The sequence below is a fragment of the Tamandua tetradactyla genome, chromosome 9, assembly GCF_023851605.1.
Source record: "Tamandua tetradactyla isolate mTamTet1 chromosome 9, mTamTet1.pri, whole genome shotgun sequence".
NCBI classification, from domain to species: Eukaryota; Metazoa; Chordata; class Mammalia; order Pilosa; family Myrmecophagidae; genus Tamandua; species Tamandua tetradactyla.
In genome coordinates this window covers 49,491,199-49,592,931 of record NC_135335.1, presented here as the reverse complement: position 1 = coordinate 49,592,931, position 101,733 = coordinate 49,491,199, and the positions used below count along the sequence as shown (strand labels likewise).

Here is a 101,733-nt window from a genome sequence, read left to right as displayed (position 1 = left end):
TCATCAATGGAAAGAATATCTAGACAGAGGATAAATAAAGAAACAGAATTTGAATAAAACAATAAATGAACTAGACTTAACAGACATTTATAGAACATTACACCCACAACAGCAGGATACACCTCCTTCTCAAGTGCTCATGGATCATTCTCAAAGATAGACCATATGCTGGCTCATGAAGCAAATCTCAATAAATTTTAAAAGATTGAAATTATACAAAACACTTTCTCAGATCATAAAGGAATGAAATTGGAAATCAATAATAAGCAGAGGGCTGGAAAATTCACAAATATGTGGAGACTCAACAAAACACTATGGAACAACCAGTGGGTCAAGGAAGAAATTACAAGAGAAATCACTGAACATTTCAAGGAAAATGAAAATGAAAACACAACATATCAAAATTTATGGGATGCAGCAAAGGCAGGACTATGAGGGAAATTTATTGTGCTAAATGCCTATATCAAAAAAGAAGAAAGAGCAGAAATCAAGGAATTAACTGTTCACTTGGAAGAACTACAGAAAGAACAGCAAACTAACCCCAAAGCAAGCAAAAGGAAAGAAATAATGAAGATTAGAGCAGAAATAATGAAACTGAGAACATGAAAACAATTGAGAAAAACAGCAAAACCAGAAGTTGGTTCTATGATAAAAACAATAGATTGATGGTCCCTTAGCAAGATTGACAAAAGGAAGAAGAGAGAGGATGCAAATAAATAAAATAAAAAATGGAAGAGGAGACATAACCACTGACCCCACAGAAATAAAGGGGGTAATGAGAGGATACTATGAACAACTTTATGCTAATAAAGTAGACAACATAGATGAAATAGACAACGTCCTAGAAAGGCATGAACAATGAACATTGACTTAAGAAGAAATATATGACCTCAACAAACCAATCATGAGTAAAGAAATTGAATTAGTCATTAAGAAGCTCCCAAAAAAGAAAAGTCCAGGACCAGATGTAAATTCTACATGTAATTCTTCACATGTAAATTCTACAAAGTATTCAAGAAAGAATTAGTACCAATTTTTCTCAAACTCTTCAAAAAATTGGAGAAGAAGGAAAGCTACCTAACTCATTCTATGAAGTCAGTATCACCCTCATACCAAAGCCAGACAAAGATACTACAAGAAAAGAAAATTACAGACCAATCTCTGTAATGAATATAAATGCAAAAATCCTCAACAAAATTCTTGCAAATCAAATCCAGCAGCATATTAAAATAATTACACACCATAACCAAGTAGGATTCATCCCAGGTATGCAAGGATGGTTTAACATAAGAAAATCAATTAATGTAATACACCATATCAACAAATCAAAGCAGAAAAACCACATGATCATCTCGATTGATGCAGAAAAGGCATCTGACATGCTGCTATAAACATTAGTGTGCAAATATCTGTTTGTGTCCTTGCCCTCATGTCCTCTGAGTAGATACCCAGCCATGGTATTACCTGGTCATATGGCAACTCTATACTTAGCTTCCTGAGGAACTGCCTTCCACAGTGGTTATATCATTTTACACTCCCACCAACAGTGGATAAGTGTGCCTCTTTCTCCACATCCTCTCCAGCACTTGTCATTTTCTGCTTTATTGATAATGGCCATTCTGGTGGGTGTGAGACGACATCTCGTTGTGGTTTTGATTTGCATTTCCTTAATAGCCAGGGAAGTTGAGCACTTTTTCATGTGCCTTTTAGCCATTTGTATTTCCTCTTCTGAGCAGTCTCTGTTCATGACTGACATTCAACATCCTTTCTTGTTGAAAACAATGTTGAAGAAAGGAAATTCCTCAACATGATAAAGGGAATATACAAAAAACCCACAGCTAACATCATCCTCAATGGGGAAAAACTGAAAACTTTCCCCCTAAGATCAGGAACAAGACAAGGATGTCCACTATCTCCATTGTTATTCAATATTATGTTGGAAGTTCTAGCCAGAGCAATTAGACAAGAAAAAGAAATATAAGGTATCAAAATTGGAAAGGAAGAAGAAAACTCTCACTGTTTACAGACGATATGATATTATATGTCAAACACCCTGAAAAAAACCACAGCAAAACTACTAGAGCTAATAAATGAGTACAGTAAAGTGGTAGGTTACAAGGTCAACACCCCAAAATCTGTAGTAATGAGCAATAAGGAGAAAATCAAGAAAAAATTTCCATTCACAAATGCAGCCAAAAGAATAAAATATTTAGGAATAAATTTAACTAAGGATACAAAAGACCTATACAAAGAAAACTACAAGAAATTGTTAAAAGAAATCACAGAAAACCTAAATAAATGGAAGGGCATACCGTGTTCATGGATTGGAAGACTAAATATAGTCAAGATGTCAATTCTTCCTAAACTGATTTATAGATTCAATGCAATACCAATTAAAATCCCAAAAACTTACTTTTCAGAAATAGGAAAACCAATAGCCAAATTTATCTAGAAAGGTGTCCTGGATAGCTAAAAATATCCTGAGAAAGAAAAATGAAGTTGGAGGTCTCACATTACCTGACTTATTACGAAGCTACAGTGGTCAAAACAGCATGGTACTGGCATAAAGATAGATATACGGACCAGTGGAATCAAATAGAGTGTTCAGATATAGACGCTCTCATCTATGGACAATTGATATTTGATAAGGCAGTCTCAAGCCAACTCACCTGGGACAGAACAATCTCTTCAATAAATGGTGCCTGGAGAACTGAATATCTACATGCAAAAGAATGAAAGAGGACCCATATCTCACACCCTATACAAAAATTAACTCAAAATGGATCAAAGACCTAAACCTTAGATTTAAGACCATAAAACTTTCAGAAGACAATGCAGGGAAATATCTTATAAAACTTATAATTGAGGCGGTTTCCTAGATCTTACACCCAAAGCACAAGCATAGAAGAAAGAAATAGATAAATGGGAACTCCTCAAAATTAAATACTTTTGTGCATCAAAGAACTTTGTCAGGAAAGTAAAAAGACAGCCTACACAATGGGAGACAATATTTGGAAACAATATATCAGATAAGGATCTAGTATCCAGAATATATAAAGAGACTGTTCAACTCCACAACAAAAGACAAACATCCCAATTACAAAATGGGCAAAAGACATGAACAGAAGGCTAAAAGGCACAAGAAAAAATGCTCGACTTCCCTGGCTATTAAGGAAATGCAAATCAAAACCACAATGAGATATCTTCTCACACCCACCAGAATGGCCATTATCAATAAAGCAGAAAATGACAAGTGCTGGAGAGGATGTGGAGAAAGAGTCAAACTTATCCACTGAGGTGGGAGTGTAAAATGATATAACCACTGTGGAAGGCGGTTCTTCAGGAAGCTAAGTATAGAGTTGCCATATAACCAGGTAATACCATTGCTGGGTATCTACTCAGAGGATATGAGGGCAAGGACACAAATGGACATTTGCACACTAATGTTTATAGCAGCATTATTTACAATTGCCAAGAGAGGAAAACAGCCCAAATAAACATCAACGGATGAGTGACTAAACAAGCTGTGGTATATACATATGATGGAATATTATGCAGCTGTAAGACAGAATAAAGGCATGAAGCATGAAACAACATAGACGGACCTTGAGGACATTATGCTGAGTGAGATTAGCCAGAAACAAAAGGGCAAATACTGTACATTCTCACTGAAATGAACTAACATTGATGAGTGAACTTGAAGAATTTCAGTTAAGAACAGAGGACATCAGGAGATAGAAATAGGGTAGATTTCGGGAAATTGAAGCTGGAGAAAAACAGATTGCACAACAGAACTGATTGTAAAAATTCAGAAATGGATAGCACAATACTACCTAATTGTAGCACAATTATGTTAGTACACTGAATGAAGCTGAATGTGAGAATGATGGAGGGAAGAGAGCTAGGGGCACAAATGAAACAGGAATGCCTAATGTGTACAATGATAATGACTAAATTTAAAATTAAAAAATGTTTTTGCATGAGGGAAAAAAAAATAGGCCTCAGAGTCACCCCCAGAGAACCTCTTTCGTTGCTCAGACGTGGCCTCTCTCTCTAAGCTAACTGGGCAGGTGAACTCACTGCCTTCCCGCCATGTGAGACATGACTCCCAAGGGTGTAACTCTCCCTGTAAAAGTGGGGCAGAAGTCCCAAGATAAGCAGGGACCCAACGCCAAGGGATTGAGAAAGCCTTCTTGACCAAAAGGGAGCAGAGAGAAATAAGACAAAAGGGAGTAGAGAGAAATAAGACAAAATAAAGTTTCAGTGGCTGAGAGGTTATCCTGGAGGTTATTCTTGTGCATTTTATATATATATATGTTATATATATAGATATCCCTTTTTAGTTTGTAATGTATTGGAGTGGCTGGAGGGAAGTACCTGAAACTGTTGAGCTGTGTTCCAGTAGCCTTGATTCTTGAAGATGACTGTGTAATGATAGAGCTTTTATAATGGGACCATGTGATTGTAAAAACCTTGTGGCAGATGCTCCCTTTATCCAGGGTGGAAAGATGAATAAAAGAATGTGGATAAAATAAATAAATAATAAGGGGGACAAAGTAAATTGGGTAAATAGAAATATTAGTGATTTCCAATGAGAGGGAGAGTAAGGGATATGGTATATACGAGTTTTTTTCTTTTTTTATATATTTTTCTGGAGTGATACAAATGTCCTAAAAAATTATCATGGTGATGAATACACAACTATGTGATGATATTGTGAACCACTGATTGTAACCATGCATAGAATGTGTGTCTGAAGATTTATCGATAAAAATATTTTTAAAAAATAATATGGGCATATTATGCACAACTTTACACCAATGATTTTAACATCCTAGATTAAATAGACAAATTCCTTGAAAGAAACACACAAACTTATTCAAGAAGAAATAGAAATCCTTAATAGTTCCCTATCTATTAAATGAATTAAATTTGCAATGGAAAACCTTCCACAAAGAAAACTGCAGCTGCTTCACTGGAGGATTCTGACAAAGGAAGAAATAACACCAATTATTCTAATACCATATGATGCCAACACAAGCTCTTCTAGAAAACTGTAGAGGAGGGAAAACTTCCCAAGTCACTCTCTAAGGCCAGCATTACCAAGACATCACAAAAAGAAAACTACAAATATCCCTCTCAACATAAATGCAAAATTCCCCTTAATGAAATCTTAGTTAATAAAATACAACAATATATAAAAAGTGCAATGCATCATGACCATGGGGACAGGTCCCAAGAATGCAAGATTGGTTTAACTTTTAAATTAATCAACTTAATTGCTCACATTCACATATTATATATAAGCACTATGTATACATATTACCCCAGTAGATGCAACTAAAAGCATTTGACAAAATCCAACATCCAATCCCAATAAAACTCTAAGAAAAATAGGAATTGGGGAGAATTTCCTCAACCAGATAAGGCCCTGCTGCTATCATTGCACTCCATAATAAAAGACCACATGCTTTTCTCCTAAGTCAGGATCACAGCAAGGGGCCTGCCCCCGCCACTTCTGCTCTGTGTCATACGGAAGATCCTGACCAATGCAATGAAGCAATAACAAGGAACGAAACTAATTCAGACAGGAAGGAAAAAAATGAAACAGTCCCCGTTCTCAGATGATATGATCATCTGTGTAGAAAATCTGATGGAATCTACACAAAAGCTATTAGAACTAAAGAGGGACTTGAGCAAGATTGCCAGATACAGGGTCCAGATGCAATAATCATATGGATTTCTACATAGCAGCAATGAAAAACTGGGAATATAGAGTTAAAAAAAAAAACACCATTTACAATAACATCAAGAATAGAAAATACTCAGGATTAAATTTATCAAAAGATATGAAAGACATATACTGTGAAAACTACAAAACATGCTGTGCTGGTTTGAAAGGATTATGTACCTGAGAAAAGCCATGTTTTAATCCTGCTCCAATGCTGTGGGAGCAACCATTCCCTTTAATCCCTTTTCAGCACTGTAGGTTGGAAGCTTGATTAGATTATCTCCACAGAGACGTGGCTTGTCCTACTGTGGGTATTAACATCTGATTAGCTGGAGATGCGACTCCACCCCTTCCAGGTGGGTCTTGATTCGTTTACTCGAATCCTTTAAAAGGAGGAAACTATTTTGGAGAGAGCAAGAGAGCCACGAGAACCACAGAGCCCACACAGCCAGAGACCTTTGGAGATGAAGAAGGGGAGCTTCATGAAACAAGAAGCCTGGAGAGGAAGCTAGCAGACGTTGCCATGTTCACCATGTGCCTTTCCAGTTAAGAGAGAAACCCTGAACTTCATCAGCCTTTCTTAAGCGAAGTTAACCTCTTGTTGATGCCTTAATTTGGACATTTTTATAGACTTGCTTTAATTCGGACATTTTTCATGGACTTAGAACTGTTAACTCGCAGCTTAATAAATTCCCCCTTTCAAAAGTCGTTCCATTTCTGGTATATTGCATTCCGGCAGCTAGCAAACTAGAACAAATGCCGTGATGAATTAGAGAAGATGTAAACAACTGAAGATATGCACGTTCAGGGCAGAAGCCTCAATATGGTTAAGATGTCAGTTCTCCCCCAAATTGACGTGTGGCTGCAGGGCTTCCCCAGTCAACGTTGCAGCTTTTTTTTGTAGCAATTGAAAAGTTGATTCTAAAATTCATGAAAACACACAAAGGACCTAGAATAGCCAAACAATTTTGAAAAAGAGCCACAAAGAACAAGTTACATCACCTGATTTAAAAGCCTATTTCAAAAGTGTTTAGCACAGCAGTGCGGTATCAGCCATGAGTGAGAGGGCTAGAAACACACACACATGCATGCTCTGCCAGCGTTCAGTAAAGGTGGAGTTGGTAGGGAAAGGGTCATCTTCACAAAGAGTGCAGGAACCGTTGAATATTCAAACGCTAAAAAATAAATTTTGATCCATTCTCTACACCATATTAAAATTCAAAATAGTTATAGACATAAATGTAAAATGCAAAGTCTTTGGAGAAAAACATAGCAGAAAATCTTCATGACCTTGGATTAAAGATTTCTTAAACATAATAGGGAAAATGGGATCCACAAAAAGGAAAAATTGATAAATTTGCCATCATAAAAATTAATAACTTTTGCTCTTTAAAAAAGAATGAAAAGGACTTCCAGAAAGATGGCTGAATAGAGTAGTTCGAATTAGTCCTATTCCATGGAAAGGTTGAAGAAGGGCCAGGAGGCCAACTGAGGCATCGATTTGGGAGTGCGGCAGCCCTGGTTGCAGAGGCCGAGGAACTGAGAGGAAGAAAGCTGGAGCCTGGAGGAGAGGCGCAGAGCCCACAGGAGTGCATGGACGGGAGCCAGGGACGAGGAACTAAGCCAGGCCCTGTTCCTTGGGCGCTACCTTCACCAGCACAGCCCCGTGACTGGTGACTCCCCCCATACCGCATGCACGTGAACCGTGTCACCCGCTCCCATTCCCTGTGCTCCAGGCGCCCCCACCCCACCAGCCCCCAGTGCACATACCTGCCCCACACCCCCACCCCAAGTGCAGCCCCACCCACCGCTACTGCACCCCTCCCGAGCACTACCTCCCCATCCCTGTTCCCTGCAGGCTGTTGCCAGTGCATAAAGCCTGCGAGCACTAACCTCCATACCTAAGCTACCCCTGCCCCCAACCCATAGTGTCTCAACAGCCTCACCCCACCCTCCCTGAACTCAGACACTCCTAGGCCCACGCATGTGCAAGGGCCCCCAATCACATCATTCAGCTCTGGAAACCACACTTTACAGCAGTCCTAGAACTGTGCATGCACACAGCCCTCAGCCTTACTTCCCAGCTCTGAGAAAGTGGCGACCTGTGCATCTGCCCCCAATCCATGAAGGCATAATGCCAAGCTGCTGCCACAGCTCTATGCATGCACGCAAAAGGCCCCGTGCCTTAGACCAGTACACACCAGGGCTATGCCCCCCAGACCGGTGCACCCGCACAGCTACATTCTCCCATGTTCACAAGCATCAGTGTAACATCCCCAACCTGCGCCCAGACCTGCCCTGAAACCAATCACAGCCCTGAGTGCTCCACCCATGCCCTGCTCCCTGCTGCACAACCATCCTGCAAGCAGAAGGCCTTAAATCACTGAAAGAAATCAACTCCCAAAATAAATCACTCAAGATATTTATATGCCATGAAGACAGCAGAAGATCACTAAACATATCACAACGCAGACAGATATAGCCCTGCCTAATGACAAATTAAAACACCAGAGGAGACACAGACATTGGAACTAATCAAAGATGTTCATACAACTCTACTTAATAAAATAAGTGGGACAGCAAATGCCATAAAGGAGATCAAGACAGGAGAAGAGCACAAAGAGGAATTTGAAAGAATACATAGAAAAATAGTGGATATCACAGAGATTAAAGACTCTGTTGACCAAATAAAAAGCATACTAGAGGCACACAACACCAGATTTGAAGAGACAGAAGAAATAATAAGTGATATAGAGGACAGGATAACTGACTGCGAAAACTCAAAATAGCAAATGGCAAAAAGATGGAAAAAATTGAATTGGATCTCCGGGAAATGATAGACAAAACAAAGCACACAAATATAAGAATCATTGGTGTCCCAGAAGGAGAAAAGAATAGTAAAGGGCTAGGAAGAGTAGTTGAGAATATAATGGGGGAAAATTTCCCAACCCTTATAATGTTTGACATACAAACATACAAGTCAAAGAAGCCCAGTGAACTCCAAACAGAATAAATCCAAACAGGCCTTCCCCAAGACACATACTAATCAGTCTATCAAATGTTGAAGAGAAACAGAAAATCCTGAAAGCAGCAAGAGAAAAACATCTACTACATACAAGGGAAACCAAATAAGACAGTTTAGACTACTACTCAACTAACACCTTGGAGGCGAGAAGGCCGTGGTATGATATATTCAAGATCCTGAAAGAGAAAGACTTCCAGCCAAGAATTCTGTACCCAGCCAAATTGTCCTTCAAAACAGAGGGAGAGATTAAAGTTTTCATAGACAAAGAAGTCCTGAAAGAATTTGTCAACAAGAGACTGGCCCTACAAGAAATATTAATATGAGTTCTCCTGGCTGGAAAAAAAAAAAAGACAGAAGAGGAAGGTCTGGAGGGGGGCGCAAATCTGAAGAGTACCACTAAGGGCAATTTAAAGAATTCAAAGAGAAAGAGCGAAAAGAGTGCATAGATCTGACAAATAAAATAAAAAGATAAGATGATGGAATCAAGAAATGCATTTTCAGCAATAACTTTGAATGTTAATGGATTAAATTTGCCACTTAAAAGATACAGATTGGCAGAATGGATTAAGAAACATAATCCAGCTATATGCTGCTTGCAAGAGACTCACCTTAGACACAAGGATACAAATAGATTGAAAGTGAAAGGATGGAAAAAGATTTTCCATGCAAGTTGTAACCAAAAGAAAGCAGGAGTAGCTACAATATATTGGACAAAATAGACTTTAAATGTAAAGACATCATAAGAGACCAAGAAGGACACCATCTACTAATTAAGCGGTCAATTCACCAAGAAGACATAGCAATCTTAAATGTTTATGCTCCCAATCAAAGAGCTCCAAAGTACATGAGACAGACATTGGCAAAACTGAAGGGAGTGATAGATGTTTCAACAATAATAGTAGGAGACTTCAATACACCACTCTCCTCTATAGATAGAACAACCAAACAGAAGATCAACAAGGAAATAGATACAATTTATCAAGTTAAATAACTTGATAAATGAATTAGGTCATTGTACCCCAAAGCATTAGGATATACATTCTTCTCTAGTGCTCATGGAACATTCTCCAGGATAGATCATATGCTGGGGCACAAAACAGGTCTTTATTAATTTAAAAACATTGAAATTATTCAAAGCACAATCTATGATCATAACGTGATGAAGCTGGATCTCGATAACTACCAAAGAATGACAACATTCACAAAATATGGAGATTAAATAACACTCTTAAACAACCAGTGGGTTAAAGAAGAAATTGCTGGAGAAATCAGTAGCTATCTGGAGATGAATGAAAATGAGAATACAACTTACCAGAACTTATGGGATGTGGCAAAGGCTGTGCTAAGAGGGAAATTTATTGCCCTAAATGTCTATATTAAAAAACAAGAAAGAGCAAAAATCAAGGACTTAGCACACCTGGAGGAACTTGAGAAAGAACATCAAACTAACCCCAAAGCAAATAGAAGAGAAATAACAAAGATTAAGCAGAGATCAATGAATGGGAGAACAAAACAATAGAAAGAATCAATAAAACCAAAAGTTGGTTCTTTGAGAAAATCAATAAAATTGATGGGCCACTAGCAAGACTGTCAAAGAAAAAATGAGAGAGGATGCAAATAAACACAATCAGAAATGAGAAGGGGTGTGTTACCACAAACCCTGAAGAAATAAAAGAAATCATAAGAGGATACTATGAACAACTATATGCCAACAAACTAGACAACTTAGATGAAATAAACAAATTCCTGGAGACACACAAAGAAGCTACACTGACTCAGGAAGACATAGAAGATCTCAACAAACCAATCACAAGTAAAGAGATTCAATGAGTGATCAAAAATCTTCCTACAATGCCCAGGGGCAAATGGCTTCACAGGGGAATATTATAACATTTCAAAAAGAACTAACACCAATCCTGCTCAAACTTTTCCCAAAAATTGAAGGAAAAGGAACTCTACTTAACTCATTTTATGAAGCTAATATTTTAATACCAAAACAAGGTAAAGATGCTATAAGAAAGGAAAGCTACAGGCCACTCTCCCTAATGAACATAGATGCAAAAATTCTCAATAAAATATTAGCAAACCTAATCCAATAACACATTAAAAGAATTATACACCATGACCAAGTGAGGTTTATATCAGGAATGCAAGGATGGTTCAACACAAGAAAATCAATTAATGTAATACAGAATATTAACAAATCGAAAGGGAAAAATCACATGATCATCTCGATTGATGCTGAGAAAGCATTCGACTAAATTCCACATCCTTTTCTGATAAAAACACTCCAAAAGATAGGAATCAAAGGTAACTACCTCAATATGATAAAGGGAATATATGAAAAACCGATAGCCAGCATCATACTCAACAAAGAGAGACTGAAAGCTTTCCCCCTAAGATCAGGAGCAAGACAAGGATGCCCACTGTCACCACTATTATTCAACATTGTGATAGAAGTTCTAGCTAGAGCAGTCAGGCAGTCATCCAAATTGGAAAGAAAGAAGTAAAACTGTCATTATTTGCAGATGATATGATACTATACTTGGAAGATCTGAGAAATCTACAGCAAAGTTACTTGTGCTAATAAACAAATTCAGCAGGGTGGTGGGATATAAAATTAATGTGCAAAAATCAGTAGTATTTCTATACACAAGCAATGATCTAGCTGAGGAGTCAGTTAAGGAAAAAATTCCATTCAAAATAGCAACTAAAAGAATCAAATACTTAGGAACAAACTTAACTAAAGGCATAAAGGACTTGTACACAGAAAACTACATAACATTGCTAAAAGAAATCAAAGGAGATCTAAATAGGTGGAAAGACATTCCCTGCTCATGGATAGGAAGGCTAAATATAGTTAAAATGTCAATTCTCCCCAAATTGACCTACAGATTCAGCACAGTACCAATCAAAATTCCAACAACGTACTTTGAAGATTTGGAAAAGCTAATTACCAAATTCTACTGGAAGGGAAGGGAAAGAGACCCCGAATAGCTAAAAGCACCCTAAAAGAGAAGAATGGAGTGGGAGGATTAACACTCCCTGACTTGAAAACCTATCGTAAAGGCTCAGTGGTCAAAACAGTGTGGTACTGGCACAACGACAGAAGCATTGACCAGTGGAATCTAACCAAGAGTGCAGATATAGACCACCAAATCTATGGCCAACTGATTCTTGACAAGGACTCCAAATCCTCTGAACTGGGACAAAATAGTCTTTTCAATAATTGGGCATGGAAGAACTGGATATTAATAGCCAAGAGAATGGAAGAGGACCCCTTAATTTCTTTGCTTTGCATTTATGTTATACTATTCAATAAAAAAGTTTTTAAAAATGAATGAAAAGACAATCCATGGAGTAGGAGAAAATATTTGGAAAGCATCTATCTGAGGAAGTATTTTCATCCATAACATGTAAAGAGCTCTCCATGAACCCTGAAGCATGCAACGACATGGATCCATCTCAAATATGTTGAATGAAGGCAGACAAAAAACAGTATTTCCTGAATGATTCCATTTCTACAAAGTTCTAGGAAATGGGCGGGCCATGGTGGCTCGCAGAGTTCTTGCCTGCCATGACAGAGACCCAGGTTCGATTCCCGGTGCCTGCCCATGCAAAAAAAAAAAAAAAAAGGTTCTAGGAAATGGGCACTAACGTGTGGTCACTGAAAGCAAATCAGTATTTACTGGGCATGAGGCCAAGTGATGGGGGGACCACAAAGGGACCTGAGGACAGTCTGGGCATTGATGAGGATGCTCATTATGTTATCTTGATTGTGGTCATATTTCCAGGGACATAAGTCAAAGTTCATGAAATTATACCTTAAAGCTGTTTTGTTTCATTTCATTGTGTTTTTGAAGAGAACATGAATGGAAAGACAATTACAGAAAAAAATAAAATTAGTTCTGCTAGCATGGTGGAATTATGGGTTTCCTTTTCCTCCTATTTCATTCATTTTCAAGGCTGTTTTTGCTACTCCTGGTCCTTGGCATTTCCATGCACATTTTAGAACCAGCAGGTCAGCTCTGCAATTTTGATTGGGACTGAGTTGAAGGTCAGTCTGAGGAGCGGTGGCAGGCTGGCACACCCAAGCGCCCTGACCCCTGTCCCCGCCTGTGTAAGCTTCTCCCAGCGACATGCCTAGCTTTCAGGGCACATACCTTAGGCCTAGTTCACACCAGAGCATTTAGTTCTGGATGCTCCTGAAATGAAATTATTTAAGATTTTACGGCTGCTAGGATAGAGAATATAATTGATTTTTTAATAACTTGTGACCTTGATGAATTCACTTATTAACTCTAGGAGTTATTTTGTAGACTTCTTATGCTGTTCTACATAAATAATCACGTAATCTTCTGGAGCACACCTTGTTACCCAGGTACCAGTCTTTTTGCCTCTTACTGTCTAACCAAACTGGGGGCCAAAGCCCAGGCCACGTGCTCCACGCGGCCCAGCGCCCTGCGGCCCTGCTGCCTGGGGCGGCCTCCCATCCCCGTGTCCCCTGGCCTCGTGGCTGCCCCTGCCCATGTGAAGCCATGTGTTGTTGGCCTTGTTGGCTTATTGCTCCTCCGGCAGGCGATGCCGAGACTCACCCGGAAGCGCTGCTGCATCACCCGCCCTCTCAGACGTGAAAGGCTTTGGTCCCATGGCAAACGGTCGGAGCAGAAGGCCCAGCTGTGCTGCCTCCCCAGCCTGCAGAGGCTCCCCAGCGTCAGGCATCCCTCTTAGGGGCCTCACCACCCATTATGCTGCACTTCGGATGTGCACCTGACACGCCCCTCACCCCGGACTCACGGCAACGTCCCCACGGCAGGAAGGCTAGGAACCCCGGTGTTCTCTCCTTTCCAGTCGTGAGCGAGCACCTGTCTCACCAAGCCTCTTGGCACTTTTTCTGTCTTGCTCACCATCTTGACCCGTATCATCAACGCGGTCACTTTGTGGGGCCTGGGGAGGGCTAGTGCCCAGACGCCAGCCTCTGGCCGGCCCAGTGGACGGGTGTGAGCTGAGGTCCCCCTGTGCCTGCACAAGGGGTCCCAGCACGGCAGGCGCCCTAGGGACGATGGAATGCTTTTGACTGAATATTTGATGGTAGAGGCGGGCCCAGGGGTTCCCTTCACTCTTCCGACCATCAAAGATGAGAGAATGGGTGCGGGAGCTCTGTTGGACACGGGCCATGTCCGGTTAAACCGGGAACGCCAGAGTTGGTGGCCTCCGGGCTGTGAGAGCTGGGCCTGGCGGTTCATCACCCCTGAAAGAGGTTCTGCTCTGAGGGTGCTGCAAAATCCTATGGGGGGGGTGACTTCCTATGGGGGGGTGACCTCCTATGGGGGGTAAAGAGCATGCCTGCTGTCCTGCGCATCGTGGGGCTCTCCCTTTCCCCACATCTCCAGGAAGCAGCTGCATCCCCTCGGGGGACTAACGGAGCCATGTCAGCCACAAAGCTCAGGTATCCCCCTGATTATGAGCCACATTTTACACAAGAGACCAACAAAGCCATGACGCCAATATACACTGTACTTCTGCCTCCTGCAGGAACAGGTTTCTGCTTTGGTTTTCAGAAATCTTGGCCCTGGCATTACAAAAAAAATAAAGAATTCTTTCCGGGCACCATGGGCACTCCTGATATTCGGTTCTAGTCCTGAACTGGGAATTTGAAGGTTTGACTTGTCAGTGTCTTTCTCCGGGGAAGCCCGCCATGTGGGCAGCATGCACGGCTCCCCTCACTCCTGCCCTGGGGACTCTCGCAGAGACGGGCAGGCCCTTGAGGAGCCCCGGGCCTAGTAGGGAGGAGGACACTGTGTCCTGGCCCAGGTGGTCCCAACTTGCTGGGGTCCTGCACCGGGGCGGGCATGCGCTAGACCTGGGGGTAGGGGGCGCTGTCCATCAGGGATGCCGTGCAAGAGGAATCTCTGCACCCGGGCCAGGAGCTGAGGGGGAGCTGCCCACTTTCCTAAGGGCCAAAGGGCAGGAGGGGGCAAGTCCAGGCTGCCTGTCCCTCACGGTGCCCTGGGCCAGGCAGGCAGGAGTGCACTCTGCCCTCCCCTGCCCTCCTGCCCTGTAAAGCGGACCTGCTATCACTGCCACGCAGTGGCCCCAGCCCGAAGCAGCCCCTCCCAGGCCAGGCAGCCAGCCGGAGACCACTGCAGCAGAGTCTGAGGTCTGCCTGCCATTATCCCCCATAAAGTTGACAGGGAGCGTGTTGAAGACCCCTGGGCGTGGGCCCGGGGCGTCCGGGAGCATGGCAGACACAAACCCACCCACAGGGCTCTGATCCCATGGCCATTTCCACCTCAGCACTCCCCACACAGCCCCCAAGGAGCACCTAAGGTGTCAGCAGGGGGTAGACTGCAATGAGGGGTGGGTGAGGCCAAGGCAGGGGTGGTCAGGGGCTCCGGTGCCTGGGAACGGGCAGTGTCTGTGGCTCTCAGCTGGCTCCCCTAGGCTATTGCCTGTCCCCTCCCACCTGTCCAGCGGTCCTGATGACCCCCAGGCCATGAGGCCACAGCCTTCCCCGCCCCGAGTGCTGGCAGCTGGGGTGCAGCACAGCTCCACCCAACGTGTACCACCCAGCCCCAAAACCATACCCTGACTGCTCAGGTCACTGCCTCCGAGGGCCTGTTGGGGACTGGCAACTCCGTCCCTGTCACCTGTGTGAGTGGTCAGCAAGCCAAGTAGGGGAGGGTGGGGAGTCAGTGACACAATCCGTGGGTTCCTTCAGGTCACACTGGCCACACCCTACCCTGGGGGCCCCTCATCTCCCAAAGGATGTTGACTCCTATGGGCACCAGCTGAAGCTGCAAGAGGCGGGCAAAGGTCTGAGGGGGCACAGTGAGTGTGCCAGGGAAGGGTCAGTCGCCAGGTAGCCTAGGGCATTTTCCAGGTCTGTACTCCAAAGATGGAGCCAAGAACTCCGGGTTCCTTTGGCCTGGTTGTCCCCTTACATCTAAAGGCAAGGGCTGCCCAGGAGGAATGCTGATGGGGGAGGGGCACTGGTCCCACCCCCACTGGGTCCCTACCCAGTGCCCTGGGCTGCGCACAGACACCCCCGAAGTCCCCCACCGGGGAGAGCCTCCAGGACACCCAAAGCCAGCCCCACACACCCCTCCTGTCCCTCCAGGCCTTTCCCGACTCGGACAAGCAGGTGAAAGATCCGGCAGCTCCTTGCGCAGGAGGCCACGACCCCTCCCGGCAGCCGCGTCTTAGGGGCCCCTCCCCCAATGGATTCGTCGGGTTCCTTTTCAAATCCGCCCTGAACCCCATCAGCCAAGAGGACGTTGACGGGTCTGGGGGCCTTTTCTCCGCAGGCCCCAGGGCGGCCTCTGCATCCCGTGGGCAGCTGCAGCCTCAGGAAGGGGTCCTGTGAGTGGGTTGTGTCGCTGTTTAACCCGCAGTGCTGCCAAAGGGACCCGCGCCCCGCCCTGCCCCAGCCCCGGCCAGCCCCGCCCCCGTCCTGCCCCAGCCCCGCCCCAGCCACCAACCCTGACGACTCCGCGACAGCCCCGCCCCCGCCCCCGCCACAGCTGCAGCCCCCGCCCCGCACCCAGCCTGGCCTGTGGAGCAGCTCCCAGCGGGCAGAGGTCGGCTCCTCGCCGCGGTGCTGGGTGGAGGGCAGAGGTCAACGCCTCTCCCTCCAGGGCCGCGCAGCGCCCGGCTTCTTCGCGCCGGGCGCTGACCCCTTCTCCCAAGCTCGGTCCCCTCACACACGGGGTGAGGGGCCAGGCTAGGGGAAGAGGGTGGCGGGCGGGAGGGCCCCAGACGCCAGAATGCTCTTTGTCTTGCCACCAGCGTGGGATCAGTCTGTGGGAGCCCTGACCTGCGCGCTAAGGCTCCGTGCCCCACCGGTGCCTGTCGCGCCCGGGAAGGAGCCCGCCCCGCCCCCACCCGCGCCGCCTGCCCGGTCACTGCTCATGCCTTCCTGTGGGCTTGAGGTTTGGGCCACGATTTTGCACCCTTGCACGTGTGCATTCCTTTCCAAAGACTTTTTTAGTGTGTTTGTTTTATATATGCTGTGCACACACGCGCAAACACACATGCACACTCATCAGTGTGTTTATGCATATAATTATCAGTGTGTGCACTCACACATATGCACACACTCGCAGCCTGTGTAGATCTACCTGTAGATGACTCTTATTTCCCGGGTGGATGTGGACACACTCCCAGCCACGCCCTATGCCCGGGTGCTTCCACGACGCCCTTTCTTACTTGCCAAGTCTTTCTTCCCTGGCAGTTTGGTCTCCCCACCCTTGTTAGAGCCCATCTTCCAGGTGCAAGGTGCAGCTGTGTGGGAGCGCGGGCCCCAAGGGTGGCGCCCAAGGGATTCCGTCAATGTGTTCCTAGGTCGCCCCGGCTCTTGCTGCGGAGCCTAAGTGAGCCCTGGGGTCTCAGAGCCGGGATGGGGCCCCTGTCCTCAGGAGACAGGCCTCTGGGTCCGAGGCCCGGGGCGCGCAGTAGAGGAAATGGAGCCCGCGTACAAAGGGGAGCCTGCTTCCCTGACCCTGCTGAGCAGAGGCGTCGGAGAGACGGCGTGTGGGCCCGGCACTCGTGAGCGCCCGCGCGGCGAGCCCGCAGTGGGAAAGCCAAGGAGCCCGGGGTCTGGCGGCGGGCAGAGCCCGGCGCTCCCCATCGCGCCTTCCCCACCCGGGGCGTCCGGGGCCGGCGGGTGGGCCTGGGGGCTGCATTCTTCCCGCTCCCAATGTAAAACCTTGCTCAGGCCACGTCTGCGAGGAAGCCTCCGAGGCCACCCGCTCCGGAGCCGCGTCCCGACCGCCTGCGGCTTCCGAAGGCCGTCTGGGACATCGTTTTCCAATGCGAAAGCGGTTCCAGCCGCGTTGTTCCGATCGATGCGCGCGCTCGGTGCCGGCAAAGGGCAGGGAGGCGCAGGGCGGCCGGGGCTCCGGCTCCCTGGGTCCGACGCCTCCGGGAACCACGTCTCCCAGGGCGCGGGGCCCAGCGCAGGCATCTGCTCCGCAGGGCGCACGTCTGGGGAGCTGAGGGGCAGCCTCCGCGCGGTCGCCGCAGAACTCGGCGGAGAGGTGGATGGATCTCCCGGCAAGGGGTGCAGGGGCGGCGCAGTTGCGGGAGACAGAGTTGGATCAGCCTCGGGGATAGGTAGGGTGGGGGTGTCGGTACAACTGTGGGTGACGCGGGCTATGCAGCCGCGGGAGAGGGAACCGGTGAGGACCGGCGCAGCTCCGCACGCCCGCGCTCGGCTCCCACCCCCGCGGGTCGCCGGCTCCACACAACCGGACCCCCCAATTCTGGGCATCGCTGGAGTCGCGAGACAGGGGTCCCGGGCTCCCCGTAGGCAGGCACGGCGCGGAGACCGGGCACGGCGCGGGTACTGGGCACGGCGCGGGGACGGGCCCCGGCGGGATGCGGGCAGGCGTGGGAGGGAAATCCAGACTGTTTCCCCCTGTCCGAGAAGGGCCACGGCTCCCGCGCGCGCGAGCCTCCAGCGCGCTAGCCTTGGGGCGCCCAGCTCCTAGCCTCGGGGCGGTCGGTGCCCTGGGAAGGCGGGAGGCAGGAGGCGGGGCGGGGCAGGCCCCTCCCCCACCGCGGCGCCTCATAAGAGCGGGAGCCCAGTCCCGCCCCGTAGCGGAACCAGAGCCGGAGCCGGAGCCTGCGAGCGCTCTCCGGCGGGACGCAGCGCGGAGTCGGGGCTGGGCCGGACGAGGGGCCGTCGGGCAGGTAGGGCGGGGCGCGCCGCTGGCTCCGCCGATCCCAGCGCGGCACCGAGGGCGCGGGGGCCGGGAGGACGCCATCGCGAGATGCGCCCCGCAGACGTCGCCGTGTCCGCAGGTCGCCAACACGGAGGGATGCGGAGCGCACCTCTCTGTGCCGTTCGCCACCCTGAGACGGTCGGCGGCGGAGAGGTGGGGGGTTGACAGGGGCTGCAGAGAGGTGCGGGCTCCCGCCATCAGCTTCTCGCGTCGTGTCCCCTCTCGCCACCGCGACACGGGGTCCGCGGCGCTTGGTGGCTCTGTCTTTGTGCCGATTCGCCTCTGGTGAGGGCGACGACGCTCGGGGAGCCGGGGTCCTTTCTTCTGAACCCGGAAAGCGGCCCCTGGAATCCATCCGGGCGACGTGCGGGGGGCGGCGGTTGCGTCTTTGAGGGGCTGGGGCCGGAGCGGGCGTGGCGGGGCCGAAGGCTGCGGGAGGCCATGGCAGGGTGGGGTGGCCCGGAGAGCGCTGAGCGAGCTGCCCAGGCTGCGGCGAACGTAAAGGCGCTGCCGGAGCTCCCGCCGTTGGCCTCCTGCACCTGGCGGGCCTGCCGTTCGCTCCTGCCCGCCCCACCCCAGCGGGCCGCCGCTGGGTTTAACCCACGAGGCCAAGTGGGAACCAACTGAGGTTGTGAGTTTTGTTCCAACTCGGAAACACAGGGAAATTATCCCCTTAGAGCTGCCACCGGCTGTCTTTCTGCCTGGCCTGCTGCTGTCCTGTGGGCAGTCACTGTGAGTGTGAGTGCGTGTGAGCGTGTGTGAGCAGTGGAGGCAGGGCTGATGGAGCCAAATGCCAGCTTCCGCCTGGGCGGCTGTACCCACCCTGTCAGCCAGCGTGAGCCCCGGCCCTCCTTTCACTCACTTCCCAGCACTTTAGGAAAGGCCTTGGGAAGTGACTTCCCTGGTGGAGCCATGAGCAGGGCCAGAAATCATGCTTCTGTCTGTCCATCTGTGCACCTCACCCGCCCCCCCCCCCAGGGTGCCTGGAGTGCCCGGGGCCCCCTGTGGAGGCCTTGGTACAGGCAGTCCCCAAAAGAGGCAATACCTGAATTACAATTTGCAGCAACCGTGGCTGCTCTCAATGATATAAAAATTGCTTTTTCTTTTGGCCATAAACTTTCATTTAAAGACTTGGTATTGAATGCTACTTGATGGTTGTAAAATTACCCCCAGAAAACGTGGGGGTGGGGGGGTGACAGCTACCCTGGGAGGGCAGAGTTGAGGTGGCCTGGTGCTTTACCGGGAGGAGGGGCGACTGGGGAGAGGAGGGAGGGAAGTGGCTGCACGAGGCCCCTCTGCCCGTCTCCCCACGACTCGGTGACTCCCACGAGCACCTCCTCTGCCCTTGGCAGACCCCTGCCGTTGGCTGGCCTCTGCTCGCACTCAGCCCCAGCGCATGTCCAGGGGGCAATGCTTCTGTTCTGCCCCTGAGCAGTGAATGCCCATGCGGCGGGTCTCAGCCTTGGAGCCGGGCACCCGCAGCCGGCCGTGACCGCGCCCCGCGTGTGTTTGCCTTGCGCGCGGGCTGCAGGCGAGAGGAAGGGGCGCCCATGAGTAAGTCCAGATGCCCCGCGGTGCCAACGTCTTCCGCGGTGGCCCCCGCCGAGGGCCCCGACGCCATGGGCCCGAAGGAGGTGGAACTCGTCCTGCTCAAGGAGCAGAATGGGGTACAGCTCACTAGCTCCACCCTCATCCCCCCGCCGCGCGCCCCCGGGGAGACCCAAGAGCGCGAGACCTGGAGCAAGAAAATCGACTTCCTCCTCTCGGTGATCGGCTTCGCTGTGGACCTGGCCAACGTCTGGCGGTTCCCTTACCTGTGCTACAAGAACGGCGGCGGTGAGTTCCGTGCCCTGGCACACCCTCCCCACGCCCCCCGACACGCGCTGCCGTGGGCAGAGGCCGTCCCAGCCTCGCATAGGGGCTCGGATGATGTCCCAGCTTAACACTCAAGGCCAGTTCCCAGTGGACGTTCTCCAGCTGAGGAAACTGAGGCCGTGAAGAAGACACGGCTGGGGTGGGGGTAGTGAGAGGCCCCGCCCTGCACCCCCGTCCATTTCCACTGCCAAAAGCCCCAGGGAATGGCGTCGGGGGCAGCTCAGTGGTCTCTGCAGATGTTTGGAGGCCTTTGAGCTTGCATGGGGAGAGGCAGGCAGGGGTGACGCAGGGCTTCTCCCGCCCTCTGACTCAGTCCCACCTTGGCCTTGGGGAGATGGGGAGAGAAAGACAAAGAGGAGGAAGGCAAGAAGGAGACGGGGGAAGCACTGGAGAGGGTCTCGGACAGCCCCTGCTTTCACCCGTTCCAAAGCTCAGCTGGGCACAGCCCTGGGCTCCAGCAGAGGACCAGAAGAAGGCATGGGGTCACCCAGAGCTTCCAGCCAAGGGGCCAGCCACACTGGACTTACTCCCAGGCCAGGGCTTTCGGGACTCTCCACCTGGGCCACCCTGGGGAGTGGCTGCTGGTCCCAGCAGAGGTGGCCGCTGCCCGCCGGGGCACAAGGTCATGCCCGTCAAAGATCCCGAGGCCTGGGCTGCACAGCCACCTGCCCCAAGGCAGTGCTGTGGGGGCCCCGCCTTCCCCTGCCTGCCACGGCTGAGAGCCCCTCTCTCAAGGTCAGCTGCAGGAAGCCCACAGGCCCCTGAGCTCTGTGCCAGGCTGGGGTGCAGGTGTAAGAGGAACCAGGCCGATGTGTGGGGACCCCAGTCCCTGGGACAGGACCCCCACCCCAGCGAAGCATCCCCACCCTCCACCCTGCTGCAGGCAGCCTCCAGAGGCCAGGAGCCAGGACGGGCGGTGGCGCCCACCGGGGGTCAGGGAGGCACTGGCACCCCAGGCCCCAGAGGCATTATGACTTGAGTGGTGAACAGGATCAAGGCGGGTGGGGGCACCTCCCCAGAGCAGGCCAGGCATGGGGCGCCCAGGACGAGTGCCCAGAAGCTGGCAGCACCTCACCTGTTCTGCTGAGGGCTCTGTGGTGGGCACGGTAAGGGCGGGCCAGGGCACCCAGGACAGCGGGGTTAGGGAAGGCGCTGCAGGTCACCAACCCAACCCAGAACTTCCTGCAGGAGGCTGGGGGAACTGGCAGGAGCATCTTGCCAGGGCAGTGGGAGACCCAGGGGCACAGTCACCCCTGAAACTCGGGGGGCCGACAGGGATGGTTGAGTTGCCACTCCAGTGACACAGGGCAGCCCCCACCTGCCCTGGCTCCCCCACTGCCCGCCCCCACCTGCCCCTGCTCCCCCGCTACCCGCCCTGCTTACTGTGCCGCCCTGTCCGCAGGCGCCTTCCTGGTTCCCTACCTGCTCTTCATGCTCATCGCCGGCATGCCTCTCTTCTACATGGAGCTGGCCCTTGGGCAGTTCAACCGGGAAGGGGCGGCCGGTGTCTGGAAGATCTGCCCCATCCTGAAAGGTGAGTGCGGCACCTCCTGCCTGCGCAGCCCATGTGCAGGGTCCTCCAGCTGCGTCCCCCTCCCCGGTTCTGCTTTAAAAGTCCGAGGTGACCAAGGATCCTTGCTTGCAGGTGAAACCGTCCTGCAGTTCATTTGCAGTGTTGTTTCAGCAAGGTGTAAAAGACGGACAAGACAAAATGTGTCTCACATCTCTGTACATCTCTCATCTGTCTGTCCATCTATCTGTCTCCTTGTGCACTGAGCCTTCAGGTTTCTAGAATAATCCCATGACGCGGGACACAAGAGCCCCACGCCGTGAGTGCCTCCTGCCCTCCCCAGGCGCCGGCAGTCTGAAGGCCCCCCCACCGTGTTGTCTCCTTTTTGGAGTCACAAGGCGTGGAGGGCCTGGGAAGCTGTGAGCCACCCCGCCAGGGACAGGCAGGATTCCAGCCCAGGCCCGTGGTCCTGAGCCCAGCCACAGCCGCCCGGTGGGCCCAGCTCCTGCCCTTGGCTTGATGCCACTCGGGGAGCCTGGCTCGGGGTTCTGGGATGCGTTTCCTCAAAGAGATGAAGCGCTGCACCCGCCTTACACAGTTGACACCACTGAGAAAAGGACCACCAAGGATCTTCTTGGATTTTCTTAGAAGTTCTTGAGAAGTTAGCTGTTGGGGAGGGCACAGGAGCCCGAGAAGGCCTGCAAGGCACAACCCGACGGTCTGTGGGCTGTGATCCCCGAAGAGCCTCTCCCGGCCGCCGGGTCTCACGAGGGAGAAGCAGTCTGGCCAGCAGTCTGGCCAGCGAGGTGCAGCTGTCCCCGAGGCACTTACTGCTTAGTCTCTCTTGATGGTCCGGGCAATGGATCTTAAGACTTCAGCACATTTTTCCTAGGCCACGTTATTCGCTGCCCCAGCCCCAGATGGAGCTATGGAAAGAGAGAAACCCCTGCCCCATTTTTATAATGAAGACCGCAGCCCATCCAGGAAGGTTCCAGGCCCCTTTGCAGGACCCGAACACAGAGCCTGAAGGAGCCATCTGCAGTATCCTCTGACCAACGCCCGTGGCTGACGGGATACTCAGGGTGTCTGTGGACAGACGCGCTGCCAGCCTGGCCCTTGCCTGTGGGTCGCTGCTGCTGCATTTGCCACATTGGTGCCAGCGCACAGAACTAACGACCTGGACGCGGTGCCTGGCCCTTGCCCTCTGGGCTCTGGACAGCTGTGGGAGTGGCTGCCACCCCAGGCCAGGGCCCAGCCACACTGTGGCTCCCGCGCCCACAGCTCAGGCACGTTCAAGCTGATGGGAAATAAGCCTGGCCCCGGGAAAGGGCCCCACCCCACCCTGTGGAACTGTTCCCCCACCCAGAGGACCTGGAATGGCTCAGCTTCGCCGGCTCCTGAGCTGCCCCAGGAACCCAAGAAGTCAGGCGAAGGGTGACAGGTGACGGAGGAGAGAAATGTTTTAGTTTGCTAAAGCTGCCAGAATGCAATATACCAGAAATGGAACAGCTTTTAAGAAGGGAATTTATTAAATTACAAGTTTATGGTTCTAAGACCATGAAAATGTCCAAACTAAGGCATCTAGAGAAAGATACCTTGACTCAAGGAAGGCCAGTGTCTGTCACTTGGGAAGGCACGTGGCTGGTGTCTGCTGGTCCTTCCTCCCAGCTCTGTTACTTCCAGCTTCTAACGCCAGTGGCTTCCTCTCTATGCATATGCGGCCTTCACTCCCCTCCCCCTCCCCCTCCTCATTCTTCCTCCTCCCCCTTCACTCCCCTTCCCTCCCCCTCCTCCTCCCCCTTCAATCCTCTCCCCCTCCCCCTCCTCTTTCTTCTTCCTCCCCCTTCACTCCTTCCCCTCCTTCCCTCTCTCTCCCCTTCCTCCTTCCCTCCCTCTTTCTCCCTCCCTCCGTCCTGTCTCTGTCTGGTGCACACACACACATGCACACACACGTGCACACACATGCACACATGCACACACACGCACACAGTAGCCAGATCTTGCTGGTGCCCTAGTCTGATGGGGGAGGAATTCTCTCCTTTCTACAAAAAGCCCTGGGAAGGAGGGTGGCGTTTCACGCCGGTGTTCCTGGAATTGGAGCTCGTCTGCGGCACATCTCCTGGAGCCAGTTTCTGGGGACCCCCCCGATATGTGAAGAAGTGGGGTGTCGGAGACTCCTTTCTAGTGGATTGTGCATTTTCCAAAGACAAGACCTGTTTTATTGCCTTGCAAATGCCAGCACCATATTTAATTGACTATAAAATATGTTATGATATTTTGTACTCAGAAATATTTTAAGGTGATTCATCAGACATTATCTCTTCCCAAAAAGCTTTTGAGGTGGCTCTAAACAAAACAAAACACAACCAAAGTTAATACCAAGAAAGATAATGAAGTTAAGGAAACTGATGGTGCAAGCTTTGATGGAAATCCACATTTAGCCCCGAGTGTCCTGGGAGAAGCCGTGGAGCCCTGTGGGTGTTGTCACGAGAAGACCCTGACCATGTGTGTGCCTGCTTCCCCCCACGGCGGCCCCGCCGGGAGGACTTGGCAGTGACCACTGTTCTCAGACACCCTCCTGGAAGACAGGAAGGCTCCCCGACACGCTGCCTTCTGGGGGACCGAACTGCAGAGAACCAAGCACGTCGTGCACGCCGGAGTCCCTCCCCAGGGGTCGCCCTGTCATCGGGCGTTCAGGCGGCCAGATAGCAGCTCCGGTGCAGTGGGTGCCGGGAGGAGGGAGGGCCTCGGTGCCCTGTGCAGCTGCCTCCGGGCAAGGCCACTTGCTGTGCCAGCAGGACGGCGGCTTCAGCCTCACCACTCTGCCAGGGGGCCTGGAAAGGCCGCCGCCGGAGGGAGGGCCGCCCACACCACGGAGGGTTCCAGAAGAACCAGAGGCAGCTCAGCCCTTGGAGACTGGGTTGGGATCTACTCTTTGAGGTTGACCACATGCTCCTTTGAGTTCCCGAAGCCCGAAGCTGAGAGCTGGGTCTGCAAAGTCTTCACCCAGAGAAACAGTCCAATCAGGACTCGTCGCCCCGGGCTGGTGCCCTTGGAGTGGCCGGGTCCACCACGGCCTACCTGGAATTCCCAGTCAGTGGCCGGCCAGGCCCCACCCCAGGGAGCTCAGTGAGCAGATCCTGGGTGGAAGGACCCCACGCTGCAGGCCTCTGAAGGGAGCAGCCAGCGTCCTCACCTCAGGACAGGCGCATGCTGGCCCCAGCCCGCTCCCTCTCTGGCCCCGACCCCTCCCTTGCTAGCCCACGTGGTCATCAGGTGCTGCCCTTGTTTGCACAGGGCCAGGCCTTCCATGAGCTGCCCGAGCCTGAGAACGCAACTCCCGAGGGAGCCTCTGAAAGGCGCACCTTTGTGTGCCTTGTCCCTGGGGTAAGCGCAGTTCCTTGACCGGAGGGAGGAGGCCTTCTGTCCCCAAGCCCGCCACCACCCGTTGGGCTGACACAGCACCGAGGGCTGTCCCCATGCACCAGGAGACTCCCCGGGCCTCCCCCCAATTCCAGGGCCTGTGTCCTGGAAGGGTGCCTGAGAGGCCCTGGGAGGTCAGACATGGCCCTGGGTCACCCCACATAGCCCTAGGTACCTCTGGCCCTGAAAACTCAGCCACCCTGCATGGTTGTGGGTGACCCTGGGTGGCTGTGCGTGGCCCCAGGTGACCCTGTGGGCTCTGATTGGCCATGGGTGGCCATGGATGGTCTTGAGTGGCCTTCGTGGTCCCAGCTGACCCTGAGTACTGTGGATGACCATGGAGGACCCTGTCCCTGGGAGGCCCTGGGTGTCCCGGGTGAGGACCCTGAATGATGTAAAGTGGGCTTTATTGGCCCCAGTGACTCTTGGTGCCCCTCGATGCCTGTAGGTGGCCCTGGTGGCCGTGGGTGGCTGTGGGCAGTGGTGATGGCTCTGCATGGCCCTAGTGGCCCTCGATAGCCATGTGTGAATGGCCCTAGGTGACCTGTGGCTGTGTGAGCCAGGGACATCTGGCTGCCCTGATGACCCAGGTGGCCCCAGATGTGCCGGGTGCCCCTCGATGTCCATCAGTGACCCTGGGTGGCCCTGGGTGACTATGGATGGTTCCGGAGGTGGGCCGCCCTCTTCTCTGATCATAACCTGGCCCCCAGTCACTTCCCATCACCCCAAATTACAGATCTGGGGGCTGCCTTGCGCAGGGGGGTTCTTACTGACGTGGCGTGGCCCTCTCGTCTGCCCCAGATATGGGCTTCATGCCCATCTTCACCTCCCTGTCATGGGCTTCAGGCCATCCTCACCTCCCCAGGTGTGGGCTTCAGGCCATCCTCGCCTCCCCAGGTGTGGGCTTCAGGCCATCCTCACCTCCCCAGGTGTGGGCTTCAGGTCATCCTCACCTCCCCAGGTGTGGGCTTCAGGTCATCCTCACCTCCCCAGGTTGTGGTTTTCAGGCCATCCTCACCTCCCCAGGTGTGAGCTTCACAGTCATCCTCACCTCCCCAGGTGTGGGCTTCAGGCCATCCTCACCTCCCCAGGTGTGAGCTTCACAGTCATCCTCACCTCCCCAGGTGTGGGCTTCACAGTCATCCTCACCTCCCCAGGTGTGGGTTTCAGGCCATCCTCACCTCCCCAGGTGTGGGCTTCAGGTCATCCTCACCTCCCCAGGTTGTGGTTTTCAGGCCATCCTCACCTCCCCAGGTGTGAGCTTCACAGTCATCCTCACCTCCCCAGGTGTGGGCTTCAGGCCATCCTCACCTCCCCAGGTGTGAGCTTCACAGTCATCCTCACCTCCCCAGGTGTGGGCTTCACAGTCATCCTCACCTCCCCAGGTGTGGGTTTCAGGCCATCCTCACCTCCCCAGGTGTGGGCTTCACAGTCATCCTCACCTCCCCAGGTGTGGGCTTCATGGTCATCCTCACCTCCCCAGGTGTGGGTTTCAGGCCATCCTCACCTCCCCAGGTGTGGGCTTCACAGTCATCCTCACCTCCCCAGGTGTGGGCTTCACGGTCATCCTCATCTCCCTGTACGTGGGCTTCTTCTACAACGTCATCATCGCCTGGGCCCTGCACTACCTCTTCTCCTCCTTCGCCCGGGAGCTGCCCTGGCTGCACTGCAACAACTCCTGGAATAGCCCCAACTGCTCCGATGCGCACACCGGCCGCGCCGCCCTCCACGGCCAGGGCGCCAACGACTCCTTCTGGACCACGCCCGCCGCGGAGTACTTTGAGTAAGTGGGCGTCCTGGGGGCCCCCGGCCTCGCCCGCCTTCTGCTCCCTTAGGATTCCCTGTGCCCGAATCCCGCTTGGTGGCCTCGGCAGAGTCCCCAGCTCCGCAGGCCTGACATGCATCCGTCCTGCGCCCCGCCCTGGGCAGCTGCTGAGTGGGGGTTGCCGGCCGGGGACACGGCAGTCCCCATTTGCTGGGCAGGGGGCTTTGCCGCCCGACCCTGGGCTGCTCCTAGTGAGCGCGGCTCCCACGTCAGCTCACTGTCCGCCTGCTCACAGCTTGGCCTCCGCTTGCAGAGACAGCCCCTCGGGGCCCTGCTGCAGCTGCCCTTCTCCTCGGTTTTGCGTCTCTTTTCTGCAAACACAACCTCACACCTCCCGCCGCCGGGTCCGGCCCTCCTCCACCTCCAGCTGGGCCTGGGTTTCCTCTCCATCTCCTCCCAGAGGTTGGGCCTGCCCTCTGCCCACAGGGCCCCTCGCCATCCCTGCCTGCCTCTTCTCCAGCCCTGGGGGCCATGACCTGCACTGGGGGGGCTGCCTGCCCAACAGGGGCTCTAAGCACTGCGCTGTGGAATTCCCCACCCCAGCAGGAGGCATCCCCAGGACCCAGCAGTGCAGGTAGAGGCAAGGACAGGAGAGGTGGCTACGGCCGGTGTGGTGCCCAGGCCTCGAGCAGGGGACAGATGTGGGAGGGGGGGCCTAGACTGGGCAGCAGGGGTTTGGGTGCTGGGCGAAGCTGCAGCCTGCAGAGTTCAGTGATGCTGTCCATTGGAGGTCTCAGGTAGCCGCGAGTGCGAGTGATGCCTTTGGAACCCCACCTTTTGCTTGGGGGGCACGGAAAAAGTTGATTCATCTAAGTGATTTTCAGTTGAGACAAAAAGGGGAAAACTGCTTGGCCTGCTGGTCATCATTAAGAATGCAAGAAGGAAAGAGTGTGTTACTTAAAAAAGAAGAACCAGCCTGGAAGCGTCCATTTGGAAATTCTCGGTCTGGAAGGAGCAGGGGGAACGGAAGCCATGATCACAACTGAAACGTCAGCCGCCCCTGTACGTGTGTCAGCTCCCCGGCCGGCTGGGCCACCCCATCCCAGGTCCAGTCTCCTGACACCCCCTCCCTTCCTCTGGTCCCAGGTGGGCCCCCACCACCACAGTGCCCATGCCGTGTGCAGAGCTCGTCCCCGTGCCCCGGCCAAGGCCCAGGGACTCAGTCTGGCCATCAGCAGCGGGAAAGGGCCCTGCAAAAGCTGAGCCCCCACCAGCTCCCAGGACCCCCAGCCATCCCGCAGCTTCCTTCTCCAGCAGAGGCCACCAGCAGGCGGTAGCAGAAACTGCTTTTGCGGAAAAGGGAAAGGAAGCGTTTCAGAGTGGAAACCTCTCCTTCACATAGATAACAACCTGGGGCCTTGCGTGCAGTGGTTACTTTTATTTTCATTGCCTTCCTGTGTTTAGTTTTCTGGGGCTGCTATTTAAACAGCAGAAACTGATTCTCTCTTCTGGAGGCCAGAAGTGTGAGACTCAGGTGTCTGAGGCTCCTTCTTTCCGGCTTCCAGAGGCCCCAGGGCATCTTTGACTTCTGCCTCCATCTTCGCATGGCTAAAGAGACACCCTCCGTGCTGGTGTCTCTGAGTGCTAGTTCCCCCTTTTTAGGAGGCCAGCAGTCCTTGGGTTCAGGGCCCACTCCAGTCCAATACAACTTCATCTCAAACAATTGCATCTGTGAAAACGCTATTTCTAAATCAGGTCACGGTCTAAAGTTCCAGGGGGGCGTGAATGGGTGTGTGTCTGTGTGTGCAGCGTTCGGCCCAGGACACTTCTCATCTGAGAAAAATAGAGCGCTTTAGAATTGATCCCAATTCATCTCTTCTGAGGGTTGCTTGCTCCCTCTTCAATGTTTAAATGGAGAGCTGGCTGGCACCTAAGCACCTCTACCCTCACTAGCCCCTGGGTTTGCTCTCCTTGCTCCAGCTTCTACCCCAATGGGGTAGAAAATACCACAGGCTCAGAGCAGGAACCAGAAGTTGTGGAGTTAATTCTCAGGTGTGAAACAATGACAAGAACACACTTTACGGATGTAAAATCTGAGCATAAGAGCAAGGAAGGTGCCTGTGGCACTAAAATGGACCTGGCTAACTCCAATCTGTTTTAAATTCCCCTTACTTCAGAAAATGCTATGAATAGCACCCTCCCCTACTTTCTAAAATGGCATTTAAAGCTAAACATTTGCCTCTAAGTATGACTTTAGCTGCATCCCACAAATTTCGGTATGTTGTACTTTTGTTTCCATCCGGTTCAAAATCTTTCCTGATTTCACTGGAGATTTCTTCTTTGATACATGGGACAATTTTAGAAAGTTGTTTTTATAATTTAGGGATCACTAGATAATTTTCTATTGTCATTTTTTTTTCCTAATGTAAAGGTACTTGTTGCAATAATAAACTTGTATGGCTTTAGTCTTTTTAAACTTACTGAGTCTTGCTCAGTGGCCCAGATGTGGTCTGTTTTGGTGAATGCTCTGCGTGCACTTCAGAGAGTGTGCGTTCTGCCACTGCTGGGAAGAGGGTTGTGTAGATGTGAAAGAATTGTCTTCTGCTGTTATTGGTAGGCAGTTGTACAAGAATAAAAGATGGTGTGTTCTGCCATTGTTGGAAAGAGAGTTGTGTAAATGTAGAAGGGTGTGTGTTCTGCTGCTGTTGGGTAGAGAGTTGTGTAAATGTCAGTGAGGTCACGTTGGCCAGCAGTGTTCTCTGGAGCTTCTGCACATCTACTGGTTTTCTGTCCCCTTGTTCTATCAGTTGCTGAGAGAGAGAGAGGTCTGAATCTCCAACTAGAATCACAGATTTTTCTGTTTCTCTTTGTTTTGCTTCATGTGTTTTGAAGCTCTGGCATGGAGTGTGTACGTGTGTGTGGCTGTCAGCCCTTCCCAATGGGTGGACCCTTCACCATTGTGAGGTGCCCACCCTGGAACACACCTCGGCCTGGAGTCCACCCAGTCTGATATCAATACAGCCATCGCAGCTTTCTCATGTTAGTGTCTGTGTGGTGAAGCTTGTCCATCCTTTTATTTCTAAGTGTCCTTGTCTTTAAAATAGGTTTATTGTAAACCACATAGACCTGAGTCTTGCTTCTGTTTCCTGTCCGACAATCACTGCTTTTTTTTTTTTTTGCATGGACAGGCACTGGGAATCAAACCCGGGTCTCCAGCCTGGCAGGCGAGAACTCTCCCTGCTGAGCCACCGTCACACTGCCCACTGCCTTTTAATTAAAGTGTTTAGGTCACTTCCATTTAATAATTGTCAGTGTATTTGGGTTATGTCCTTCATTTTGCTATTCATTTTCTATTTGTCTCAACTTTTGTTTCTTGTCTCTTTTCCTCCTTTCTCTTTGATTAAATGAGTAATTGTTAGGATTCCATTTTTTCTGCATTATTGGTTTATAAGCTATAGCTCTTTTTAAAAATATTTTAGTGGACAGTATAAGGTTTACAATATGCATATCTAATATACCATAATCTACATTCAAATGGCACTTTACATACCACGTAAAAATCTTAAGACAATAGGCTTCCATTTTTTCCCTCATGTGTTTTGTGAGGTTAGTAAAGATTTTTCATGTCTGCAGTGTGTTATGGACTCCACAATACATTGTTATTTTTTGTTTTAAACACTCAATTAAATTTTTAAAAAATTATTGAGAAATCTTCACACGTACACGGTTCGTCCATAGTATGCAATCAGTGGCTCACGATATCATCACACGGTTGTGTGTTCATCACCATGATCAGTTTTAGAGCAGCTGCATCACTCCAGAAGAAAGAAATGAAAAGAAAGAACTCATACATCCCATACCCCTTACCCTTCCCTCTCATGGACCACTCGTATTTCAATCTACCCAAAATTTTTACCCCTTCTCCCCCACCCCTATAATTTATTTCTTTATTTTTTTACTCATCTGTCCACACCCGGGATATAAGGAGTGTCAGACACAAGGTTTTCACAATCACACAGTCACACTGCAAAAGTGACGCCAGTATACAATCGTCTTTAAGAATCAAGCCTACTGGAAGACAGCCCAGCAGTTTCAGGTACTTCCCTCCAGCCGCTCCAATGCACCATCAACTAAAAAGGGATATTTATATAATGCATAAGAATAACCTCCAGGATAACCTCTCAACTCTGTTTGAAATCTCTCAGCCACTAAAACTTTATTTTGTCTCATTTCTCTCTTCGCCCTTTGGGTCAAGAAGGCTTTCTCAATCCCATTATGCTCTTCCCAGCTCATCCAGGGAGTCCTGTCCCACGTTGCCAGGGAGGTTTACACCCCTGGGAGTGATGTTCCACGTGGTGGGGAGGGCAGCAAGTTCACCTATCGAGTTGGCTTAGAGAGAAAGGCCACATCTGAGCAACAAAAGAGGTTCTCTGGGGTGACTCTGAGGCTTAATTAAAAGTAGGCTTAGCTTCTCCTTTGCAGGAATAAGTTTCATAGGGGTGAACCCCAAGATCGAGGGCTCAGCCTATTGTACTGGTTGTCCTCACTGCTTGTGAGAATATCAAGAATTCCCCAGATGGGGAAGTTGAATATTTCATCCTTTCTCCCCAGTCCCCCAAGGGGACTTTGCAAATACTTTTTCATTCTCTGCCCTAATTATTCTGGGATCTGTCAGGGCATCACACTAATTTGTACAAACCAACAAGATCTCACTCCCTATTCGAGATTCCATGTAATTATGCTGTTCAAATAAACTGACCATACAAGTTAAGTTATATGATGTGCTACCCAAAATATAAACTTTCCACTGAATAAACATCTCTCCCTTTGGTCTCACACAGAAGTTGAAGTTTTAAAATATGGACACTATCATCCTTCACCCTGTATTCTGCTCTACCTTAGTCCTGTCCAGATCAGCTTCATTCATGCCTCTGGTTGAAGTCTGATGAGTTTGACCTTTCTTAACTGCTGCTCCGTGGGTACTGCTGACTTCCATGGCTTCAGAGCTCTGAGTCTCAGGTGTCGCATAAATACCTGAAGTTTCAGGGAATTACTAGGTTGTACACTGATAGTCCAGAATTCAGAAATAACAGTTACAGCTCCTGCATAGATGTGCCTGCTGTAAGAGCTCACAATCCAGGACCCTTTACTATGGGCCTCGACCTGATAGCCCATCTCTCAACTCCAGTTCACTGAGTTTGTAATATTATAGTTAATCCATATGAGGGAGGCATGACCATGTTTGTCTTTTTGTTTCTGATATTTCATTTGACATCCAGTCCTCAGGTTCATTCACCTGGTTGCATGCCTCACCATTTCAAATTTCAAAGAAATTTAAAGCTGAGGAAACTTATTTTAAATTTACACACATATTTAGCATTTCTGGTGCGTTCTGTCTTTGCTGTAGATCCATATGTTCCATTGGTATCATTTCCTTCCATCTGAGGAATCTCCTCTCACATTTTTTTGTGGTGTAGGCCTTTTGGCAATGAATTCCCTCAGCTTTAGTTTTCCTGAAAAGTCTTTATTTGCCTTCATTTTTTATGGCATGTTGATGGTTGACACACGTTTTTTTCTGTCAGTACTGTAAAGATGTCATTTTAATGCCTCTTAGAAGGTGAATTTACTGGTAAGTCTCAGGGCATTCCATTTTGTGGCTCTGGATGTAATGTCTTTTTACCCCTCTGACCAAGTGCTTTTAAGATTTTTCTGTTTATCACTAGTTTCCAGGAATTTCATAATGATGTGCCTTGGTGTGGCTTTCTTTGTATTTATCCTGTTTGGGATTCATTAAGCTTCTTGGATTGTGGGATTATAGTTTTCAAAAGATTTGAGAACGTTTTAATGGTTATCTGTCCAAGTGTTCTCTCTGTCTCCCAATCTTCTTTTCTTCCCGGGACCCCAGTTATATGCATGTCGGACAGCAGGTTGTGTGGTCCCGGCAGATGCCTGTGTGTGAGCGCCCACGAGGCCGTGCTGGTGGAGAGTGCCGCGCGCGGCTTCTAATCCGTACGGAGTTTGTGTCTGTTCCAGCAGCTACTGAGAGAGGAGCGCTAAAACCTCCAGCTATAACCGTGGATTGCCTGTTTCTCTCCACAGTCCTATCAGGTTTGGGCTCATGAATTTTGAAACTCACAGACCCAAGAAGCTCAATTGATCCCAAACCAGATAAATACAAAGAAAAACACATCAAGGCACAACATAAATTGATAAATCCACATGGCTGTGAGTCTGTTAATATGTTCTTTTTCTTTCTTTTCTCTCTGCTCCTTCTGGAGAGGCACTGTCACTGTGGCCTTAAACTCCCTCCTCCTCAGTTCTGCAGAGCTGGGTCTGCTGTTAATCCTTTGTAGGGAATTTTCATTTCAGATATGTATTTTTTGTCTTTAGAAGTTCTATCTTATATCTTCCATTTATCTCCTCACTTGTTCATGTTTTCCTCTAATCTCTGAACATAAGCATAATAGCTGTTTTAACATCATTGTCTATTAGTTCCATCATCTCTATCATTTCTGGATCTGATGCTATTCACTGATTTTCCTTCAGTTAATATGTATGGTTATAACCCACATTTTCTCGCTTCCTGTCATTTTCAGTAATTTCTTGTTAGATGTTGGATGTTGTGAGTTTTTTGTTGATGGGTGTTTGGATTTTTCTGACTTCCTTTAAAGAGCAGTAGGTTTGCTCTGGTAGGCAGTGACATGACTTGTGGTTCAGTTTCATCCTTTCAAAGATGTTTGAGTGGTTCTAGGTCATCCTTTACTTTAGGGATGGTTCATCTGTCTGTTGAAGCACAGCCCTTCTAAAGTTTCTTCACAGCTCCCCCCATGATCAACAAGGACTCCGGTTGTGAGAACTTGGATGACCTTCTGATCTCCTGAGCCCTGGCAACCAACCGTCCAGCTCACAGCTCCCCAGCTATGGTGCTGCCTGATGGAGTTCCACCCTGGGACCCAGGTCCCGGCTCCCGGCAGTCCCCACGGGCTCTCCAGTATAGTCCAGTCTTCCAGAATTTTTCCCTAAAACTTTCAGCATGTCAGACTCTCTAAGCTCTGACCATTGTTTCCACATTCCAGTTGTGCTGGCAGGAGCATGCCTCCACCTGGAGCTCAATCCTGCACTGCCTCCAGTTCAGTGCCTGAAAGTGCCTGTTCTGTGACTTTCTCTTGTTTTCAAGCTGCTTGAGATGTCCTTCATCATGGGCAGAAGCGGGGGTCCTTGTACCTCCTCTCCAGAGCAGCGTGTTCTAGAGGGTTCTGGAGTTAGGCTCTTTGGGTCCAAATGCAGCTCTGCCGCTCACTAACTTGAAACTTGGGAAGGTTGCTTCTCCTCTCGGTGCCTTGGTGTCCTTGCCTGTAAAATGGGGACCCAGTGGGCTCATTCCCAGGTTCCTTTTGCCAGTAGACGCCGAACATTCTATTATTATTCAGATCAAAGAATCACAACCATCAGTTCACTAAAAATGGGAGGTGTTTATCTTCCCAAACTGGCGGCCATCCCCTGCCCTCACTGGCTTTCCAGACCTCAAGGGCACTGCTCTGCTGTCCTTAGGCCACTTACAGGCCCAGAAACCTGGCCTCAGCTCGGGGTGGGGGTCCACACCCCTCAAGAGCCCACTTGTCCACCCTTTCCAGGCGCGAAGTGCTGCACCTCCACGAAAGCCATGGCATCGGTGATCTGGGCCCTCCCCGGTGGCAGCTCACATCCTGCCTGGTGCTGGTCATTGTGCTGCTCTACTTCAGCTTGTGGAAAGGTGTGAAGACGTCTGGGAAGGTGAGTGGACATGTGACCCCGGCCATGGTGAGGAGTGAACACAGGTTGTGGTCAGATTAGGGAGCTGACACGTTTGTGGTCAAAGTGGAGCATGGACACAGGCCATGGTCAGATTGGAAGAGAGCACATGGCTGTAGTGAACTGGGAATTGGACATGTGGTCGGGTCAGTTTGAGGGTGGACATGTAGACCATGATTATGTTGGGGAGTGGAGTCATGGGCTGTGACTGGGTTGGATGATGGACATGTGTTCATGGTCACATTGGAGCATGGACACATGGCCATAGTCACCTTGGGAGTGGACATGTGGCTGTGGTCAGTTGGCAAGAGAACATATGGATTATGGTTGGGTAAAGTAGTGGACACATGGCTGGGGTCATGTTGGGGAGTGGATGTGTGAACTGTAGTTGTGTTGAAGAGTGGACATGCAGTCTGTGGTTGGGTAGAGGAGTGGACTCGTGGACTGTTGTTGGATAGAGGAGTGGACACGTGGTCAGGGTCATGTTGGTGAGTGGGCATGTGAATGGTGGTTGAGTAGAAGACTGGACTGGTAGACTCTGGGTAGAAGAGTGGACACATGGCTGGGGTGATGTTGAGGAGTGGACATATAGACTGTGGTTGAATAGCAGAGTGGACATGTAGACTGTGGTTGGGTAGAAGAGTGGACCCGTGAACTGTGATTGGTAGAGGAGTGGACACCTGGCCAGGGTCATGTTGAGGAGTGGACATGTGGACTGTGGTTGAGTATAAGAGTGGACACATGAACTGTGGTTTGGTAGAGGAGTGGACAAATGGCCAGGGTCATGTTGGGAAGTGGACATGTGGACTGTGGTTGCACAGAAGAGAGGGCATGTAGACTGTGGTTGGGAAGAGGAATGGGCATGTGGCCAGGGTCATGTTGGAGAGAGGACAAAGGGAGTGTGGTTGAGGGAGGGTGTCGAGGGGGGAAGCACCTGCAGCAGCGTGTGTCCAGCATAAAGACAAGGAAACACAATTTGTTTCCAGTATTTTTGCTTTCACCCAACACCAAAAGCACTTTTGACCTAAATATGCCTGTCACTTGCAGAAATACAGAGTGAGTTGCCACCATGTGAAAGCCTTCTCTAATGGCAGGTTCTTCTGTTCTCCTCCCTTTACCCCCCAGAATCCATGTTTTTGAACTTACTCAAGGTGCAGATTTGCACAATTAGTGCAGATTCACTCTTACTTCATGCATTAGTTTCCTCATTGCTAAAACAGGCACCATACAATAAATTGGCTTAAGCAACAGGAATTTATTGGCTCAAGGTTTTGAGGCCAAGAGAGGATCAAAATTGGAGCATCAGCAAGGTGATGCTTTCCTGCAGGAGACTGGGGTTCTGGACCTGGCTGCCACCACCCTGGTTCCTTGGCTTTCCCATCATGTGGTGATGTGCATGGCAGCGGCGTCCCCCTTCTCCTCTGGGTTCCACTGACGTTCAGCCTCTGGCTCCTCCATGGCCCCTCTTGGTGGCCTTCCCTTAAGGCCTCCAGAAATGGGAATAAGGCCATCCTGACTCGGCTGACCACTCATAACCAGGCCCTCTAGGCTGAGATGAAGATCACGGCCTTCCAGTCTGGGGGCCAGTGTGGAAAGGATGTGCGTTGTCCTGCCCTCGGGGAGCCCAGGAAGGACGTGCGGGAGCACCTCGCCCTGAATGGGCTCACGGGCCAGGGCCGATGGCGTGCTGTCTGGCCTACTGGCCCGCTGACACTGCCCCTCCCCCAGGTCGTGTGGGTCACAGCCACCATGCCCTACGCCGTGCTCACGGCCCTGCTGCTGCGTGGTGTCACCCTCCCGGGCGCCATCGACGGCATCCGAGCCTACCTGAGCGTCGACTTCTACCGGCTCTGCGAGGCATCCGTGAGTAGCCCCCGGGGCCCCGACTGCCCGCTCAGACCGCAGAGTGCACTTGTGCTGGCGACCTGTGCCCGGGAGAGTGGGTGTGGCATGCCAGTGCAGGGAAGCCGAGGGCCAGGGAAGGGGCCGCAAGGGAGCAGGTGACCGTGGGCGCAGCAGAGGGTCAGGTGGTTGCTGACCCCAATGTGGGGCTCAAGTGCTGTGCCCTCGCCTGCCAGCCACCCTAAGCGCTGGACACCTGTCCCCCCAACCGGCCACCCGGGAGGGCTGCACAGACAGCAGCTTGCACTTGGCCCCTGCCTGGCGTCCAGGTGAGGTAGGGTGTGTCGGGTGGCAGAGACAGGGCCCCCGGGAACCCCCTGGTGACACCTCCCCAAGGCCCCCCACAAGGAGACAGCTCACAGTGGCTAGACCCAAACCAAGTGGACACGGGCTAGAGGTGTCCCCAGCAAAGAAAGAACAGTTCCGGGTTAAAATGCCTGGAGGGGAGGGTCAGGCAAGGCCTTGGAGGATGGTCTGATTTGAAGAGGGAGAAAGAGGGAGGTGGCTCCGAAATGTGGGTGCTGTTAGCAGAGGGGCTGGCGTGACACAGACGGGCTCTGCGGAGGCCACTGGCACTCAAGTAGATAGGGCTGAGGACAGACGGGGTCCCTGTGGGAGGGGTGAGCAGCGAGAGGGCAGGGCCCAGGTGGCGAGGTCGGGGCTGTAGGCAGCTTGGACTCCTGTTGCCCGATGCCCTAGGCTGGGCTGAGAGCTGGACAGGGAGAGCAGGAAAGAGCAAGCCTGAGCCTGGTGGGGAAATGGATAGATGGGAGGGTGTCACTGAGTAGATGAAGGATGGAGGGCTGGATGGACAGTTGGATGGATGGATGGATGGATAGAGATGGACAAATGGGCCAATGGATGGAGGGCTGGATGGACAGACAGGCAGATGGATGGGTGGATGGATGTATAGAGATGAATGGATGGTTAGATGGATGGATGGAAAGAAAAAGGAAGGGAGGAAGGAAGAAAGGAAAGGAAGAAGTATGTGGACAATGGGTAGGTCAGTGAGAGATGAATGGGGAGACAGGTAGATAGGGAAGAGACGTGGGCACAGATGACAGATAAATAGAGGGGCAGACAGGCGATGGCTGGGCAGGGGTGATGGGTGGTGATGTCCAGGCCCTGGTAGCACTGCCGTCTCCCCAGAGGAGCAGCCTTTGGCCCTGGGCTGGCGATGGAGACGAGGTCAGAGCAGGCGCACGGCTCTGGGCTCAGCCGCGGCAGGCTCCTTGCAGACCCAGCCCAAGGGCCAGCTGCCCCCAAGCCACGTGGGTGGCCTCGAGGCCCTGGCATGTTCCCACAGGGCAGGGTCACCCTGGTCCCAGAGGGTGGGCTGTGGCCCCCTCCATGGCGTCCATGTGCTGTCCCCTCAGTCAGTGAGCGCAGGCGAGCTGCTCTGTGCCCCGTCCCCGGAGCACCGTTCCCACCGCCGCTGGGTCCCTGATGTGGCCTGGGGGCTCCTCGGAAATACAGGAGCAGCCCTGGGACCCGACCAGCGCCCACATGCCCCCTTGGCCAGGGCCTGGGTCCGCCCATCTGCCCTGTTCAGAAGCCTCAGCATCCTGCCTTGAGTAGGTCGGGTTGGTGTGTAAAGCCCCACTGTGGACCTAAACACCCTCCGCTGTCCAGCGGGACACGCCCGGGGGTCACCAGCGTGGACGAGGCCCAAGGCTGCTGCCCGTGGGGGTGGATGCTGGGAAGGTAGAGACGGACGCATTTTAATAAGGTGGCACTGGCATGAGGGTGGGGGCCGGACGCTGACCCGCGACGTCGGTGCCCCCACCGTGACCTGCTTTTGTGGGGTCGCCCCCACACCATTGCCATTAGGACAGCGTTACCGGCGGGGGCAGCACGCAGCCTGGCAAGAGAACAGCCATCTGGGGGGCAGGACAGGCGGGCAGGCGGCCAGGCGGCCATGTGCACGCAGCCGACTGTGCAGGCTGCACCTGCGTCTCTCACAGCCCCCCACTGACCCCCGTCCCACACCAGGTCTGGATCGACGCTGCCACCCAGATCTGCTTCTCCCTGGGCGTGGGTTTCGGGGTGCTCATCGCCTTCTCCAGCTACAACAAAGTCACCAACAACTGCTACAGGTGAGCACGCCAGGCGCCCCGGGCAAGTGGGGTGCCCATGGATGGAGCGGGGCAGCACGGTTGGAAATGAGAGCGGCTGCCTGCACCCCACAGAGCGCCCCCGAGATTCGACATACAGCAGGAGGTGCCCGGCCAGAGCACCCTCCCCGGCGTAGGTGCCCGCTGACCCTCCATGCCCGCCTGGCCCCCGCCAGCCCCTGCTCCCCTCTGCTCAGGGTCAGGGTCACCCCACTCGAGCCAACGCCTGGGTGCCTGCAGCGTCAGGGAGGAGCAGGAAGCTGCCCGTGCCACGTGACCACCCCTCAGTGGGCACCTCCTCCCCACATGCCCGCCCGTCAGCCGTCCCCCAGCCCCGGGCCACTGCGTGCCCGACACCCCGATGCTGGACCCAGAGCCTTGCAAACCCAAGTGCAGGCTGGGAGCAGGGGCCCTCGGAACCATGCTACTTTTCTCAGCATCATATGGATACGTTGTGGCGAGGACGGCTGTGCTGCCCCACAGCTGGACGTGCTCTGGTCCGGCGAGGTCCCTGCTGGGCAGGGGTCCAGCCCTGAGACCTAGGGGAAGGGCTCCAGCTGCCCCCACTGTACCCCCGCTTCCTGCTGGCCCTCGCTCTCCTGCTGGGCGTGGGGCACCCCAGGAGGAAATGAGGAATGCAGACCCAGGTCCCACACACTTGCTGGGCAGTGTGTGCCCCGGAGGGGGACCCCGGGGGTGCACAGGTGGCTCGATGCAGGCGGCCCAGCCCGACAGCCAGGGGGAGCACAGGAGGCCCCGGTCACCCCAAGCCACCGGACCAGGCGCAGCCTGGCCTGAGCCCCATGGGGCCGTCACCGGGGGTGGCCAAGGACAGCCAGACGTCCCTGGGAACCAAGGGCTGGTCGCCGTCGCAGAGAAGCCGCCCCACCCCCCACCCCGCCCGCCCCCGCACAGTAAATGAGGAATAATGGCTGAAAATTGCAGCTTCGCGGCGCTGCCGCCAGCACGGCCTGTCTTGTTCCTGCAGAGACGCCGTCATCACCACCTCCGTCAACTCCCTCACCAGCTTCTTCTCGGGCTTCGTCATCTTCTCCTTCCTGGGGTACATGGCCCAGAAGCACAGTGTGCCCATCGGGGACGTGGCCAAGGACGGTGAGGCCCTCGGGAGCCCCACAGCCGCCGCGCCCCAGGGGTCCCCAGCATAGCCTCTCTTCTGAGGGTCCCCTTGACCCCAGGTGTTCTCAGGGTGCCTGGGCCAGGTCTGGGGTGCATGCCGCAGCTGCGGGCGGGTGGGGGTGGAGAGAAGGAGGAGGGAAGCCGGGCTCCCGCTTCCACGTTTTGTCAAAAGCAAGTTGGGTTGTTGGGGCAGTGAGTACTCCATCTGTGCCAGGGCTTTGCCCGCTGTATGCCCAGGGGCTGTGCCCTTCTCCTGGGGTTTGGAAATGACCCGACAAACCCCGAGGCCTCCCGACGGGGGCAGTGGAGCCCTGTGTCTCCCGCTCACTGCCCAACCCGCAGCTGTGCCCAGGGCCGGAGGTGGCCCAGTCTCAGGAGAGTGGAGGGCACGGGGGGCACAGGTTGGGGCTGCTGGCTTCAGAAGGAAGGGGGGCAGGCAGGGGAGGGTCGGGGAGCTGGCAGGGGGGTGCAGATTGCTGAAGACCCCGATGTTTGGGGCCTGCCCGGCTCTGGTAGCAGGGTGAAGGACGTGGGGAGGCAGTCGTAGGAGCTCAGGGCCCCTCCCAGGACCTTCAGCCGCCTCAGGCTGGACCTGCGGGCGGCCACTAGAGCCCACTGCCCTCCTGGGCCGGCCCTCGCCCAGGGCCCCATCGTCCGGGGTGCCAGCCCTCCTGCCAGGGACTCCCGCAGCCCCTTAGGCTTGGAAAGGCCCTAGCCTGGCAGGCGCAGTCGCTGCCAGCGCTGCCCGGGCTAAGCAGGGTGTGCCCTCACTGTCCCACGGGATTCTTGGGGAGTTGGGTATTGGAACCCCCACTTTGCAAGTAAGGAAAGAGGCACGAGGCTGGGAACGAGAAGGCAGAGGAGCTGGAATGGAGGCTCAGGTGGGCCCGCTTCCAAAGCCCGTGCTTTCCTCCAGGAAAGAAATCCAATAAAGGTGGGAGAGGAAATGTAATGCAAAGATTTACCCAGTGTTGCATTTATGCATTTTCACCGCTTTTTGCCCTTTTTGATGATACATAGTAATCGCTTGTGAAAAACCTCTATTAGCTCCTGACAGTAAAGCTTAATGTCCTACACATTTCCATAACAAGCAAAGTAAATGTCATTTATAGCCTTAGTTCCCAAGAAAACAAGGTGAAATGTCAGCTCGGGCATGGAGCGGGAGGCAAGGATTGGCGCTAACACGTCCCCCAGGCTCCTGGGCTGGGCCAGGCTCCAACCAGCGCCCCCACCCCACCCACCCCATCCGCTTCCAGTGGGGCATCTGGGCGACCACAGGGGCTGACCGGAGGACCCTGTAGGAACTTCTGGGAGATAAGTGAGGGCCCCGCCCCCCAGGCTCACATCAGACACGCCTCCTGCTGAGGTTTGGGGGAACCAAAAAGAATTATAATTTCCATCTGTGTGAGGAGAGGCTTGTGGGAGCCAAGTCTGCAGATCTTTCCAAATGAAGCATGAACATGGGCAAGTACTACCTGGGCAGATATTTTTTACTTCGAGATCGTTTGAGTCCTGGGTGATTCCCTGTGCCGCCCCAGTACTCCCGCCTCCCCCAGGCTTGCCCCCGTCACCCCCACCCAGGTCTGCACCTGCTGGAATGAGACCACACGTGTTCCCTAGCCCAGACGCTCCTTGGCGTGTGGGGGTGCTGCCCTGCAGCTGGGGGGGCCTCTGCTGGTCAGGGCAGCAGATTTCTCATCTTTAAGCTCAGTGTAAGCCCATCTGGCCTCAGCACCTATATCAGTCAGGGTGGTGGGTTCTGCCCAGTAACAAACCATTCCCAAAGGCTCAGCGGCCTCGAGCAACACAAGTTTCCTGGGCTACAGGTCAGAGGGGTGTCCTGCTCCTCAGAGTCAGAGCCCCAGGCTGGGGGAGCCCCTGTCGAGTGGGCTTCCAGGACCCCGAGCAGGGACAGGGACTGAGCGAGCGGCACCCGCTGCCATATCCGTGTGCATCACACTAGCCAGAGCCCAACCCAGGAGGCCCAGCAGGGGGGGAAGGTGCTGGAGGCAGAGGTCAGGGATGCTGGAGGAACCCCAGCCTGGGGGATAAGGACGGGTGGTCTGGCTCTGGGGGGAGGGGTGGTCCGGCTCTGGGGGCACACTCTTCTTCTGTGTGTGGCCAGAGGCTGCTCTCCTGTGCTTGGGGGTGAGCCCACGTGCCAGCATGAGGCTACACAGCCACTCCCGGCGCCACATCACGTCTGTGAAGGCAGATGTCCCTGCTCGTGGGATTATCTGTCCCCGCAGGCATGCAGCAAGGCTGGCCGTGAGTGCCTGCTCTGGCCACAGGTGCATGCAGGTGTGACCTGCCCTCGAGGCCAGAGGGGAGGTGGGCCAGCTTATGCCGCACGCCTGAGGGAATGCCGCTGCCATGAAACCCCAGGGAGGGGCTCTGCTGTGCTAGGGACCCCGCCCAGAGCCCAGGACGAGACCCCAATGCCATTGACCCCCCAAGGTCTCCATGTCCACAAGGCCTTAGGTCACTGAAGTGAGCCTCCCCAGTGCCCTGAACACCCTGCTCTGGTCTGAGCCCTGCCCCGGCCCCTCTGCAAGGGAGTGTCATCCGAAGGGCACCCACCCCTCAACCCAACACCCATCAACCCACGGAAGTCCGTCACAAGGCATGCTGGGGGCGCCTTGGAGAGTAATTTGGTTAGAGAGCCTCCGCCTTTGTTATTTTCTTAAAATTCATACTTAAAAGAATTCATCAGCACAGAAAACTATTGATAAAATTTCATTGTTAAATGAGAAAAGCAGCACAAAAAATAGTGTGCCATTTGCATATCATATGTGTACACATGTATACATGTATATGCATAGACACAGCAGGCATGTATGTATATGTGTGTATACAGACACAGTTACATGCATGTGTGTACACAGACTGCTACATGCAGCTGCATGTGTACATGTGCGTGGGTACACCTACATACATAGGTATAACTACATGCGGGTGGGTGCACACATGTGTGCATGTGTGTACATAGGTATAACTGCATGTGGGTGGGTGCACACATGTGTGCATGTGTGTAAATAGGTATAACTGCATGTGGGTGGGTGCACACGTGTGTGCATGTGTGTACACAGGTATAGCCGCATGCAGGTGGGTGCACACATGTGTGCATGTGTGTACACAGGTATAGCCGCATGCAGGTGGGTGCACACGTGTGTCCGTGGGTCGGGTCTAGGTGTCCCCCACAGCGTGCATGGGTAAGTGGGAGAGGCATGGGCAGGCGTGAAGGAGCACAGCCTCCCTGGAAGCCCTCGCTTCCTTTTCCCACTCTTGGTGTCTGCTCTCCACCATCCTCGCAGTGCCCCGCACCCCATGGTGCCATTCAGGGAGGGTGGGGCAGAGGACGAGAGCCCTGGCATGGGGAGCAGGCGCCGACCGTCCGCTCTGCTCCCAGGCCCCGGGCTCATCTTCATCATCTACCCAGAGGCCTTGGCCACACTCCCACTCTCTTCTGCCTGGGCCGTGGTTTTCTTCGTCATGTTGCTCACGCTCGGCATCGACAGCGCCGTGAGTGAAGGGTCTCGGGCGCCGATGGGGAGGCCACCCCGCGGGGCCCCGCACGCTGCGCCACCCCGTGAGGCCCCGCCCCACGCTGTCCTGGCTCACCAACCCCAAGCACAAGGGCCCAGTGGGCTTCCAGGGCGGGGCGGGGGTCCGGGCTGGGCAGCGACCCTGCTGCTGGCCCCCAAGGGCACCCACTGCTTCTCGCCCCTGGGCTGGGCACATCCTGAGGGGGCAGCATGGCTGCCCTCGCCCGTTTGGGGCCACACTGAGACGCCGTGTCACGCGTGACAGGCTGTGCGCAGCCTGTTCACTTCCAGGGCGTGTCTGCGAAGTCCCGCACACCGCGGCCTTTCTGTGGGGGCGTTGGGCCATTTCCCCACGTGCCTGGGGGAGGCTCCTGCGAAGCGCTTACGGCACTTGCCCTGAGCTTCAGCCTCGAACCTGGGGTCCTGCAGCCAGCCCCGGCCCTGTGTGCCCTGGTCAGCGCCACCGACTGGAAGCCCTGCACCCTGGGGACGGCTATGCCAGGAGCGGGGCTCGCGGGGCAACGGGAGGCCCTTGGGTAGGACTCGGAGCCGCCGATGATGTCCGGTGGTCGCAAGGTTCGGGGTCAGCGAGGACATAGCCAGGGAGGCCAAGACGGCCAGGCTTGGGGGAGACCTGGTGCTGAGAAGGTGGCCAGCCCTGGAGCTGCCCATCCCCAGCCCGTGGTGGCCAGGGGTGTGTGACCTTGGCCGGATGGGGTCTCCCCCGCCCCGGGGCAAGCTGCCCTCAGGGGTCGCGGGTCTTCGCTGCCCCTCTCCCGTGGGCTTGGGGCTGACTTTACTTTAGGGTATTTTGCACCTTAGACAGCTGTGCGGTTCCCCAATTCCGAGTCCCGCCCCCGACATAAGCCCAGGGAATGACGCTAGAGCCCGGCCCCGGCGCGCGGTGTCTTGCCGCCCCACGGCCCCCAGCCCGCACCCAGCGCCTGTCCCGCGCGTCCCGCTGCAGATGGGCGGCATGGAGTCGGTGATCACGGGCCTGGCCGACGAGTTCCAGCTGCTGCACCGGCACCGGGAGCTCTTCACGCTGCTGGTCGTCCTGGCCACCTTCCTGCTGTCCCTGCTCTGCGTGACCAGCGTACGTGGGGCCTCGGGGGGCGCCGCGAGGACCCCAACCCCGGCATTCCTTGGGGGCGGCCCCCTGGGCGCCGTTGGGTCCGGGGGTCTATTTGGCCAAGAGGGGTCCCGGGGCCCCGCCGAGTTTGGATCTGGTTGGTTCTTTCTCTGCCCCGGCCTGGGAAGGGGGAGCGGCCGGCGCGCGGCGCGGGTAGGGGCGGGTCTCGGAAGCGCTGCGCCCAGGCGCCCGCCTAGGAAGGGCTTGGGACGGGTGCGGCCCGCGGTGCCCCCCGGTCCAGGCCGTGCTCCCGCGTCTCGCAGGGCGGCATCTACGTGTTCACGCTGCTGGACCACTTCGCGGCCGGCACGTCCATCCTCTTCGGGGTGCTCATTGAAGCCATCGGGGTGGCCTGGTTCTACGGTAGGGTCCCGCGGGGCGCACACGCCCATGATCCGCTTCGCCGCCCCGCCCCTCACGGGCCGCCCTCGTTCTGCAAAGCTGCCGGGAGCGCTTAGGCTCAGGAAATCCACCTGGGGGTCACCACGGAGTCACCGAGTCGCGGCCCAGCACAGGCGGGCAGGGGGCAGCGGACGGGGAGGGCTGCCCGAGCAGTGGGGCTTCCCAGGGCAGAGCTGGTTACAGTGGGGGTCTCAGTGCTCAGCTCGGGTGGGGGGTCCCCGTGTTCATCTGCGGTGATCAGCTGGGGTCGGGGTCCCCGTGCTCAGCTCCGGTGGCAGTCCTCTGCTCAGCTAATCCAGGCTGCTCTGGCCAGTGCTGAGACTGCAAACCTAGGCCACCCCTGTGAACTTGGTGCTTCGGAAACTGTAGGGGAAGCGCTGCCCGGTGGGTTTGCCACAGCCCAGGGCGCAGGGCCGTTTTGTTTCTCCAGCCATACGTGACTGTCTGGTCTACAGGAAACAAAAGCTGCATTTCTAATCAGATCACATTGGACACGCTGGTCCCCCCATGCCCCGAGGCTCCCTGCAGGCAGGGTGGGCCATGGCTGCCCTGGGGGGTCCACAGAGGACGTCCCTCCCCTGGCCATGGGGCCAGCCCTTCTCCCCTCCCTGGCCTGGGAGTTACCTGTCCATGTCAGGACCTCCGATGTGAAGGCCGGTGCGGAAGGCGGGATGCTGGATGGGGGTATCCTTCCAATGTGTCCCCCATATGCAGTACCTCCAGGCCTCGCCAAAGGCACAGGCTGGCCGCAGCCGCGCAGCTCAGACCGGGCACACGCGCGTATGGGACGTGGGTGGCGTGGGCAGGAGGCACTGCTGAGCGGTTCCCACCAGGCCCGAAAGGGGTCAGCAAGCAGCCCCTCCTGAATGAACACACCTTCCAAAGCTGGTCCTCGGGCACTTTCTGGGGAAAGAGATGCCAGTTAATTCTGTTTCTAGAAATAGCTTTTCTTGACCAGGAATGATTGTGGAGGCGTCCCCGGGACAGCTGGCGGACAGAGAGGAGGTCAGGGAGTGCTCGACCCCACAGCCAGACGGGAGGGGGCTCACTCGGCAGCCCTGACGCCCCTCCTGGTGCATCAGAGACGGGCAGCGCCCCGCCTCCCTCACACCCACCAGGACACGCATGGGTCCCGCGGTCAGCTTTAGACGACCAGGCGTCGGGTTGGGGCCTGGCCATCTCTTGAAGGGGGACCTGGGTGTCAGCTTGCCGCTCAAGCTTGGTATTCCTGGGAGGTGGGACCCGACAGCAGTGAAGACCCCTGACGTGTGCCCAGAGTCACAGTTGTGGCCATGGCTGTGCTGACCCTGCCACGTGGCCACTGCTGTCTCCCTCAGGCGTCGGGCAGTTCAGCGACGACATCAAGCAGATGATCGGAAGGCGGCCCGGCCTCTACTGGCGGCTGTGCTGGAAGTTTGTCAGCCCCTGCTTTCTCCTGGTAAGGCTGCCAGTCCCTGCCCGCCCTCCCCCTGCCCCCCTCTCCCGCCCCCCTCCTGCCTGCCCCCTCCTGCTCGCCCTCCCCCGTCCCCTCCCCCTGCCCCCCTCCTATCCATCCTCCCCCTGCTTCCCTCCACCTGTTCCCATCCCCTTGCCCCCCCTCCTGCCCACCCTCCCCCTGCCCCCTCCTGCCCCCTCCCCTTGCCCACCCTTCCCCTGCCCCCTCCTCCTGCTCCTGCCATACGGCTGAGCCATAGCTGCATTGGGGTCCCCAGGGGAGAGAAGCCAGTGCTGGGAGACCCAGGAGGGGCTGAGCGCTGCTTTGAGCGTGGGGCTGCTGTGCTGGAAGCAGGGGGGGGTCTCAGGGGTTTCAGCCAAGGAGGTCAGGCTTCTGGTCCTCCTGAAGGTTTCCTACCTCCACCTTTCCTTCTGTCTCCGAGGAGCCTTTAGGTGAGTCCCCAGTTCCCTGGACCCTGCCTTACGGCCACTGGGGACACCAGCCCTGGGGCCACACCTGCTGTGCTGGGGAAGTGACCAGGGCAGCCGGCCCAAGGGCATGTCTTTAGGAGTGAGACAGGGTTTCAGCCCCTGTGGGAGGGTAGCAGGTCCTGGAGGCTCCAGGCTGGGACTGTGCCTGATGCCACCTCCCACTGCCCCCAGCACCGACACCACTAACGCGGCTGCTAGGAGCCTTTTGTTGTCCGGGTCAGGGGTCAAACTTGTCGCCTGATGACCGTGCCAGTGCGGGTTCCTCGGGGCCCGGCCTCACCCACTGTGTGGTCAGTGGCTGCGTCCACACAGCAGTGGCCGCGTCCACACAGCAGTGGCCAAGCAAGTGGCTGAGACCAGGTGGCTTCCGGGCTTGAGCCTGTCCACTGTCAGCCCCCATGGGCAGGTAGCCGCAGGCGGCACCTCCAGCCTCGGCAGCCGGCTGTGAGCTCCTCACAGAGGCCGCCCACCCCCGACCAGCGGCCGGGCCCACAGGACTGGGGCCAGTGGGGCTCCTGTGGTAGGAGACCCCAGGGCGGCAGGAAAGAGTCGGCACTTGTGTTTGCAGCGGGTGCCCAGCTATGGGAAGAAGTAGGGTACGGGGCCCCATCCTGGGGAGCCCAAAGCCATGCCGGATCCCCGCTTGGAGTCTGTTTTATGATGGCCTTGCCCTCTACTGGCTGATTCACCATCCACCGGCCCGCTGCTGTGGGGGCTCCTCCACCAGCCCCCCGAGCAGCTCCCAAATGCAGCATGGAAGGGACCCCTTCTAGGAGATCTGTCCAGGTCTGCCTTTCAGCTCTCCGGCCCATGTGGAAGCTCCGTTCCTCCTCTTCCATCTTGAACTCCGCTTTACTATTTTTACATGTACACGTGCAGTGCACGTTTGCTAAGGGCATGATGAATGCGCTGCATCAAGAGATCCCTCCAGAGAACAGACTCTTGAGCCGCCTCCCCCGTGGCAGCCGTTGGCCAACACGGGGGTGACCCTGAAATAAGGTCTGTCCACACATCAGACGTGATTTGGGAGCAAGTGAGGAGACGAGCACCCCCCCCCCGCCCAGAGCTGCATGGTGAGACTGGATCATGAAACTAGTGTCCTGAGTGGCCAGTTTGTTTTTAAGCAGATAGAGGAGAGTGGAGTAGGCTACCGGAGGCTAGAATAGTACAGAGCAGGTCAGCGAAAACCACACCTCAGCAGGACAGTGATGAGACAGGGTGGGGGCTGAAGGGAACCCTGCCCTAGGCCTGTCTCGCTGCAGGGGGTGCAGGCTGCGCCCAAGAATGCAGAGAGCTGCCGAAGCTCCCGGCTACCCGGGCGGCCCCAAGACCGGCTTCAACTGTCTGCTCCCGGCTGCACGCCAGGGAACTGGGGCTGTGGGTGAGCGGCGGCGGCGTGGGCCTCTGCAACAGCTGGTCTTCCAGACCCGCCGCAAGGTTCTCACAGACACGAGAGAGACCCACGAACCCCGTGCGCGTGGGAGGGCTCGGCACCCCTCATCTAACCCTGTCCTGGAACCATAACCCCAGGATTTACTGGCTGCCGCTGCCCACGACCCCGCCCAGGCCAGGTTCCGCCTTGCCTATTAAAAATTATTTTTGTGTTTAAATTATTTTTATTAAATTGTTTTACTGCCTCATCTTCGCAGGGGTGAGGTGCTGGGTGGCCATCGGCTGGAGGTGCCCGCGGGGGGCCGCTCTGGTGCCCTCGAGCCTCTCCCCGCCACGAGGCACCCCCTGACTCCTGTCCCTCATTCCAGTTTGTGGTTGTGGTCAGCATCGTGACCTTCAGGCCCCCCCGCTACGGCGCCTACGTCTTCCCGGGCTGGGCCACCGCGCTGGGCTGGGTCATTGCTGCATCCTCCATGGCGATGGTGCCTGTTTACGCAGCCTACAAGTTCTGCAGCCTGCCCGGCTCCTTCCGAGAGGTGCGTCCCCGGGAGCCCGGGCGGGGGGCCCAGACGGGGGGCCTGGCGCCCGGCTGTCCGCTCTGCCGGCGGCTGAGCACGGCGCACACCGAGGGATTGGCTGGCCCTGCGCTGGGAGGGTCCATACATGGCTGTGACACTCTGGGTGCATATGTTGGGGGGGGGGGTGTCTGTGTGTCCAGGCGGCCCTGTGTGTGCCCATGCGTGTGTCCACGTGTCTCTGTCCACATGTGTACCTGTACATCTGTGTGTGTCCGTGTGTCCCTGCGCCTGGGAGTCTGTGTATGTCTGTCTGTTTGCATGTGTGTTTCTCCATGCGTCTGTGTGTCTGTCCCTGTGTCCACGTGTCTGTCTGTGTGTCTGTGCTGTGAGGGGTTGAGCACGGACACTCCGGCGGCGACCTCAGGGCTGTGACCCCCTCCAGGTGGCTGCGTCCCAGGGGGCGGGGGAGCAGGGTCAGGGTTCCGGCGGGCACCTCGAGGTAGCTCTGGCGGCTTCCGGACAGCCCCTTCCTCATCTGCCCCGTGGGGTTCTCAGCTAAAGAGGGCGGGTGGCCTGGTCCCCTGGACTGTGGAACCTGACGAGAGGCCCGTCCTCCTCAAAGGAGCCCTGTGTTTGGAGCGCGTGGGGAGTGTGTGTGGTCCACTCGATGCCTGTGCTCCGCAGGCTTGGCAGTGGGCAGCAAAGCCCCAGCTGGTCCGGGGACCCCGCCTCAGGGCCTGGCACAGTGGTGGGTGCCCCCCACAGTGACCAGCCCCCCGCCCCCCGAGGCCGGTCAGGCCAGGGCCTGGGGCCAATACAGGGCGTGGCCAAGGCTGCCCACCCAGACTCTCTTGGTGGTGGGGGATGATCCTGGGGTTTGGTGTGGCCGCAGGCCAAGCATGACAGCCCCCCTCCCTGCAGCCCTGCGCACTGACCACCAGCTCTTGGGTGGGGACCTAGCCATAGGGACGAGGGTGGTGGTCCCTCATAGGCCCTGGTTACAGGAGCTCAGAGCAGGGGTCTGCAGCTCCACTGGTCCCGCACCTCCCACCTAGCCTCAGCAGCCAGGGCAGGTGCAAATGGGGTGTGGTGACCACTGGGGATGGGGCAGTGGCCAGAGTCCCCCGAGATGTGCAAGAGACTTTGAGGGCATTGGACGGCCTCTGTCCGGGATCTGGGGAATTTGGCCGTGGCAAGGTGGGCAGGCCAGCCTGGTGGTCACATCTCTGGGTGTTCGGCCAGCACCACCTGTACGTATGCACCTGCGGTTGCCCCTGACCAGTGCCCCCGGCTCGGCAAGCTGGGCGCATCCTTGCGCTGCCACACTCTCCTCGAAGAGCCAGCACCCGAAAACCCGCCACCTCCGAGGTCACGTCTCACTCAAGTCGGGGGTTTGATGGACTTGCTCCTCGTCCGAGATTAGAGACGCCTGGGCAGGGTGCCAGCCGCACGATGGCCGAGCGAGGGTGCCGCCACCCACCAGCCTCTGCTCTCTTTCAGAAACTGGCCTACGCCATCACGCCTGAGAAGGACCACGAGCTGGTGGATGGAGGGCAGGTCCGCCAGTTCACGGTGAGTGCAGCGCCCCGCTGGGCCCCGGGGCAGACCTCGGAGGGAGGGAACCCCCGAGGGCCGCGGCGGGCAGCTAGGAGGGCGCGTATTCCTGTCCTCGGTGCTGACAGAGCTGCACTTTGCCACGAACGAACGGGCGAGGAGAGGAGGCCGGGGAGGACACAGCGCCACGCGGGGCCGGCAAGGCGACACCTGCATGGGCACTGGCGGGCATGGAGAGGGCCCCAGGGGCTCAGCCAGTGCGAGCAGGGGCGGGAGCCAGGCCCGGGCTGTTCTGCCTGGGGCCTCAGGTTTTGGGTCATTTCCTCCTGGAGCCTGAACCCGCTGCCTTCCCTAGCGCTGCTGCCGTCCCAGGTGACAGCAATGCCCGGTTTCTTCTGAGTTTGCCTGGAATAGCGTTCGCTGTCTTTTAACTTTCAGCCTCTTGGTCTTAAGATTTAGGTGTCTTTTGTAAATATAACATAGATCTTGATTTAATGCCCTGATATTCTGGCAAATTAATTCATTTTTGTCGTTATGATTATTGTTATAGTTGGATTTGGATTCTAGTATCTTTTTAATTCTTTTTGTCCCACTTTTGATGTTTATGTTTTCTTTTATTGTCCTTTTATTTATTGGTCTTTGTTTTGGCTTGTTTTTCTCATTACACGTTTTTCCTCTACCCATTTAGAACCCATATAGCTTTTTCTGCTTTAGTAATTACCCTCGAAATTGTACCATGAACATTTAGCTTAAAGTCTAAAGTGAAACAATATTTCCACATCCATGTGGAACTTTACAGGCCTTAAATCTTCCTCCTCATTAATATTCTATCATTGCCAGAATCCCAGTTCTATATATTTAAAACCCGCAAATCAGACAGTGTCATTACCCCAAGGGCTCGCCCCAAGGGAAGCTGGGGCCGCTGGCTGTGCTCTGGCTCTCTGGGCTCAGCAGCTCCTGACCACACCCCCGAGGCCCCCACTGAGGGCCCCCCCCACCTCTCCCGGGCTCTGCCTGTGCGAGCCTCACCTGGCCGGCCTCACCTGCCAGCAGCCCAGCTCCCCAGGGACCCCTGGCCCCCACATGCCCTCCCAGCAACACAGGTGCAGATTCATCCTGGGTGTGTCCCAGTCAGAGTAAACACAACAGGCTCTGGTTCAGGAAATGCTGCAGCCACGGTCCTGCCAGTTGGTTCTGTCGAAGGGCAGAACCTAGAGGCTGCCGAACAGCAGGCGCTGACATTTGCTGAGAGTCTAAGTAGCTGTTTTCTCTCCTCAGTCCACGCACAGTTGGCAAGCTGGGGAGTGGGGAGCAGAGGGGGCAGCATTTGCCTCTCCCTGGGGGAATTGGGCCCTAAGACAGGGTGGACATTGCTGCTTCACTCAGCGAGTTGGTGGAGGAAGGACCTGGAACCTGCACTGAGACTGGCCACCCAGCAGCTGCTCCCCAGGATGGGGCCACAGAGCCTCTGACCATGGGCTGCCTCTGGCTGCCACTGTGCTCCCTCTCCTTTTCTCTATCAAGCTGCGCCCTGAGCTGGGGCGGGCTCCGGGAAGGACTTGCGTCGCCCGGGTGCCTCCCTGTGCATTTCTGAATCAATCCTGCTTTCTTTCCAGCTCCGCCATTGGCTGATGGTTTAGAGTGGACTGAAGAAAGAAGGCCCCGAAGGGTCGTCCCTCCAGATGGGAGAGGCGCAAGTGAGAATGGGAGAAGAGAGAAGCCCTTACTATCTAACCTCTATCTTAGTGGAAACAAAAAGGCGCTTATCTTCTGACTGCTTGCGCTGTCTGTGCCATGGGCCACGCTGGTGCCATAGCTGGACCTGCGGCCAGCCCAGGCCCCACCGTGTAGACGCGCGTCCAGTGTCGTGTTCTGTTTACGTAGCTGAGTCCCACGCCCTTCCCCGACCCTGTCACACCCGTCATGGGCTTTGAGGAAAAGGAACATAATAATCACGGACACTCTGTACTGAAAATCCGCGTGCATATAATAGCTTCCTGGGTCATTTATTTCACTCATATTAAAAAAAAAAACAAACAAGCATCATGTTTTGTCTAATTGCGCAGAACATGAAAATGAAGAAATGGTTGGTAATTGCAAAGTGCTTTCCAGACGCCTGGCCCTGAGCGGAGGCTGTAGAGTGGACGATGTGCTGGCACGGTGCAGGTGGGGGCTGCCTGGAGCCCCCCAGGGTGGGAGTGCCTGCTGTGTGCACCCGAGGCATCGACTGTCTTGTGGCCGAGAGAAATTGAAGTGGGGGCTACTGGTGTGGGCGGCCCTGTCTCCTGCCCGGCCCACGGCCTCACTGGACCCACTGGCAGGTGTGGACCTGCTGACCAGGTGTGCAGAGCCCCGGAGGTGGGGCCCGGGATGCTCTGGAGAAAGAACGCGCCAGGATCTTTCCTCCTAAGACACATCACGCCCGTAACCATCCTTTCTGTGCTAGGGAGTGCTTTCATTAAACCGTGGGCAGTCGTGAACCAAAATGATTCTCAGAACACCAGCTGGTCCCTGGAACACCCCCACTTGTGTTTACGAGGACGTTGGCAACACAAGTGACGGGCGCACTCGGCTTCTGCCCCGAAGGGCTGAGCAGTGTCCCCTGCAGTCCATCCCTGCAGCCCCAGCGAGTCCCCACGTGCGGTGTGGCCATGGCCGCGTGGACCCCCCCTCCCGCGCCTCTGGCTGGCTCAGGCAGCATTTCCCGAGCCCACGGGAGCTCGCATGCCACCCCGACTGGTGGGCATTGGTGCCGGGCCTAGAACCAGCCATCCCGTGGGAAACGTCAGTGTGCTGGCCACGGGGCCCAGTCACACTCGCTTTACCGAGTGCCCGTGTGCCTGTGGCGAGCAGGCTATCCATGTCCACTCCTGCTTCCAGCGTCAGCATCTCGTGTGGACGCCACAGACAATGAGAACATGGCTGTGGGACGCGCAACCTCAGGCTGGGGCCCCCGCAGCTCTCGCCCCACCCTCCCCGCATGCCCCCCTCCGTGGGGAAGCCCCCGGTCTGCTCCAACGTCCCAGCACCCCTTGCCCAGGGTGTGGCCCTGAAGACTGGGGTCCCTCCTGGTGAACGTGGTCTTGTCTTCTGTTACTCTTGAGCGTAGCCAAGCGAGCCCGCCCCCCACCAAGGCCTCATCCCAGCCCCCGCCCAGGCCCAACCCCGCGCGGTCTGCCCTCTCCCGGGCCACCGCTGCTGCCCCTCCTCGGGGCTCCCGCCCCGGCCTGGGTCCCACAGCATCCCTGGTCCCCTGTGTGGCCGAGTCCCTGGTGACTATGTCAGCTCAGGCCGGCCCACAGGATCTACCACGTGTCATCCTCACACTTGGAATAAATGCCAGCGCCCTGCTTTGGCCGTGTGGCCGGTGGCTGGTCCTCCCCGCCAGGCTTCCCCAGCCCAGCTCCCAGCCGTGGCACCCACACTGACCCTGCATCCACAGGCACTCACTGTCCCCGCATGGCCTCGCTGCCTCCTTGATAACTCACACACACGGACACGCGCTGGGCCCACAGCAACCAGCACAGACCTCTGTGGTGAGCTGGGCGCTGCCCGGGTGTTTGGTGCCTCTCCACGAAATTGGAGGCCTGGTTCCCCAGAGCTCAGCCCACTCCAGAACTGCTGGCAAGTCTTTTTTCCACAGTCACCTGCAGCCTTGAGGTCCAGGGCAGACGGGTGGACTGTCAGGCAGACAGCCCCCCACAGGCTGCCCAGAGCTATGCCACATACCTAGTAACAGGACTCATACCCTGCATATGTAAAGAGTTCCTACAACTCAACAATAAAATGACAGCAACAGAGGAGGAAAATGGGCAGAAACCCTGAGTGGGCAGCCACTGGTCACTGCACCTCTGAAAAGATGCTCGTCCTCATCAGCAGTCAGGGAAATGCCAGGAAAACCTCAGTGAGATGCCACCTATACCCACTGTCCACGCCCTTGCCCACTGCCCACCACCCAACACCCACACACACCACCCACACCCACCACCCACTCCCACCACCCACGCCCACCACCCACACCCACCACCCACGCCCACACCCACCACCCACTCCCACCACCCACACCCACGCCCACCACCCACACTCCCACCACCCATGCCCACGCCCATCACCTACACCCATTACCCATGCCCACGCCCATCACCCACGCCCACTGCACACTCCCACCACCCACGCCCATCACCCACACCCACCACCCACTCCCACGCCCATCATCCATGCCCACCACCCACGCCCACAGCCGTCACACATGCACACGCCCACACCCACCACCCACGCCCACCGCCCCTGCCCCCGCCCACCACCCACACCCACCGCCCCTGTCCCCACCCACCACCCACGCCCATGCCCACCACCCACCCCCACCACCCACCACTGCAGGTAAAGTTTTAAAGTCCAACACCCTGTGTCAGCCAGCATACGGGGCAATGGGAACTCGACGCATTTCTGGTAGAAGCATAAGTTAGTTTAAATGATTTCAGCTACTTTTGAGAAGCGGGAGGCATCTGCTGATGTGCCATGTCCCGGCACCACACAGGGTTGGTGTCCTGGCACGTGGATCACCACCAGGTGAGACTGTCCCACCTGCTGCAGGTGCTATGGCGAGCAGCTCATACCTGAGACCTGGGCAATGAGAGCCACCTCGCCCAGGGTGCTGGGGACACAAACCACCCCCGGGTGCCCAGAAGCCCTGCCCATGACACAAGGAGAGCATTCAGAGGGGCAGAAGTGCTGTCCACAGTACAGCGAATACATCTCAACTCTGACGAAGAAAATTCCAGCAAATGCGTTGGCTTGTAGGGTGTGGGCTGGCCTGGGATTTAAAAAGCAAGTCCACCCTGAGTGGGAACTCAGGCCTCTAGACAACCCCCCACACCCCACCAGGCGACGGCCACAAAAGGCCCCTTGCAGGCCTCCACACTCTCCTCCCATCCTGCGTTCCCTGCTCGCAGCGTCCCTGTCCCAAGCACTCTTCTCCGCGCCACTCCCCCCCCCAACCCGCACCCACGGACGCCCAGCACCATTCCCACTTCTCTTGGGCCTCTCTGAGGCTTTTCCAACCCCAGCTCCCGGGTTCCAGCCCAGGGACAGTGCTCCCGTAAGTCCCCTTTTGCCCCAGGCTCCTCCCAGCAGGGGCTGTGGTGAGACTGCTCATCGAGACTCTTCCCAGTTTGGCCCCAAGCCCCGTAGGAGCAGGGACTGAGCTGGTCTCGTTCACCCCCGCCAGAGTGTCAAGCAGACCTGGTGCCTGGCAGACATCCGATTAGAGATGCATGGCCGAGGGTGGTGGACGGGTGAGTGGATGGCTGGACAGATGGGTGGGTGGGTGGGTGTGTGGATGAGTGGGTGGGTGGGTGGGTAAATGGGGGGGTGGGTGAAAGTCTGTCATTGCAGAGCCTGACAGGTGCAGGCCGTGCTTGTTCTCAAAGGAGAGGGCGGGCTCTTTAACACCAGTGAAATATGTTCATTTCAAAGCACCTGAAAGTGTGCTCTTTTTTTTTTTTTCACTCTAAATCTGGGGCAGAAACCGAATTCCACGGGAAGCAGAGGAGGCCGCGCTGCTCCTCCTCGTGGCGGCCTCTGTCCACACCGTGCCTGCTCCAGGTGCCGTGCCCCCGCCCAGCGACCTTTAGACGGGGGCCTCGGAGCCCCAGGAGAGGCACCGTGGCCTTTCCGAGAAGCTCATAAAGTGTCGGCAGCGGCAAATGGGGCTTAAAGGGTAAACGATTCCTGTCTGGCTTTCTGTGTTCTCACTGCAGAATCCCCTCTAATCTCTGCAGGCTCCTTCGAGCCGCCCAAAGCCAGGCCCTGCCTCCCGCCACCGACTACAGGAAAGCCGGGCCCCCTCCTCACCATAGGGGGGTCAGCGGCGTCACGCGGCCTCAGGGGCCTGTGTGCCCCCCGGTCAGGAACCCCATTAGGAGCCTCTCAGGATCCCGCTCGGGGCCAGCTCCCAGCTCTGGTGGGATGAGGCCGAGGAACCCAGCTCTTCCTCCAAAGCTGCCCATGGGTGGGGGGCTGGGGAAGACCCCCATCCCGCCCCAGCCCCTACCCCATCGGCCCCCGGCGGCTGGGCGCAGGTGACCATCCACCTTGGAGTTCTGAATATACAAAGTTCTTCATTTCCGCGTCGGCTCTGCCAGTCCCTTACCATTCACCCACACCCTCAAATTTAAAAGTCTCCCCTCTGTGGGTTTTCATAAGCTTTCACTTCTGTTTTTATCCAGTTTCCTAAGACTTGGTTCTTAAAGTTTTAATGTGTTAATCTACTGGCTATCTATTTCAGATATGAACTGATTTTTTTTTTCTGCCTCAAAAAGCTTCATAATTACTCTGAAACAAGTTACTGAGCAGTTTCTCTTCGGTGCCTTACAGTGCCCCTTTAACATATTAAACCCATAAAGGTAACAGGGTTTGGCCAGTGGCTCTGATCTGCCCTTTCTTGGGCTCGAAAGCGACCAGAGCAAGGGCTGTGGCTGCAGAGAGGTTGGGGCATCGGAGGGGGGCTGCAGTTTAACTCCTGTGCCCTCACACAGCTGGCCTGGGTCCCTCTCCCCTGCACCCCCTTGAGCCTCACAAACTCCCCGGCGTCCCCACCCCTAGGCAGGCCTAGAGGGACACATTCCTGGCCGCTGTGGCACGGCCAGCCAGCAGGCGTCCAGCCGCGGGGACCACAGGGACTTCACCACCTACCCACTCTCCCTACCCGGTGAGTGTCCTTCACTCCGCAGTGGGGCGGGGGGGACGGCTCTTAGACCAGGGTCGGGTAGCGGGCAGTCCACCCCGCCGGTCCAGGGGGCCAGTCTCAGGGGAGGTGAGGGGTGCTGGGCTTGGCTCATGGGGCAGCCGTTGTGGCCCTCCATACCCCTCCCCAGATAATGGGTGTTTGGAAGCCTGCAGGGAGGGAGGTGCCTCTGACGGAGCACAAATAGAGGAGGCTGACCCTGCTGCAAGTGAACAGCTGGCCCCGGGGCCGGGCAGGAGCAGCAACCCGCAGGCCTGGGCCCCGCACCTGCGCACAACCACGCGCGTGTCAGCGGTGCGCAGGCTGAGGCTCACGGGTGCGCACTCAGGAGGCGGCGGCCCCTCGCGCAAGACGATTTAGGGTTTGGGTGGTGTTGGCGCAGCATCCCTACAGGCGCGGCCTGGAGCGCCCGGGGCCCTGGCGGAAGCACGCATGGGCAGGACTGGCATCAACCCAGCCCTGGGGTCAGGTCTCCAGCTGTTTTCTCAGCACCAGGCACTGGGGCTGCTCACTCTCCCTGCGCAAGATGGCCCCCGAAGACCCCACCCCTACGGGGCCCACGCACTCCGCGCCCGGCTCACGTCACAGCCCTGCCCGCGCCACATCCACGCCCATAGTTCTTGCCACGCCCACGTGCACCACAGCCCTGCCCACAGTTCTTGCCACGCCCATGTGCACCACTGCCCCGCCCATGTGCTCCGCGCCTGCCCAAGCCACAGCCGCCCTGGGCCCCCAGCCTCCCACCCCACGCAGCAGGAAGGTTCCATCAGCATGAAAGCGTCACCTGTCCAAGTTCCAAGCGAGGACTCTGGCTGTAGTCACCAAGATCTTCATTTTCACGCCCCCTCCCCTTGACCAGCGTCCAGCAGGTGGACTCCCTGTTGCTGGGAAAAGGCCCTCAGTGGGGGAGACCCCAAGTCCCCAATTGCGTTGAAGGATTCCCGGCTGCCCGTCTCCAACCGCGGCCTAGCGCAGGCCACACGGGATGCGCGGCTGTGGCATGGGGAGGTGGCTCACAGCCAGCACACTTGGCACACCCTAGCCCCCTTCCCATGCCTGCTCAGGGCCGGCCGGACTGCCGAGGAAAGGCCAAGAGCAGGGTGCCCCTGTGACCATGTCCTCCCACTGCAGCTTCCCGGAGGGGCCCCTGGATGGGCAACGATGTTGGGGGAGACACCTGTCCCCTGGGGGCCTGCGGCCAGTGCCAGCCATCACACAGTCCAGCAGCCCGCGCTTGACCCCAGGGTCTGGTAAGGTGGTCCTCGTCTGGGGTGCAGGAGGTGACGAAGATTGGGGGGCTGTGTCTGCCTGTCTGCCCCACCCCGCAGTCTGATGCCCTGCACCCTCGGTGGGCAGCTGTGGGTGGTTGTGGGCGGCGGCCTGGGCGAGCTCAGCAGTGGTCGGTGGGCACTGATGGCCACAACAGCTGCTCCCTGGGACCTTCGCTTGGCCCGGACCCCTCGGTTCCTGCAGGCAGCCGGCCACCTGGAGAGTCGGCCTCCTTCAGAAAGAACGTGAGGCCTGAGGATGAATGGACTGCACATGGGCCGGAGGCTGTTAGTAGGGAGCCGGAGCCCCAACTCTTTACCTGGGCTTAAAATAGAGACTTTTAGAAAAGCCCTAAAAGAAATCGACCCATTTAGGGCAAGTTGCCCTGGCGCCCGGCATTGCAGGAACACCCTGTTCTTAGAGAAGGCCCAGGGGCCCGTCACCCGTCTGGGCTGCAGGGCTGGGAACACGAGGGGTATGGCTGTGGCCAGGCCGGGCCGCTTGGAGCCCCCACCACCCGCCAGAACTTTCAACAGTGCTGCACCGTCTACCCAGGAGCAACAACTGCCTGACTTCTCCAAGCGCAGCACCTACCAAAATCCCAGGGGCGGCGGGGGGGTACACGGCGAGAAGCAGCTTCCTGCCCTGGGCAAAGCCACATTCCTGGGACCACATCAGTCACCACGACTGAACTGATCAAAATAATGAGACGGCGCCTGCAGTTGCCTCCAGCCAGGCCTCCTGCTGCCGGTGAAGGGACACGGCCTGGGGCGCCCAAGAGCGAGAAGGATGGAGAGAACGCCCTGTGTCCGGTCTGTGTCCGGTCTGGGATGAAATTGTTGGTGTAAGGCTAGCAGAAGTGTCTATTCTAGAATGTTTTAAACCCTTACGCCAAGGCAAAGAAAAAAAGGGGATGTGAGCAGCCAAGATTGTGCAGGCATTTAATCACAGGTCGTCAGACCAGCAGCGCTCCCAGCTAGGTGTCGTAGGGAGCTGTTTGTATATTTATTTCAAGCAGAAAAAACAGCTGCAAACAAACACATTTGGGTTTGGAAAACTCTATTATTTAACCTAGGGCATCTTGCTTTCAAATTTTAGAAGTTTTAAAATAAGATACTTTACATTTTAAGTTGCAGTAAAAGAGACTTTCGAGTTATCTTGATGCACTCTTTTCCCAATAGGAACCTGCAATTCGAGCAGTAACTTAAAGGCCCCGAGAGTCCCCGCTATCCCGTGCTCCACGCCAGCCCCTTGCTGTGAAGGCATCCAGGCAGCTGGGCCTCCTGGGAGGGGCAGCACAGCTCATCAGGCATCGCCCTGGAGAATCATTTGCCACGATGGCTGGTGCAGAGTGGGTGCACGGGGTGCAAAAACCCACCCCCGAAGGCGCCCCTGGTTCCTGCGAGCATGTGTCACAGGCCAGCGCTCCCACAGTGTTCAGAAGTTTGGTCAGACACTGAGCTCTTGTGTCTTTGGTTTGTTCTCTGGACAGTTTCTTGTAGAAAACGCTACAGCTTTGTAGGATTTGTAAGTAACCTGGATTTTTGGCCTGTTTTCTGAAAAGGCCAAGTGCCAAAAGGAGTTATATCTCTTATTTTGGATTTTCTCTGAGAACCCAAACTAGTACTTGACTGGTAAATAAACAAGCAGTTAGTTGTATTGCTTTCATCAGGACAGTGGTAGAAACTAAAACTCAAGCATTAAAATTCAGATGTACACCCTTCTACCGTTTAGTTTAAAGCTAGAGATGATTCATATGATCTGTTAAGTGTGCAATTAAAATATGGTATTAAGTATTTCTCACATTTTGTAGGAGTACTGTTAGGTGAAACCACATCAAAGCTCCCCCACTCTTAAATACAAGTCAATTGTGAAGGAAATGTAGAAAGGGAGACCAGAAGCTCTTTACAAATATGTCAAGAATTAAACATCTTCCAAATCCCACCTAGAATAAGTGACCTCCTGCTACTTGCATGCAGTTTACTACTTACTGTGTGGGGGTCTATTACTGGAGGGTCACGGACATCTCAGTTTAGACATCCAGGAAGCAGGCCAGGGTTCATTCTGGTCCTCCGGGGCATGGGGAATGCCTGCACCTCTGGGTGGTGTGATGGTTGGTTCTGGTGTCCATGTGGCCAAGTGATGGTGCCCAGTGGTCTGGTCAGGCAAGCCGTGGCCTGACCTTCGCTGCAGGGCTGTATCGTGGCTGATACACTGGAAGGCTGGCGTATTAAATCATCAGGTGATTGTGTCTGTAGCTGATGACATCTGTGATCAACTGAGGCGCCACTACCATCGCCGAGATGACCCAATCAGTCGGGGGCTTTTAAGGAAGAAGAGAGACTTCCACTGCTTCTGCAGCCAGCGCGTCTCCTGGGGCCCTCGTCCAGACCCTTCATTAGAGCCGCCGGCTTCACATCAGCCTGTCTGGTTCAGACTGTGCATGTCACTGTCTGACATTCTAGCGACTACTGCGTGATCAATAAGATTCCGTCAAAAATGCCACTTTCCAAAGCGAAAAGCACCATGCTGAGAGGGGCGACTTCTATCCCACAGGAGTGGGTTGTGGGATCTTTAAGAGAAGTATGTTTAATGAATCAAGGTGAAAAAAGGCACAACTAAAAACTGTAAAAAAATAAAAATAAAAATAAAAACAAAGAAGAAAGAAAGAAAGGAAGGGAAAAAAGGAAACACCCAGCACCTGGGCAGTTAGGAGCCCCCATGCAGGGAGAAGTTCTGGGGAGGCACCACAGACACGTCTGTGCCATGGGGGGGCCAGTGATGGCACGTGTACCCGCCTGCCTGCTCCCACGACACACTCATTTGTCCCGCAGACGTCACTCACGAGACACAGGCACAAGAAGGGGCTACTGTGGGTTCCAGCCAGGGGCCGGCCCTTCCCGACCCAGGGGGGCCTGCGGGACTGGTCCCAGGGAGAAGGTGCCCCAGCAAGGCTCCCAGGAAGCGACCCTGTCCTTCCTCTTTTCTGGAAAGCAAGGACGAGCCGCCCCCAGGAATCCTCTTCCTCGCAGTGCCTGGCCCAGCCTCGAAGCCACAGGACGCATCTCTGCACCGCGCGCTGTGTGCGGCCTGCTGTCCACGCGGCCTGAGGACAGGGAGGACACCGGACCCACACATGACACTTCACCTCGTTCGACAAGAGTCCTTTGTATTTTCCTCTTTCCATTTTACTGATGTTAGTCGAGTGAGTATATGCGGACTCAGACGGAAACTCAACAAGCATCGTAACCCTCAGGAGAGCGTTTCTACTTCTAGTTTATGTAACAGTGACTGTCCTGAGCAAATCGTTTCTCTTTTTCCATTTCTATTCGCTGTTATCAGTGATTATGTTCTCCTACCATGAACACAGAAGATTTCATGAACCATCCTGCAGTTGGGTACTTGGAACGCAAAATCCACATCTGCAGACAAGTGCTGACTTCCTCCAGTGACGGAACCTGGATAAACCCTGGTGTAAAGCTTCACTGGTGCACGCCATGCTCACTGCAAACCAGGACCCGTGCTGCGGGCTCCAGGCACGTGCCCACCTATCTCGTGCTCACAGGTATGGGGTCAGTGCAGGGAGCAGCCAGGCCTGGGCACGGAGCAGGGCCCTCTGGCTGACCCCCTTCACCCTGGCCTCCTGCCCTGCCCCCAGCACAGCGAGCCCTGCTGCCTTTGCCCACGTGGCTCCCTCTGTCTGAGACGCGGCCCCCGACCCCGCTGACCCCGCCTCATCCTCAGGTGCGAGGCCCTGGCCCTGGAAAAGTGTGGTCTGACCTCCCGGCAAGATGTCATCCCTGCTGTCCCTCTCGCAGGCTCCCCAGGCCACCCGGCTTTCCTCGTGTGCGGTTATCACAGCGTCTAATCCATCCTCATATGCAACTCATGCCACCTGTGTGGCTCCCTCCCAGCTCCTCCACGGAGACCAAGTCAGGCCAGGGCCTGCTTTCTTCACTGGCCGTGTCGTATGTTCTCAGGGCAGGGGCGGAGGTGCTGTGCCGGTTTGAAAGGTTTATGTACCCTAGAGAAGCCGTGTTTGAATCCTGAGCCATCTTGCGGGGGCAGCCCTTTCGTTCAGTCCCTTTTTAGTACTGTAGGTTGGGCAGTTGATTAGGTTATCACCACAGAGATGTGACTCACCAAATTATGGGCATTAACCTTTGATTAGATGGAGATATGTCCCCACCCGTTCCTGGTGGGTCTTGATTAGTTTACTGGAGTCCTATAAAAGAGGAAACATCTTGGAGAGATTCCCTTGTTGAGGACCAGGAGAGCCCACACAGCCAGAGACCTTTGGAAAATGTCCCTGGGGGAGCTTCATGAAGCAAGAGGCCTGGAGAGGAAGCTAGCAGACATGGCCATGATCACCAGGTGCCTTTCCAGTCGAGAGAGAAACCCTGAATTTCATCGGCCTTCTTGAACCAAGGTTATCTTTTCCCTGGATGCCTTAGATTAGACATTTCTATAGCCTGGCTTGAATTTGGACATTTTCACAGGTTTAGAACTATAAACTCGTAACTTAATAAATTCCCCTTTGCAAAAGCCATTCCATTTCTGGCATATCACATTCCAGCAACTAATAAACTAGAACAGGTGCTTCAGGCATTTGGGTCAAATAGTCCTTTCTTCTGCAGGTATTAGTCAGATCTTGCTGTGATGACAATGTGTAACCGCAACTAATAAACTAGAACAGGTGCTTCGGGCATTTGGGTCAAATAGTCCTTTCTTCTGCAGGTATTAGTCAGATCTTGCTGTGATGACAATGTGTAACCTCCAAATAGCAGTGCAGCTTGGCTCGGCTTGGCTGGGGCTGAGACTGGCCTGGGCAGGGCTGGGCTATGTCTGGGCCATGGTTTGGCTGAGGTTGGGCTGGCTTAAGTTGAAACAGTCTGTGACTGGACTGTGACTCAGCTGGGCTAGTCTGTGAATGGGCTAGGCGGGGGCGGGGCCGCATTGGGTTGCCCTGGGCTCAGGTTCTGTGTCTGTTCCGTCCTATCAGTTCTGCTTCTCAGTCAGGGGCCAGTCTGGGGAGGAGTGGTGGCCTGGGCATGTCCTCCCCACAGCAGATGGCATGAACACATGGACGAGCAGAATTCAGGATGTGTCTCAGCCTCTTTCTGCAGAACTGGCCCAGCACGCTTGTGCCTGTAGCCATGGGTAAGCGCAAGTCCTACGGCCTCTAGCCAAGGGTGTGGGGAGGTCAACTCTGTCCATGTATGAAAACCAAATGCCCCTTGGGGGCCGGTCTGCAAAGCCCTACTGCCACCGCCGGGCAGAACACTTGGGCCAAGAGGATGCCCTCCTGAGCCCCAGGGGGCCTAGGGCCTGGACTCCAGCAAGGTTCCAGGCCTGAGAGTGACACTGAGCAGGATGGGGCCACAAGTGACAGGATCAGGCAAGTATGTGCAGGCCAGGGCTACTGAGACCAGGTGGGCGAGGGCCCAGAGTTAGGGGCCGGGGGCCAGGAGGGGCTGTCTGAGTCTGCCCAGGGGGCTGCCGGGGGAATCTCCAGGCAACCTTGCTACACACACTCCCCTCTGGCCCCCTGCTTGGCGCTCACACGGACCTTCAGAGTCTGCGGCTGGACCTGGGCAGCGGGTGACAGGGGTGACGGCCACTGCAGGCTGGAGAAGGAGGGAGCTAGGGATTTCCTTCAGCGGCCTCACCCTTTGTGTCAAGAGGCCCACGGCCCATGCCGACAGCAGGGCACCCCTCCCTCTCCGAGTGACCACTTAGCTGGTCTGTCTCTTTTGTGGTCCACTCGGGTGCTGAGTGCCACCCTGTTGAGGCTGACACAGGGGGTGCAGGCCCTTCTGCCCTGGATTCCCCCCTTTAACTGAGACCCATCCCCTCTCCCCTGTGGGACAAGCAAGGGCAGCTGGGCAAGGTTGAGTGGACAGCAGCTGGGAGCCAGGCCTGGGGTGTACTTGGGGACATAAACGGGCTCTATGAGCCTCACTCTCGTATGGGTGTTTGTCCATCCCTTCATTTACTGTCACAAGTAAGACAAAACTGAAACAATGAAGATGGGTCAGAACTTTATTCACTGGTTTGTCTGTCAATGATGTGAGCTACTTCTTTCCTGAGTCAGGTAACAGTTTTTGAAGATTATACCCTCAAGTGTTTATGCTATTCAGAATGTAGGGCTACACATAACAAACCTTAAAGTTTCATAGGCATTATTAACATTTTCTCCCTCAAATTCTTAAGTGTAGACCACCAGCAAAATAGTAAGCAAAGCCCCGGTCCGCAGCATCCACGGATCCCTGGGGTGTAGACCCCCCCTCGTAGGGATCCCATGTCCCTGAACACACAGCAGCCCCGCCCTGGAATATTCCCTCCGTCCAGACAGGAGTGAGGAAAACAGCCCCATGGGCAGAGGTCCTGGGATATGGGGTAAAATAATTAGCAAGTGATGATTTCTGAGGACATACTTCCTTTTATAACATCTTTATATAATTTAATTTTTAATATGGTTGCCTTTAATAGCTGCCTCACAAAATTCCTAAAAATTTACCTCTGGGGTCTGGGGAGCAGCTGTGAGCCAGCCCAGCCAACCCTTGCAGGCAGAAGCTCAGCCCCACATCTGTTCTGAGTATTTTAGTTACTAAGTCCACGATTCTTAGTGCCAAGGGCAGTTTCCATCCAGAACCTAGATCCGTGGAGTAATGAAAACTCTGAACTTCAAGCTGACCCTCATCCCCTCCCGGAGTAAGGGCTGCTGCCTAAGAAAGATCCGGAGGCACGAATGGGAGAGGCCCAGCCCACTTCCTGCCTCCTGGGGACCTGAATCCCCTCCGGCTCCTTCCCCCCTCCCTCCCCTTCTCTCTCCCAGGAGGGTCTCAAGGGGCTGGTTCTAGAGGGAGTTTTCATCATGCGGAGCTGCTCCCCAGCCTCACCAGCGCACTCCTTGGGGTCACAAGAACCAGAGCTGCCCTTTGCCGAGTTCCCTGCATATGACCCGCCTTCCCCCACACAAACCCCTGGGCCATCACCCCAGCAGCTGGGAGCACTCAGTCCACCCCAGCCCTGATGGCCCCCCAATGTCTTCCAGAGAACCCCGCCCACGGGTACCCCATGGCCTTGGGGCCACCCTCCCTACGTACCCCAGGGCCTCGGGGCCACCTTCCTTACGGGCCTGTGGAGGCCATCCCCCTCCCCCAGCTTACAGACCTTCCACGTGTTGGCCGAGGGGGAGCCTGAGTGCTGGGCCAGGAGGCACCCGGGGACGGCTCATGAGCAGGGACCCAGCACCAGATGTCCGGGTGAAAAGCCTCCCTGGGCCTCATGTCCAGTAAAGAGGGGTGCAGAGAGCTCCTCCTCAGGGGGCTGCAGTTTGAATAGTCATTCTGCACGCAGGTCTCAGCTCAGAGTCCGCCACGTGGCATTTGTTCTTCTCAATGTCCTGACTGGTCCCGCATGGGGGTGGGGTGGGGTGGCTGCCCCTCTGCGCCCAGGGCCTCCTGCATGCGCCTGGGTTGGGGGCGGGCGCCCTGACAGTGGGTTGGGGCCCGTGAGGCTGTGGGGCTCCATGCTCTCACTCTTGGGGGTTGGGGTGGTAAACCCAGAGCTGGCATTGCTATGCCAGCCCAAGGGGCAATTACCCCAGCAGTCTGAGGGAGGGCATCAGACACTGCACCAGGAAGTGTGATACAGAATAATACATGGCCCCACGGAACTGGCCTTGCCAGGGCGACTCCCAGAGCTTCTCGGCTTTCAAGGATTGTTTAGCTCCCGATGTGATTCTATCACTTGGTCAAAAACGGGCAGCCTGAGGGAACCACGAAGTCCCTGAGGCTGACACAAAGCCATAAGCACTCAGTGGGCAGGCTGAGCGGGTGTCTTCTAAGATGCTACGGATTCTCCTCCTGGGAACTCGGACATGGGTGGATAAGGATGTGGTACCAGGCAACCTGCCCGCCAGGCTTGCCAGGTTGGCCACAGAGTCAGAACCACAGCGCACACCAGGGAGCCCCAACCCACGCCCCTTCCACCCCCACCACTCAGCCTTCCCCATGCCATCACCCCTGCCCTGAGCCAGCGTGAGAACGCCACACGTGGCCACACACTGCCCTCCCACGAGAGCAACCCCCAGGACAGACAGGCAGCACCTGGGCCAGGGTTGAGTCTGGCAGACGCCATGGTGGTGCCTGCTGCTGCAGCACCCTCCCTTTTTCTCCTCCTGTCTCTGACCTCCTCCTCCTCTTCCATCTTATCTTTCCTTGAAAGTAAGAGGAGCAGGACTCTGGTGGCAAGTTGGAAAGCAGTCACAGTGAAATGGGGGAGGGGACAATTTCAGGCCCTTCTTTGCTCTCGACCTGAAACCACCCCAATGCCTCCTACACACATTCACCCCAACACGGAATGTCACAACAGCTACAGCCGTGTAGCTCCTCCTCCAGTACCTGTAAAAATCACTCCCCTCCTGCACAGGCTCTGTGAAGAGATGTGCTAGCTGATATGGGGCACCATGTGACTCGAAGGGGACAAAGGGCATCCCCTCTCCTCTGGAAGCTTAGTTCTGAGCAGCTGCTGCCTTCCCCATCGCCTCTGCCCCTGCCTGCTTCCACAGCATTTAGAAACACAAGGCAGACCTGGTTACCGGACCAAAACGGCCACCTGCGCTGGGCGCTGCCAGGAAGGACCCCAGTCCCAGAAGGACTTTTCCAGAGGACAAAAACAACTGACCTGCTGGGGTTTTCCAAGAAAATGGAAAGTACCCTACAGGTCGCTGATAAGCAATACCTAGTGATAAAGCTGGTCTGGGTCCTGCAGAGAAGGTGTACCAGAAAGGAGAAGCATACCATCCGAGCAAGCCTACCTGCTCCCCCACTCTGTAGAAACCCCATGCCAGTCTGTCAGAACATTTCCTCGCTGGCTTCTGCGTTAACCCTACATGGCTTCCTGTTTCCACCTCTTCAGGGGAGCAGCCTTCTGCTCTGTAAATGGAATCACTAAATAATGCTGTAAGATCATAAACTGCATTTAAAGTTCTTCTTTTATCAAAGTGAAAGTCCCAACACCTTCCCCCACGCAGCCGTTGGTCTAGAAGAGGTGGGGGTGAGGGCGTGAGTCCGCCTGGGTCTGAAGGTCAAGTCTGGCCTTTGCCCTTCTACAGGTGTGGCACCAGATGGCCCTCCCCCATGGCTCCTGCCTTTGTCCTGTCTCCTTTCCCCGCTTCCTGGTTCTTCTTTCCTTTCCCAAGGCTGAATGGGCAGAGAGCTGTGAACCAGTAGGGAGATGGGTAGTTCGGGAGGCACCGTCCTGGCTCCCTTAATGTTCTACCCAATGCCTTGGGCCTCACTCAACAACTTGCCCTCCTGGGGGCTGCATCTCCCCAGCTGTCCTGATGCAGTAGCTCCCCCTGCCATCACCAGAGTTTCTGGTGTGTGAGAATAGAGAGGTCATCTATTCTTTCATCTTTTCTGAGCATTCCAGGTTCAAAGATGCTCCTTTTCCCAAGGGCCCTCTAATCAGGGGACTGATAAAGCAGTTCAAAAGTCAACATATCATCTAATTATCAGCGTTTTGCTAAGTGAGTGAGGGTGCAAGATGTGAATCCTCCAGGCCAGGAAAGTAAGACAGATTTCTACATGCTGCTCCATGGAGTATGGCTGTTTGGCCTTCTTCATGAGCTGCTGGAGAGAGCTTAGCAAGAGCAGATCAGAACCGGCAGGGGGACGGGAATAAGACATCCTTATTACTTGAGCCGTCACAGCCTCTTGGCCTAGACTTTGATTGCACCAACCTGTCCAATGCCAAGAGCGAAGGGAGAGATGTCCTGAAATGGCTGGTGTGACCTGCTTTACCCAGGATGGCAGTGACCTGGGAGACAGAAACATAAGCATCAGAGAGGGAAAAGCATACATTCGGGAGGCTAGGGGAGAGGCAAGCAACACCAAGGCCAGCTAAGTATGGGGAGATTTTGGGAGAGTTCGGATAAGAAGCTACCTTACCAAGTGAAGTACTGAGAGAGCGGGGAGTTTAAGGAGCCCGGATGTATACTAAATGGGATCCACCTGTGAAATTTTTCCAAGCTCTTTTGAACCTACCCCATGACTATTCTTTCACATGCTGCCCACGTGCCGCAGTAGCAGCCCAGCCTCAGGAGGTCAGAGTTGCGTGGAGATAGAGACATGGTATCATACGGGGAACCTAGGAGAGTAAAGGCCAAAAGACAGTAAAAACAATAGCCCAGGCCCAGTGTTTCCAGAACCTGATGGCACCTCAGCAGGCAGGCAGGTCTCCACTCAGCCGAGAGGCTCTTCCCCTCCCTTAGAATTGCCCTAGATGAGCAAATACTGGCCACCGTGTGTGACACTATAACCGAGAACTTAAGAATTAACATATTATTGATTTCTGAATCATTATACAGACCTTTTTTTCTATATTGTAGAATAGGAAGTTAATAGCTGAGATTACTGAAACTCAACTAGTTTTGCCTTTATTTATACTTATTATAATGGTCATTTTAGCCTCGTCTCTGCCCTGTATAGAATTACTATTGTATTTGTACCAGCTCCATCTCTCACTGTTTGAATCCAAAAAACCCTGAATTTCTTAGACTGGGGAAGACAAGACCTTGGAGGCCAATAGGCTATACTTCGCGTGCAGCATTGAACTCTCTCTTTTGAAACCCAGTGTCGTGGATTGGCTGTTGTGTGCATCGGGCAGAGAATCCAGCACTTGTTCAAGCAGTATGGGCACCAGAGGAGGACGCGGGCCCCAACAGCACCAACCCAATTCCAGTTCCTAGAACTGGACAGGAACAGGAGGCAGCAGAGTGAAAGGAGGCCTGTTCTACCGGATGGGAAAGGCCCGGCAAGGGGGCTGGAGAAGGAGGGAGGGGCAGGAGAGGGAGAGGCGACGGCGCTACCGCAGAGAGCCGGCCCTAACGTGGGCGAGGGCCCTAACACTGTTTCTTGGCAGACACAGAAAGAGCAGGTGGCAATCCGAGGGCCTTACAGTGAAAGCCACCAAGCGCCGTCAAGCACTGAGAAACGACCCTCCCGCGATTGCTTCCCCCCCGCCGGCCCCCAGCTCTGAACGGGGCCCCGGCGGGTTTAGTCTAGTTATTCCTCTTTCTTTGCCTTTAAAGGCGTCCCCCTTCCACCCACCCTACTCCCGAGGGGCTCCCGCAGAGAAAACCGAACATGAAAGCAGATCTTCAATCTCCCCTAAAGCGGGCACTTTAGGCTTTAAGAGGCCGCGAAAACCGGCGAGGACCCGGGTACTCCCTCACCCAGAAGCCCAGAGGTCAGCTTGCGGCCCGCTGGCTTCTCCCGCGCCCCGGGCCCCAGAAGCCCCGCCGACCCCCGCCCGGGGCTCGCGGCGCGGACAGGCGACGTCACTGCCTCGCGCCGCGACTCTCTTCCCAAGGGGCTGCGCGGGGCACTTCCGGTGGGCGGGGCCGGGGCCGGAAGCGGCGGCTTGAGCGCCGGGCGAATCCCGCAGCGACAGGTAGCCGGTGTCCGCGGCCGGGAGGATGCGGGACGGCCTGTGGCCCGCGGCGCGCGGCGCGTTTGTTCCCCCGCGGCGGTGGCGGCGGCGCGCGGCGCCTCTCGCGTGAGCGCGGCGGCCAGGCAGTCCTTCAGCGCCCGCGGCAGCGAGGCCTCCCCGGGCCCGGCGCGGGGCGGCGGCGGGGGCGCCATGTGGAGCGGCCGCAGCTCCCTCACGAGCCTGGTGGTGGGCGTGTTCGTGGTGTACGTGGTACACACCTGCTGGGTCATGTACGGCATCGTCTACACGCGTCCGTGCGTCGGTGACGGCAACTGCATCCAGCCCTACCTGGCGCGGAGGCCCAAGCTCCAGGTGAGCGCGGGCGGGGGTCTTCGCGGCCCTCCGCAACCCTTGCCGTCCGGGCTCGGCGCCCTCGGGCTTCACCTCCACCCCCAGGCCCCCCTTTCCTGGGCCACGGTACTGGGACTGGGTTGGGCTGGGGCTCTTCTCTGACCCCGATTTTCTGAGCACCCTTCAGGTGCCACCCCTCTTAGAGCTCCAGGGACTCGTAGTTTGCGTCCTGTCCGTGTGGATCCCCTCCCCGTCAGTACGCAGTTTGGGAAATTCTTATTCTTTTGCTGCAGACATAGCAAGCATTGCCACCTGTCACAGCCTGCAGCCCTGTCTCTTTTGAATTTGAAATTAAGCTTTTTCCCTTTTAATGGCTGTTCAGCTCATCCTCCCAGCTAGCTGTTTGGGGTTGGATTTTCTGCCAGGGGCCCTGCTGAAGGTCTTTCCTTGCCCTCCCTGTCCAGCTGAGTGTGTACACCACCACACGGTCCAGCCTCGCCGCCGAGAGCAACGTTGACCTCGTGTTGAACGTGGAAGATTTTGATGTGGAGTCGAAATTTGAAAGGTATGTTTATGAGACAAAGTGCCAATGACAGGATAAATGCTCCTTATGTTTAGCTGAAGAATCCTTGAGAGCTGCTGTTTACACTGTTAAAAGTTAGCAGGTGCATTTAGTAAGGTTACCTTATAGAAGCAGTACCGTGAAGTGTCTCGTAAATGGTAAAACATTTTAACTGGAGACCTGTGTATGATATGTAAACAATCACTCGTGTGTTATTTGAAAGTAGATTATGGATTTGTCATTAGGGAAATACCCGTGGCTGGAGTGCACCCTACAAGCTTATGGTCGAGTTGCCAGGTGGCACCTTTGATTGCAGTTTGATGGTGCAGAGCAGCCACAGAGAGCAGGCGGTGTGGTGGGGTGAGTTGGCATGGGGGCACACTTGCATGATAGTGACAACTTATCTTTTCCCAGTGGTTGCAGTTCAGGTACCAGTCAGGGAGGAAAGACGGTTTGAAGAAAGGATCAAGGAACAATCGTAATTTAGTGAACTGTAACACTGGAGTAGCTGCAGCAATGTAAAACATATCCACACGCTTAGAGTAATTTTTAGAGTTATATTTATCCCAATTTCAAAACATTCAACAGGTATAATTTAAAAAATTATTTTCTAAATTCTTTATGTCTCGCCATCATCAGACAAAACAGTCGTTAAAATATGACTTTGTGCTAGAACCGGTGACCTCTGACCAGCTGGCCTATTTGAGGGTCAACAGTGGCACTCCAGGCCTAGGCCCAGGCCCGTGGATGGCTTCTGCTGGGCCTCCCCGGCTGGTACTGACCTCTCTGGCCTCCATGAGGTGGATGCCAGCCATGCAGGCTCTTTCAGCTGCCCACATTTTTGGAGCATTGAGACATTCTTTAAACGTCTGCAGTCAGTTTAATTCCACAGGCGTGATTACTGCCCCGTCTGTACCAGGTCCAGGGCTAGTTGTCAGGGGTAGATGGCGAGGTTTTCAGTGTTTCCTGGCATGATCACTCTGAGCCTGGAGGAGGAGATAGAGGAATGAGCGCCCTTGGTGCAGTTTCCTTGAATGCTTGTGCTTGGCCCTGTCTCAGGGTATTCATTGTACCTGGGGAACACGAGGGGCGAAGCCTCCCCGCTGCAGAGCTGCACCTGCAGTGCCCTCGCCTCAGTGCCTCTTGGAGCGCCTCTAGGAGACTTCCTTTGTAAAGAGTAAAGTCATGTCACGTCTTTATTTGGAAGTGAGGAGTCATAAGTTTCCTTGTGTTTCTCATAGTAGCAGGAACAGCTTACCTGTTTGGCCTTAAACTCCTAAAAAGAGAGAGGAGGAAGAATGAATGTGATCATAAACGGGTGGGATGTTTGGCGTTTGTGTGGCCATCTGGAGGTCAAGCCATGTGTGCAAGTGGAGAGACAGACCCGTGGAGCACTGTTCTGTGGAGCGTGTGTGTCCCGACTCGGACACTGCCTGGGCCTGGGCCCGGGCCCATGTGGCCCATGGTCTGCTCTTGTTTAAAGACAGAGAAAACACCACCCGTGTGAACTGTTGCTGAGCATTTCCATGACTGTCAAAGAAACATATGTGGGGTCTTTGATTACACTTTTCACTTGTTTGCCTGGAATCTAGACTTTGTTTCTGTGGCTTTAGGGAAATTCTGGGCCTTTTAAATTGTAATATTTAGTAGAATTAACCGGTCCCATGAACACAGCAGTTAATACTTCCAGTAAGTTATAGGCAGGTGAGTTTCGTTTTTAACATTTCACAGCTAAACTTAGTTGTCTTGAAACAGTTATTTATAAAAACATTTAAGTAATTTCCATTATGTGTATATACATAGAGAGAGAGAATATAACACGTGTGTGATTGGATTGTCATTTGATTTGTTTTAGGACCGTTAATGTTTCTGTACCAAAGAAAACAAGAAATAATGGGACACTGTATGCTTACATTTTCCTTCACCATGCTGGGATTCTGCCTTGGCATGATGGGAAGCAGGTGCACTTAGTAAGTCCTCTCACCACCTACATGGTCCCCAAACCCGAAGAAATCAATCTGCTTACTGGGGAGTCTGCTACTCAAGTAAGTTCCTTCGTTCACCAACAGGGGAAACCTGGTCTCTCTCACTTCTTGTGTGAAGTTAGGGCTCTGGTGACTTTTATTGGGAAGGAAAGCAGTCTCTGCTATTTGCATACCTTTTGGTGTATTTATCTTTTGACTGCCTACTTTCTGGTGGGTTTGTGGATCATTTTTTCCACCAGATCAGTGAGTTCAGCAGTGTGGTGCCCTGGAGAAACCAGCTGTCCTCTTTACCCACACCCCATGCTCTGGCCCTGCCTGCGGTGAGCCTTGCACTCTCTGGGCTGCAGGAGACACCTGTCTTCCCTCAGCAGCCAACTTAGAGGGTTCGGCCTACAGCGACTTGAGCATTTATTCTACGAATATAATTTAAATTTTTGAAAAGGCTCTGTGGACAAATTATATTTTGTACATCCATAGAAAACCATACATTCAAAGAAAAAACTGGAAATCACATGAATGATGATTAATGAGGTCGTGGGTGCAGCAGAGGGAATTCTGATATGTCTGAGTGGACTAGAAGGTGAGATGACTTGGCAAAACAATAAGATTGCAACTCCTCAGGAAGCATCTGTAAAGTTGTTCCGTGTGCAGAGAGAGAGGGTTGTCATGTGGTTAAGAGGAGGTTTCGAAAGCAAGCCCGTGCTCTCACTGCTGACAGCTTCTGGGTTAAAACCTGTCCTCGCACCCACTCTGTCTCCTTGGGAAGGTGTCCCCTCCAGCCCCAGTGACCTCCTTCTCATGTGGGAGGTCATAACCCTTCCTCCTGAAACTTTTGTGAGGACATGAGGAGGTGATGTATGTAAAGCAATACAACTCTCTCTGGGACATGGCAAATGCTGAACAAATGCTAGCTGTTACTACTATTTGGGAGACCATTGTTTGTGGAAGTTGTATTTAAACTGTATCTTTAGACTGGTGATAAATAAAATGATACCATTTCCTAAAAATGATTGATTAGATCTGAAATTAAATAGGTTTTCCTATCAATCAGAGTTTGTTTTTCAAAATTAATTTTTGGGGGTAGGGCATGGTGGTTCAGTGGCAGAGTTCTTGTCTGCCATGCCAGAGACCCGGGTTCGGTTCCCAGTGCCTGCCCATGTAATAAAAAAATAAATAAGATTAATTTTATTTTTATTTTTTTTGTTTTTTTATTTTTTCATTTTTGTTGTTTTTATTTTTTTTTTTAATAAAATTAATTTTATTTGGAATTGTTGTCCGATCGTTCACACATCTCCTTCCACACAAGCTTATGTGTTTGGTTCAGTCTCATCACAACCTGCAGTGCTACTTTATCTCTAAATATGCAGAATTTCCTACAAATGTCACAGGGCGCTTGGCCCTGGCCAGGATTCCTGAAAAGTGGTCCTACTTGGTCTGAGGATTCAGAAACAGGAATTGATGAGATGAGTGAGCACGTGTTACAAAAACAGCACCTCAATGTTGTTGAGAAAAGGAAGTGGTGGGTGTGCAGTGAGGGTCTGGGGAAGTCGGCATCTGCCCAGCCCCCGACCTGCTCCCAGTGAAGGCGGCAGTCTCTCTTTTGTGTTCTGGACAAAGCGTTTGTCTCGTTTGCCAGCAGATCGAAGCTGAGAAGAAGCAGGCCAGTGTCTTGGATGAGCCTGTTTCCCACTGGAGGCCGAGACTGACCCTGAATGTGATGGCGGACGACTTCGTCTTTGACGGCGCCTCCCTCCCCGCCGACGTGCACCGCTACATGAAGATGTGAGTGCCACGTGTCCTGGGTGCAGGCCGCGTTCTGGAGGACAGGTCGCGTCCCTTCCCTGCCCTTCGTGTGCCAGGTGCAGGCGGAAAGCAGCTGGGCCGGATGGGTGGACTGGCTGTGCCTTCTCACTCAGGCTGCTGTTGGGGGAGAAGGGCTGGAGGCTGGGGCTTCAGGGGCTCACATACCCTTTCCCTCCCTTCTTTTGAAGCCACCTCTTGGGGGGTTGAACCGATCAGATGATCACCCCCCAAGAAGATCAGAAGGGAAAAGGCCACACATTTTGCCCTTTACTCTTGGTAAAAGGTTCCTGTGGGCAGAAGGTGGAGGGCACCGATTAGGTGGCCGTGTGTGAGCTTGAATAGTTCACATGGTGATTCTGGTCTCCTCTGTTAACTTCATGTTTTCTTTTAGCTTGAGTCATTTAAATTTACTAAAACCTCGTCTTTAGGTCATTACTTCTGGCATCTCTTGCCGTTTTAGCTAAACATAACTGTTAGACGCAAGTATGTGTCTCCCCTACTTTTGGAGCCTGTGTTGTTTTAAAATCGTTACTGGAGTGTCACACGGCACCTAGAAATGTCTGTGAGGGAAACTGTTTTCCTTCACTTTCAGTAGTTCTTTGGTATTGTCGTGAGGGGAATCTTCCCCCCCTTTTAAAGAATTTGAATCTCTGGACTCATAGTGTAAAAGGTATGAAAAGGTCATATAGAGAGAAGTGTCCCCCTCCCCCCCCCAGAGGCAGCTGCTGTGCAAAGCACCTTGCAGGTGTAATCTTTTGCAAGCAGATTGGTTTGTTTGCATTGGCAGGCCCCGGGAACCAAACTTGGGTCTCTGGCATGGCAGGAGAGAACTCTGCCACTGAGCCACATGGCCGCCTTGGATGGGGTTTAACTCCTTTTTCACTTCTCACCGTGTCAGTGGTGACCCTCTGTGTGACTGTCACAGTTCACTTAACTCACCTGCTAGTGGCCTTTTGCTGTCTCTGTCTTGGGGGGCTTCTCACACCTGGTTGTCAGGCCCTCCTACTTTGATGTGATAGGCTTGGGTGCTGGGGTTGTTGTGGCTACGTGTCAGGGATGAAGCTGTCGAGCTGTCTTGGGTGAATCTGATTTCTCGAACACATTGCTTTGTGTAAAGGCGTCCCCAGGAAGTGTGTTTCACCCACAGGGTCCAGCTGGGGAGAACCGTGCACTACCTCCCCATCCTCTTCATCGACCAGCTGAGCAGTCGGGTGAAGGACCTGATGGTGAGTGTCCCCCCCAAGTCCCTAGCGGCAGCATCCTCCTACTGTGGGGCTGGGGCTGCCTCCTTATTCTGGAGTGAATGATTCATGGCATGGCTTCTAAAACTCCGTTCGTGGCTTGTGGGTGGGGGTGGAGACACTCTTTTAGGGTGTGAGGGCTGGGATGAGGCGGGGCGTCAGGGGATCTGGTTGTGGGGTTGGGATAGGCCACAGCCTCCCCTGAGCCTCGGTGTCCTGTGGGGAAAACCTGCTTGGAAAATGCTTTGTGTTTGGACACTCGAGCTCACGGTGGAGGCAGCTTACTGTTCAAAGCTGTGTGTGTAAGTTCTGTTAGCCTTAGATCCCTGCACCTCAGTAGGTGACGCAGGGCGACCCTGAGACCAGGAATGCCTGATGAGGCCGGCAAAGTGGGCCAGGGGAGGGGCTGGCTCAGCCGAGTGGGGAGCCAGAACCTGGGCTTGCCACACCTCACGTGGGGAGTGAAAGGCAGCAGTGGCTGCTTCACAGCTTCTGACCCTTGACCCATGGCTTCTGACCAAGCTGCCCTGTGAGCTTGGTGCCCCTGTTCTTGCAGCAGCAAGAAGAACGCCTGTTCTCTCTCTCCTGGGGGCGGCCTTCAGCCAGTGGGGGCTTCGGGGCTCACCCTTCACGGCCCGATGGAGTGGTGCTGGGGTCCGGCTCGTGGTCTGATGGGGTGGGAGGGGTCTGGGCTCACCTTTGGCAGCCTGATGGGATGTGCTGGCACTGGGCTAAGCCACACATACCTCAAGAACCTGATGCCTGTCCCTCGGAGGCCTGTCATGTCATCCTTATTGACACGGGCTCATCTGGGTCCACACAGCAGGTATCCAGCCGAGGTCACCTGTACGTATGCAGAGAACCCAGACCCCCAGCATATGTCTTGCCACTGCCCCGTGCTGCCTCTCCTACCCCGTACTGCCGTTTGCAGGTGTTCACCAAACTTGGGGCTTCTCTGCTCTCAGCCGCTGCTTCACCACCTGAGGGGTTCTCCCCCCACGTTGCCCCTGAGTGCACGGTGACTGAGAGCTGGTAGGGAGTGCCTGGGTACCCAGTGGGTGCATGGCAGTTGGGCACCTGGCCTAGGTGCTGTCTCCTAAGCCCAGCTGGCCCTGGCACTCACAAAAACAGCAGTCGTGCTGTCTAGCTGGGTCACCAGTCCGTGGGAGCCCGCATGCTGGTGAGTGGCTCCCGTTCTCCCTTTGTGCCTGCTTGGTTTTCTCCATGTCAGCATCTGCAGTTCAGTCCACTTTCTTGCACTTTCTGGAAGATGGTGTGTATGGTGGGATATTTGCAAAATATGAGGATTTGCAAACCTCAGGATGTACCAAGTTTTGTCAAAATGTACAGGACGGCGCTTTGTAAACTGTCAGGAGCCCCATGGAGGCATTTCCACCGAGGTTGCGGTGTGGCCATGCTGGCCCTTCACAGGCAGATAGCAAGTAGTGACGGGATGGGGGTGGTGGCACAGGGCCCCCATGTTTCTGGAGTGCTCACTGGGCATTCCACTTGTTACGTGTCACGTAGCTCTGAGGTTCATGGCTGAGAATCCTGGGGTTCACTAATAGAAAGCATGTGTAGACGGCTGGCTTTTCCTTGAGCTAGTGCCGTCATGAAGACTCATTTCACCTGGAGCCGTTTCTGGGACAAACCTGCGGGTGTGTTGGCACTGGCAGGGGTGGGGTTCCCCATCCTCCTGTGCTCATGGGTACTGGCTGCTGTGCCCAGCACTGTGAGGCCCTGTCCCAACATAGGCCTTAGGTCTCCAGAGGCCCTGGTGGCTTTGGGGCCACATGGTGGGCGAGTTAAGGCAAGCAAGAACAGCAGGTACAGCCCCGCACTTGACATTCTGTCACGTGGAGCTTGGGCCCTGCCCTGGGCAGTGGGGCCAAGGCCCATCTTGCACGTGTGCTGCTTGACAGCCACAGCCTGCTGCCGTCTCCCCTCCCAATTCTCGGCACTCTGTGTCCCAGCCCCCAGTCTGATGCCTCAGGCCTGCTGGCGTGTCCCTGCTTTTTTTGTGAGACACCCCACCCCGTCCAAGGCATCAGCTCTGCATCCTTTTGAGCCCAGCTCAAGTGCTGCTGCTTCCCTGAACCTTCCACTGACTGCCACTCCACCTTCCCCCCGAGAGTGTGGAGTGGCCTTGGGCATCAGCAGGGGTGTGTGTGTGTGTGTGAGTGGATTTGTACTGGCAGGGCTGTGCGTGAGCTGACGGGTGTGTTTGTATGCGCTTATATATGTCTGTGGGGTGTGTGTGAGTGTGTGATTATGTACTGGCAGAGGTGTGTTTGTGGGCACATGTAAGATGTGTGTGTTGCTGGGGGTGCATTTGTACGAGGAGTGTTCTGGCAGGGGAGTGTGTGAGTGCTCACATATGGTGCGTATGTCCAAGGTGTGTGCTGGCAGGGATGTGTGTGTGTGTGAATATGCACTGGCAGGGGTGTGAGTGTGTGCTGGCAGGGATGTGAATGTGTGTGCTGGCAAGGGTATGAGCGTGTGCTGGCAGGTGCTTGTTCCTCTGCTGTGAACAGGTAAGGCCTTTTGGCTGACACGGAGGCAGTAGGATGTGCTGAAGTGCCAGTGCGGGTCAGGACCCTTGGTCCAGGCAGTGCGGTGGGCTGGAGGTGGAGGGGTGCGGTCAGGAGAGCGCCTGGGGGTGTGGGACCATCTCTCACCCACGAGGGCCCCTCCTTGGGGGGTGCTGGGCTGGGTCTAGTCCCGTGCAGCTGCAGGCCTGACTGCGACTTCTCCCTTCAGCTCATTAATCGCTCCACCACGGAGCTGCCCCTCACGGTGTCCTACGACAAGATCTCCCTGGGGAAGCTCCGCTTCTGGATTCACATGCAGGACGCCGTGTACTCCCTGCAGCAGTTCGGTGCGTCTGCTCGTGGCAGCGGGCCGTGGGTGGCGGGTGGCGCAGCTCACCTGGAGCCTGTGCTGACGGTTACTGCCAGGGACCTGTCCTGAGTTTCGTGTCGCTCGCTGACGACTCCTTCCAGGGCAGTTTAGGCTCAAATAGCCATTGTACTGGCAGTGCAGGTCAAGTAATTTTAACCCAAAAGATCACCAATAATATCTCGCTTTCCGTCTTATCTCTTTGAAAATGTGCTTGGTGATTATCTGAATGTTTTCTTTATTCAGAACATAGTAGTTGAAATTTTGGTCAAGTGAACTTTCACTGTTCACAAGATTTAAGCAGTTTTAAGTTGTATCACCAGGCAAGGTTGAAATTGCCCATTTGCCATTACAGCGTGTCTTCGTTTTCTGCAGGGTTTTCAGAGAAGGATGCTGATGAAGTCAAGGGCATTTTTGTTGACACCAACTTATATTTTTTGGCTCTGACCTTCTTTGTCGCTGCGTTCCACGTGAGTGTGTGTGTCCCATTGCTTGGGGGTGGGGGGGCTGCCACCGCCAAGCTCATTTGACTTGGGGTGTTCAAGCCTGCACTGCCACCAGGTCAGGTGGAAGGAAGAGAGAGTGAGGGGCATGTGCGTGACACGGAGCCTGCTCCCAGCACCTCTGACTTTAACCACGGCTCGGGTTGAAACGTTCCAAATTTGTAATGGGGATGAAAGATGGTTCTCAGTAAAAGGGCTGGATCTGTGCCAGTTAGCATCTGCCCTTTTTTTTTCCTTTATTCATTCACAAGAACAGGGATATTTTTTTCAACATCTGTGCAACAAAGAAAGGGCAAACCATAGACTAATGAAAATATTTGCAATTTGCATGATTCAACAAAGGAATAAGAGCAAAAACATATAAACAAGTGCTAAAAATTAAGATTTAAACGAGCAACTATGGGCCGTCCACAGAAGAGGCCACCCAAATGGCCAGTCAACACAGGACAAGATGCTTAGCCTCCCCTGTAATCAGGGAAATAAAACCGAAGCAAGGTCCTGTCAATGACCACCATTTTAGCAAGTATATACAAGTTAATTTATGTTCACTCATTTGTTCAATTAATTCAGCAAACATTCTTGAACACCTACTGTAAGCCAATTTTAGGCACTGCAGATTTATCAGCAAATAAAACACACAAAAATCCCTACCCTTAGGGAATTTCTGGTCTATTGAGCCTAAAATAGAAAAAAGAAATAAGTAAGAGATGTAGACTGTTAGCGATGTATGGGTGCTAAGGTAAAAATTTAAAGCAGAGAAGAAGGGTATGAAATATTTGGTGGGTGGGAGAATTTGAAACTTTAAATAGGGTAGCCTGGGATGGCATAGCTGAGAAGGTAAAATCCTGAAGAAAGTGGGAGCAATTCCCTGAAGCGGTTGAAGCTGTGGATGAGCACATGCAAAGGCCCTGAGGCAGGAGCTTGCCTTCTATTTCAGACAAACAACAGGGAAGAGACTAGTGTAGCACTTGCCTTTTTAAAGCAGATGCACTGAGGAGGTAAAACTGTTCACCCCAAGGAAACAGGTGCCCAGCAGCAGTGCATACTTTGGGACTTGAGTGGGAAAAGGAAACATAAGGAGCTCCTGGAGTGTTTTTCTACAAGTTGAGTCACAGATGCCAAGGACATGATCCTGATGTGGGTGGATGAGACATGAGAGGAGTTGGGCAGCATCGTTGAGATTTAGGCCTAGCACATGCCCAGCAGGCAATGGGGTGTGTTGAGAACCAGGCCCATGATTCTGCAGTCTCACTGGATGGTGTGAGTGATAGAAAAAACTTAAGAGGTAAATTTGTCATGTCTGTTACTTTCAGCTTCTCTTTGATTTCCTGGCATTTAAAAATGACATCAGTTTCTGGAAGAAAAAGAAAAGCATGATTGGAATGTCCACCAAAGCAGGTAGATACTCTCAGGACATTTGACCTGTTCTCTAAAGTATATTCTACAGTCGGTAAAGAACCGACAGTGTCAGTTCACACATCCGGAGAAGGTTGATGACAGATGTGCATGTTAACTGGGTGTCCCCACGCTTGGCTGGAGAAGCAGTTTCTGCCGTGACCTTGGTCCCCAGGGAGCTGTCTCAGTGATCACATCAACAGCTGGTCCCTCTGGCTGCTAGTAGCTGGGCTGCAGCAGAGCTTAGAGGGCCTCTTGGGCTTGAAGGCCACACATCCCAGGCCCTAGCCCACCACTGCAGTGCACGTGGGGTCTGTGGGACCAGGCTGGGGGGACTCTGCTCCCAGACCCCTGTGGGAGCTGGCTGGAGCTCCATGCTTCTGTCTTGCTGACCCTTGCCTCTTCTAGCCCAGGTCCTCTCCCTGTGACATCTGTTTGCTTGTCCTATATTGTGGGGCTTTTCCCCCTTCTGGTTCCATCACCTTCTGTGTCTCCTCCCCTTCTGCAGCACCTTCTCCCTCCGGTTCGTTGAGTCAGCATTCGTTAATGGTCTTTTTGTACCCGAGGCCTTCCGTCCACGGTGATTCCAGGCTGTTGTCCAGCACTCAGAAAGTTTCCCACTGGCTAATGTCAGTCAGGGCCAAACTCTGGAGATTTTTTTTGTACGGTAGTCAGCAGCCTGTACGATAGATCACAGGACTTTGTGGAATAAAGAGGAAAGCTGTGTCAGGAGAACACGATAGATCCCAAGCTGGGTGCTCTGCCAGTAGTAGTGGGCATACGGTCACCGTGGGGGAGGGGGCCTAACCCCAGCCCTGTTACTTCAGCTTGGACAGTTCACTGGACTACTCTGGAACCATCTCCTTGTGGATCAGAAACAGTCATCCTGCCTTGTAGGATGGCTGGAAGGTCAGGAGAGACAGGCCTCACGTGTGGGCACACTGCTGCCGGTGCATTCATTTTTTCTACAATGTCCGACGTTGTACCAGAACCCGTGCTGTGTGACGACCTCGCAGCCACCAGGCCCTACCTGGTGGAGCAGGCATCCCAGCGGGGAGAGCAGATGAGAAGCATGCGGGGGGGCGTGTCAGGTGGCACCAAGCATTAGGCAGGAGGTTAAAGCAGAGTTGGCAGGTGGCGAGGGCTGGTGTTCCTCAGGGTAGGGCTGTCAGGTCAAGGGTGAGCCAGGAGGCCACTGAGGTCTGGGACCAGCACTCCAGGCAGGGCCGACACAGCAGGCCTGCTCAGGGGCACAGAGAGGTCCGCATAGCCCAAAAGGTGAACAGCCGGCTACGCTGATCCTTCCAGAAGGGGTGGGGGGAGTGGCGAGAAGAGTGTCAGAGTCAGTGTGTGGGCCCCACAAGTGTGGAGTGTGAGAAAGGAGAGCCCAGGCCAGTGGGCCTGGATTGACCTCTCATCTTCCTCCACCTCCGGTAGGAGTTGGGCTGGCCTGCGGTGTCAGAGACCCAGGCAGTGTAAGGGAAAGAGGCTCTGTGCCTCAAAGAGCCTGCCTGCCACACTGGTCCTGGGTGGCCGGGGTGGTCCTGGCTGTCATCAGCATCAGGAGTCTCCCATCCATGTCCTGCTGGCCGTCATGTCCGGTGTCCAGGGAGGGGAGTAGGACCTGTGATCATGGTGGGGGCTGGTGGAGGGGAAGGCCGCTGGTGGTTCGGCTGGGACTCAGGTTTGTAGCATTTCCCCCAAGTTCTGGGTCCCTGAAAGGACTCCCACCCCTTCCCACCCTGTGAGACCCACAGCTGCTCCCGCGTGCACATGTGCATTTGAGCAAGCTTTGCACAGTGCATTCTGAACACGGTCCACAGAAGGCAGAAGGGCATGAATAAGCGTGAGTAATTTTTTAAGTAAAACTTTTCATAAAAAAGTACAGCTTTTAAAAGAAAATAATGTTTGTCGTAGGTCAGTATAAATACAGGATGAAATAGGAATCTAGGTAAGCAGAAGTCATAAGCCTTTTCAGGGATTACTTTTCCCGGTGGTTTTTTCTCTACAGGCTGGTGTGTTTACTAATGCAAATTACACACGTCATTGTGGAGGTGGATGGCTGCCATAGTCATTTGTGTAAACTTTAACTTATTTTGAAATCATTTTAAACTTACTCAAAAATAATATGACCTCTATATAGAAAACTCCAACAAACCCCACCCCCAGACACCCAGATCAAACGGTTTAACATTTTGCCACCTTTGCCATATGCGTCGGTCATTTGTTTTCTGACACTGAGAGCATGTCGCACGTCGTACACCTTGTTCCATGCACTTTCCTGCAAACAAGGATGTCACTCGTGTAAACACCTTAAGTGCAGTCACCACATTGAAGAAAGTTTGTTGATACAAAGCTATTAGTGTTTGTTCTGATTCTTTGTTACGTCCCAGTAGTGTCACTTGAGCCTTCCCCTCTATTCTCAGATTCAGTCCAGTGTCCATATTCTCTGTGATTACCCTTATCTCTTTGGGTTTTTTCCTTATAGGACAGAGGACTCTCCCCACCCGCTCCCTGCCCCCAGCAGACCATTGGATGGGGCCTGTCCCTTCGTGGTGCGGCCCGCAGACCTCTCCAGCACCCTGGTGCCCCCACCCCCCACGGATGCACCCTGTATGCACGTCACGTTGCTCCCTTATGCCCCCACTCCCTCCCTGAACCCGGTACTCCACTCTGTCCGAGTGAGTTTGCACGCTCCATGCTTTCTCTCGGGTTGCCCCAGGGCTTCCACTCACCATCCTGGTTTATAACCATCTCGTTTGCTTTGATACCCATTTAAGGACCTCAGTAGCGTGCACAGACTGTCTTCCCAAACCCCTCGTCCCCCACCTTTGCGTGATTCTGCTCGCAAATTACGTCTTTACACATTGTGAGTCCAAAACCATTAGGTTATCATTCATTTATGCTTTGTTTACCTGGGAATATCCTAATTCCTCCTTCATCTTTGGAAGACAGTTTTACTGGATACAGAATTCTTTGTTGACATTTTTCTGTTTTCAGCACTTTAAATATGTCATCCCACTGCCTTCTTGGCCTCCAGGGTTTCTGATGGGTCCACTGTTCTTTGAAATGAGTTGACATAGAGGAAGGGGGAGTTACTTTAAATCTTTGGTGGGGGTTGGTGGGCAGGGTGGGGTATGTCTGGGTGTGTGGGGTGGGGGTTGAGAGTCCAGAGGCTTGGGTGGAGGCCCCTCCCCCAGGGCGCAGCAGGCACGCCCTCAGAACAAGCCTGGGTCCCAGTAGCTGTGGAGAGGAAGTAGCCATAGGGACCCTCAGGGTCAGTAGCCGAAGAAACCGAGCTGGACAGAAGGTGGGGGCCTGAGACCACCAGCAGGTTCACAGCTCTGGCTGAGCCACTCAGAGAACTCACCAAAGACGAGAAGGACCTAGTTCGAGTGTATGGAAGCTGCCCTTCAACTTCAGTCTTTCATTCGAGTTTGCTCTTCTGAAACAGACAGTGGGCTTTACCTCCGCTTCTGTCCTCCATGAGCCCTACGTGTCTGCCCCTTCCCCTGCTGCTGGTAGTTGGCAATGAGGAGGGGTTCTCTCCGCCTTGTATTACTGTCGTCCCCCTCTCCCAGTGGCCTCTGTGGCTGGAAGCCCACTGTGCTCTGTGCATCAGCTGTGGTTTGGTTCTGCGGAGCCCGGGCAAGCAGGGCCTGGGGGTGTGGGGGGGGCATGGGGAGGGAGTGGACGGCCCCGACGAGCGTCTGCTCCAGGCCCCAGCTCCCTCCTGCCTGCCCCTAGTGCTCTGGCGCTGCTTCAGCACGGTGGTGGTCTTCTTCTTCCTCCTGGATGAGCAGACGAGCCTGCTGGTGCTGGTCCCTGCCGGCGTCGGGGCTGCCATCGAGGTGAGTGGGGGGCTGAGAGGCGGCTGGGGGCTGCACCTGCCTGCTGCGGGCCAGTGGTCCCCGCACCAGGTTTGCTGGGACGTGCCTGCCCTTTCCCTGGAGCAGACTTGAAGTGGGGTGGCTTGCAGCCGCCATGACAGTTTTTTACTAACTGAGAGCAAGAAGACCCCGCTTCTGCCAGCCTTGGAAGCCCACTGAGAGGCGTCTGTCTGTGAGACAGATGGAATCGGGATTCCCAGGACAGAGGAAGGCAGAGTAGGAGAGGAGACGCTCACCATTTGGCCTCTGTAGCCAAAGGCACTTGGCATCAGTGGCCCCGTTCTGGCTATCAGGGGCCCACAAGAAGGGGGCAGAGTAGGTGTAGTGGAGGGGGCCCTTTGTGGGGTGGGGCAGGCTGGAAGCCAAACCCTGGAGGATGACGTTGGGATTTGGGATTTATGGATGAATGGAGGAGGTGGGGGGGGGGTACCTGCTATACCTGGTCAGCCCCCCAGGAGTGGGTACAGGTGGATGGTCCCTCGTGGAGACTCAGGACCTGGTCCTGACCTTCTTTACAGGACACCAGGAGGAGGGGGTGCTGTCCAGGTGGCTTCTGGGAAAGCCCAGAGGAGGGTCAGGCCTAAGGCACCTGCCTTGTCTCCCCTGGGGGGTCCTAGAGTAGACACTGAGGGAAAGGGCTGAAGACCAGGGGCAGGCTCCGGGGGCAGTGGGTGGGTTCTGTGAGCAGGGGGCAGGGGCAGGAGGGAATGCGGGGGTTCTCCATAGTGCGCCCAGGTGTCTGATTTTGGCATCTCTCTGTCCTTGGATTCTTAGATTGACAAGTTTTCCCTTTTTTCTCGTAGGTGTGGAAAGTGAAAAAGGCGTTGAAAATGTCCATTGTTTGGAGAGGACTGAGACCTGCAGTTCAGGTGAAGTTTTCAGTTGCAGTGACTGCCCCCCCACCCCACCCCCTGCTGTCCCACGGCCTCTGTGCCTGTCCCCCTTCTTTCCTCCTTTCTGGCCAGTCCGTTCATATTGGCTGTCACAGTCTGAGCTGTGGCTGTGAGTGTGATAGGCCTTCATCCAGTCAGACCTAGGAGCCGTATGACTCTCCAGGTTTCCTGTTTCTCAGTAGATCGAGGACAGAAAACTTAGCCAGTCCAGCCTGGTCTGTTGTACTGATAGCCCATTTGAGTCCACTGTTACTGATGTTTGGCACTGCCCAAAATTCAGAGCAATGTCAAAAGGATAGCTCTCCAAGGAAGTGTTTTTGCTGTAAAAACTAACAGTGTGAACTCTCCAGCAGCCCAGGTGAGTCACACAGTTTTCGTTGGTGAGGCCTTGTTCAGGCATGACGCTTGGTGTAGGGGGTGTGGCCCCCCAGGGCCAGTGACAGCAGAAGCTACCCTGAACCAAAGGGCCTCAGTGCTTCCCCTCACAGCTCTCATGGGGGTCCCACGTCACGTCCACTGAGCGTTCTGTGAAGGATGAAGAAAATTGCGTTTTCCTTGTCACCCCGCGTGCAGGTGCGCCAGGGCCAGCCTCCAGCCTTAGGGGAGACACTTTCTCAGCCATGAATGTCTCTGGGTCTGTAATACATAACTAAGCTTCTATTATATTCCCTGCTTCTGTGAACTAACTAGTTATCTTGTTGCATTTGGAAACAGTTTGGCACTTGCAGTGAGTCTGAAAGGAAAACCGAGGAGTATGACACCCAGGTAAAGGTGGGAGTGAAGGGAGGGCCCACGAGTGTGCAAATCCCCGCAGCCTCACGCTCCATAAGGCAGCCCCTCACTGCACCGCCCCAGGCGGAGGCACGGCCAGGATCCGGGAGTGTGCACAGACTTGGGGAAGGGGCTACACAGGTGTTCCTGCGCCCCCAGCCTCCCGGGTGGGGCCACCCTTCTGCCATCCCTTGCCTTGGGAGAGAGTTTTCTTTCCAACAAGAGGGTGTCCACACAGCTGGCCGTGCTGCTCCCTGCGTGGGCTGGCCTGGCTCATGGCGTCTCGGGCCGGGGTCTGCTGCCTGCGCCTGTGGGGCTGCACCCGTCCTCCTTTTCCCACCTACCGTTCAGGTCACCGGAGTTTTGAACCTGATTTAATATAACATTTCTATAAACGGGTCATCTCAGTTTGATGGGCATCAGTTTGCATTGCAAGTTTTTTTTTTTTGAGATTATAATGAATTCAAATCAGATAAATTACTTCTAATTACTTAGAAGACATTCTTCCTGTGTAATCCTAGAAGTTTCTTCGGATTTCTTCCCATTGTTAATTCATTAATGGGTTTTAGGCTTTTTGTTTGTTTTCCGTCATTGTCAACTAGTTACATGAAAAATACATTGACAGAGGTTCAGTGTTTGGAATATTTAACTGGACGTTGACTTTGTTTCCTGGCAGGCCATGAAGTACTTGTCTTACTTACTGTACCCACTCTGCATTGGCGGTGCTGTCTATTCTCTCCTGAACGTCAAGTATAAAAGGTAGGGGGCTGGCAACCTCACACCTGCTCCATTGTCTGGGTGGACAGTCCATGTGGGCTCCTGATGGGCTCCTGAAGGGCAGGGTGGGGACTCCAAAGTGAGCCACATCTGGCCGGGAAGCGCCCTTGGGAGGGGGTCACTGTGGGGTCAGCTTGAATCCTGGCCCTGCCACCTACCACTGCCCGTGGGACTTGGGGAGAGGCAGCCCCTCTGTGCCCCTGTTCCCTTCGCTGTCAGGTAACTGTGAGGGCGGCCAGTGCTCAGAGGGGGGTGTGCCAAGGGGCAGCAGAGCTGATGCGCAGCCGTGAGGTCCTGGCGCCTGCAGGCACTTGGCGCCCCCATGTCCAGACAGTACACATGTCATGTGAGCTTCAGGCCCAAGAAATGCAGTGAATCCCCCCTGCATGCTGGATTTTAGAATAGAAGTCAGCTGGAATTCGAGATAGGAAAAAAGAGGTAACAAGCCGAGCAGCTGCTGTGTTCCATGGGTGTCCGGAAGGAGGAGGACGCACAGGCTGGTGGCACGGCCATCAATTAGCTGGGGCCTTTGAGCTAGACACCTACAGCTTTTGTCACTCACTTTTACAGAAATTCTTAAGGAAAAAAGATTGTCACTGCAAAGCCTTCAGGCCTTGGCCTCTTACTGGCCTGTGCTGGTGATACCCTGTGCAGGCCGCTTGGCTGCTCCAAGAGGCAGGCGTGACAGAAAGGGCGCCGTAGCGTCGGGCAGAGTGGAAGGCAGACGAGAGGCTGGGCCGCCCTGTGACTCAATGAGGCGCTCCTGCACCTCCCCAGTTTTCCCTTCTCCGGCTGCCGCAACAGCTGCTGGACATCTCTAAGAGGCTTGTCACAAAGGAACCGACTTTAGTCAGTTTAACAGGAATGTTAAATGATGTATGAAATTAGGCTTTCCAGAAAGTTGAAATTCCTTTCTTCTCCCTTTTAGTTGGTACTCTTGGTTAATCAACAGCTTCGTCAATGGTGAGTCCGTTTGCTCCCATTTCAGTATCAGGATTTGCAGCCAGAACTGTTTCTCTTGCTTGGTCTGCGCAATCCCTGGGAGCCCCTTTCTGAAGCATAGGGACTGGCGGATTGTCCCTGGCCGGGGAGAGAACATGTAAAACTCTGCTGGTCCCCAGGGTCGGTACTGCCATCTGCCTCCCCTGGCCACATCCCCTCCTCTCATGGCGGACCTGAGAGCTGCCCTGGGTGGCCCTCCTACCCCGCTAGGCCACCCTGATGCTGCTTTTGTCCACTCTGGCAAGTGGCCCACGGGGTTCAGGGGCAGCCTATGGTGAGGTCCCCACCCTTGACTCCAGCCTGCTCCCCTGCAGCCCCCCTGCAGCTCCGCACGGCAGAACCTTTCCTGATCATCCACTCACCTGCAGGCAGAGTTAGATTGACTTTTAAAAGGGACTTTTGCTCTTTGGTGGTGTTCTTAATGTGAGTGAGTTTGCCAGCCAGAAAGCTACATTGTGTGAGGACTGACTACAAAGTTGTCCAAATATTAGCTCTCTCTTTGTATCTGAAGACGAGCGACTGACGGAAGGGTCTCCAGCAGCTTTCCTTCACGCGTGCCATTTGTGTCTCCTCAGGGGTGTATGCCTTCGGCTTTCTTTTCATGCTCCCCCAGCTCTTTGTCAACTACAAGGTAAGCCAGGGGCTCTGGTTTCCCTCCCCAGCGGATACTGATGCACTGATGACCTTTCCACAAGTGACCTCTGCCTGCTTGCCTCGCAGATGAAGTCGGTGGCACACCTGCCCTGGAAGGCATTCACCTACAAGGTGAGTGCACGGCTGCTGGGACTCGCTGACCTGCTGGTGGCTGTCCGCGTGGGGCTGAGCCGTCCTCTCCAGGCCAGCACAAGGACAGGGTGTTAGTCCAGGATCCAGCTAGTGGCCATCCGTGTGGGGCTGGGCCGCCCTCTCCAAGCCAGCACGAGGACAGGGCGTCAGTCCAGGATCCATTTGGCAGCCTTTTATTTTTTTGGAAAGTGTCAAGTTGTCTCCTTTGAAAATGTGAAAAAGAGCCATTGTGGTAACTTTTGAAGACTATGGTTCTCTAGTTGTCGTGGTAAGAGTTAAAAGCCACGTAACTTCTTGGTAATATATATACATGTATGTATCCATCCCTTGACCTCATGATTATGGTTCTGGGAATTTCTGTGAAGGAGAAGGTGCTGGATTTGATGAGGTGTAGATGTGTAGATGTTAAGGGTGTTTATGACAACAGAAAACTCGGAGCTGCCTTAGCGTCTACCAGGGTTTGATTAATGTGCCACAGGATGACCTTTACACCCAGGACAGTAGCCTTAGAAGGTTATTTAGTGATGTGGGAAGTATTTACTGGGGTGGGGCCCCCTTGGGAATAGGTGTCCACGTTTGTAGAGCACATGCCTGGGGAGGGCGGGCCCATGAGGTGCGCAGGTCAGCCAGACCTTGCAGCCCCTTGTGTGTGACCGTGTCTCCTGAAGTTCTTACGACATAACCGTGTCATCAGGGAAAGAGGCGTTGTCAGAAGTCACATGTTGGCACGTGGGAAATCCTCGTGGGGTGGTACAACCACGCAGCGTCAGCACTGGAGGTCCGTTTTATGTCCCCCGTTCAGGCACCGCATCAGTCTTAAACTTTGCTGGCCCCAGTCTCTTCCATACTAGGAAAGAATAAGGCTTTCTGATCTCTGATGCAAGTTGGGTAAAATAAAGTGACGGAACTTGGTACGGGCGAAAGGGGTCCACTGAATCTCCTGAGCATCAGGGCTGATTCTGGAAGTTTCTGGGCATGTCCTGGGAAGCCCCATGTCAGTTAGAGTTGGGCTAATGGGATTTCCCAGTGCTTGCTCAAGTACGCTGCATCCACTGTGAATTGGAAGTGCCTTTAGAAACCAAGTTAACGTGTTTTCCAGTTTCATGAAGCAAAAATCTGTGTCCTGAGAGCAGGAGGAACAAGTTTTTCTTCAAGTCACTGTGCTCTCAGTTCTCACCGTGTCCTCCTGCGTGCTGAGTGCCCCCTCCCCCCATCACTCTCCCTCCTATTTGGGGTTCCCAGGTGGTGTGCCGGGCACTGAGTCGGCCTGCGTGCGTCCCAGGTCAGGGCTCGTAGCCAGCAGTGAGGCCTCCCGTTCCCTTTCAGCCTGAGTGTTCTCCCTTCGCTTATCTTGCACTTCTCTCACTGGGTGTGGGGAATCATCTCCTGTTTGGCGTGTTGTGCGTGTTTGCTGCAGAGCTGTTTGCTAGTGCGGGCCACAGGATTGCAGTCCCAGCGGCTGTGTCCTCACCTCCTCCCCGTCTTCGCAGGCTTTCAACACCTTCATTGACGACGTCTTCGCCTTCATCATCACCATGCCAACCTCACACCGGCTGGCATGCTTCCGCGACGATGTGGTGTTTCTTGTTTACCTGTATCAAAGATGGTGAGTGTGCTGCTGCTCTGGGCTGGTGCTTCATGGGTTTGCTGTATCTGCATAGGTGACCTGCACGCATTTATGCATTTGAGGAGAAAGCACATTTGCAGGAGACTGGTGTGTTGCCTGAATCTGTGTCCGTTATTGATGGTGCAGCTGGCCGGGAATAGTCCCCACTCTTTGGCCCTTTGTCATCTGTTTATCGTTTAGGCATGTTTGTTTCCATGTGAGTTAGTTAGCCCTTTGCGTACACATCTCTGCTCACAGTGTTTAAGTATCCATAATAAGCCAACGTTTAGTGGAGCACAGAGAAACTGCTTACCTGTCGCTCCCGACACTGCTTTTCACAAGTGCCTGACAAGCAGTCTTGGAGCATCTGAAGGTGGATGTGTGGTCTCCAGCTCAGAGGGCGCCTGGAAAACGCAGCTTCTAGGCCCATCCCTCGGCACCCACCGTCTCAGGTTCTGAGTCATGTCCCACCTCCTGGCACAGGAGCCTGAGCCACCCTGCGGAGGACAGTCTTGGTCATTGGTCCCCACCTGCAGTCCTCAGGTGGAGGCTTGAGCATTGAGGAGAAGCCCTTCGGTCCGGTAGGTCGGTTTTCAAAATGCACAGGCCTACCCCCAACCCCCATCCATGGTTGCCTGGTTGCTGTGATGGGCCTATGGGAAGGAGCCCCTGGGGTCTGGGGGCCTCCCTCCAGCCTTTCACCTCCCTTTTGGAGTTTGTGTCCTCTGTTCAGAGTGCCCCCCAGCTCCTGCTGCTAAAGCCCTCGGCCTCTTGTTTCTTCTCCATCCTCGGGTTAGTGGGGCAGACCCTGACTCCCTCCCAGAAAGGCCCCACACTGCACCCCTCCACCCCCCCAGGTTGCAGGCTTGCTGAGAAAGGCAGGAGAGGAGCCTTTTGCTCACAGCCTCCCCGACAGCCCTTGTCTGCAGGGCAGGGATGCCCCCTTCCAGCAGAGCCTTCCCTCTGCGGGCCCCATCCGAGTTACTTGGGTAGGGTCCCTGGAGGTGGAGGGTGGGTGGCCACGGGCATTGTGACACCTGCTGAGCCCCTCAGGGTGCCCCTTCCTCTAGGCTGAGGGGCCAGAGTGTGGAGCCGCCTCTCCTTGCCCCATTCCTGCATTCTTGTCACACTGCGGCCTGGGCTCAGGCTCGGAACATCCAGAACTTTCTGTCCCAGGAGTTTCAGGGGGGCTCATCCTGCTGGTGTTGTGGCTGTTACAGGGCATCACCCGTGCGCCGGCAGTGGAGACGAGCCCACCTGCTCCTGGTCAGGGCCTGCCAGCTTCCTGTCTGCCCCCCATACCCTGCATTATTCTGAGTGGAGGTCCGGGCCCCGGGTCACCCAGCCCCTCCTCCGGTGCCTGTCTGTGGACAGAAGAGCTGTGGGTCACTCACTGCAGTGCGGTCACAGCCACAGGGACTGTGCCGTGACTCCCTGGCCCTAACCTGTGCTGGCAGGCGGGCTCCCAGCATCCTGCCAGGGCTCTCTTTGGATCAGAACCTGGACAAGGCCCACTTGGGCAGTCCTTGCAGGCTCCGTGTCCTCCTCTTCCCCTGGTGGGCAGAGGGTACCAGGTGGCTCGGCCACAAGTCCCCAGGTCCAGAGCGGGTGCTGCGGGTGTGCCAGTGGGGATGTGAGTGGCCGTGGACTGCCGTGGCCGGATCTCTGAGTTCCTTATGGGTCTGTGCAGTGCAGGGGTTCTTGGGCCCCTGCCCCTGCTTGGTGCGTAGCTGGGCGCTTCCCAGAGAAACCACCTCCCCTGGCCACTCCGTGGAGCTGTCCCATAGCAGAGGCTCTGTCCACATGGGCAGGCTCTTAGGCCTCTTTGTGCCTTGGTTTCTTCGTCTGTAACCAGGGGTAATGATAGTAGGGCCCTCTGGGGGTCTCTGAGGGTAAAAGGAATAAGTTTTCAAAATGCTTGAAACGTAAGACCGCAGAAACACTCAGTGTAAGCACCAGCTGTTGTCACTGGATCCTATAGGCACAGGCGTGTTCTTTGTACAGCTCCCTGAGTGGGAGTTCTCTGAAAGCCCCAGGCCCCTCCGCTGCTGATGCCCTGTCCTCCGACCTCTGGCTTTGGTTCCTGGTGAGAAGGGCACTAGCCAGACCTTTAATATTGGGGGAAAGAAACAGGCCCCTGGGTGGGTGGAGGCAGTAAGATTCGGCAATTCTGCCTTTAAATTACTGACTTGCTTCATGTGGCCGCTTATTGGAAAAGGAATCAAGAAAACTCATTTATTCCTCTTTAAAAACACAGAAAACAAGCCCAGAAATAACTCTGGTGTGTCTGTTTTGTTCCAGGCTTTATCCTGTGGATAAGAGCAGAGTGAATGAGTTTGGAGAGTCCTACGAGGAAAAGCCCAAGTGGAAACCTCACGCTGAGTAGGCGCTGAGGCCCAAGGAGGACCTTGGGGCTGTCCACGCTCACCTCTGACCTGTCTTAAAGCAGAGAACAAGCGTTGGGGGTCCAGTAACTGAGTATTTGTGGAAGCTTTGGTGGCATTTCCTGGACAGCTACATCTTCTGCCAAAACCCTCGTGAGCGTTACGCAGCCCTCTCGTCTCCCTCTACGTTGTGCTTGGAGGTGCTGGGGGCACTTAGGAGGCCCCCCCCCGCAACAGGGCAGCCCCCGCCATGTCTCAGAGCCGCGTGGCAGCTCCCGTCCCCTGTGCCGCGTGGCGGCTCTGGGTGCAGGGCAGTGGGCAGGCAGTAGGCTGTACCCTCCTTGCGGTGCCACTCACCTGGCAGAGGCCGGGAGTCCTGGAGGCGGGAGGGGCCGTTGGCAGACCGGAGCAGGGCCCAGGGCATTTCAGACGCCCAGAGAACCATTCCACGTTGGCACTCTGTGGCCCGATGGCTTTTTCCTCTTTCGTTTAAAGTTTTGATTGTTTTAAAGCTTAATGTATGTATGTTTCTATTTTAAAATAAATTTACCTGGCTGTGACTTTTTTTTGACCTCATATAATATGGAAAATGTTTTAAATATTTAAGTCTAATCCAAAATTTAACATGGTGTGGTTTTATTCCTTTCAGAACATGTTAAAATTTGGAAATTTGAAGAATTTTGAGTTGTGATTGTTCCTAAATGTTTATACCTAATTCTTTGCTAAAATTTTTGTATAAAATTAATCAAATCTCTCATGTATGGATTATTTTTCAGTTATTTAAGGCAGTTGTGACTAGCCAGATTGGCCCCTTTTTCTTGGAGGAATGCCCTAGGGTGAGGCCAAGAGAAATAGAAAGGATGAGAGAAAAGCGGGGTTCCCCCAAGGAGAATTTACCCGTGTCGGGGACATCACCTTCTCGAGAGCCTTTTGCAGGGTGCACGTGCACCTGGATCCCCGGTGGTGGCCACAGCCCCCACGCCCGCCATCTAGCCTCGGCTCTGCAGTCACTTGTCATGAGGACAGGGGACTGGGCTGTCCTCGGTGCTGCCACCTGCACACTCGGAGGCCACCCCTGCGGGGAGGCACTGGTCAGCCATGCCTGTGCCCCGCACTTGGGCCGGCTATGCTGCCACAGGAGGTGGCCTCAGACACGTGGGTCCAGGTTCCGGCCTATGGATGGCAGAGCTCCTTGCAAACGCGGTCGGCCAGTGGGGCTCCTGGAGGGAAAGGCCCAGGCTTCACATTGTCCTTTTCAAGCTTCATCCACGGGGACGCTGACCCGGCCTGGTTGGCCCGGAGGGGCAGCTGCCCGGTGGGGTTGGTCTCAGGCTTCCTCGCATTCGCCGCATTGACCGCCGTGCCATTTCCCTGGAGGGGCTCTGCCCACGCCAGGTGCCAGTGCGAGCATCTCATGCCCTCTTCCTTCCCTCGCCGCCTGGCTCCGGGCCGTGGCATTCCAGACAAGCGCCTGGTTAAGGCCTCGCAGCTGCTGCCACAGGGAGTAGGAAGCATCCGCGTTCGCTGCCCGATTGCCCGGCATTGCTGCCCGTGGCCGCCCACGAGAGCCAGGCTCTGCTGTGTGTAGCCGGTGCTGGGTAGGGGCCCCAGAGCGGGGTCCTGTCTGAGGAGCCCCGAAGCCGCCCGCCTGCTCCTGATGGGCCCTGCCGTGGCGGCAGCGTCCCTTCCGGGTGGGGGCTCCGCTTCTCACGGCCCCCAAAGTCACTCTCTGAAAGAGAAACGTGTCAGCAAGACGACGCTAGAGGCTTTCTCTCTAGGAGCACAGGCCAGTGTGCCCATCCACGGTCCACGTTGGCTTGCCGGGGCCCCGCTTCCCTGCGGCCCACGGAAGTCCAGATAATGGGTGGCGCCGGGGCAGCACAGGGCCTCCGGCTGCCTCTGCCTTCCAGGCTGAGCGTGTCCTTTGGATGCCCTTGACGTCTTAATGGGCACACGCATGGGCAGCGTTGTAGTGAGGGTCATTGTCCCGAGTCCCCCGTGAGGCTTCACGGCCCGGCTGGGCCCACATGCCTGCATCCGGAAGGAACCCTGGGTTTCATCCCTGTGTGGGGCCATCGAGGCACCCCATGGCCTCCCGCCCGCTGCATCAGGCCGAGGGAGAAGTCAGGGCTGTTTGAAAGGTTTCCTCTTGGATTTCATTGGCGTGTCTTCATGAAGTCGTTAATCTGACAGCTGGAGAAGGGTTCTAGGTGCATGTCAGCATGACGCTGTCTCAGAACCCTTAGAAGTCATTGTCCAAGTCTGTAAAACAATCATGTGAAGCTGGAAACCCTAGTAGACGAGAACCCAGAGTCCCTCGCGTGATCCAGCCAGTGGATCGCGCAGGGTTCCACGTAGCAGCCCCCACCCATCCAGCGAGGGCCCCTTCGGCAGTCACAGCTCATTGGCAAAACGCAGCGTGCAGATGCGAGTCTATGAGAGGCCCCTGCCCAGTGCAAACCAGGAACGGCCTTCCCTCCAGCATGCCCGCCCGCTCCCAGGCTCCCCTGCTCCGCAGCTGGTGGGACCTCGCAGTCTGGAGGGGGAGACGGGAGGGGGCCAGGGAGACAGGAGGGGGTGGGGGGATGGGAGGGGGAAGGGGCGGGTGAGAGGGAGGGGGCGGGGAGACGGGAGGGCACAGGGTCGGGGAGATGGGCGGGGGGGGGGAAGGTGGGTGTGAGGTGGGGAAGATGGGAGGGGTTGGGGGAGACAGGAGGGGTGGGGGCGGGTGAGACGGGAGGGGCAGGGGGACGGGAGGGCACGGGGACGCGTGATGGGGCTGGCCAACCGGTCTGGGGAGGTGCGGGTGGCCACATTGGTGTCCCCACGTCCTGGAGAACTTGGCTCCAGAAGTGCCAGGACTCCTGCCCACGCCCTCTTCTCATGAGGCCGTTGCCTGGAGACCTGCGCAGCTCGGGGACAGGCTGCCAATGAAGGGACCAGAATACGGGGCGATGAGAAGGGAGAGAGGAGATGGCTCCTGGTGGCTACAGCAGACCGGGCCCCTCTGCATCCAGAGTGATGAACACGTTGGGGTTTGCAGAGCCTAAAGGATTTCCTTTACGGAGACCTGGGAAGCAAAGGCGGTGGCAAATCTGCCCTGAAATTGGGGGGAAGAGCCCCGATATGACAAGGCCAAGCGTGGGGCTCAAGCCATAAATTGATGAGTTTATCTGAGTTGAGTAATGAGAGGGCGGCAGCTGAAAGCCTAGAGTTCTCACACATGGTCGCTTCCCACCTTTCATCCCGAAATTTTGGATGTTTCTCAAGCTCCGCACAGGTAGGGCAGGTGAACCTGGTCTGCTGGCCTGTTCCGTCTACTGAATGGAACCGTTGCTGCATTTGAGCTTAAATCCAACATCTGACTGCACCACACCTTTCCTGGTCCCTGTTCCAATTCCTCGCCTTCATCCTTTCACCCCAGCCTGGTGCGTTGGAGCCTTTCCCTTCTGCCTGGACACAGGGACCTTTGGGGATTCTGACCCCATCTGCTCCTCTCCCAGCTTGCCTTGAACACGACTGGGGCCCAGAGCTGGCACCTGGTCAGCCAACAGCCTCTGGCAGCCCTGCCCACCTCTGGGCCAGGACCACAGACCGGAAGGAAGGGGCAGGGACAGCAATGGCTTGGGCCACAGCTGACCACCCAGGTCTCCTCCTAGCCCAGACGCCAGGGAATCGGGTTGGAAGGACACCCCTAAACTTCGGCCGGGCGGGGGCCTGTGTGAGGGCTGGTGGCCGCCTCTAAGTCCATTTGAACTAGCTGGGTGCCCCTCCTTGGGTAGGAAGTAGGTGGGCCCCCTGCACCTGTGAAAGAGGGGAGCCCCTTACAGTTGGGTTGGCACCCTGTCCTCGGTTAGGCCCACCAAGGAGGAGTGACTCCCCAACCTCCGCCTGCAGGAGAGGGTGGCTGGAAGGTGGGGGGCCGGGGGCCTCGGAGGGGAGGAAAGTGAGGCAGCTACTGGAGTCACGAAGGACAGTGCCCCGCCCCGCGCCCGCCGCCCCTGTCCCGCCCCTCGGCACGCCTTGGCGACCAGCCGAGCGCCAGGTGCGGGACCAGGGAGAGCCGAGGTGCCCCCAAAGCCCGTGGTGCCAGGGCTCACCCGGAGCCGAGCGCAGACCTCCTCTGTGCAGCGTCCTCTCCCTCTCGTTGACCACTAGGATTTCCATCTACCCGATTCGTTTTAACCTTTGCCCCTATTATTATTTATTTTTTTATCCACACGTTTCACTCATCTTCCATATCCTGGATAAAAGGTGCATCAGGCACAAGGTCTTCACAATCACACAGCCACACTGTGAAAGCCATACCCTCATACCATCATATTCAAGAAGCAAGGCCACTGGAACACAGCTCTGCAGTCTCGGTGCTTCCCTCCAGCCTCTCCGACTGACCAACCACTGAAAGGGGATGTCTGTATGATGCCCAAGAATAGCCTCCAGGGCGACCTCTCGACTGAAATCCCTCAGCCACCTGTGCTCTATTTTGCCTCCTCCCTCTCTTCCCTTCTGGTGAAGACCCTGCCCAGTGTGGACCCTGCCGTCTGGTCAGGCAGGCCCTGGCCTGCTGGTTAGCGTGAGGACATTGCGCGGACTTAGTCTGCAGCGGCGGACATCTGCGGTCACCCAAGGAGAGTATCTTCTGCGACAGCAGATGTTTAGCCCATTGAGTTGAAAGCTCTTGAGAATGAGTGGTGGTCAGCAGTCAGGAGAGAGGGTTTCCATCCCCCTTCAGCCAGCCAGCCTTTCCTGGGGACCCACCAAAACCCGTCACTGGAGACCCCGGCTCGCGGCCTGCCCCACGGCATCGGACGCGTGTGTCCCCACAGCCGCGTGAGGCCTTGATAAAAGCCACACTTACCGATCCCTCCTGTACTTTCCGTTCCCCTGGAGAGCCCTGTCTGTGTCCCGTCCTCGGCTTGTTCATAAAGCCTCCTTGGCCACATGGAAACGAGATGCAGCCCTTCCTCTTTCTCTGTCTCTAAATTTATTCCTTAAGTGACTGAGCAACACAGCTGGGCCTGGTTTTCGGTGTGGAATTTTTTTACTACTAATGTAATTTCTGTTGTAACTATAATTCTGTGCAGGTTTTCTATTTTTTCTTAAAGGAGTTTTAATATTTTCTTTATTTAAAGAATTTGCCCATATGATTAAATTTTCACATTTGTTGGCATAAAGTGGCTTGCAAGAACCTCCAACTGCTTAAACGTCTGTAGCATTACCTGCCCTTCCACTCCTTCCATAGTTATTTGTATCTTTTCTTCATTATCAATCTGAGTATTTCAATTTTAATATAATTTGTTGTTTCAAAAAGAGTAGACTTTTTGCTTTCCTCATTCTGTGTTTTAAGTTTTCTCTTCCATTAATTTCTGCTCAGGTCTTTATTATTGGTTTCTTTGTATTTATTTATTTTTTAATTCTAAAATGTGACATATATACAAGGTAAGAAGGAAAAAGCAATGATTTTCAAAGCACATTTCAACAAGTAATTACAGTACAGATCCCAGAGTTTGTCATGGGCTACCATATGATCCTCTCAGATTTTTCCTTCTAGCTGCTCCAGAACACTGGAGGCTAGAAGAAATAATAATATAGTGATTCAGCAGCCACACTCCTGTGTTAAATCCCATTTTCTCCATTATTCTTCCTCCTTCTCCTTTAATCCTTCTCCCAATCTACAGGGATCTTTGGGCAATGCCAGCTCTGACTTTTCCCTGTTGAGAAGGGACGTCAACATTAAAGAATAGGGGGATGTAATTAATTGATAATCTTGGAGAGATTGGTCCCTTTGGGTTTCAGGATTTATCTAATCTAGGAACCTCCAAGAATTATCGGTTCTAGGAAAGCACACTTAATGTATGAAACTTTCACAGGGTCTCAGCTCAAACCCAAGGTGTTCTTAAGGTCAACAGGAGGGATACTGGTGGGGGGTTGGCAACCATGGCAGTCAGCACCGTCTACCTAAAGCCTGCGTAAGAGCTGCCTCCAGAATAGTCTCTTGACTCTATTTGATCTCTCTTAGCCACTGATGTCTTATTTATTACATTTCTTTTCCCCCTTTTGGTCATGAAGGCATTGTCAATCCCACAGTGCCGGGGCCAGACTCGTCCCTGGGAGTGAGGCCCCCACGTTGTCAGGGAGACTTTCACCCCTGAACATCATGTCCCATGTAGGGCAGAGGGTAATGATTTTCCTTGCAGAGTTGGGCCAAGAGAGAGAGAGGCCACATCTGAGTAACAAGAGGTTTCCTGGAAGCAACTCTCATGTCTCATTATGGGTAAACTTAGTTTCCCCATTACAGAAATAAGTTTCATAAAGGGCAAAGCTCAAAATCAAGGGTGTGGCCTATTTTCTTGGAAGTCCCCAATGGTTGAGAAGGTACCTGGGGTTTCCCGGGTGGGAAAGTTTAACAGTTTCTGTTTTGGTTTGCTAAAGCTGCTGGAATGCAAACCAGAAATGGAATGGCTTTTAAAAAGGGAATTTATTAAGTTGCAAATTTCCAGTTATGAGTCTATAAAAATGTCCAAACTAAAGCATCTGGGGAATGATGACTTGATGCCAGAAAGGCCAATGGTGTCCAGGGCTTCTCTCTCTGCTGGGAAGGCACATGGTGACATCTGCGGGCTTTCTCTCCAGGCTGCTTCAAACGGCTTCCCTGGGGATATTTTCTTTCTGCATTTCCAAAGGTTTCTGGCTGTCAATGCAGAAGCTTTCTCAAAATGGTTCTCTCTTAAAGAACTCCAGTAAGCAACCCCACCTTGAATGGGTGAGACATATCTCTATGGAAACTACCTAATCAAAAGATTCCTAGGGTGTGCCATGGTGGCTCAGTGGCAGAGTTCTCGCCTGCCATGCTGGAGACCCAGGTTTGATTCTGGTGCCTGCCCAGGGATTTCGGGGGCACACAAAAGTTTCAAGCCAGCACAGTTCCATTTATTTTCTTCCCCTTCAGACACTCAAGGGAGTCTACCAATACTTTTATTTTCTTTCTTTTTTGTGAAAAACAACATATATACAAAAAGCACATCATATTGATTAGTTGTAGAACATATTTCAGAGTTTGACGTGGGTTACAATTCCGCAATTCTAGGTTTTTACTTCTAGCTGCTCTAAGATACTGGAGACTAGAAGAGATATCAATTTAATGATGCAACATTCATATTCATTTGATAAATCCTATTTTCTCTGTACAACACCATCACCTTTGATATTTCTATCCCGCTCTTTAGGGGTGTTTGGGCTATGGCCATTCTAACTTTCTCATGTTGGAAGGGTCTGTCACCAATATGGGGGAGGGAGATGGAAGTAGCTGATGTTCTGGAGAGTCTGGGTTAGGTTTCAGGACTTATCTGGACCAGGGACCCATCTGGAGGTTGTAGGTTTCTGGAAAGTCACTCTAGTGGATGAAACCCTTGTGGAATCTTATAAATTGCCCTAGGTATTCTTTAGGATTGGCTGGAATGGTCCTGGTTGGGGTAGGCAGGTTATGATAGGTAGCAAGCTCTACCTGAAGCTTGTGTAAGAGCAGCCTCCAGAGTAGCCTCTCGACTCTGTTTGAACCCTCTCTGCCACTGATACTTTATCAATTACACTTCTTTTCCCCCTTTTGGTCTGGATGGAATTGTTGATCGCATGGTGCCAGGTCTGGATTCATCCCTGGGAATCCTCTCTCACGTTGCCAGGGAGACTTTCACCCCTGGATGTCATGTCCCATGTAGGGGGGAGGGCAATGATATCACTTGCAGAGTTGAGCTTAGAGAGACTGAGGCCACATCTGAGCAGCAGAAGAGGTCCTCCAGGGGTGACTCTTAGGCATGCCTATAGGTAGGCTGAGCTTCTCCACCAATACTTTTCAACTCTCAGCCCACCATAGTCTGGGATGTATTCAGATTTAACTTAAGCTGTACAGAGCTACAAGGCATCATTCCCATTCTGGACTCCAGTTTGGGTTGCTTAAATGAGCCATCTAGACAGGTTGATTTTAGATGATGTGTTATAGAAACTTTAGGTTCTAGACATAATAAACCTCTCTCCCTTTGGTCTCATACAGTAGGCGAAGCTCTAGAGTGCACACCCTACCATCTGTCACCTTGTATTCTGACTTACCTTAGACCCAGCCAGATCAGCTTCGTTTTTATCTCTAACTGAGGCCTGATCTCTTTTTTGGTTACTTTAACTGTTATTATATATAGCTATGCTAACTTTCAGGGCCTCAGCACTCCATTCCTGGGAATTCGATGTCACAGAGCTACTCAAAGCTCCAGAGAAATACCAGCTGATGCACATATAGTTCAGTGTCTCAGAATCTAGAAATACACTTACAACTTCAGACTGTGGCTGCTAGAAGGGCTCACAGTTGAGGCTCCAATTTTCTTACAAGTATTTTCTGACAGAGACCTCAGCATATTTGTTCTTTTGTTTCTGGCTTATTTTACACAACATTGTGTCCCCAAGGTTTATTCGGTTTGTTGTGTGCCTCAACATCCTTCCTTTTTTTGCAGCCGCACCATATTCCATCATATAAATGCATCACAGTTCTCCTTCTGCTTTTCTGTCATTGTACCCTTCCACTCTCTCCATCTTTTGGGCATCATGGACAATGTCCAAAATAAACAAACCACATCTTACAGAGTCCTCGCCTGGCTGTACGATCGACAGCACTCTCCATTTTAGACGATTTTCATTGGTCACAGTGACAAAGAACCAACAAACACAGTGTTACCAACTGTCAAATCAAAACAACCCCTTATCACTTGTTCCCCCCCAACCCCAGTTAGTTGCCCCTGGTAGAGCTGTGGCACTGTTGGAGTCTTCCTGTTAACTACTGGCCACAGCATGCATTTTTAGTTTTCCCATATATCCGTCTACTGTTGACTCATTGTCTACTATTGAGACATTGAAATAGTTCACGTGAGAACTTGTATACAATTGTAGATTTAATCAGGTGTATACGTGGCACTGCCATC

The 101,733-nt window shown here is 54.3% G+C and overlaps 3 protein-coding genes across 4 annotated transcripts; 2 read left to right on the top strand and 1 right to left on the bottom strand.

Annotated features, from left to right (window-relative positions):
- Window positions 1-20,031: 20,031 nt before the first annotated feature.
- SLC6A3 (solute carrier family 6 member 3) lies at window positions 20,032-52,499 on the top strand. Its single transcript, XM_077116805.1, has 14 exons — window positions 20,032-20,317; window positions 21,759-21,890; window positions 26,838-27,072; window positions 34,689-34,827; window positions 36,574-36,708; window positions 38,740-38,843; window positions 39,850-39,974; window positions 43,408-43,520; window positions 44,511-44,639; window positions 44,939-45,038; window positions 46,415-46,515; window positions 48,764-48,931; window positions 50,414-50,485; window positions 52,084-52,499. Exons 1-14 carry the CDS (start codon window positions 20,032-20,034, stop codon window positions 52,105-52,107), a joined length of 1,863 nt encoding a protein of 620 aa, XP_076972920.1. The 3' UTR covers window positions 52,108-52,499.
- A 12,008-nt stretch (window positions 52,500-64,507) lies between these two features.
- Window positions 64,508-70,135, bottom strand: LOC143645692 (uncharacterized). Its single transcript, XM_077114900.1, has 4 exons — window positions 69,727-70,135; window positions 68,537-68,639; window positions 68,233-68,309; window positions 64,508-67,706 (listed from the first exon to the last, which is right to left on the bottom strand). Exons 1-4 carry the CDS (start codon window positions 70,133-70,135, stop codon window positions 67,597-67,599), a joined length of 699 nt encoding a protein of 232 aa, XP_076971015.1. The 3' UTR covers window positions 64,508-67,596.
- CLPTM1L (CLPTM1 like) lies at window positions 70,106-93,527 on the top strand. 2 transcript variants are annotated; one of them, XM_077116804.1, is made up of 17 exons: window positions 70,106-70,295; window positions 70,739-70,839; window positions 72,692-72,881; window positions 74,461-74,603; window positions 75,772-75,850; window positions 78,626-78,743; window positions 79,139-79,233; window positions 80,580-80,664; window positions 84,409-84,512; window positions 85,355-85,420; window positions 86,159-86,209; window positions 86,892-86,974; window positions 87,921-87,955; window positions 88,570-88,625; window positions 88,715-88,759; window positions 90,271-90,386; window positions 92,688-93,527. In XM_077116804.1, exons 1-17 carry the CDS (start codon window positions 70,134-70,136, stop codon window positions 92,770-92,772), a joined length of 1,614 nt encoding a protein of 537 aa, XP_076972919.1. In that variant the 5' UTR covers window positions 70,106-70,133; the 3' UTR covers window positions 92,773-93,527. The 2 variants fall into 2 exon arrangements, with proteins under 2 accessions (XP_076972919.1, XP_076972918.1); XM_077116803.1 differs by having other exon boundaries at window positions 74,458-74,603.
- Window positions 93,528-101,733: the final 8,206 nt, after the last annotated feature.

Excerpts from the sequence above, each read along its gene's own strand:
- LOC143645692 (XM_077114900.1), bottom strand. The coding sequence starts at position 70,135 with ATGGCGCCCCCGCCGCCGCCCCGCGCCGGGCCCGGGGAGGCCTCGCTG. Across the intron at positions 68,640-69,726 it reads GCTGACCTCTGGGCTTCTGG|GTTCCCCGTATGATACCATG; the intron begins GTGAGGGAGTAC and ends TTACTCTCCTAG. Across the intron at positions 67,707-68,232 it reads TCGCTCTTGGCATTGGACAG|CTCTCTGCCCATTCAGCCTT; the intron begins GTTGGTGCAATC and ends ACTGGTTCACAG.
- SLC6A3 (XM_077116805.1), top strand. The coding sequence starts at position 20,032 with ATGAGTAAGTCCAGATGCCCCGCGGTGCCAACGTCTTCCGCGGTGGCC. Across the intron at positions 20,318-21,758 it reads GTGCTACAAGAACGGCGGCG|GCGCCTTCCTGGTTCCCTAC; the intron begins GTGAGTTCCGTG and ends CCCTGTCCGCAG. Across the intron at positions 27,073-34,688 it reads CCCGCCGCGGAGTACTTTGA|GCGCGAAGTGCTGCACCTCC; the intron begins GTAAGTGGGCGT and ends CACCCTTTCCAG.
- CLPTM1L (XM_077116803.1), top strand. The coding sequence starts at position 70,134 with ATGTGGAGCGGCCGCAGCTCCCTCACGAGCCTGGTGGTGGGCGTGTTC. Across the intron at positions 78,744-79,138 it reads GTACTCCCTGCAGCAGTTCG|GGTTTTCAGAGAAGGATGCT; the intron begins GTGCGTCTGCTC and ends CGTTTTCTGCAG. Across the intron at positions 88,626-88,714 it reads AGCTCTTTGTCAACTACAAG|ATGAAGTCGGTGGCACACCT; the intron begins GTAAGCCAGGGG and ends CTTGCCTCGCAG.